This window comes from Centrocercus urophasianus, unplaced genomic scaffold (genome assembly GCF_019232065.1).
Source record: "Centrocercus urophasianus isolate 14NV4802_14NV808 unplaced genomic scaffold, USGS_Curo_1.0 seq_33, whole genome shotgun sequence".
NCBI lineage: Eukaryota > Metazoa > Chordata > Aves > Galliformes > Phasianidae > Centrocercus > Centrocercus urophasianus.
The window spans coordinates 9,324,190-9,447,844 of record NW_024884900.1 but is presented as its reverse complement, the minus strand read 5'-3'; the positions used below and the strand labels follow the sequence as shown (position 1 = coordinate 9,447,844).

At 48.4% G+C, this 123,655-nt stretch overlaps 6 protein-coding genes, 1 long non-coding RNA gene, 1 other non-coding gene and 1 pseudogene across 16 annotated transcripts; 3 read left to right on the top strand and 6 right to left on the bottom strand.

Moving 5' to 3' along the window:
- Window positions 1-371: 371 nt before the first annotated feature.
- Window positions 372-2,702, bottom strand: LOC122166397 (C-C motif chemokine 4 homolog). The gene is made up of 3 exons (XM_042830147.1): window positions 1,323-2,702; window positions 1,024-1,138; window positions 372-731 (listed from the first exon to the last, which is right to left on the bottom strand). The coding sequence occupies exons 1-3, from the start codon at window positions 1,468-1,470 to the stop codon at window positions 644-646; spliced, it is 351 nt and encodes a 116-aa protein (XP_042686081.1). The 5' UTR covers window positions 1,471-2,702; the 3' UTR covers window positions 372-643.
- Window positions 2,703-7,501: 4,799 nt separating this feature from the next.
- On the top strand, window positions 7,502-9,015 carry LOC122166440 (C-C motif chemokine 4-like). Its single transcript, XM_042830210.1, has 3 exons — window positions 7,502-7,700; window positions 8,129-8,240; window positions 8,583-9,015. The coding sequence occupies exons 1-3, from the start codon at window positions 7,628-7,630 to the stop codon at window positions 8,665-8,667; spliced, it is 270 nt and encodes an 89-aa protein (XP_042686144.1). The 5' UTR covers window positions 7,502-7,627; the 3' UTR covers window positions 8,668-9,015.
- A 3,734-nt stretch (window positions 9,016-12,749) lies between these two features.
- Window positions 12,750-14,683, bottom strand: LOC122166406 (C-C motif chemokine 5-like). Its single transcript, XM_042830156.1, has 3 exons — window positions 14,352-14,683; window positions 13,761-13,872; window positions 12,750-13,373 (listed from the first exon to the last, which is right to left on the bottom strand). Exons 1-3 carry the CDS (start codon window positions 14,425-14,427, stop codon window positions 13,286-13,288), a joined length of 276 nt encoding a protein of 91 aa, XP_042686090.1. The 5' UTR covers window positions 14,428-14,683; the 3' UTR covers window positions 12,750-13,285.
- Window positions 14,684-17,633: 2,950 nt separating this feature from the next.
- Window positions 17,634-17,716, bottom strand: TRNAS-UGA. Its single transcript has one exon. It is a non-coding gene; the product is annotated as a tRNA-Ser (tRNA).
- A 4,560-nt stretch (window positions 17,717-22,276) lies between these two features.
- Window positions 22,277-36,961, top strand: LOC122166568 (myeloperoxidase-like). Its single transcript, XM_042830414.1, has 13 exons — window positions 22,277-22,340; window positions 25,403-25,496; window positions 26,045-26,220; window positions 28,135-28,258; window positions 29,320-29,449; window positions 30,310-30,510; window positions 30,592-30,907; window positions 31,603-31,763; window positions 31,920-32,172; window positions 33,346-33,516; window positions 34,622-34,859; window positions 35,288-35,502; window positions 36,810-36,961. The coding sequence occupies exons 1-13, from the start codon at window positions 22,277-22,279 to the stop codon at window positions 36,959-36,961; spliced, it is 2,295 nt and encodes a 764-aa protein (XP_042686348.1).
- A 2,260-nt stretch (window positions 36,962-39,221) lies between these two features.
- Window positions 39,222-43,072, bottom strand: LOC122166493 (1-acyl-sn-glycerol-3-phosphate acyltransferase alpha-like). The gene is made up of 6 exons (XM_042830302.1): window positions 42,888-43,072; window positions 41,944-42,077; window positions 41,383-41,558; window positions 40,861-40,956; window positions 40,634-40,706; window positions 39,222-39,384 (listed from the first exon to the last, which is right to left on the bottom strand). Exons 1-6 carry the CDS (start codon window positions 43,070-43,072, stop codon window positions 39,236-39,238), a joined length of 813 nt encoding a protein of 270 aa, XP_042686236.1. The 3' UTR covers window positions 39,222-39,235.
- Window positions 43,073-47,975: 4,903 nt separating this feature from the next.
- Window positions 47,976-58,383, bottom strand: LOC122166567 (annotated as a pseudogene).
- A 3,206-nt stretch (window positions 58,384-61,589) lies between these two features.
- TSPOAP1 (TSPO associated protein 1) lies at window positions 61,590-109,518 on the bottom strand. Of its 7 annotated transcripts, XM_042830379.1 has the most exons (29): window positions 109,327-109,518; window positions 107,347-107,523; window positions 103,911-104,126; window positions 99,408-99,515; window positions 98,442-98,525; window positions 96,383-96,472; window positions 95,710-95,832; window positions 95,208-95,312; window positions 94,814-94,864; window positions 90,510-90,693; window positions 89,967-90,187; window positions 87,704-87,813; window positions 86,185-86,294; window positions 83,988-84,803; window positions 83,295-83,446; window positions 81,762-82,355; window positions 79,418-79,717; window positions 78,958-79,137; window positions 74,951-76,069; window positions 74,233-74,359; window positions 73,933-74,084; window positions 73,579-73,747; window positions 72,139-72,210; window positions 71,722-71,757; window positions 70,680-70,783; window positions 68,700-68,771; window positions 67,409-67,537; window positions 64,335-64,396; window positions 62,813-62,894 (listed from the first exon to the last, which is right to left on the bottom strand). In XM_042830379.1, the coding sequence occupies exons 8-28, from the start codon at window positions 95,307-95,309 to the stop codon at window positions 64,370-64,372; spliced, it is 4,827 nt and encodes a 1,608-aa protein (XP_042686313.1). In that variant the 5' UTR covers window positions 95,310-95,312; window positions 95,710-95,832; window positions 96,383-96,472; window positions 98,442-98,525; window positions 99,408-99,515; window positions 103,911-104,126; window positions 107,347-107,523; window positions 109,327-109,518; the 3' UTR covers window positions 62,813-62,894; window positions 64,335-64,369. The 7 variants fall into 7 exon arrangements, 6 of the variants coding, with proteins under 6 accessions (XP_042686311.1, XP_042686312.1, XP_042686315.1 ...); XM_042830377.1 differs by lacking the exon at window positions 64,335-64,396 and having other exon boundaries at window positions 61,590-62,894; XR_006170828.1 differs by having other exon boundaries at window positions 62,858-62,894; window positions 64,335-67,537.
- LOC122166541 lies at window positions 103,965-116,120 on the top strand. 3 transcript variants are annotated; one of them, XR_006170831.1, is made up of 3 exons: window positions 103,965-106,160; window positions 109,414-109,481; window positions 113,044-116,120. It is a non-coding gene; the product is annotated as an uncharacterized LOC122166541 (long non-coding RNA). The 3 variants fall into 3 exon arrangements; XR_006170830.1 differs by lacking the exon at window positions 113,044-116,120 and adding an exon at window positions 109,669-110,369; XR_006170829.1 differs by lacking the exon at window positions 113,044-116,120 and having other exon boundaries at window positions 109,414-110,369.
- Window positions 116,121-123,655: the final 7,535 nt, after the last annotated feature.

Sequence of the window (123,655 nt, the reverse complement as noted above, 5' to 3'; positions counted from 1 at the left end):
TCTTTCTCTTTTTCTTTCTCTTTTTCTTTTTCTCTCTTTTGCTTATTTTGCAAAACATAAGATAGGGAAACTTGTGGGGTTTTGCCAGCTTAGTAAAGAGAATCAATCATAGAATCATAGAATGCCCTGGGTTGAAAAGGACCACAGTGCTCATCCAATTCCAACCCCCTGCTGTGTGCAGGTCTCCAACCAGCAGCCCAGGCTGCCCAGAGCCACATCCAGCCTGGCCTTGAATGCCTGCAGGGATGGGGCATCCACAGCCTCCTTGGGCAAAAAATGAAGATGTCATCACAATTATAATTTCAGCTGTGATCAACACAAACAGAGCAAAGACAGAAATTTCTTACAAAAAATATTTATTTCTCAACGTTTGAATTAAATATTATATCAAAAATACAATTCATTAAATACAGAAAACGTAATCCAAACATAACTCTTAATTTAAAAAAATATATATATCTGTTAAATAATCTTCCAATTTGATTGGAGTGGTATTATTTCACCTGCTCCCTTCCATTATGAACAATTAATAGTAAAGCAGATTCGGGGACATTTTCAGTCTCTTGGGCAGCTCTCAATGTCACGGTTGCATTTCTGGCAGGGCCTGCAACTGGCCATTGCTTGCTCATCCCATCCTGGCGCATCAGTTCAGTTCCAGCTTGTTCATGTAGTCCTGCACCCAGTCGTTCTCAGGGTTGGCGCAGACCTCGCGGCCCTTCTTGGTGATGAACCTGCAGGGAGCAGCCAGGTGAGATTCCATGGGAGAGTCCTGTGTGGAGGCGACCCCTCCTCCATTCCTCACCCCCTCCTGCTGATAGTCGGCACAATCTGGGTGCATGGTGCTGGCCACACGGGCAGCAGAGCCCTGGGGCAGGACCAGTGTGAGCCCCACCAGCATCCCCTTGCACCCATTGGCTGCGCATCCATCCTACTCCTCCAGAAAGGAGTTGTTCCCTCCCAACTCCAAAATGCAGAGGAATCCTCAGCCCAAAGGCAGAGCCCTCTGACCAGGGGGACACTTACACAACACCAGCACGAGGGCACTGGCTGTTGGTCTCGTAGTAGTCTGCCACAAAGTTGAAGGGAATCTGCCGGGAGATGTAGGTGAAGCAGCAGGAGGTCGGCGGGTCGGAACCCACTGCAAAGGCAAAGGAGGCTGTGAGCAGGGGCATGGGGCAGGGAGAGGTGGCAGGGAGCTGGGAGCAGAGCCCTCATGGGACCGGGAAGGGAGCCGTGGTAGAAGGGCTGACAGGGAGGATCCTGTCCCAGCAGCAGCGTCTCCCTGGTCCTCATTTGGAGAGGTTTGGAGAGCCAGGACTTACCTGGTGCAGCAGAGGTCTGGTAGCAGATGGCGATGAGGAGGACGGCAAGGGCAGCCACAGAGACCTTCATGTCAGATGGGAGTGGTGGCAGGAGCTGGAGAGTGCAAGTGGAGCTCGGAGGTCTCTCTTCTCTGTGATGCTGAGACATTCAGCAACTGCCCAATTTATAGGGTGCGTGGCTCCGGGCAGCTGCTTGCGTAGAACGGTGGAATTTCCCCCTGAGAAGGAGCTGATCGCAGCACGGTCGCATGATGGAACAATGCGGTGGCCACAGCCTCCCCAGTGGCACAGGATATGAAACAATCGCCATATCTATTTTTGCTTCTCTCCTGCATCTTCCTTTAGTAAGAAGTTCCGCTTTGGAGGTCCCTGCATTTGTCAGCAGGGCTGTGTTACCTAACCTGCATGAGCTGCTTAGAGATGACAGTGCATCCTAGCAGGAGTTGCACACATGATGAACACTGAGCTTAGGAAAAAGGGGGCTGAGGTCTCTTCTGCTTCCATCCCAGATCTGCACAGCCCCCACTGACCCAGCAGCACAATGTGGGGCTGCCAGCCGTGGGCTCCTGGAGATGCCTGCCTCATCCATGTCCCGTGAGACTCAGAGTCACAGAATTGTAGGGTTTGGAAGGGACTCCTGGGGATCGTAAAGTCCAACCCCCTGCTTAAGCACGTTCCCTACTGTTGGGGAGAAGACCTTAAATGTCCAGGTTAGATTAGATGCTTGAATGTCAGTGACTCCTGGTAGGTGAGGTGCAGCTGGTCATTGCTGGGCACAAAGATGTGCAGAGCCAAATGGAGCACAGGAATGCTGACTGTGTACAGTGGAGAGAGATCTATGGGCAGGGTGAAGAAGACACTGCTCCTTAAGACCAGGAACTGTGAAGATGAATGTTTTCCAAATCTCACTCCAACAGGGGAGTCCCAGATGTGAGCAGGATGGGTCCCATGGAATGCTCATCACCAAGGGGTCTCTGAAGCCTACCTCACAGGCACCCCCCAGCTCCAACAGCATCACAGAATTACAGGGGTTGGAAGGAACCTCAAGAGATCATCGAGTCCAACCCCTTTGCAGGTCACACAAGTCGGTGTCCAGGCAGGTCTTGAAGACCTCCATAAAAGGAGTCTCCAGCACCTCTCTGGGCACTGTTCCAGTACTCCATCACCCTCACCGTAAAGAAGTTCTTTTGCATGTTTGCATGGAACTTCCTACATTCAAGTTTTAGGCCATCACCTAAAACACCTCCTTGTCCCATTGCTACACAGTGCTGAGAAGAGCCTGCCTCACCCATTTGCCTTTCACCTCCCTGATAAACACTGATCTCCGCTCAGGCTGAACAGACCCAGGTTACTCAGCCTTTCCTCATACGACAGATGCTCCAGGCCTTTCATCATCTTTGTGGCTCTCTGCTGGACTCCTTCTAGAAGATCCCTGTCTGTTTTAAACTGGGGAGCCCAGAACTGGACACAGTATTCTAAATGTGGCCTCAGCAGGGCAGAGCAGAGAGGGAGGATCACCTCCCTTGACCAGCTGGTCACAGTTTTTGACATAGCCTTTTGACTGTCCTTCTTGGCCACAAGGACACACTGCTGACTCATGGCCAACCTGTCGTCCACTAGGCCCCCCAGCCCCTTCTCCACAGAGCTTCCCAGCAGGTCATCCCCTGCTCTGTACTGATGCATGCAGTTATTCCTTCACGGGTGCAAGACTCTACTCTTGCTGTTGCTAAACCTCATCAGGTTCCTCCCTTCCCAACTCTCCAGTTTTCCCAGGTCGTGTTACACGGAGCACAGCCTTGTGATGTGTCACTGCTTGTGCCTGTGCTCAGCCCCCAGAATCTGGAAGATGAGGAGAGAGCGTTCCTCCGCAGCCCGGCAGGCGGCGGGGAGCCGGTGCTCAGCCAGCTGGACCAGGAGCCAGCTCTGAGTTCTTCTTGGCTCTTCTCTCTTGTTGCTCAGGGAATGCAGCTTGCAGACATACGTAAGAGCATGGTTTGCCTCTGAGCTGTTCCTTGTGACTGTAACTTTGAGCGTTCCTGGGTCGTGTCTTGAGATTTGCCACCTACGGCCATCTGGTCCTGTCCTGCTCCCTAAGGTACATGACGTAGGCAAGGCAGGTGGGAGAAGTGGTGGGGAAGATAAAAGATCTCATTAACACAGAAAAATTAGGTCACTGAATCATAATGTCATAAAAGGGTTGGGGTTGGAAAGGACCTCACAGCCCCCGTCAGCCCTATTTCTGCTGTGGGCCGGGTGCTCAGGCTGCCCATCATGGCCTGGGCACCTCCAGGGATGGGGCACCCACAGCTCTGGGCAGCAGTGCCAGCACTGGGTGAAGAATTCAATGGGTGAATTCACTGGGTGAAGAATTTCCTCCTCATATCTGACCTAAATCTCCCTCCTTCTAGTTTGAAGCCATTTCACCTCATCCTATCACTATTGGACCACATAAGTTGTTGCAACTACAAGATCTTCGAGGTTCATTCCAATCCAAGTCATTCTACAATTCTGTGAATCTGTGGTTCTATGATTGCATGACTATTACAGAGCCCAGGAAAAGGCCAAATTTTTTTCCACTGCTGAAAGCCAAAAAACAATGACAAATGTGGGGTATTCACTTCCTAAGAGTCTGTTTTTTCCCCAGAAATCTGTTAGAACCACCACCCTGCCAGCTATTCGTGTGCTGGAGAGAGGTGGGAGGCTGTAGTCATATCAGCTATGCCCTGAGATTTTGTAACAAGCGCCTAAAAAATGTGTCCTCGTGTCCTCACCCATACCCCCACAACCCCATTATGATGAAATGAGAAAGTCATTTATTCTCACTCTTCCCCTTTTGGGAAAATGAGAAGCCACGGGGGTCTGGGATGAAGGACCTCTACCTGGTGATGCTCTGGGGTGGAGGGATGGCTGTGGAAGGGTCAAGGTGAGCTCCTGAGGGGAAACTGGGTTAGTGTAGGAGAGTCTGTGGTGGAAAGTGATGTTTTCCCACTTTGGCTCCGTCTGGTTTCGATGCTCCCACCATGGGCAGGCGATGCTTGGAGTAGCAGGACGGGCTGTCTGGAGCAATGAGTGGTGTTGCATTAATTTGCATGGATAATGCTGCGTGTTGGAGCTTGTCTGCTGGCACCCGCAACTACCAGGAGAAAGTGCTAAGTAAAGAAAAGGCCCCAAATACATTTACTCACAACAGAAGTAGGGAAATTCTTAATGTGACCAATGAAAGAGGAACACTGCAAATGAGGCTGATGTAAGCTGCTGTTTTTAGCAGTTTTTAACGCTGAGTTGTTGGCATTCATTTGGAGAAGGAAGTACCACAGCTGTCCTGAGTTCGGAAACTGCCCCCAGCACAGCCTGCAGCACTTTCATCTCCCTTTGCTCGGGGCTCGCCTGCAGATGGCTTTTCTGAAGCATCCAGAGATCCTTTTCTTCCCTATTCTTAACACTTCTGGAGAAATATTGGAATGTTCAGCATGAAGTCATGTCCTGCAACCCTCTGCGGTGGGAACCTCTGGTGAGAGAAGCAGCACTGTGAGGGCTGGGGGCTGTGCGGCCGCTCCGGGCTTTGCGTTTCCCCTAAATTGTGTTGTGGTGGGAATCCCAGCCTGTGCCAGCCGTGCAGACAGGATTCAGCAAGCTGACTGTGCTGATAAGAGGCTGTATCGCATCACAGGATGCTTCTTCCAGCAGGGGCAGTTTCTGGAAAAATACATTGGGGAAAACTAATGCTTCCCTATGCATGCCTCAGATTTTTCCTGGACTTTGTTTTGAAATAAAGCAAACAAAAGAGGATTAAATGTAAGGTATTTCAAACCAAATTAGAGTGTAATAAAAAAAATCCACCTCGCTTTGGCCTCTTGTCAGTCCTTGGACAAAGAGAGAAACAGGGAAAACGGAATTGCAGTGCCTTTGGAGCCCTAGGACATGCATTGCTCAGACTTACAGGAAGATTTCTGCCCCAGGAAAAGCAGGCAGAAAATCCAGAGCTCTTCCAGGGTGGGAAGTAAAGGCAGGTTATCAATGAACCCGTTGGACTTTGTGTGTTCAGCATCTGCAAGCAAAGAGGAGAAGAAAGTTCCACAGTTGCATGAAGCCGTTCTGCAGCCCAGCTCTCCCTGAAGCTCCAGGGTTGGGGTGCTGTGTGATGGCTGAGCCGAGCTCCAGGACCCCCAGGGTTCTGCTGTGCCAGGAGCAGTGCACCCTGCAGCATCCTTCCCTGTAATCCTCCTTAGTGAATAACGGTAGCTTTCTTTTATGGCTGTCCCCACACCCAAACAAACCTCATGCCCATGGCTGGGTGGGCCCAAAGCAATAAAAGCAGCTCAGTTCCAGGAACAGGGAAAGCTTGATAGAGAGATTGGCTGGAAATTGCTTGAGCTGCAGGAGCCTCCTGATGGCAAAGAGCCCTAGGGTGGAGCAACCAGCAGACACAGGGCAGAGAACTGAGAGCTGGAAGCAAAAGAGGGCGCAGGGCAGCGGGATGAGCTGCAGGGAGCTGGGGGCTGTGGCGCAGGAGGTTTGTGCTGGTGGCACTGTCGTCAGCTGTGGTTGCAGCAGCTCCTTCCAGGTCCTCCTCCTCTCTCCAGCTCAGCCTGGCCAAATTCAACAGCCATAAACGATGGCTCCTTTCTTTCCACTGAGCATCTCAGTGCTTCTGAACCGGGGGCACTGCTCCGCGCTGTGCTGTACTTCCACTGCACCTCCCCAGTGCCAAGCAGGACGGCACAGTGCAAGCCCCAGCCCCTCATCTTGGTTGCTGCAGGAGGTGTGAAGTTCCATGAGCAAAGCTCTCCCTCGTTGGTGTTAGCCACAGAGCTCCCAGCCACAGCCCCCCTGCGCTGGAAATGCAGCAGCCAGCAGCGGGTGTGGTGGCTGCGATTTCCCCGTGCACACTTATCACGTGAGTTGCAAGCAGAGGGGAACAAGCCTCAAATGTCTGTTCATGCACGCTTTATTTCCATGGCAAAAAAGCTGAATTTCGATATTACTCTGCAGCAGTTCATCCTAAGGCTGGAGCTCCTGCTGTTCTGCCATGCACCTCCATATGGATCTGCTCTGCTCCACCGGGAAAGCAGAGCCCTGCCTTGCCCACTCTGAGCCTAGCAAAGCCCCACACCTTCCTGATGCCTTTGTCAGCTCCTAAAGAGGCTTTGGCTCATTAAAAGTGTGTCCTCAGCTTTGCTGGGGGTACATCAGCCTGCTGCACACACCGACATCCCGAACTCCATGTTGGGTTTGAACATGCAGTAAAGCGGATTGCAGCAGGGATCTTCATGTGAGCACATCCTCACCTGTGCTGGGGATCTCCTGCACCTCATGCCTGGGGTGCGTCAGTGGGACCCTGCAGTCTGTGGTGGCCTATGGCTGTTAGGGGGCTGTGGGCAGGCAGAGCCTGAGAGCCCACAGGAGGAGGAGCAGAGGTTGTTTTGAATTCTGCCAGGCTCTGACTGTAGCATCCTCACAGGCAAACTGCAGCGGGCAGTGATGTGGGCTGATGGCCAGCTGCATGCTCGGCTCCCATTGGCTTCACCACGCGGGCAGCCCTGGGGGCAACCCCATTCCGTATCCTGATGACCTGAAGGGTACAGCATGCACCCCGGGCAGTTCTGCAGACAGCACAGAGCTGGGAGGAGTGGTGGTGTTGTGCAGAGAGAGCTGGGCAGGCTAGGAATGGGGTGGCAGAACCTCACACAGCTCAGCAGTGCAAAGTGCTGCCCCTGAGGGGGTTTGATCCCAACCCAGGACAGGTAGGGGGGTCCCAACCCCACTGCTCCCTGCTGGGCACCGGTGGTGCGGACCCACGGTGCTCCTCATGCTGCCATGCAGCAAACCCCTGACAAGCACCCGCACAACAGCAGCACGAGTGCTCCTTGGGCTTGGTTTTTTTCCAGAGTTGTGTAATCTTAACCAAACATTGTTTCTTTTGCTATCCAGACTCATAGGGAAAATCCCTCCTGTAATTATGATGAATAGAACTCTTCTTTGTGGTCATGCCACTTGGCACAATCGAGTTTCCTTTTGAGCTGATAAAAATGAAAACGAATGCTGACTCAGAGCTTAGTATCCCAGCATTCTTGCTCCAGTGTGAACTACATCCCATTCTTTCTGCCTTTCTTTTTCTTTTTTTTTTTTTTTTACTATTTCACTTTCGTGACATCCTCTGTCATCATCCTGGAATTTCCACTGGATCGTCTCCCTGCTGACTCCAGGACTTCCTATTAAAAGGGATCTGCATCCAGTTGCTGCAGACTGCCCCGCATCTGCCTGAGCTCCTGGTCCTGCTCAGGCAGCCCTCATCCGACGGGAAGATGAAGCTCTCTGCAGTTGTTCTTGCTCTTCTGCTCATCGCATCCTCCTGCTCCCGAGCCTCCTCTGCCCCAGGTGAGTCCTGCTCCATTGTTTGAGAAGGAAGAACAGCTCTGAGCCTTTGTAGGCATTTCTCCTTTGAGGCAGAGAGCAGGGAATTTTTCAGCTTCTTTCTGCTCTGCACTTAGATCAGCTCATGTAGGAACCTCCAAATCATCCATCCATCCATCCATCCGTCCATCCGTCCATCTGTCCATCTGTTCATTCATCCATCCACCATTCTGATTCTGGGGTCCTTGCTCCTGGTCATAGTGTAGAGACTCCAGTCTCTGCCCTGGAACTGAGTATGATTCTCCCTCATGTTCCCTTCCCTGGCTCCATTGAGCCAGGTGATCTCCAGTGCACCTTTCAAACTTAATTGTCCCCAAGTTCTCTGCTCCCTCCTCCCTGCATGGCTCCTGAGCTCACCCCGCACTCATGCTGTCTCTCTCTGCCTTTTACAGTGGGACCCGACGTCCCGACCTGCTGCACTTCTTACATAAAACACAAGATCCCACGGAACCTCATCCGCAGTCACTACAGCAGCAGCACCAGCTGCTCGCAGCCAGCCATCATGTAGGTACCGATGTGGATGTGGTGTGGGTGTGTGGGGTCAGCCGAGGGCTGCGGGTCAGAGAGAGGGGGCTGCGGGTGTGCTGTGCACAAGGCAGGGGGAACCAAGGGGAAAGGGCTGACATGGGGACTGCTGGGATGCCCCTGCAGGGGTGGCCAGGGATGCTCTCTGGGGACTCCCAGGGGTGTTCCTGCAGGAATTGATGTGGGAGAAGAATGGGAGTGGTGGAATTGTGGTGAACGCAGCATCAGCTTGGGGATGGTGGAGAACCTCTTGTGAACCCCAAACCCAGGCTCCTGCTCTGAGCAGTGATCTCAGTGTCTCACCTCTGTCTCATCCCACAGCTTTGTCACAAAGAAGCGCAAAGTCTGTGCCAACCCCAGTGACCCCTGGGTACAGAGCTACCTGCGGAGCGCCAAGCGGGACTGAGCGGAGCCAGGCAGGATGGGACACTGCTGCCATGCCAGGCACATCACCACGAGCTCCTGACATGGAGCATGGCTTCAGGACGGCTGCATGAGCCCACGTCTCCTGCTTGCAGCTCCCACGGACTGCAGGATGGGGACTACAGACATCTCATGTCGGTGCTGTTAGCACAGCCCACTCTGCAGCCCCAGCAAGTAGCTCGACACCTCTGCCTGCCTGCAGACTAGAAAGGCCCACGGTGCATCTACTGTTCCTAAGTTATTTAAAATTATTTAAGAAATTACCATAAGAGATAGGCAGTATTCTCATATCTGGATCATATTTATGGGAGAGTGGCAGGGAGGGTATTTAAGGGAGGGTGGCCCAGAGTCTCCTCTTCAAAGGAGGGGTGGCTCTGGCTCACTTGTATGAAGGTGTTGTGGAGAATAAAGAATGTGGATAAAACCTCTGTTTTTTTGTCCCTTGATGTCCTTTACACCATCACAGAGACAAACTATCACCACTAGCCCATCAGAACGCCCTACACGGCATGTGATGATGGGAAGTGGTTTGAGATAAGCCCATGAAGTTTCCACACTACAGACATATGAATATCCTCTGACTCTGTTTCCCCACCACATCCCCTATGAACCAGACAGACAAGGAGGGGCTCCTCATGCGCCCCAGCTCAATGCCTGGCTCCCCAGTGGGCACTATGTGTGTGATGGGATGGGATGGGGATGGGCACATTGCAAAGGACACAAACCAGGAGAGCTGCTGTAGGGCTGCAGATGGGAGCCAGCCCTGCTCCACATCCAGCACCAGGCACAGGGCACACAGGTGGCTCATGTGTGGCTTTGCAATAGGAGCAAGCGGGTTGCAAGGGAGCATGCTCGCATCATGCTCAGCATGCTGAGGTGCTCCCATAGCCTCGTGTCTGCACAACATCTGTTCTGTTCAGACAGTATTTCTTCTCCCTAATGCAAAACACATTTCTCCTATTGTTTAATATTTTTAATCCACAGCTTATAGCTCAAACTTGGCAGCTCCAGAGCTGGGAAAGCACCTCGCAGCTGCCTCATGATTTCCATCCAGCTCTGTGTTTTCCCGGCAGCAGTGCTGACTGCAGGCAGGAAGGCTGCAGGGCTCTGAGCAGCAGCAGGACGGGCTCCCATCTGCCAGGGCTGGGGAAATGGGGAAAGGCCTGGGCTCTGCTCAGCCCTGCCACAATCCCAGCACTGCACTGAGGGCACGGCAGAGAGGGGCAACTCTCAGCACGGCTGGGTAGGTCAGCAAAAAGTCTGTCCTGTGCTAGGGCCCATGTCTGCTTAAGCTGGGGGATAATCATGGGGGGAAGAGTCTGCTGAAAGGGCTGTCTTGAACTGGGATCATAGAATCAGTAAGGTTGGAAAAGACCTCTAAGATCACCAAATCCAAACCCAGACCACCCCCACCATGCCCATAACCACAGCCCTCAGTGCCACATCCCCACAGCTCTGGAAAACCTACAGGTACAAGGACACTTCCCTGGGCAGCTGTGCCACAGCATCACTGCTCTTTTGGAGAAGAAATTTTTCCTAATGTTCAACCTGAACCTCCCCTGGTGCACTGTGAGGCCACCATCTCTCCATCGCTGTCATCTGGGAGCAGAGCCCAACCCCCCAATCGCCACCTCCTTTCAGGCAGTTGTAGGAGCATCTCCTCAGGCAGAGGAGGTCTCCCCTGAGCCTCCACACTGACCTCTCCCCTGAGCCTCTGCTCCACACTGACCCATCTCAGCTCCCCCAACCTTCTTGGCCCCCTGGGCACGCTGCTGGCTCATGGTCAGTGGGTATCAGCTCACACCCCCACATGCTTTTCCTGCATGCATCTTTCCAGCCATTCTGCCCCAGGCCCATAGCACTGCATGGGGCAGTTGTGACCCAAGTGCAGGACCTGGCACTTGGTCCTGTTGCAGCTCATCCCGTTGGCCTCTGCCTGTCCACATCCCTCTGTGGGGCCTTGCTACCCTCAGACAGACCCACTGTTCCCCCCAGGTTGGTGTCTGCAAATTTACTGTGGGTGCACTCCGTTCCCTCATCCAGGAAGAGAGCAGGTGGGGCCGGGAGCTGTGGGGTTGTGGTTCTGCTGAACCCAAACCTGCGCTCAGCACCTTTTGCATGGAGAAGAGGTGCCTGGTGCAGGAGGGGGCCTGTGGGCACCCACACAGACCCTGCCCTGGGCTGCTGGGGAGAACAAAGGATGGCTGTGCTGGTGGCTGTGTGTGGGGGTTCTGCCCAGGCCCGGCACAGAGGGGGGAACCTGGTGCAGAGCTGGTGCTCTCGGGGCAGTCCCTGGCCAGCAGCCCATGCAGCCACAGGAATTTCCCACAGCCTCTGCTTTCGTTTTCCTGACTGGAGCTATCGGAGCTTCATCTTAACAGCCCACGCTAGGGCTCCTACCAGGGAGATGAGGCAAGTGGGAGCAGTGGGAAATAGGGAGGGTTTGACATCACAGGGTGCTGCTGGGGACCTGGCAGCTGCCTGCTGGCTCAGGGCAGGGCAGAGATTCCACTGTACCCAGGAGGTGCGGCAGCTGCTCACGGTGCTGAGTCTCAGCACAGCACCAAGCCCTCGGAGCTTACACAGCTGTTCCTTGTTTCCATTGACATTCTTTGGGTGAGACACAGAGAAGGCACAGCCCGGACAAATGCACTGTTCCTGCACTGTGTGGTCAGCTACGATTCAGTTATCTGTTCTGTTGGAATGCTTTAAGCGTAAACAGAAAGCCACCCAAAGAGCCAAAGCACCTCACTTTTGGGAGCTTGAACCACATTGGGCTGTCCCCTTTGTGCCAGTGAAGCTCAGAAGAGCTCTGGGGCCGGCAGTGAGCAGCCCCCAGGCAGACTTGTCCCCTCGTGTTGTTCTTAGCTCCATTCTGTATCTCTCCCTTCATCAGCCCCAGGGGCTGCTTGCTCTCACTGCCCTCACCACAAGGACTGGGGACATGGTTACTTCTGGGAAGCCCTGCTGTATTAGGGCAAGCACATCCTGCCACAGCCGCTTCTTGCAGCTCTTTTTCAGCTGTTGGTTTGAACCCGACCTTACAGCTCAGTGTTTTTGAGTTTTGCCTTTCTGACCTATGTGATGCTGGAGGCATGGCCATATGCTGGCGGCTCTGCATTGCTCAGGAAACCTTCCTCCTAAACCTCCTAAAATGGGGGCTTATAGCATCCATTGCTGCTTCTTGGCCTGGCCTGGGGCACCTCAAGAGATGGAGAACCCAGAGCTCTGAGCAGTGCCAGGGCCTCAGTGCTCTCTGCGTGAAGCATTTCCCCTTCAAATCTGACCCCTTTTATTGTGTCACCAGAAAGGAAAACCCGGTGCCCAGCTCCTCCAGGAACTTCAGGGCAACTCCTGAGAAAGTGCAGCAGAACAGGCTGCTCCTTGATCAGGGAGGGCTATGGCAAGGGGGTGATGAGTGAGGGGAGGGCAGGGGGCAATCCCAGCATCTGCACAGCACCGCAGCACTGTTCAGTTTGGGGTATTAACAGACACTGCTTGCTGTGATGCACTAGGGATCAGTTGTTGCAGCAGCTGCAGCAGCAGGTCAGGCCATGTCATTTCATTCTCTACCCACAAAGACATCAGAAAGTTTTAATGCAAACTGTAGCCTGACAAAGTGTGGTTTGGTTCACTGCGCTTTTTCAAAGCAAATTCAGGCTTCCTTCACAAAGCAGCTGCAGCAGAAGATGGGTGCATGTCATCTGCGGCAACTGAGTGAGCACAGCCAAAGTGGAACCCTGCTCCTGCATGACTGCCACAGAGCCCCCAGGCAAATCCCCAGTGGCCTCAGTCCCTGATGTGATGGGGAGGGCTGGCATAGAGCCCCAGGTTGTGCTGGGAGCTGGGGATGCAGCAGGGATGGGTTTATGGATAAGGAGGGTGAGAGATTCCCAGCTGGGAAGTGGTGTCTATCCATGCCTGTCCAAGGAGCCCTCCCAGCTCTTTTGGCCCAGGAGCAGCGTGGGGTGGGCAGGTGGTGAGCTACGCAGCAGGACGGTCCCACAGAGCCTACTCAGCACCCTGCCCTTCCTGGGGGCTGGTGGGAGGGGATGCAGCCAGAGCTTAGACACAGAGATAGAAAACTTTATTCTTTGGGACCAGCAAGACACAGCGTTTTGAGCACAAGTGTGGTTCCAGAATGAGCATCCCATAAATAACCAGTGTACTGTTTCCTCCCTTAGGGAAGGATCTCCTTCACAGCATCTCATTCACAGCTCCTGCAGCACAGCAAGACACAGCCAGCTGGCTTGGAGGTCAGCCTGCATTATGTGACAGCAGACACACCTCGTTCTGACAGACTGCATCCCACAGGTGGCTCTTAGGGCCAGCAGCAGAGGCACAGGAGGAGACGACATTTTCACAGCAGCCTGCACCAAGCAGACCTGAAAGGCCAAGAGGCACGTCCCCAGCATCTCAGCTGCATGGTAGGGTGGCTAAAGTATAGTATAGATGATGCTGTTGCAAGACAAAAAGAAGCTCAGGGACCCTGGGGTGTCTGTTGGCCCTGGTGCTCAGCAGTGGGGTTTCTAGGACCACGCCATGACTGTGCTGCACAGACTCGCAGGGCTCTCCAGGGCAGACACCTCGGGTCCTGGTGCTCACTGCAGCTCCAGGAAGTTGATGTATTCCTTCACCCACCGGGCGTCAGGGTTCGCGCAGACCTGCCGCCCCTTCCTGGTGGTGAACCTGTGGAGCAGGGAGGTGTCAGCCCCAGAGCCAGCTGTCGGCACCCACCATCCTGTTCTGTGACCAGCATTGGCTTCCACAGGGGTCTCTTACCCTCCCACAAATCCCCAAGCTCCAGAGGAAACCAGGCACCACAGAGAGCTCAGGGACCCTGGGAGAACCTGCATGCTACAAGCTGTCTTCATGGGACATCCTTCCCAAGCCTTGTCCCAGGCACCAGGGTGGGCTCATTTCTCAACTGAAGAGGATGAGAGCCCACGCTGCATGTGGGACCTGTGGTGGCTGCCCCTTCCCCTGGCTCCAGGCACCGTCCCTCACACCACCAGCCCCTTGTTCCCAGTGAAAAGCAATTCTCCCCTTGAGCCCAGAGCTGGATCTGGTACTTACACAACTGCTGGCTGTGGGCACTTGCTGCTGGTGTAGAAATACTCCTTCACATGATTCTGGGGCAGCTTCCGTACTCTATAGCTGAAGCAGCACACAGTTGTGTCAGCCCCAACTGGAAGAGAAGAAGGCTGATATGAGTCTACCATGAGTCCACCACAATGTGCTGCCCATAGCAGTGTGGACAGCCATCCCTTAGGCAGCTACTCTCATTCAATCTCCCCAGAAAGTCATCAATAAATGGGTGTGAGCACCAAAGCGTAATGGAGGTCACTGCTGGGGGTGTCTTAGTAGAGCTTTTGCAGTCTTCTTTTCCTCAGTGCTGGTGACAAAAGTCCCCTCACTCATCCTAGGACCAGCCCTAAAGCCCAGCAACACTGGAGGTATGAATCCTGAAAACTTCAATGCTTGCAAGGTAAAATTTATCATTGCCTCCCTGGGAGAAAAGGAGAAAGAAAGGAAAACCTGTCCAAAGAAAGCATGAAAATCTTCCAACCTTTGAACCTTGTTGTTTCCATCTGTTTCGATATAACTGCCCGCTAAAGTGAAAAACTCCCACGTCAGGAGAGAAGAGAGGAGCAATGCTGTACTCACATGGAGATGAAGAAGTCTGAGGGAAGAGGGCAGCAATCAGGAGGATGGAGAAAGGCACAGCTACGGCAGTCATCATGGGCAGAGCTGAGCTGCAGAGGCAGGAGCAGAGCAGAATCCTCCCAGGCGTGGTGTGGAGTGGCTGGGATGCTCCTCGCTTTTTATCAGGCTGGTGGCCAGTCAGATTTCAAGGGGAAATTTTAGGGTTTCCAAAGTGTAACTGATGTCACGGCACCTTTGCCTCAGAAAGGCTGAAAAAAAAAAAAAAAAGAAGAAAAAAAAAAGGAAGCAACAGGTTTAGGAAATACCAAAATAGTTGCTGTGTGAGGTGGGGTAAGTCTGAACAAATCAGCACCCAACCAAGGGTGACACTGCTCAAGACAGGATGTGAAGCAGTCTTTGAGCCTTGGGTTCACACCTCACCAAGGTACCAGCAATCCCCTGCATCTCAGCACAGACCAGGAGGATGCTAACTCCTTCTCATGCCAAGGTCCTAAGCCTTGAGGACAAAGGTGCTCAGTCCTTCAAAATGGCTTGGGAGCAGCCAGAGAGCCCTGGGTTCCATGGTGGGTCTGGGCACAGCCAAGAAGGGCTTTCCCTGGGAAGCCCACCTAGATGCTCTGAGTACCATCTTGTGACAGAGATGTGGAGCCAACTCAGCACAGGGTGGGATGCAGGAGGCTGAGCCCAGGAGCTCCTCTTGTGCCAGAACCATGACCTATGTGCATGCACACAGTCACAGGGCTCCTTGCCACGAGGTGATGGGCTCCCCAAGATGCACAGGGAGCATTTCCCCTTTCTTACCTCCTCTTCTCTTCAGCATCACCACGTTTGCCAGCTCAAGGCTGTGGTTGCTCAGTCATATCCAGCTCACGAGGCACCATGAGCTCCTTTCCCTGTAGTTTTGTGGCTTCCCACAGCCCCTCTGTCATGATGTGGGAAGTGGCAGGAGCTGCTGCTCTGCTCCTGTGGCAGCATCCCCTCCACCACCATGTCTCCATGGGAGGGGAGGACAAGCAGTGCTGCAGGAACTTTCCCAAACCACTCTTGTGAAGTTGGAGGGGGGACTCCAAGTTTAATATTGCAATTAGCGAATTGTTCTGACTCTTTCCGAGGGCTGCTTCGAAAGCAATGCCTCCTGTTTTATGGTGTCAGCCTACGACATCAGAGGTGGATGCTGGTGGTACAGCAGTAGGGGTTGAACCTGCTCACCAGTGCCCCATTTTGTGCTGCTGCTGTGTGACAGCTGGCAGCAGACGGGCAGTCTGACAGAACGGTGTCTGACACAGAAGGGTGGATGGAGCAAAGTGTGTCATTGAACTCCTCTGTGCAGAAACAGTGGCACCCACTGACATTCATTGATGCTTGTTGGATGCTGATGGAGACCAACCAAGTGCATGTGAGCACAGTGAAAGTTGCACTGCATGGACAAAGTTTTCCTGGCAGTAATGCTTTCATAGCAATTGTGAAACAAAGGGTTGCCTCCATATGTGTAGATTTGTTCCAGCACAGCATGCAGGTTCATGCTAATCACTGGTGAAAATGCACAGCTAATGGTGATAACTATGTCAAAAATAGTGTTTTGTACCAGAGAATTTGCTCCATCAAATAGTGTTACTGTACTCTTTGTATCAGTTGTCATTTCCACGGCAATAAATAGGAGGCATTACTTTCAGAGAGGCCTACTTATGAATTTATTGCTTACACCACAGATTCATGTAGGGGTGCAAAGAAAGACTGTGCATCTCAGCTTTGTCTCCTCTCTGCAATTGTGAATGTACTTTACCCTCAGTCCTGACCCATATCCACCAAACAAAGGCTGACCCTGGGACTGGGACTTCTTTCAAGGAGCTGTTCTTGTAGAAAATGAATATTTGTACCCTCCCCAGATGCACAACACACACTGCCCTGCACACCGCTGGCTCTTTCCCTTGCATTCAGGGCGGGCAATCACCCACCCCCCTGTCCTCATCCAGTACAGACGCCATATGCCCACTATCGGTCGTGCAAGTGAACCCACTCCTGCCAGCAGAGCTCTGGGAGCCGTTACTGCCTCTGACAAAATGACTGCCAGCTCCAGATAGAGATCTAGGAAACCACAGAGAGATATTGACATGCCCCAACCACAGAACTGCCGTAGCCCACGCTCTGGTAGAGCTTGTCGAGGCAACCGAAACCATGACATCTGCATATCCTGACAGCTGCAGCTCAGCTCAGCATAGCTCCATCCTTGGGAGGGTTGGAACTCCAGGCTCTGTCCTGCTGACAGCACTGAGGCTCGCAGCCCTGTTTCCCCCAAGCAGGAAAAACCTTTGCTGGCATTATTGTCTGTGCCATGTTGTTCTGCTTCACTCAGCCTTGGGGACATGCTGGCTGTGTACTGGGACACGGGGTGTGTTGTGTCCATGATGCCATGTTGTCTGTGTCCGGTGTGATGTGCATTGCCTCAGCCTTGCTGCAGCAGCACACATGGGGTCCCCTCTCCATCATCAGCAGCTGAACCTCAATGCTGAGCCCCCAGGGCTCTGCTGGTTATTTTCATGAACAGTTGCCCATCATTGCCTTTCCCAAACCTGTCTTCTCTGGTGCACAAATCGGCAGCACAACCTGATCCTGCTTCCCACATCTGACAGAGGCAGAATCCTCTTGCTCAGAGGATCTGCCCAGTGCCACAGCGTGCAGAAAGGAGCAGGCATCCCTGCAACGTCTCCCAGAAAGGTGGTGGAACCCACACCAGCCAATCTTCCCCTTTGTCTGCAGGGCCCAGATGCCTGCATCCTGTCAGGACTGGCTTGGGGGCCACCACCACGTCCACCACCACCACTTCATCTCCGGTGGTTTAGTGGTCAGGACTCATCACTCTCATGGCCTGGGTCCAATTCCCAGCTAGGGAAAAGGCCCTTACAACCACCACAGGTCACAGACTTCTCTGGGCAGATCTGTGTGGGCAGACAGGGCAGGGTAAATCTTGAGGACCAGTGGCAATCCACTCCTCTTCCTCACTGCCATCAGGCTGCACCCTCCAGCAGAAATCTGCGCTGTCCTGGCAGCAGGAAGCAGTGCTTTGTAGGCAGCAGGGTGCTGCAGCTGTGTGTGTTTCATCCTGTGGCAAGAGAGATGCAGGTACTTGGCCATTTTGGCCACCCTGAAGGGGAAGAGGCCAACAAAAGATGAGGGTCCAGAGCAGATGGGGACAGCAGGGACCCCTCGGTGAGGAGTGGTGGGGATGTGTGTCTGTCTGTCCCTCCTGGGGACAGGAGGACAGGGGCTGTCAGTAAAAACTCCCGCTGTGAGCAGGATTTGAACCTGCGCAGGGAAAACCCCATTGGATTTCAAGTCCAACACCTTCACCACTCGGCCATCACAGCTGATGCACAAAGGTCCAGGAGGGGGGTGCCCTGGGCTGTCACCTGGCCCCAGGGGACATCAGACCCTCTCCTGACTCAGGTCCCCGCTGCGGTGACAAGGGAGAGGCCCCAGGCACACACCAACACTCAGCAATGGCCAAACATTGGTGTGTGATGGACACTGCATGGGCTGAGAGCAGGGCATGGGAGGGCTCACATGGTGTCAAATAATGGCGTGCACTTTGATACGTTGGCTGAACACAGACCTGTGAATGGAAAAAATGTGCCTCCTTTTTTATGGTGTCAGTCCATGACATCAGAGGTGGATGCTGGTGGTACAGCAGTAGGGGTTGAACCTGCTCACCAGTGCCCCATTTTGTGCTGCTGCTGTGTGACAGCTGGCAGCAGAGGGGCAGTCTGACAGAACGGTGTCTGACACAGAAGGGTGGATGGAGCAAAGTGTGTCATTGAACTCCTCTGTGCAGAAACAGTGGCACCCACTGACATTCACTGATGCTCGTTGGATGCTGATGAGACCAACCAGCTCATGTGAGCACAGTGAGGAGTGGGTGGTGTGCTTCAGCAATGACACGAAAGACAAGCCATTTTCCAGATGGCCAAGCAGATTCTAAAGAGCATAGCGTGCAGGCTTTTGCTCACTGCTGGTGAAATGTGTAGCTAATGGTGGTGGCTATGTTGAAAATAGTGTTTTGTGGCTGGGAATTAGGTCTACCAGTGTTACTGTGCTCATTGTATTAGTTGTAGTTTCCACAGAGATAAATTGGAGGATTTGGAATAACCTACATATATGCAGTCCAGGACACCTCCTCTTCACTCAGTATGGTCCGTGCAAGCCAAAGGATTGGACATCCATGAGCTAAAGTAAGACACAAGAGAGAAAAGTCTTCAGATCTGGAAACATGTCCTGATGGGCGCAGTTAGTAAAGATGAGGTCTGTGTGTTCTTTTACACTCTTTGAGCATGAAGTTCATTTCGTATCCAAAAAACTTTGCTGGAGAGAGGCTTCATTTCAGGGTGGGGGTTCAAATACCTTCAGGTGACAAATGCAGGAACCTGAACACACAGACACATAGTGGTGCCCGTTGTGTGTGTAGAAAGGATATGGGGACTCCAGATCCCAACAGAGGGACATGGAGAGAACCAGAGCAGCAGCAGCAGATGGGCTTGGAGAGCACTGGTATCCAAACAGAGGAGCTTGCAGGAAATGTCTGAATCACAGAATCATAGAACAGTAGAATCATAGAATGGCCTGGGTTGAAAAGGAGCACAATGCTCATCAGTTCCAACCCCCTGCTGTGTGCAGGTCGCCAACCAGCAGCCCAGGCTGCCCAGAGCCACATCCAGCCTGGCCTTGAATGCCTGCAGGGATGGGGCATCCACAGCCTCCTTGGGTGACATGTAGGTTGTCCGAAGGGGGCGAGAAGGATGGAAGTGTGGTCTGGGCAATATCTGGGTTCAGAGAGATTTCCTCACCTGGCTGTTGCAGCCTGGCTGCACTCAGGCTTTTGTCACACTGCTCAGAATTCCCACAGCACAGCTCAAGAGATTCATTTTTGATGCCTTTTTTCTTATTGTATCTTGTGTCATTGTCAGCGAATACCTGTTTACATTTCAATGGAATATTTACAGACAAAACAATATTGCCTATTAAGAAGAACAGGATGTGCTTGTAGAAAAATACAAGAGGAGAAATGACAGCTCTTCTCGTGTAACAAATGGCATTATTTAATATTACACAACACAGAGAGCCACACAGACACACACACACACAAAAAAAAAAAAAAGGAAGAGAAAAAACCACAACAAAAGCAGCACTCATGAGACAGACTTTGTCTCTTCAGAGAAATGCTCCAACTCTGCTTTTATCTTTCAAGCTACAGAAAACAGCGACAGCTTCTCTCCAGCACTGGCTTTGCTGGGCACAGCTGCTGACTGCAGTCACTGCTCATGGTGCATCCCACTACCTGGCAAAAGGTGAACACGAGCTGTTGTGATCATACCTTGATCCAGTGAGCACCGATAGTCCCAGCAGTACTTCATGTGGTTAAGTGCTGTTGGGGCCATGGGAAAACGGGAAGGACAAGCTCTAGAAAAGAAGCGTTGCTCCTATGGAAGGGTTGTGTTGGCTGCTGGGCAGGACTCGTTTGGGCCATTCAGGTTGAGATCTTTCCATGGATGGGTGTGCAGGAGCCAAGGGAACCGTCACAGGTAGGAGAGCTGTAGTACCCCCACATCCCACAGACACTTGGGTTTTAACTTGCTTGATTTCACCCCTCTGGGTTTGGACTCTTATCGCTCAGAGTGCAGCCAGAAGCAGCCTGTCCTGACCTCTTGTGTCCATAAAAGCTTTTCCAGATAGCTGGACCTCTGCAGGACCTGTGCAGAGTATCCCCATCACTGGCTTTACCCTCAACGATCCAGTGGCCAATTCTCAGTGCCACATTTGGCTTTGAGCACTAGATGCCCTTCTCCAAAGAGATTTAAGGTTATTTTTTAGCACTGCAACCTTTATATTCACAAATATATAATTTTTCTATTCAGATATTAGGAAAAGCTTCTTCTCAGAAAGAGCAGTGCTGCAGTGACAGAGCTGCACAGGGAGCGCTGGGGTCACTGTCCGTGGAGGAGTTGCGGAGCTGTGCAGATGTGGCACTGGGGGACGTGGGCAGTGGGCATGGTGGGGTGGGTTGAGGTTCACTGGATGATAGCAGAGGTCTTCTCCATCTTGAATAATTCTATGCTTCACTGAAAGCTGGACAAACGGTTTTTGATTAAATGTCACTTCTGAACCACTGGGAACTTTCCCTCCTCTGCTTAAGTAAGAATTTCTGTGCCAGCAGCCGAACACTTGTTACCTGTTCTGTTTTATCCTGCTCACTCTCTTCCTCTATAAGCTCTGCTGTGCTTCTCTTGGATCTGAGGTTTTCTGCACCAGTGGTTTGGTTTCCTCGATGCCACAATGCCCTTCACAAGGTCAGGCTTCGATGGGCTCTTGGCTGTAAGTAGTAGGTAAATAAATTCACTGTTTGAAATGCAGGAACAATCAGTCTTTGGCACGTGAAGAACAAAGCTTAGGTATGAATTTGTACCTGAATTGAGTTCTTAACCTGAGTTAAGTTTGTTAACCTTCAGGAATGGTGGTTCACTTGGAGTTTATGTATATTGGAGTTTACAAATTGAAAATATTTTAATACATAATATGTATTTTAACATATAAACGTGTCTCTGCAATAAAAATGGGTGCCGAAAGGGCTTGCAAGAAAATCAGAGGCGTACCAAACAGGGGAAAAGAGAGACCTGGGAGCAACTTTGCAGTGTCTACAGTGGGGCTGTAAGATAGAAGAGGACAAACTCTTTATCAGGGTCTGTTGTGACAGGATAAGGGGAATGGCTTCCAATTAAAATGGGGGAGATTTAAATTGGGTGCAAGGAAGAAGATTTGTACAATAGGGGCAGTGGGGGACTGGCTGAGGCAATGATGCCCCATCCCTGCAGACAGCCAAAGTCTGGCTGAGGGCTCTGAGCACTGATGGAGCTGTGGGTGTCCTTGTACCTGCAGGGAGTGGGACCTGATGGCCTTTAAAGGTCCCTTCTATCCCAAGTGATTCCATGATTCTATGTTCTTTTTTGCTTTTAAGACAGGAACTAAAGAATACAAGATTTTTCTTTTTGCATCTGTGGGTTACTTAACTACAAAGATTGGGTTGTTTTCAAGAGTCCAAAAGAGAAGAACTCTGAAACTATTCACTCAGAACAGAGAGGAGAACTGACAGAGGACCTCTTGTGATTGAGATAGGCTAACTAATCAATAACTAATGCTCCAGTTCCCCATACATCCTGAATGCTCTGCTGAATGGACAGAAATTGGCAGGCTATCCAGTTTCCTCTTGAAGCTCAACAGATGGCATCAGAACACTGCAATGCCTAGATGGGGGTGGGCAGCTGAAAGCCCTGGGTAACAGAGGTGGACCTGGGCTGTGATGCAGGACACGTCCAGTGTCACACCTGCAGCACAAAGGACAGGTGACTCAGCCACATTCTGCATCTAAAATGAAATTTTAGAGGAGGAAAAAGGGTTTTGCGCTTTCAGTTCCTGCAAACCTAACCTTCACCAGTGTATACATGTGTTTGATTTAACATAATGTATGTTTGTTTGCAGTTTTCTTCCTTATATTTTTATTTATTTTGGCTTTGTAAGGTCTGTGTAAATATTTGAAGAGTAGGAAGGATTGGGTTCTTAATCTTGTGGGATTTACTTAGTTGATCATCCATGACAAGTTCCTCTTGAGTGTCGTCTCCTTACAATAGCTGATCTCCATAATGACAATAAATAACAGTGATGAAGTGGGGAAGGGTTTATTCTGGACAGTAACTGATTTCTGATCAAACAGAACAGCATTAATTCCTGGTACAGAATGAAGGACACTGTGCAGGGCTGATCTGGACTGACTCTCTTCAGAAGGAGGAACTGGAAATTCTGTCAGTGCTTGGATGCACTTCTGGCAGTGCTGACAAAGTGTCTGATTATTTAACTGCCAGTGTGATGAGCAAGGGTCAGCAATGACTGCTCAAGAAACTGTGCCAAGCCAGTCAGGGCAGGAGGAGAAAGAAGAAGCTGCCGCAGGTGAGTTCCAGTTGACCCTGCTTCCACTTATTCTTGTAAGCAAGTATCAAAAACCTGATCTAGAAGAAAATACATCCTAGTGGATGTAGAACTACCTAAATATCCTGTTATTCAGACATGAATCATCCCTGGACTCTCTCAAACACTGCGGAGTCCACTAATGTCTAATCTTGTGTGGATCAGAGCGAGTTGGATACAGTCATAGGAGAGGAAAAGTCAGCAAAGCAGATGTGTGGTGCTGTTTGCCACAGAGGCGGTGGGTGCCCCATCCTCAGAGACACCCAAGGTCAGGGAAAGTGGCTCTGAGCCCTGATCAGCTGGAGGTGTTGGGATAGATGGCCTTTAGGGTCCATTCCAACTCAAACAGTTTGATGATTTTGTGATTCTATGATTCTAAGATTCTCCTCCAACTTCTGTCAGCAGTTTGTAGTTCTGGAATACCTGCCCATATACCATATACCATGGTGTCATGGTGCTTAACACATTTTGGAATGTTATTGCTCCTGTTAATGTGCCTGACCAGTCTCTGGACTAATCCTTTTCTCAAAGGTTTCACAGTTATTTGAAAATTGCTTTACTTTTGTCTACTTCAGACCCTGTATTTGGCAATTCCATTTTATGGCTTTAGGCTTTTTACCATCCCAAATTTTTGGCCCCTTGATCTATTGGCAGGCAGAGTTTATTACTCCACAGTAACACTATTCTATCTGATCTTCTCTCTTCTATCTGATCTTGAGCTGATATTATCAAGAGATTAAAGATGAATGCAGTATAAAAATACTGTCTGATGTCGGTTCTTTCTTGCCTTTCATAATATTTATTTCCAATGGTAATCTTTTGGTCAAGTCAGATGAGTTTGCAGTTGTTCCTCATTCCCCAGTAGAATGCAGAGATGATCCACAGTGCAGCAGAAGTAAGGATTTCACATCCCCCAATGGTTTGGACAGCCTGAAGGTGCTGCTCCTCCACTGAAGAAGAGAAGAGTGTGGGTAGATAGCTGGAGGAAGAGCAGGGACAGGAATGTACCCCTCTTTTTAGCACTGGGCTTTGCTTTCAGCTCTTCATGGCTGATAAGGGGTGTTAAAGTGCATGCAAACTCTAAGTCAGTACTTAATCTCTCTTCTGGTAAATTGATGGGCTTCTCTAAGGGATGTTTGGTTACTTAAACTGAACTCAAACCACAGTTCTCTTTTGTGTGGCAGTGATACCAGGCACAAGGACACGTGTAGCACTTTTTTCCCGTTGCAGTCATCAGCTCTGTCTTTTGGAACAATCTTGACTGCTGTTCAAAGAGGTAAATTCCTGCTCACCTTCCTGTCTGCCCACGGAAGCGCAGCCCTGCCTCCCCCTGCTCCATCTTGTTCTGTGCAACTGCTCTGTTCTTTGTCCAGTCTTTGCCACCCACAAGGAGCAGCACTGATTTTATTCTCATTTCCAAATCACTGGTGATCTGACTCCTTTTAACTCCCACCGCCACCGTTTACTTTCATAAAATTCAGACTGTCCCTTTCACCTAGTAGAAAAGAGCTGTGTGCCTTTATTCTTTTTAACTGGTTTGCCAAAAAGTAAGACAACATTTACAAAAAAAGGATAGAGAAGTGTGCAACTTTCTCAATTCAGCCAGTAGACATTTCCTTTTGGCTCAACTTGTTCCCAAGTTCTCCCCATTTGGCCACTCCCAGGTCAGACCCAGCTGATTCCTGCCCTGCTGCAGATGCTATATAAGACTGGCTGCTTTCCTAGTCTCACCAGTTCTGCAGAGATGGCAGGTAAGATGAGTGCTTTTTATTCCTATATCCGTAGTTAGCCCTTTGGATGTTACTGCTACTGGTATTGATGCATTCCTTGGCTGAGCACAAGGAGATGAGAGGATTGAGTAGGGCATGAAGAAACCATTATTTATTCTCAATTCCTTCCCCCAGCGTAGCTGAAATGCACTTATTTTGAGAAGTGGGAAAAGAGAGCTCTCCTCCCTCCCCATTGCAGCAAGTTCATTAATTCTTCCTTATTTTGCCTGTTTTTCCTGTTTTAAACAGTTAAAATGTTGACAAAATGACTTTTATGTATATATATACATATGTATAACTGCAATCTTTTAGTTAAGTGTCTCCTTTCAGGGGAGCCACCTGCCATTGTATGTACACTATGTATCTCCCCACATACGTGCTGGAGGACCTGTGCTAGCACATCAGTCAATCTCTTCTGATGCTTCAGAGAATCCCTGCACATTCCCTTAGAGTGAGCTGAGAATGATGTTGTGTTTCCCTCTAGGTATAAAACTGAGAATGGCTCTCCTAGGATCCCTCATCACATTCTGCTCAGTTGGGGCATCAGACTCCTCATTAAACAGTAATTTTCTGTTTCTCTCTCTGTTGCTCTTCTGCTTGAAGAGGTGTGGCGTTGGGTGGGGGATTCGAGTCCAAGTCAGTCTGATTATTACCTAGTTACAGTTTCAATATAGAATTGTAGAATCTTAAAGTTGAAAAAGACCTCTAAGATCACCACGTCCAACCCCAACCCATCCCATCGAGCCCACTGACCACGTCCCTCAGTGACACATCTCCACAGTTCTCAAACACCTCCAGGGAAAATGACTTGAATGTGTTTGAAATATATCCAATATATCTGAAATTTACCCACTAGCGGTGGTCAGTGCCTAAGAGAATTATCTATGTTAGGTCTCTTGAGGACATGAGTATCTTTTTATGGCAGGAAGATTGGTCACAGCCCATATATCAGGTTTCCTCTATGCACGTCCCAAGTGAATATCCCTCTACAGAGAAGAATACCTTGAATAAGAAAGACGAAAGTTAACTCCCTAAAACCTCTCAAAGTCAAGAGAGTCAAGTTTGACTTGGATAAAAAGCTATAATTTGGTGGTCATCTACAGTCCCATGATTTTCAGAACCTCAGCAGTGGGGTGAGGTAGATGAGCAAGAGGAACACGGATAAAGGTATTAATGTAACACCAGAATACAGTGGGAAAGTGACGCAGTGGGACGCAGAGCTCCTTGTGCACATTCAGCGTATCTCAGCTTGTTTATTTCCCCCTTTTTGAGTAGAGGGCTCAGAAGTGCTGTCGGACTCGCTCCTCCTGAGCAGCGTTAGTGAAGCCAAGCAGCAGGTGGACGCGGCGTATTCACGTGCTCGGAAGTGGTGAGTCCTTTTTTGCACGAAAGCTCCAATGTTATGAGGCAGTAAGAGAGAACCTACGAGGGCCGCTCCGAAAGTACTGCCTCCTGTTTTACGATGTTGGCCCACGATGTCAGAGGTGGATGCTGGTGGTGTGGCAGTGCAGGTTGACCTCTGGGGGAGGGTCTCTCTCTACGAATGAACAGGAACAGAAGCAACATATCCAAGATTGTCTCTGCTCATAGAATATATACTGTGACATCCTAAATGTAACATCTTATTCCGTCACTGAAAAACTCAGTTTACCACCAATTTTTATAGCTTTTCACGTAGATTAATAGGTCTTATTCTGACAAGGATATAAAGCAAACCCGAAAGGAGTCACAATGACTCATTTCCCAAAATTTTACTGAGAGAGGGAGATGTGCAAATCTGAGGAGCAGTCAGGTTGTTACAGAAGAGCACAGCGTGCCTGGGGACCTGCTAGTTCCATCACATCTAAGTACACCAGCCCCAGAGGGCAGAGGAGGTGTTTACAGAGTAGGCAGCCCACAAAGCTCTGTTCTGTTTAGCTTACAGCAAAAACTAGGGGATGAGTTTGCCAGCCCAGTGGATTTCCTGAAGCACTTAAAGGATCCAGTAGGAAGAACCAGATCTGCAGTCCGTGCTGCCGACTACTTGGAAACTACTTTGAAGCTCCTCAAAAGAAAGCTGCGGCAGTCAGGGAGGATGAGATTCAACATTACAGGTAATGTGTTGTGGACCAAAATATCTTGCCAGCAAAGGAAAAGCTACCACAGCATGTGTGTCGAAGAGCAGCTCTGCATTGACCCAGATTGCTGATTACAGAGCCCTGCCATGATCCTGATAACTGGGGAAACCCTTCCCCAGGCTGCCAGCTGGTGTCAACCTGCCTGAAGGGTGCTGGGTGTGCAGGGGCTGAAAGATGCTCAGAGGCAGACCTGGACCACCTGGTGTTTCAGTCATCAGCTGTGGCACTGCGTATCTCTGTTCCTGTCTTTGATGATAATATCAAGAGAGTGTGAGTGGAATAGTAACAGGATTGCTAGAAATCAGTGGGATAAACCTGGGGCATAATGGGCTGAGCACCAGGAGACTGCACTTCCTGAGCTGATCCACTGCCGATAGAAGTGTTTAGGCCTCAACTTAACAGTGAAAATCCAGATGTTATACAGATGTTGTATCTCCACAGTTCTGACCCAACTCACAGCTAGCATGTCTCTAAGTGGCCCAGTCCTCCCATGCTAGAGAACAGGAAGGATCCAGAGATTAGCAATTTCTTATCTATCTTGACGGAATGTTTCTGAGATATCAAACTGAGTTCTTCAAATCCTTCCAGAGGTCTGCATGGTACACCCTGCCTTCTTCCCAATGGATTAATTACTAGAACAAAGAAAAGAACTGTCATATAACCTTGCTGATTAGAGCTAAACCCTGCCACAGCTCAGTGGTCTCTCTGGGCTCAGTGCTGTGCTGCAGTGCAGCTCTTCTGTGGATGGGGCTGCATCCACCAAGCTGACGTGGACAATCTGTCAGTGTGAAAGACTTCATTAGGGCTGAGCTCTGTGGTGTCATCTGTCACTTCTAAGGCTCACCATCTATGTCTCACATCTCATCAGACCCTTTTCTTGGGGTAGGGTTTGTCCCAGTTGAAGCTGACTACACACAGAGTAAGTTTTGGGTTGAACAGCAGTTCATTAGAGAGATAAAGTCGCTTGGCTGAAGGTGTTTTAAGCCACATTCTTGGCAGCTGGCTGAGGAGGGCATCACTGAATCACAGGATCATTAAGGTTGGAAAAGTCCTCCCAGATCCCCAAGTCCAACCCCAGCTCACCCCACCATTCCCATAACCTGAGTGCCACATCTCCATGATTCTGGAACACCTCCAGGGACTGTGACCATCAGCTCCCTGGGCAGCTGTGCAAATGCAGTGCATACTGGACTGTCCACAGACTCTGCTTAATAGGGGTGGATTTAGCTACTAGAGCAGTGACTCTGGATGAGCTGATGATATGTGGCACAGAGAGAGACTCAGAGGCAGAAGTTATTCTAGGGAATTCAGGTTCCGAGTATCAGCTGGTTCACAGCATATTTTTGCATATGTGCTCTTATACCAATAAATGCCATGGAACTAATATCTGTAACAAAATTAGGATAAGTGGAGACCTCCATTTGCTAGGGTGAGTCATGACCAGAGTCAGTGTAACTACCCCTAGGATAGTCTCTGGTTAACTCTGTGCACCTAAAGACGGTGCATGAACCTTCTTCATGGATGAGTCATGAAGCTCAGTCTCTGAGCTCACTGAAACTATTGGGCATTTAAGATTTGAGAAGGAGCATTACCTGGAGGGATTCTGTTGCTGACACGCAGTGCAGACCTGCTCTGTGATCCCCACCAAGGCTCTCGTGCTGCTGAGAGGTGAAGTAGACAGATTCTATTAGTGACAGAATGTATTCCACAGCAAGAGCATGTTTTCTCCTGCTTTAAATTGGAGGAAGTGTGAAATAACATTAGATGCTGGTGCAGTGGGTGCTGACATTACTAATAATACAGAAAACTTCAATCATCAGCTGAGAATGCTGAGATGATAAAATACAATTTCTTAAGAGCAGATGTCATTTTGCATCGTTTCTTTCACAGACATATTGGATAGGGAACAGAAGGAGATGATTTCCAAAGAAACTGGCTGTGGCTATCAGATTCGCCCCGTTAAATGCCCAGGGGGTGACATTTTCCGGACCATTACTGGAGAGTGCAACAACAGGTAGGACCTGTGATGTAACTGATGTTTCCTTTCTGCTTCGTACGGGCAGGAAAAAGATCTCATGTCTTGAAAACATCAGATATGAATCCATGGCTTCCATGTGCTGCTTCCCAAGAACTTCTTGGGAGTGGGGGAAGGTGAAAAGTTGAGAAAAGAAAATCTGGGAGCCATGAAATTCAGCCCCTCTCTCCACTTGAGGCCCCAGAATACTGCTTTATCTCTTCTGTGGCACAGCAGTATTAATTAGCCATTGGGAGGCATCACACTTTGAATCTGGTAAGAGTGCTGATGGTTAGATTTCAAACTTCACACGTCTTAGATTGAGTACACAAGCAATATTTTTAAAAGCATGTGTCTCATGGGTGCTGTGAATATCAGTATACCCCACCAAGTATGTCACACTGTGACATGAGAATATTTTTAAAGGCTCTTGCTCAACTTGAAATGCACACCATGAGATAACACAGGTATGTTCAGCAGTTCTCTCACTGTGCATTCATACTTCAGATAAGGTCAGCGGATCATAGCATGACCTGCTGTTAGAGGTCCTTCAGGTTTGAACACCCCACAGTTCAAGAGGGATGTGCAAAAACTGGGTAGGATTCAACAGAGGATTTCCAAGATGGTCGGTGGCCTCAGGTGGACAAAAGCACAGCTCCTCTGATAGTTGGAGATGGCCATACTGTGAGACTGTGAGTTTGTGTGGAGCAGCAGCAGAGACAGAGATGCTACAGAGATAGAAATTCCAAATAAAATTAATACGTCATCAGGAATCTTTTCTTGATGTTAAAAAGTTAATTTTTATCTACAGGAATTATCTCAGTATTGCTTACTTCTCAATGTTTCCTGGCTATCAGCCCTGCTAGTGGAGTGGGCAGACATGGACCAAAGGCTGCCAATCATGAGGGACATGGTCAGTGGGCAATGCTGGTTGCGAGGCTGAGAGTTGGGCTGGATGATCTTAGAGGTCTTTTCAAACCTTAATGGTTCTATGATTTATCTTTACAAGCCTGTTCATTTCTGAAATAATACTGGTGTTGGCTTTTTTTCTGATGTTCCAGAAAGAAACCTCACTTGGGGGTTTCCAACCAGGCATTCGCTCGCTGGCTCCCAGCAGCGTATGAAGATGGAGTGTCTGTTCCCAGAGGAGCAACTGAAGGAAAGCTTTATAATGCATTTCCACTCCCACTGGTGAGAACAGTTATACTTGCCTGGATAACATTACTGATAGAATCATAGACTGGCCTGGGTTGAACTGCACCCATCAGTTTGGAACACCGATAACATCTAGAGTGTGAAATGAATGATCCTTTTCTGTGACCTCAGGTGCAAATAATTTTCTCAAACTGAGGTATGTCTTAAGCTCATGAGACAAAGAAAAAATGATGCAAGTACTTCACTATGGGCAAGGGCATGGGCCAAAGCATGGGCAAGATCAGAGTATTTTCCAAAGTGTGCATCCTGAGGCTGGGTGCAGGCAGCACCATCCTGCACTCAGGTATGCCAGGATTTTTGTACAAAGAGTAAGATGCTGGTGCTCTCATAGACTCATTAAAATTGGAAGGGACCATTAAAGGCCATCTGGCCCAACACCCCTGCAATGCACAGGGACACCCACAGCTCCATCAGTGCTCAGAGCCCCTTCAGCCTGACCTTGGGTGTCTGCATCGCCTCTCTGGGTAACCTGTGCCAGTGCCTCACCTCCCTTACTGCAAATACTTCTTCCTTATGTCCAACCTAAATCTTCCCTCAGCCATCTTCTCTCTTTCTGGGTATATGCACATCCCTCAGGTTGAGCTCAGGCCTGCTTAAGGTGAGGCTTGGCTGGGTGACTACAGAGTTAAGACGGTGCTGCCAAAGGGCTAGAGGCTGCATATCACACCCGTTTAGGTCCAACTGAAGCATAATGTCATTCTATGTAATGCAATAATTAACCCTTAAGGGCTCATTTGAGACCGTCTTATCCATGGTTTCACAATAGGAGTTAGACTGGGAGGTGAATTCCCCTTGGCACGGACAGTCACACGCATCTCAATTTTGATTTTCTGCAGGTTCGAAAAGTGTCCAATGAAATTGCTCATACAGCCAATGAGAACATCACTCAAGATCAAGAGCTTTCTCTTTTCTTCATGCAGTGGGGCCAATGGGTCAACCACGATGTAGACTTGGCCCCTTCCAGTGGCATAGGAGCAAACCCAGAGCTTCACTGTGATGCTGACTGCAGCTTCAGGCCCCCTTGCTTCCCAATTAAGGTACCATGACTTCCGTCCCGGAACAAACAGACACAACCACAAGGCTTTCTCTGAGGCATTACTCATGTTTCTTCCCTTTAGTTCCCCCCCGATGACCCGCGGATGCTGAAATCAAATTCCTGCATGCCATTTATCCAGTCAGCTTCTGTGTGCAGTCCCTGGACGTTCACTCGTGAGCAGATCAATGCTGTCACCTCCTTCATCGATGCCAGCATGGTGTACGGCAGCGAGGAGTCTGTGGCAAAGAGCCTCAGGAACCAGACAAACCAGCTGGGTCTGATGGCTGTGAACCAGAATTTCACTGATGCTGGGTTGGAATTATTGCCCTTTGAGAACAAAACAAAAAGTGTTTGTGTGCTCACAAACAAGAGCATGAACATCCCCTGCTTTAGAGCTGGTAAGGTGCATCTGTACAGCAATTTTGTCTCTTATTGCCTGTGAGAAGAGCCCCTTGGTGCAGGAGGAGAGACTCATTTTTGTACCTTCAGCTGTTGGAGGGACTTCACCATGTCTCTCCCAGTTGCCTCCACCATTTCTGCTGAAAGCACATTCATAGATCTCTCAAAGGTGTTTATAACTTGAGGGAGCTGAGACATATTTTCAAAACCAAACGTTCATACAAAGGAAGATTGCTGAAAGCCTTAAGGTACAAGAGGAAGACAGACAGCAGGTTGTCGTAAAATGAGATATTTACAGCTGCTTCATGAACAAGTGCAATTTAGTCCAAATTGCCCAAATCCCTTTTTCACTGTTCCTGGGGATGATCAAGAAACGTGGAGATATGGCAGTGAGGGACGTAGTGAGCAATATTGGTGGTAGGTGGGTGACTGGGTGGTCTTAGAGGTCTTTTCTGTGTCTTTTCTATGGTTCTCCAATGGTTTTGGCTAAATTATTTGGAGAGGGAGAAAGAAAATTCTTGGTCTGTGCTGGAAATATCTGGCATGACTTGATGACTGCTAGGAAACGTAACCAGAGGCTTAGAAAAACTGCTAGGAAACTTAACCAACAACACTACATATCTGCCCTATCATCAAAATCTGCTGTGGAAATATAAAGCAGTTGACCAGTTTCCTAAAACACTTTCATCTGTAGGTGACAAACGGGTAACGGAGAACTTGGGACTTTCTGCTCTGCACACTGTGTTCCTCCGAGAGCACAATCGCCTGGTGACAAAGCTGGGGAAGTTAAATCCTCACTGGGATGGAGAAAAGCTTTACCAGGAGAGTCGAAACATCATAGCTGCCATGACCCAGGTAGTGACCACTGCTCTTCTTAGAAATTGCTTTTCCTCCTCCAAATGCAGCAAAATTATTCCTTGAAGAACTCATGGAGATTCCAAATTCTCTTTGAATTTGATGTCATTTCTGCTGTAGCTTCTGATTGTTCTACCTTTATGGTATGTTTTTCAGATAATAACATACAGAGATTATATACCACTTCTGCTTGCAGAGGAGACCAGCAGGTGGATTCCCTTGTACAGCGGTTACAACGAGACTGTGGATCCGACGGTGTCAAATGTTTTCTCCCTGGCCTTCCGATTCGGTCACACCTCAGTGCAGCCTTTTGTATCCCGTTTAGATGACAGCTTTCAGCCTATGGGTTCACTTTCCCACGTCCCTCTCCATCTGACATTCTGTGCATCATGGAGAATTATAATGGAAGGTAAGAACTCGGGGCCGCCAGCAGTCCTGATTCGGTCCTGAAGTTGACTCTCCAGCGCAGATATGCTGGTAGGACATGCAAGCATAGACTCACAAAAATTAGCACCATTTATTTAACTGGTTTCACCACTTATAGTGCCATTCATCTTGCAAGCAGACATGTCTCCCCAAGAGGCTCAGTGGTCTCCTAGATGTGGGGTATCAGGGCAGTCCTGTAGAAATGTTTCCAAATGCAGCCCAACAACGCTGGCCCTGCGCTGAACCCAGGTGAAGGAGCCCTGCCAAAAGCTGCATGTTGTAATATTCAAACCACTGAATGCTACCCAGCACCAAATCCAACCATGAGAAGCCATTTCAGATTTTCCATCAGAACATATAATTCTGTACCTTCTTTCACACTGCCAAGTATCACTCAGTAAAAAGAGAGGCCAGTGAGAACAGTTTATATCCTTCTGTAACTGGTAGGGGTTGTCAGAGGGTAACACATCCAATCCAACTGATGGGATAATTGCTTTCTAATGGTGGCCCTCCCTCTTCAAGACTCTAAAGGGAGTTGCAGGATCCAGCTCTTAGACAGTTAATGTCTTCAGGCAAGAATCTTCCCAAGAAAGATGGTTGTCTCTTCCAAAATGAATTATTTTACTACGGAAAATATTCTGACGTATACAAATTCACTAATTTCTGCTGTGTTTTAATGATTCTGTCTTCTTAATGGCTTTGAAAAACATACAAAAAGAGACAAAAACTGATTTCATTTTCACATTTCATGTTCTAAAACACATTTGCTAACTGGTAGGTAATTCTAAACAAAAACAAATTGCAAAACAAAGCATTGGACAGAATCCCATGCATCAGTACTTGCTGGGAACTGACTGCTTGAGGAGCAGCTCTGCAGAAGAGGACTGGGAGGTCCTGGTGGGTAACAAGTGGATGTATGTATGCTGAGGGAACGGGAGAAGTAGGCAGTATAGTTGCTAAGGAGAAGCCTCATCAACTGGGTTTTGCAGATTCGTACATATGTACGTTCATATGTTTAAATGGAAATGTGAGTCTAGGTGAACACACTGCTCAGAGTAGAAAAAACATCTAGCACAGCACCGCTCCATCCGCTGGAAAGGGACCACCAAAGCTGGAACTTGGCAAAAAGTCTCTTTTTGGTTTGCAATGAGTGCAGGTGGCATCGATCCGCTGATACGCGGCATGGTGGTGGATCGTGCGAAACTGATGAAACAGAATCAAATGCTCGTTGAGGAGCTGCAGAACCACCTTTTTGAGCAAACAGAGATCATGGGTCTGGATCTAGCAGCTCTGAACTTGCAGCGGGGAAGAGACCATGGACTTCCAGGTAAGGAGACTCAGGCCCTGCCCTGTGGGCAATGCTCCGTTTCCTTTGCTGGTCATAGCAGCTCTGCGAATGTACGCCGATGGGGAAAAAATGGTACTTTGATTTGAGATGGCAGTCAGATTCAGAGAAGAGCTCTTTATGTTGTAAAGATCTTTCTCTGGGGGATTTACAAAGAGTTTAAGAAGGGCTTGGGAGGCAAATGTGATATTTGGAAAAATTTGTTAGAGATGGGTAGAAGCAATGGTGTACTGCAAAGAAAACAGTGAGAGGTAGAGCAGATACAGCTCCAATCAACCAAGCTCAGTTTTCACATGAGCTCTTCAGATCATATGCTCTTTGCCCACCAAGAGTTGTTCCATGTCTTCAGACAATCCACAGCTCTGAACAGAAGTGGCATGTGCCCTCAGTGGTGATTGGCTCCACATGCTGCAGAGGAATGGGTGTTTTTGGGGTAAACACAACCACGAGGTGCTATTTGCTAGGATTTTAATCCTGGAAATGTTGCCTCCCAAAAATGTAAGAGCAGATCCAGTCATGCTCAGCACCTGGTGGTTTGAATTGGCAGATTATGCTGAACAATGCAGAAGACCCGAAATATTCGTTTAGTGTATGCATTCCTTAAAAGGCACTTAAAAACTAACTCTAACCCCAAACCTCAGCGTATCCCTAAAACTAACCCAGGCCCTAGTGGCAATACTAACCCTAATCCTAAATTCCAACCTTAAACCTAGTGAAAACCCTAACTGTGATCCTAAAACAAACCCATACCCTAAACCATCACCCCAACGCAACCCAGAAACACTAACCCTAACCCAACCAAAACCCTAACCCTGCAGCAAATCACAGCCCTAAACCTAACCCAACGATACCCAAACCGAACCCTAACTGCAACTCTAACCCTTAATCCTAACTCTGACCCTTACACTAAACCTTAACACTGACATAGCATTTGTTGTAACTGTTTCTATCCAGCTATGAATATCTTCCAGAACCTTTAGTACCGTAGGAAGATGCTGCTGAGGGCTGTGGGGTCTGTTTGGCTCTTACTGTAGGCAGACAGGTGGACAGCAGGGGCTCTGAGCAGCTTCTGTCCCTGTTGTTGCAGGTTACAATGCCTGGAGGCGCTTCTGTGGGCTCTCCCAGCCTCAAACAGTGGATGAGCTCTCTGAGGTGCTGGGCAATAGTGAACTGGCCAAGAAGTTCATGGTCCTGTATGGGACACCGGACAATATTGACCTCTGGATTGGGGCAATTGCAGAGCCCTTCATTCCCCGGGGCAGAGTTGGGCCCCTCCTGGCCTGCATCATTGGCACCCAGTTCAGGAACTTGCGTGATGGGGACAGGTAGGTGGCTCTGAGAACATGCCATTCCCACCCCACCTCCCACGTGTCACCGAGTGCTCGCAGCAGGGCTCACGCTTTGGTTTTAGCCTGGGTTGCCGAAGGGCTCTTTCTTAACAGCTGATTTGTAGAGACACACGTGGCTGAGGAATGCCAGCTCCAGCCCAAGGGTGATCTGCACTAGTCTCTGCCTGAGGTGAGATTTGCTCTCAGGGTGCTAAAGGGAAGGATCAGTCCCTGTGTCCCAGTGATAAAGTTAAAGAGGCAGCTGAGCGTGGCAGAATCCAGACTTCTTTCCAAAGAGTAGTGCTTACTGCCTGATGCATGAAGGTGGATCTGAGCAGAGATTCACCTGGGCCAGGTGTCTATTTTGGGAAACAGCCATCACACTTCAAGAATACTGTAAGTTGCTTCTGAAAATATCGTTGCAGGTTCTGGTGGGAGAACCCAGGAGTTTTCACTCCGCAGCAGTTGGAAGAACTGACAAAAATCTCAATGCCAAGAGTGATCTGCGACAACACCCGTATCAAAAAGCTACCCAGGGACATGTTCAGGGCCAGCAGCCCTGGGAACTTTGTTGATTGCCATGAGATTGACGTGCTCGATCTCTCAGCCTGGAAAGATGAGCCTGAGAGGGGCAGCAAAGGTACGTAGGAGATTTCCCTCGTTCGAATGCTCTTCAAGAAAGAATATAAAAGAATTAAGAAAGAAATAAAGGAATCAAGGTCATTGGGGTGATCCTGCCCCCAGGCACACTGTGACCATCCCTTCAGCCCCACTCGTCTGAGTGGGGGTGCTGAGTGATCAGTGCTGTCAGCCTGATCTCCTTGCAGTCCATCCCTTAGAAGGTAACTCTTCTATCAACCAGATGGAAAATCCCAGACAATCCACCCTGTCCAAGTCCCTGTGTCCTTCCCTCAGCAACGTATTCCAAGCCAGGTAATCTATTCCAGCCAGAGTCTTCCTTCACGGCAAAGATGTCCATGAAGAAATCAATCAGGATTACTCAATCCACTTTAATCTTCTACTCTGCCAGACTAAGTCTCTGCTTTCCCCTTGCCTTCCCTAAAGCTTTACAGTCTTTTGAGGAGTATCTAGAGCTATTTTGACAGTGCATGGCCTGACACAACAGTAGTCTAACACACACAGCCATAATTATGATACAGGAGTACATGATACATGAGTGCCTTCATATAAAGAACAGACAACTACATGTCTCCAACTACATGTACTTTGGCATAAGCTCTTCCAGCTGGAAGTGGATGTGAAGAGAACAGAATCTTGCAGAAGACAGAGCAGAAGGAGTTTTTCCTTCTAGCAACCCACATATAGATTATCATGTTGTCGTCCTGCACAGAGCACAGATATCTCCGCGCAGTTCCCATGGTCAGTTTCATTCACAGTATGTGAGAGGGATACCAGTATGTAAGAAAGACACTGGGTGTAGGGGCTGAATTGTGGTGACTGCTTTGGAAACCTAAAGGTGTCACTTCCCTTCCCTCTGAACAGCAGCTTCCTGACTTGTTTATGAACTGCATCTTATGGTCAGTGAGACACGTTGAGCCGCTTCCCGTGACCTTTTTATCACCAGGCTGGGAGGAAGCTGAGTTGCCTTTGCATAACCTGCCAGCAGTGAAATTGCAGGGCACTGAAAACCAACAGCTCAGAGTGAAACTTCCTCAAGCACCATGAGTTTGTCCCGAAAAGCACAATTCCAAAGGGCCTTCAGGTTCCAGGTCACTGGAGGTACTTTTTGACCACAGTGTCCCAGAGGTGAAACAAGACACAGGTGAACCAGGCTATCTGCCATGATGTTCCTATTGGCCTATTGCTATGTTAAGCTATGCAGTGACATGGAAATATGGAGAGAAGTAGATGCCCAACAAACACTTTCTGATGCTCAGTAGCCCTTTTTGCTTCATGGGCAGTTTCTAATCCTGCTCTTGCAACCAGTGCTGGAAACTCCCAATGATGGCACCCCATTGCTTTTTGGAACCTGCTGCCCATATGTCCTGCTGAGCCAACTGCAGCTGATGGAGGCTCTGGCACCTGCTTCCAGAGAGGAGCTCAGGACTGAGTCTACTGCTGTGTTTGCTCTGCTGTGATGGTATTATCCCACGGATGTGTAAAACAGTGCAATCCTTCATGCAGAGCAGAGATGTTTGGCCATCTCTTGCCCTAAAACTTGTCAGGGTTTTACAAGACTGGGTTAGGTGCTCTGTGTTTTTAGGAATGTTAAAGGCACAGCCGTTTTTCTACACCCCGTCATAAAGGGGTGGCAAATCTGGAAGCCAAAGCGCTTGCATGAAACAGGTTTCAAATGTTGTCCTTGATTACAATCTCTTAATTGCAGTTTATTACATGCTGATTTAGCCTTCTAAATCAAATTCCTTATTCTTTGCCGCACTCAGAGTTTAGCAAGTTCACGTAATCTCTATTGCAACACCCATCACGTCCTTCTTCCTTTGCACAAAAGCATGATTTTGGGGGCTGCTTCCAGTTCACAGTGAGATTTCAGTCTCTGAAGACACTGGAGAATTCAGCTGCATTTTGAAGCACAGAGACAGCTCTGCTGGGCATTAATAAAATTCTTAATTGCGCTCACTGACCTTTGGCATCCATTCTGGCACGTCAGATATCTGTCCCAAAACTTAAGAGAGCTGCTGTCTATTCCAGGCCATGGCCTCCAAAGTTGGCCATACACAGACACAAACCACTTTTCCTTTTTAATCACAGTACAGCCCATGGTTTAAAGAAGCTCAGTACCTGAAACTCAAGCTTTTAAAGTGTGTTTATTTTATATGTTATTCATGCTCTATTCTCCCTCGCCTGCAACAGAAATTGTGTTGAGGACATAGAGAAGACAGGGAAAAACCAGGAAGCTTCCAGAGATCAGGAGCTGCGGCTCCCATTGCGGATGAGGATAAAAAAAAACGTTGCGTAAAAAAATCATTTTCAGGGCAAGACAAGGACTTCAAGTGATGTATTTCTGCAGTTTGCCTCTAAATCCTGTGGGCACATTCCCTTTGTGCTTTCAAGATCTGACCAACCATGGAACACAAAGCCTCCCTTTGCCTAAAAGGAGGGCCAAGGGACTTTCTAACAAGACAACCAACTCCTCAGGCAGGATGGCCACAGGCTCTGGGATAAATGCCTCCATCTTGTTGGCTTTTAAGGTGATTAAGCACACAGCAATGGTCACAGAAAAGATCCACCTTGTCCTGGGGTCCAAGATGGAAAGAAGCTCTCAGGGTTAAGATTACAAACTATTGTCCAGTTGTCCATTGAGTGTCCATCCATAGAGCTCAGGAAGCACAGTTCTCAGAAAGGAAGTTGACCACCATTTTACCACTTAAACGTTTTTCTTCTTCTGGGGACTTTCTTCTTTGACACGGTCCACCACAACATCCTTGTCTCCAAATTGGAAAGGTATGGACTGGATGGGTGGACTGTTCAATGGATGAGGAGCTGGTTGTGAGTTGCGCTGGGATCAGAGCTCTTTATGATCTCCATCAGTGACATTAACGGTGGGATTGAGTGCACCCTGTGCAGTTAGCGGATCACACCAAGCTGTGTGGTGTGGTCAGTGTGCCTCAGGGACAGGATGCCATCCAGAGAGACCTGGTCAAAATGAGCGGTGGGAACCCACACCTGGGTCATGGCAACCCCTGCTATCAGTATAAGCTGTGGGGTGTAAGGATGGAGCACAGCTCTGCCAAAAAGATCTGGGGGTACCGGTGGGTGGCAGCTGGGCACGAGCAGTGTGCCCTCACAGCCCAGAAAGCCAACCGTCCCCTGGCTGTACCCAGAGCAGTGTGGCCAGCAGGGCAGGGAGGGGATCTGCCCCTCTGCTCTGTGCTGTGACCTCACCTGGAGCACCGCGTCCAGATGGGGAGTGCTCAGCACAGGAGAGACGTGGAGCTGTTGGAGTGCATCCAGAGGAGAGCCAGAAAAATGATCCCAGGGATGGAACACATCCCTGCAAGGACAGGCTGAGAGCTGGGGCTGTGCAGCATGGAGAGGAGAAGGCTGTGGGGAGAGCTGAGGGCGGCCTTCAGTATCTAAAGGGGCTGTAAGAAAGGGGACAGAGTCTTTAGCAGGGGTTGTTGTGACAGGACGAGAGATTTAGATTGGATACAAGGAGAAAGGTTTGTACAAGAAGGGCGGTGAGGCACTGCACAGGTTGCCCAGAGGTTTGGTGGGTGCCCCATCCCTGCAGACAGCCAAGGTCAGGCTGGAGGGGTTCTGAGCACTGATGGAGCTGTGGGTGTTGGCTTCAAGAGTCCCTTCCAAATCAAATGATTCTATGCTTTTGCCTGTCACTGTCAGGCTTGCAGGCTTTGTGTTTTCTGCTTCTGGGCCTTTTTGTGGTTGTGAGATCATTCATGGGAACCCCCATTTGTCATTCCTGATATCCTCTGATAGGCACTCATCATGGAGTCACGGACCTGCTCAGTGAGCTTGGGAACATCATCTGAGCTCAGACCAACTGTCTCCACTGCTGGTAAGATCTGGATGGTGCTCGTCCCTGGAAGAGCAAGACAGGAGGGTCAGGGAGGGGGAGTGTTGTAAGTGTTGCATACAAGATAAAGCAGAGCAACTGGTGCAAGCCAAGGAGCAAGACAGAAATAGGTGCAAGACATTATTTCACACACCAACAGCTGTGTAGCAACCCAGATGCACACAGCAAAAACCCAAACCAGACTTTCCCTGTCCATAGAGACCACCATGCACAAATGTCTGACTACATCCAATGCAAAAAAACAAAAACAAAAACAAAAACAAACCAACATGTGGAATGGTGGAAAGAATTAATCCATCATATGGTAGCCCTAGACCTCAGAGTCTGTCTGAGCAAAGAGAATGAGAGGTCTGTAGCACAATGCATGCAAACTGGTCATGCTCTGATCTATGTGTACTGAATTCAGCAGAGTTCTTTCTTTTAGAAATGGGATGAGAGAAACCATTCCAGAAATCCTTGGTTTGCCGAGATATATCATACCTCTTTCAGGAGGCACGGACTGTTGCAAACGGAAAAATTAAACTAGGGAGTTTTCCTCACACTCTTCTGTTCCTGTACCCAGGGGCACTTGTTCTGGCCAGCGGAGACAAGATGCTGCCTGCACAGATACCTCAACATCTGGGGAGCGCCTGCATTACTTTTCAACACCTTTGCATGCTTTTACATGTATGCTAGGAAATAAGATCCAGAAGTGTTGCTGGCAGAGCCTTGGTGAACTGAAGCATGCAGAAGAGCTTCCCAAAAGAGGAGGGCATAAACCCACGCCACACATTAAACATCTGGAACCCCTGCTCGTGCTCCCATCAAACTGCCAGCAGGGGAATGCTTCCAGGACTGAAAGGTTCCTGCATGGCCAGCAGGGGACAGAATAGGCCCAGTGAGAGAAAGTTGAGCAGAAACAGATAATGGAGCGTTTGACTTTGTCTTCGAGATGTCTGCCTTCAGGGAAGTGACTGCAGAGGTTCAAATGATGACAGGAATGAGAATTTCAGCTGCAAGTCCTGCTCCTAGGAAACAGCATGTGCTGGCCTAAGGGAGGACAGGAAGTTGCAGAAGCCCATTTTGGATTGGCATCAGGGAAGAAAGGGGCGGAACAAAGTGGGCTGTTTTTCTCTGTAGGAAAATGAAAGACTTTTTTTCTACCTTTTCCCTCTGAAGCCCAAGATTCTGCCCCCACATAAGCACATGGTTATCTCCCACCAACATCAGGGCTCCTCCGAGGCCATGCAAGCACCCAGCCTCAGGTGATCCTCACCTGATGTGAATCTCTTCTCCTTCTGGCTGTAGAAGCTGTTGTAGGAAGAGATCACTACAGGAACAATGGGGATCTGTGGGGAAGCAGTCAGCAGTGAGTGAATCTATCAATCGCCCTGTACCACCTGCAGGTATGGATGGGTGGGTGCTCAGTCCAAAGGGAAGTGAGGGACCAGGTTGTTGGTGGCCCAACTGCATCCCAAATGGCAGGAGGAAGGCGGCTCTCACCTGGGCTCTCACGGCCAGCTGGAATGCCCCACGTTTGAAGGGCAGCATGGAGCCACTGTGATTGCGAGTTCCTTCAGGGAAGATCAAGACATGGAACTGCAGGAGGGGAGAAGACACTGAGATGGAGGCATCTCCAGTTGCTATTCTAAATCACTGCACAGACATGGAATCATAGAATCATTAAGATTGGAAAAGACTCCTAAGATCATCCATTCCAACCGTCCACCTACCACCAACACTGCCCACTAAACCACAAATGTAAGTACCACATCTACATGTTTCTTGAACACTTCCAGGGATGGTGACTCCACCACATATTCTCCTGGGACTGATCTGCTTGCTCCTGACTATGCAGAGGCGTTCGCTTCCCCTGCCTCAAGCACTTTCTGGGCCCAAAGCACAGCTAACCCACCAGAGGTTCTGCTCAGTGCACAGTCCAAAGAACTGGATCACCTTCTATCCACATCAAGATTAACATTTTCCAGTGCCTCCTGCTCTCCACAAGAAGTCTCGTCCACTCACGTTGTCTTTGCGCATGGTGTGTGCCACCTCTGTCAAGATAGCAATGGACTCTTCCTTCTTCTTACGGTCAATGAAAATGATGCCTGAAAGCCAGCATGCGAGGCCAAAAGTGCCCATGTACAGTATTTCCTTCTTTGCAATGGGCACACAGCGATCTGGTAATATCTGCATCATCACTGGAGGGGAAGAACAAGGACAGAAAAAGTTTTTGTCTACATGGAGGTTCCCTCCAGTCCTCTGCTCTGGGAAACGTCATGCTTGCAGCTCCCACCCCATGACAAGATGTTGGAAAGGGGATTTTGGGCATCTGTAGACCAACCTCCCACTCAGAGCTTTTGCCAACACTGAATAACTGTGACACCACTGTGGTCTGCTGATGTTCTCATCCCAGTTCTACCAGAAAGAGTGAGTGAAGTTTCCTTAGCACTGCTATGCTCTCCTGCCTCAGAACACACCCAGGGCTTGGGGCTAAGTGGGAAGGACTTCCTAGCAGCCTGTGCTATTAGGGATTTCATAACTATGTAGCAAGGAGGAGAAGGCAGGATGGGGCTCCCCACATACCCATAATGTCCAGCGAGTTCTGGTGATTCAACACGAGCACACAAGGCTTCTTAGTGCTGAGGTTCTCCTTGCCCTTCACCGCTATCTTGATACCAAGGAAATATTTGGCTGCAAGAATCGCCACGCGCAGAATCCTGGAAAAGGGGAACAGATGTGAGCTAAAGAGAAACTAAAATTGAGCAAAGGAACAAAACACCGATCTTCCAGACCAGCCCACCTCACAGACTTCTCCTGAGAAGCAGCTTGTTTGTCCATAGTCCCAGATTTGACTTCTCTGTCTAGGAGAAAAGCAACTACAATGGCTCTTCAGCTGCCACTGGAGAAAACAAATGCAGCTGGCAGGTTTTCTTTGGGATAGGTTAGACCAATGGCCTACTAACTCCAAATACCACAGTCGTGTGGATCAGCTGAATACCAGCCCATATGTATTTGAATATAATGCCCAAATTCATAGTGCACCTGTTTGTACTCTACTCCACTGTCAACTTGCTGAGCTGTGTGTATGGGCTGCAGCAAACCTGCCATGCACCTGGCACCCCTATTGCCCAAATAGTGGGAAGAGAGGTGATTTTGCCACTGGAGGACAGGTAGACATTGGAAAAATAAAGAAAAAAAAGTCAGGCACAAAAGTCAAGAAAATTTCTTAAAGTGAAAAACAGGCTCAGAGAGGAGAGAATTGGGACCTTGCTCTGCAGCTTACGCCTTCTGGCGGAGCGAATCCCTCCTCTGTACTGCCTCAGGAGGCCACAAAGGGCTGGGCTGTAGTGTGGCAGAGCTGACCCCAGCTCCCACCTAACCCACCGCCCCAAATGTGCACTGCTGCTGTGCATTCCAGCGTGCAACTAATTTCTCCCCACTGCAGCACAGCTCCCAGGACCCTCCCATGCAGAGTGCAAGCTTCTTCCATCAATGCCCACAGCACAAAGAGGCCACAGCCAACTTACTTCATATTTTCGCAGCTGCGGCCACGAGGAAGAGCAATGATAATAACCAGAAAGCTGATGGTGAAGATCCACACCTGGTAGAAGGTCATCGTGCAGAAGTATCTGAATGTAGGATACAGCCAGCAAAGGATTAGAACTGCAATGAGCAGGAAAGTAAATGGGTAGTGAAGAAGCAATAGCTCCATCCTTCAGCCCAGGGTCAACCAGAGGAGCGTTGCACAGTGCAGTCAATGAGCAACTGGCACCCAATGTTGTGGAGCAGAGTTTAGATTCTTCTGATCATTATGTGTAGGTGGTGCAATGATGGAATGAGACTCAGGAGAGACGCTTCTGCAAGGCTGGAGCTCGTAGTGAATATAACCGCAGAAAGCAGGTTTAGCAAGGGAGCTGCAGAGCTGCTGTGTGTGGGAGCTGGCTGGCAAGCAGAGGCAAACATGCAATAGCAAGGCTCTGTAATGTGGAGGGTGTGTACGTGGCTGTGGGCTGGCTGAACACTGTACGCTTGGGGACACAGCCCTCCTTTAGGATGGATATCAGGAAAAACTTATCTGAAAGAATGGTGATGCAGAGGCACAGCTGCCCAGGGAGGCGGTGGGGTCATGGTCCATAGAGGTGTTCCAGAGCCCTGGGGAGGTGGCAGTGAGGGAGCTGGGCAGCGGGCAGTATTGGTTGTAGGTGGGCAGTTGGACTGGATGATCTGAGAGGTCTTTTCCAACCTCCATGATTCTGTGATTTTGTGATTCTATAGGGCAGGAGCCCTCTGTCACAAGCATGCTTCTGTGTCAAGCTCTGCGCATGAGAACTGTGAGCTGACTGCAAGAGGTCCTGGAAACCAGAAATTGGTATTATGGAGAAAAGTAAGAGAAAAGCAGTGATCACAGCTGACAGCCCCTGCCCCACACATGCGGGCATTAGAGGCACTGTGCTCAGCAATCGGACATTCTCAGCTGGAGTGGGAAAAGTGACAAAAAATGACACGTGTCTAGACAGTGAGATAAACAAAGTGTCATTTCCATGGCCAGAGGCAGGCGTGTCTTCAGACAACATCTCCATATGTGAAGAGGTAAATCAGGGTATTGCAAGTAGAACCTGAGAGTGTGAGGGCAGTGTTTCAGCTCCTAAAGACTGAGCGTGAAAAGGATCTGTGCAATGGGACTGAAGAATAAAATGAATAATGGCAAATTCCAAACAGTACCGAGATCTACAGATTCTCAAAGGACCTTCAGGGGACCCATAAAACCATAGCAGATGTCACCAAAGCCTGAAGAACAAAATCAAACCCCTGAGAACAGTAAAATGGAGAAGCAGCAACTCACAAAGAGAGGAAAGGCATAACAGCGAGGCACTGGTTGCGCTCCTTGTTCCCTGGGCTTACCCAGCAATCTTGCTTTTCGTGGGAAAACTGGAGATAAGTGACTGCTCAAGGATTTTTGGTAACCACAGGAGAGGCAGCCAAAGCAAAGCATTTCAGCCACAGCCTCCTCACCGCTCTGTTTGCTGTTGCAGAGTTGGGCACCCAGGACACAATTACGTACCTAATGCCTATTAACTTTGCCCCATCCCGTACTAACCCTACCCAGATCAGTGATGGTCTTTCACACTTTGCTGGAGGCTGATTTGATGAGCAGTTTTTCCATCCCGATCTACTAGGAGACAGGTTCCTGTGATGTAATGCCTGTGAAAGGGACCAGTCTCAAAAACATGCCAGATATGCAAGAGTGTGCAAGGCTGCTGGGTGTACGAGGCATTCAGCAGTTGGTAATGTCGCTTACGAGTATGGGAAAATGCAAGATGTAATAAAAGTGATGCCATTCCTAACTCACAGTGAAGGGATAATCAGTTCACTTGCACTCCAAACCCACTGATACTGAAATCCTCTGGTATAATTTTATTCTGTTGCAAGGATCTGCTGGATCAAAACCCATCACACTCCCATTCCAGAAGGTCTTGCATAACCTTCCAGGTGTTTTCAGAAATGACAGCTCTAATGAAGCTCCTGACCTTCAGACTAAACATACCTGTATTCAGCTGACTCCCATTTCCCTCTGGGTCTTTGAAACCTCTTCAGAGAAATTTAAACTCATCTTATGTAGGGGGCGGGGGGTCTTGATTGTACTAAGAGCTTTCATCAAGAAGCTTCATCAAGAGCTTTCATCAAGAAGACTCTGACTCACAACTCTGCTAAGCCAAACTCTGGTCAGAAGATGATGTCTAATGTAATGCAAAAAGATAAAGAAAATTAACTTGTTCACAGCAAGCACATGGAATCATAGAATCATAGAATCATTAAGGTGGGAAAAGACCTCTAAGGTCATCCAGTCCAACCATCCACCAGCACAGCCCACTGACCGTGTCCCTAAGTACTACATCTGCCCTTTCCCTGAACACCTCCAGGGGTGACTCCATCATGTCCCTGGGCAGCCTGTGCCAATGCATCACCACTCTTTTGGAGGAGTTTTCCCTAACGTTGAACCCGGACCTCTGCTGGCACAACCTGAGGCCATTCCCTCTCATCCTAGCACTAGTTACCCATTATCTTTAAAGAAGGCTTAAAAGAGATCTGGCTGCTGTCAGTAAAGCAAACCTGGACAGAGGAGTTAAGTCAAAGATCACAGTTGACTTCTAAGTGAGAAAGGAATTATTTCAAGATGAAATCGGAGGATTGGATACTGGAATGGGGGCAGTTCCCACTGGAAAGTGCTGGCACAAATTTCTCCACTGGAACAGATTGTAACAAGTGATCGAAAGGCCAAGTATTGGGACTGCTCACTGCCAGGGACCACATCAGTCCTCAAAAAAGGAGAGTGGTAGTAAAGGAGCTCAGCTATACAGACATCAACGTTGATGTTAAAAGCTTTGAAAGGATTGCAGGATAAATGTATTAGAGAAGGGAGACAAGGAAGCTGTATTTGTCATGCTCCAGCTCCATGATGAATCCACATATAACCCAGTTGTACAAGGCACATAAGCTTTTTGTTTTTACTTATGAGTGAACAAACAGATGGAACTTCCCATTAATGATAGAAAGAGAAGTGTTTCCACAAGGGAATGTATGCTGATTCATGAAGCTTCCTCTGGCATCTGTGACAGAAGAACTTGTGCTCTTGGACTTTCCTTCCTGGAGAGAGCGCACAGGACAGCAGAGAGAAGTGGAAAATAGAGCAGGTTATTACTGTAAATCAAAGAATCATGTAGAAAAATTTACGACCTTGGAGATCTGCAGTCCAACCAGCTGCCTGGGGCATGGCGAATCCCAACACCACACAGATTTGCTTACAGACTTTTCCAGGTGAGGCTGGAATAACTCCAAGAATGGAGTCCCAACAACTCTCTAGTCCTTGTCTCAACATCGCAGTGTTACGATGGGGAAGAATGCTTTTTCTCTGTCTAGTGGGAATCTCCTGCAAAGCCCTGATCCTGTGGTGCATGCAGTTCGTGCATTTGATAGGCAGTTTGATCAGCCTAAGAAGCTTGATTCAGTTTTCCACATTTCGGCTTTGCACTCAGATGAAATTCTGAAAGCAAGTCCTCTGTGCACACGGAAGGATCGTGGGTGATTTTGAGCCAATTATTTGGACTCAGTGATCTTTGAAGGTCTCTTCTGATTGAACTGTTCTATTTCATCTTCATTAAGTTAATTGATGAAGTTGAAAGGTAACGAATGCATCCTCTTACCAATACTAGAAAACAAAAGTCAGAGACTGAGACAAACATCCAGTGCAGTCAGGCATCTCACACCCATCGCCTCTGTTGAATCCTTCAGCACAAGGAACTTTATCACGGAGGCAATGTGCTTCAACGCACTGCCAGGGCATGTTTGCATGTGAGAACCCTTCTGTCTTGAAGGCATGCCCAGGCTGATGCTTGTCAGCCTACACACAGGGGGCATTTTGCTACCTTGATGTCTTGGCCCAGCGCTGGGAGAAACTGTTATCCACACCTCTTCTTTGTCTCTGAGGATCTCGCACATCTCTTCCAGTTTTAAAAGAGATAAAGAGGATGCTATTGCCAAATGGTTTTTGGAATGAATACTAAGTCCAGCAAGAAATACCATCCTTCATTACAAATACACAGGTTCTGCACTTGAATCTGCTTTGCCCAATATTCCCAAATGAAACCTACCACCATCCTCCACTTGTCTCCCATTACTGCACCTCCTACAAAGTGCATGGAGCATTTTGGTCTCAACTCAAAGTTGCAATTTATTGGTCAATGATAGTCTAAGACAGCAAGTTACAGAAGAAAGACAAAGAAGTTTTGAACCCCTTAGTAAAAGGAATCAAGGGGAGAAATTAAATTGTCTCCTTCTGTCTTGTACTTCAGCCTGCCTATATTTTCTCTGGAAACTAAATTGTGTACTCCTCAGAAAACAATAAAAATAAAAAAAAAAAAAGGAAAGAAAGCAAATCTATTCCAGTGCCCCAACACCTTTTTATGTAGATTGGAACCTTTGTGCTATTTCATGCAAAAAGAGGGTTCAAAACCTGTCATTTGACAGCAAGGCTTCCCGGAACCCAATGCATGTGTCGCTGCCTAAGCACACAGTTGGTTTGGTTTGATTTGGTTTGTGATTCTGAGCAGTTTGCACAGATCTGGAATATCTTTTCATGCAGTTTCCTTATCAGTGGATTCCATCTCTTTGGAAAGACTTCATGCAAACATGGAGCAAGCATAGACACAGAAAAATAAACAATTAAAAGAATCCATCTCAGTATCTTCCCATATCCAGGCTTCTGGGGACTCCTCAGCATTCTCAGTATCAGTCATCAGACGCTTCTTTTGCAGGACAAGAAAACCCATGTGTTAACAAAGCAGAAAAGCACATGCCATAGCTGTCTTTGTGATTCATTTCCATGGGTTAAGCTGGAAAGGAGGGCCCAACAGCTCAGGCATTGCTTTTGCAGTGAGCAGCAGATTGCTCTGGACATCCCTCCCTGCCGACAGCTGCCTGCAGCCCAACAAGCCTTTCTTCTTCTGGCACTATGAGGGTGGCATTTATGGAAGCACCTTGTCACACCTTCAATCTGATGATGCCACAGCCCTATGGAGAACCTGACTTAACATCCTCAGGGGAAGTGGGGGCAGAGCTCAGCTGGGATTGTCTGAGCTGTTAATGATGGCAGAGATTTGCACTTGCTCGCAGGCAGGAACTGTCTGCTCTTTGAGGCTGATACCTTGCTCGGTACTTTCCTCCATCCACTTTGACCTCCAGGCTCTGAGGTCCAGCTTTGGGATCCTGCTGCAGTTCACAAAGGAGTCAGGATATCTGTTGGCCTGGAAGATATTTCTTGACACTTTGTTGTCACATATTATTCGTGACAAGGAGATTTGGGCCAGTGAAGAGCGCTGCTGGGAAGTGAAAACCCCTCTGTTCTTCCACCAAAACCTGCAGGAGACATAAGAATGGCACAGCAGATTATTTTCCTCTTGGCTTCTTCTCATTCGAGATCCCTGCAACATTATTTCCCATTAGAAGCAACATATTCTTTTTTCCAAGGCAAATTTTCCAGCTACTCAAAGCATTCACCACCACATCAGCAGACACTGGACATCTCCTCTCTTACCTGTCCCCATCACGTGTGCTGCTGAACTGCGTGCCAATGAGACAAGCCATGAGAGGCCGAGGCCCAATCCTTCCTCCATCCACAAAGGGCTCTGCAAGTGCCCCAACCCAAACGTCACTGTTCCTTGGTGTCCCATACAGCCGCATGAACTTCTTTGCCACACGGTCATTCTTCAGTGCTCGACCAAGTGACTTCACATCACAGGGCTGGGGGAGCCCACAGAATTTTCTCCAGGAGACATAGCCTGCAAGTTGTTGCATATCGGAGCAAAGAGAGGTTAGCAACACCTCCCCTCCCTGGAAAGATTTTTCCTCTCTTTCCCAAATCTGGATGCAGGTAGGTTCCCAAATCTTTCTAAATTATTATATATTGCAGTCAATGCCGTTGTCTTTCTGCTGTGCCAGAGCCATTTTCTACAGGTGGAAGTGGAACACTGGATGTTGTCAACTGGCTCATTTTTGTGCACAGCAAATAGCTGGAAATTCGCTAGACCTCAACTGGTGGAATGACTGCATCCTGGTGGACAGGGCAGCAGAAATTGGTGTACAATTCAGTTCTCTCTGTGTCTTACCACATGACTGCTTAAGGAGAGGAAAAGCCAACAGAGAACTCACGCATTCTCCTTCCTGCCAGACCCAAGAACTAGAAATTCAGGATTCTGCACACCAGTGTTCCCAGAGACAGCATGGAAAATCAAAGCCTCCAATTGAGAGAGGCAGAGCAAACCCAGCAACACCTGACCACACATCTGCATCTCATGCAAAGCCTCCGTCTCGACTTAAATCCCGTGTATCTGAAGCTTCTCAGCACTGTTTCAAAGTGAATCTCATTGCAGCTCCCAGGGTGTCAATGGCACAGCAGCTGCAGGCACTTGCATCAGTCTAATAATGCTGTTAGGCAACAGCACACCCTCGATCCAGTTGTACCAACAACCTGTTTCTCAAGACCATCCTGCAATGCCACTGCACTTGTTTTTCATGTTGCAGGGCCTCATGAGTGGCTTTGACATGCTTTTCTCTTTTTTTTTTTTTCTTTTTTTTTTTCCTGTGATGCAGTCTTTGGAGATAAAATAGAGTGGGATTTTCTTTTTCACATCCTGCAATGTGCTTTTCTGAGAGGAGTTTCAGCCAAGCACGGGAAGGAGATGTTTCCCAGTGTTCAATTCCACAAGTGCCTGATTTTCACTTGTTTTCCTTTGGAAGCTCTTCTGCACAGTCAGCTTACCTGGGAGGCCATGATCTCTGCCACACTGCATGTTAAGAGCTAAATCAAGCCTGATCCTGTCAATCTGCTCAGAGGGGCGATCCCAGAGCCTGTCCACCATCATCTGAGTCTGTGTCATCAGCTGGGCCCTACTGGCCATCAGGTTCCACAGGAAGGGGTCGATGCCACCTGCAGTGAATCCACAATGGCTGGTGAGCAATGTAGGATGGAAGGCACATGGGGAAAAGGCTCCAGAGAGCAGAGCATGGCCTAGGGCTCATTACAGGCTTCAGTGCAGAAGAGTCCATTTTCCAGCACATAAAACATTAAAAAGAAAATACTGCAGTTCTTAGAAACTACAGCAATTAAACAACCAGACTGCATACACCTTAATAAGATGGGTGGCATTTGACTGCAGAGAACAGCTGTGTTGGGAAAAGTCTGCCTGCTGATAAAGGTGAGTGAATACAACTAATGCAAACTGCTTTTAAGTTTGGCTGAAGCAGGAGCTCATCCAGAGCGGGCAGGAAAAGCAGAACAAAATAAAGTTACACCCCAGAAGTGCAGGATGGTTTACACAGGTTAGTGGGCAATGTTGGCAGTAGGTGGCAGTTGGACTGGATGATTTTTTCCAACCTTAACAACCCTGTGCTTCCAGTGATTCCAACACAGGACTTACCTCCTTTCACAACATGCCAGACACCAAAAGAGGTTTTGCTGAGTTGCAATCCGGGATATGTGGGCTCAGAAGTTTTGTTTAATCAGCCCACAAACAGGGGAATTGAAGCATGAGCAAAATGAAAGGCCAGAGTGAAGACATTGGACATGCGAGGATCCACCCAGTCCTTGTAGCCCTTGTAGGAAGGAATCCATCTCTGTAAATCTCTTCTCAGAAGAAGAGGCAGGTAGTCACTGTAGGTTATAATCTAAAGGGAAACAGAGGAAGTGTGAATGATTAATTGCTTCTTCATCAAAGTAATGGGAGAGCTGTCGCTCACATCTATGGTGCTGACATGGATGATACAAAGTCCTGTGGGAAGTTGTGTTTGTCCATACAGCAGAGGTTTCATGTGTCTTGGGGATGTTAAGGAGGGAAAAATGCAACTCAAAAAAACCCCATCACCCAATGGAAACCTCTCACTCGCAAGGCCTGACAGGACACCTATGAGACCGCAGGACATGGCAGCAGAGCTGGAGGGTGACATGGTGATACCTGGATCATGGCACCCACAATCTTTTGCGCCTCCTTATAGAGCTTCTCCCCATTCCAGTGTGGATTCGATCTTTTCAGCTCTCCGGCCAGGCACTTGTGCTCCTGCACAAAGAGCATGTGCTTGCACACCAGCTCCAGCATCTCACTTGCTCGAGAGTCACCTAAGTACTTACTTGTACTGCCCAAGGACTTCAGAGGTCCAGTGGAAAGCCATTTCCTGCTGAAGCAGGGGTGTCTTGACTATTGAGTTGAGACAAATGTGATTGTGCTGAGCATCACAAAGAGAGATGGCCAAGAAATGGGGATGCTTTTTGTTTTGGAGGCTAGGAGGGGCAACTTGAGGTGATCACTAGAAGTAGTCCTCCAGGTTCCCATAGCAGAGAGACTCACAGCTCAAGGGGGAAGTGAAAATGGGCAGAGGGATGTCCAGATGGCCAAGGGAGGTCTGTAGGTCAGAAGGTGTCCTTCAAACCAGCGGAAACCATGGACTAAACAAGAGGGCAGTCACGATCAAGTTCATCGGAAAGTTAAAATAAAAGCAAAACAGCTCACAGCTTGAAGGAATAAGTTACAGAAGCATCACGACAAAATATTAAACCCAGCTTCAAACACCCAGGACAGGAAACCTGAGAGTGAGCAGGTGATGATGGAATAGAGGGGCACTCAGAGAGGAGTAAATGCGCGGCATTTAGTTCTGCAGTGAACAGAGGGATTTGCTCACGCATTCAGCACAGAGCCCCTTTCACTACGATCAAAGCCTGCCTGTGAGCGGCTGCGGAAGGACAGACAAAACGAGCACTGTGGTTCCTCCAGCAGGCGGCACCCAGCCGGCGCTGCCAAAGGAGCTCCGGTCCAAAATCGCTGAGCCCTGTTGGGCAGCAGCACGTGGACCCCTTCCTCAGCTCTCAGGAACCGGAAAGACCCAAACAAACACTGACTTTTCAATGGAGTTTGCACGGAGCTGTGAGTTTATAAATTCATCTCCAGCTGATTTCTGTCTACAGATTTATAAGGCCCGTTCAGGAGCATAGTCTGAAAGGCCTAAAGCACTGAAATATTACTTAGGCTGGATATTAGGAAAAGTTTTTCTCCAAAAGAGTGGTGCTGCCCAGGGAGTGGTGGGGTCACGGCCCCTGGAGGTGTTCCAGAGCCATGGAGATGTGGCACTGAGGGATGTATGGACATGATGGGATGGGACCTGAGAAGCCCTTTCCAACCTTAATGACTCTACAGTTCTTTAGTTTTGAGTTATAGCTGCAACAAAGATTAGTCCTTGCCAAAACCACTCTTGCCATGGCTTACCACTGGATCTTAGTTTGTTTAACAAAGAATCACGAATCACAATTCATGTCATGTTAGCCTGGGTTGAAAAAAGTGGTCAAGAAGATGTCAAAGCATGAATGGAGCAGAAGGCCCTGCCAATGGGTTTCGGCCTGTGCTGATGTCCCATACAGCATGCTACCAGTGATGAGATCACCTCATTCTGCTTTTTTCTACTTAAATACAGCAAGCATGCAAGCAAAGCAAAGAACCAGAGCTGATGGAATTGTTCTCTGCAGAATTTATCATGGTGTCAGCAGCCAAACTACCTGCAAAAAAACCAAGGGATTTTTGCTTTCCAGCTGACCTTGAGACAGGGCATCCTGGCAGAGGGCAAATATGCCATCCTCTTGTCTGTGAAATTCTGATTAACAGCCAGCAAGCCCAGCTGGTTGTTCCTATTCCTCAGCCTGCTGACCAAAGGCTGTTCACTGCCATATACCATGCTGCCATCGAGGAAGGATGGTGAGCATGTTGATCTGCTCTCAAGTGGCTCTGCTGCTGTCGCAAGCAAGAGCAGAGCAGAAGAAAGGAATGCAATCTCTTGTGTTTTTAATCCTTGGGTCGTTGGGTGGGATCTGCAAAAAGATAAGTGAATAATTCATCATCACCTCAGGAGTGCAGAATCTGCACTGTGGTGCTACAGCACAAGAAAAGCCAACAGGAGCCATTTCAGAGACAGTTTTCATGGTAGACAGTGTGGAGAGCAATCCCAAGCCCCAGCTGTGAGGGCTCAGACTGACAGCAGAGATGGTTTTGGAAGATCAAGTCCCAAATATTCAAGAAAGACTGCAGGTGCCTGAATCTTCTCAAAGAAAGTCCTGTGGATCCCTTCCCTTTTTCCCCCTGTAAGTACATGTTGGAAGAAGAAGCCCATGTGTTCCCATTTCATGTTGCAGTCTAGTGTCAACATCTACTCTATCTTGTGGGCAGTTGCCATCCAGAACTTGTGGTGCTGCCTGGTTCTCCAACACACACTGGGCAAATACTCAGTGAAGTCTTATCCTTTCCTTGGATGTATTTACTAGAGCAGAGATTGCAGCGTGACTGTTGTGTTTCCCAGCACAATGCTTAGCAACTAGTGAGAGCTGCTCACCACTTCCTCACCCCATAAGCAACCATCAAATGGGCATGAATTTTCTGGGCTACCAACAGGACACCAGCACCCACCAACTCCCATCTCTGATCCACCTGCTGTAAACTGGGTACCATCCATGTTGTCATTGTGTTGTACCTCTGAAGCAAAGCCACATCCTTGAAAGAGATGTGGTTAAAGGCTGAAAAAGGGGGAACAGATGGGCTGTGCCTGGCACCTGAGAGCATCCCTGGGACTCAGCACCACCACCTGAGAGCAGCCCGACCCCTTGGGATGCTCTAGGAGCTGTGCCCTGGTGGGCAGGGTCAGGGAGAGCCATCACCATCTCCAGCTGGACGGCCAACACCCTGTCCCCCACATCACCACAAGAGGAAGGCTGGCTGTACCTGGATAGGAGAGCAGGGGGGCAGCTTGGTGCAGCCGGAGTGACAGTCTGCTTTGCCATGGAAGGTGACTCTGGATGGGGATTCAGGACTGAAATCCAGGTGGTGGTCAATAAAGTGACCCCACTGCATGAATGTGAGTGACCACTGCTGGTTAACTTGAGCGGCCCAGAGGAGAAGCAGACAATCTTGTTTGACACCTTTTGAACCTGCAGGGGATGAAAGCAGAATGTGTCAGAAAATGGCCGTAGGAATGGATGCATCTGCAAGATCATCAACAGAAAATCACGAGGCACGAATTGCTGGACTTGCGTTTTGCAGCCTCAGCCTGCGATCTGTTCAAGCCCTGAAAACCCCTAACTCCTGTCCCTGTTTTTTTTCAAGTGTGTCCCAAATATTACCAGTGGGAAAGGGTTCCCAAAGGAATACTTTCTTTCTGTCCACCCATGGGGCATCAACACACCATTTTCAATAGTCTGCTGGCAACCATCTGGCCAAGGCTCAGTTGGAAGCTCCTAGTAATGGGTTTCTCCTGCACCAGCAAATGAAAGGACAGCAAAATATTAGTGGCATTAGGTCTGGCTTGGGTGTGACTCATCCTTATCCCACAATCTAGATCCTCCTCGTGACTGCAGCCATGAGAATGGAAAGAGACAGGTGGCCCTTTCTCTATTTCTTACATCTGAGGGCTCAGTCACCCCCTAGGCAGGCAGAGAATGATCATCCCCTGTCTGACCTCATGTCTGACCTCCTTCCTCCTCCCAAGGGAACTGATGCCCACAGGACGCGCTCTGCCTGCCAGGTGCTTGGTAAATGGGGAGGGATAGACAACTCTCACATGTTGTTTATTTGAAAACACACCACTGTCTGGCACAACGTCCCCTTTGCTACACTAAGAAAGCTCTGGAAGTGCTGAGAAATAGCTTTTACATTCCATGTAACAGTCACATCCCTCCATATACCTCAAAGATGCACAAGGTAGTCTCGCCAGCCCATGAGTCCAGTGGCACAGTTGGGTTCTGGTGCGGTCAGATCATGTACCCAGCCAGGAGGCCAAAAAGAGCATTGACGGCCTGCAAAGGGGAAGAGCTAGCCAAAACCCAGGAGAAAGCAGAAAGATGCTGATGACAGATGTCCTATGCTGGAGGGTCAGTTCCCAACACAGAAATGTTGGCCAACAGGTTCATTCATGTATGACACCAAGATCCCGTGAAGCAAAGCTGTAATTAAAATATTCAAGAATCGAGGAACCAACTATATGAGTTGTAAAACTAAATAAGGCATCCTATATACGGATCATTTTGGGGGCCATGGTTTTGCTTCTACTGATGACCCATGCATCCCCCCTCACCTGTTGTTGTACTTTCCTGTGATCATTTGGTACCGGCTAGAAAAGTCACAGTTTACTTTCTTATTCTGCTGCTCACATCCTGTGGTCTTGAAAATCACCCCCAGCTGAGCTGGTGGGAGCAAGGTAACCACAGAGGATCAGCGTGTTGGCACGTGCCAGTTCTGCTGAGTTTGGGATGTCTCCCAGAGCAGGAAAAGGGCTTCCCTTCTTGTCCCCTTGACACATTCTTTTATCGTAGCACCATCCTCTTGTGGAGGAGCACAGGGGAATGTCACTTAGGTCATCCTGCTCAGAGCCGTGCCGAGGATGCTCGCTGGAGTGGCAGTCTGCACCTCCATCGTGTCATTGATCATTTGTGTTCAAGAAAGGTTCACATGTCGCACCGAGGGATGTGGTTTAGTGGGAATATTGGTGACAGGTGGATGGGAGGATGGGGATCTTACAGCTCTTTTCCAAGCTTGGTGATTCTATGATACTATAAAAGCATTTAAAGCTGTGGTCACATCTGATATATAATTAGATGCCAAGCTTGTGCAAAAGGGGAATGAGCTTCTAGCATTAAGCCATCTTCTTCCTTTCTTCTCTTCTTCCTTTTTATCTTCACTGCTCATTGCTAGCAGTCACAGCCAGCCAAGTGTTAGCAATTCTTCCCCTACAGAAGGAGCCTCCAGAATGCATCACCAGTGCCTGCAAATGTTCCTGCAGGAGGTCAGGACTGCCACCTCCTGGGGACAGCGCTGCTCAGCACGGCACGGGCTGCTCTGGTTGGGTGAGCAGGATTGGATCCCGGACCTCCTCAGCCCCTTCCCCTTCCTCGCCCCATAGATCCCCGCATCTCCCCACAGCGGCACTGCTCCCAGCAGAGTGATGCCCTGACCTCTGACGTTGAAGTCCCCTTTCACGGCCCACACAGCTTCTCCTTCAGGAGGGTCAGGGTGGTTCCCATGTAATCCGCAGCCCAGATGGCAGCCGTGTCCCCGCCCTGGGCTGCTTGAAATATCTCAGGAGCTCTATGGGGTTCAAGGCATCGTTCTCCAGGTTCTTCTTTATGCCGCGAGGGAGAACAAAGCAACTTCTACAGGACTGAGGTGAGCTCAAGTCACGGTTGGGTCCTGTGGGTCACAGGCTGAGCTCAGGCAGCATGGAGCTCCTGGGTGTTATTTGAACTGCTAACAGAGCAGCCATCGCAGCCTGCTGTAGGGAATTTTAGTGCTGGGCTCCATGATCTCTGGAGTTCCCTTCCAATTCCCAGTTCTGTGATTCTGTGATCTCACAGCCTGCACAGCGGCTGGAGGAGGCTGTGCTGCTCCTGGCAGCCCCAGCAGAGGAGCAGGGCTGAAATCTCCTCAGTTTCTCAGCTCTATCTGCCAGAAAATGGCTGAGCTCATGATTGTCCTTGAGGCAATCCAACTTCATTCTACTGAGGACTCCAACTGAAAAAACGCCTACAGGTGCACGTTTCCATCCAGAGGTCCCAAACTCTCCATGTCACCCTACCTTAACCTGGAGCCCTGAAGAGCTCTCAGATGGACAGGTTCTGAGGGGCTTTTGCAGGATGGCTGCAGAAGTAGGAGGTTTATGGGTTGGTAGGAAGCCATACGCTCTCACAGCACAGTGGCTAAAGCTGGTCAGATCCCTCAGAATTCTAACCTCAGCCCACAGTGGTTTGCTCCCTCTGAGCATAGCAGCAAAGAAAGGGAATGGAAACCTCAGCAAGTGTCTGAAAGGGAGATTGGAGGTGTTCAAAGCCAACATGAACGAGGATTTGGGCAGCCTGATCTAGTGGGTTGCAACCAGCCCCATGGCAGGGGTGGGAGCTGAACGGCTTTGAGGTCCCTTCGAACCTGAGCCATTCAGTGACTCTAAAGAAGGGCTGTGGCAACTCCGGAACATGACAGAGAAGACCAGAGTGTGGCTGTGGCTCACACGCACGAGAGCTGTACCCAACCCCAATGCTCACCCATCACGTGTGTCCTCATAGGCACGAGCTGCCTGGCCTCATTCACACTGCTCAGCAGGAGCGCATCCAGCAGCTTCTCAGGCAAATCTCACTGGGGAAATGAAAGAGCAGAGGTGAGAGTGCTTCCCTGTGCTGCAGAGGCACTTTGCACCTCCAGGGCCAGAGCTACTGGCACTGCAGTGCCAATACATCTGTGTATAAATAAGTTCCTCTGGGGCACATAACACAGTTCCTTTGGGGTTTGCCCATCATTGGCTGGCTGTAGCTATAGAACACGGGGGAAGCCCCTACAGTGCTTCTCTGAGTGGGATCACCTCCAGGGGAACAGAAAGCTTCAGAAATCAACACAAAGGGGACAAAAATCTCCAAATTCACCCAATATTCTTTGAACTGTCATCTCTGATGGACCAGGAGTTTATTTGAATTGGGCTGGGAGGACTGCTGAAACTTGGAGGTGGAGCTGCTCTGAGAACTGAGCTCTCCTTTAGCGTGGTTTTAGGAAATCAGACAGGAAATTCACTGAAAAAACCTGAAAGTGTCAGCATTGCTGGCCCTATAGATACAAACTGATTACTCTTCTCACTGTTTGGGACTCAGCTGCTTACAAGAGTTCAGGTTCTTTTAGACTTAACTTTATCCTTTTTCCTACTCAGAACATGAAGGCCCCTGATCTGCAAAACCTGAGAAAGAGACGATACCATAGGAAGAAGATACAGATTCCAGGAACAGGATGAGCATCACCAGCAACACCAGGAAGCAGGTTTCTGCCTTCATCCCTGCAAAGAAAGGTAAGAAATGAGGAAAATCAAGAAGCCATGCATCCGACCATGAATGGTGCAGATGGAACACATTAAAGGAGCACACAAAGTGGCTCCTTCCCAATGCAATGCTCCCCTACTATGTGCACTGCCCAGCAAGGCCTTCCCATGCAGCAGCAGCAGCATCTTCCACGAAAGCAAAAGCGAGCGTGCAACAGATCAGATTCTCACCTGCTGTCTTCTGTCCTCACTGTGCCTCTGTGGCCACACTTTTATCTGCAGCAGGTTGTTATCTGATGTGGGATATCTGAGCCATGAGGAACTGCCCCCCGGGTTGGTGGGGCCAAAGCAGAGCAGCACCCGCTGCCCAGCCCAGCTCCCAGCAGGGGCTCCTGTGTGCCCCACAAATGGTCCTGCACACCCACTGGGACGAGGCAGCACCCTGCAATGGTTTGGGGGTCATGGGATGCCTGATGGGAATAGATTCCTCTCCCTGTCGTCATCCTTTACTGCTCTTAAAGGCTGAAAAAGTCTCAGGAGTGGAGGCATCAGCTCCAGGGGAGATCTGCTCATCACTCCCCATCTCAGCTCCCCAACCTGTCCTGCTCTTTCCCCCTGCTGTGGTCTGGATGGGCTCACAAATGCCATTCCTTGTGCTTTATGCTTCCCTGCGCAGACAGAAGCAGCAGGAGAGGAACCTGGCTGATGGTCTGACCACCACCAGCCTCCAGCAACAGATCCTGAGCTCTGGGCAGCTCAGGTTGGGGTTTTCTCTTGCCCAAATTGCCCTTGTGCTCTTGGGAGCTCACTGGACAGCCCTTCCCTTGCACAAAGTCCCTCTCCCTGAGTGCAAACCCAGCTCCTGGACCAATCCCACTGTCTTCCAGCTGTGCTAACACTACAGGGAACTGGGATTCTGCTGGACCTGGTGAATAATGTTCTTCAGCCAGATGGGGTGAGAAGAAGCACAGGAGATGCTTACCAGCTCTTCCTCCTAAATGGGACTCCAGCTTGCTGCACTGTGTTCATCCCATAACAGAAACTCCTCGGTTCAGCAACACAGACTGAGACCAGGGCGGCTTCAGTGAACGTCTGAACTCCTCCCTGCACGGGGCATTCAGGAACCACAGCGTTGTCCCCCTACTCCCAGCAGCAGCTCTGCTCATGCTGGTGTCCCCAGGGCTACCTGCAGGCTGAACCATACCCTTTAACTCACTGCATCGGTCTTTTAACATTTTAGAGAAAACCTGCAAAGCAAAGAGCAAACCTTGCAGTGAGCCAGAGGTGAGGCTGCACCTGGAGCATGTGTCCCGTTTGCAGCACTGCTCTTGTGCAAAGGGGCAGAGCTGGCAGAGTTTTGCAGTCTGCTTGCTTACTCTGCTGCACCATGCAGCTCCCTGGTCAGAACGAGGGTAAGGGTTTTTCAGAAGCTAATGACAAAGTTAGTGCATATTTGTGCTGATAATTGCATTTCACAATGCAGAACTTAATTGCTCTCAAAAGCTTCAGCAGCAAATGAGACACCATGTGCTGCTCCTCCAAGGGTAAGGAAACAAGAACATAACGTCAGCTCAAGCAGCGTTACCTCAGAGCAGAGATATTTCCACACCATCCAACCGCTCCTTCTGCCTGCAAAGCCTCCAAATACTTGGACCAAGAGCAGCCAGAAGACCCAAAATAAGAATCACACATCCCGGCCAGGGGCTCTGTGCTCCCAGTTCTAAGCAGTGATTAATTAGGATGAGGCCAAAAGCAGGAGTGACTTCTCCATCCTCCAGCAGCAGATGGCAGCGGTCCCAACAGCTCTAGGTGTGCTCCAGGATGGCCCACTGGCTCTGTGCCACTTCAGAGGCAATTTGGTCCTTTGGACAGTGTGTAACTTTGGACAGGACCCCTCAGCAGAAGGCTTTCAAGGATAGATGATCCCATGCCCTACCCAGGGCCACGCACCACCTCCCTCATTCTCTAATGCTATGGTCCCAAAAGCCCAGGTCAGACCAGCCTGTCTACTCTTCCCTACATCAACTCAGCTCACAATTGAGAGCTGTACAAGAATATTCAACTCTTGCACTTCTTGAGGTCTGCAAAAAGCCAGCCCAAGCTTTGTTCTTCTGAAAGAAGTTTTGTGAACTCAGGAATGCGCCGAAGCTCAGCTCACCTGGATGGGGCTCCGAGCACTGCAGGTGTCCCTGCTCACTGCAGGGGGTTGACACTCTTAGAGTGACCTCTAAGGCCCTTTCTGACTCAGAAGATTCAATGATTCTATGCCCTTGGGAGCTATGGCTAACCAAACGTTGGTATTTTCTCTAGAATTGAGAAGATGCTGAGAACATCCTGAGGAACCCATCTGTATGAGTACCCCTGATTCTGTCCGCTCGCCCCTTCTCCCATTTCTTCTGCACTTTGATGTGCAGAGGACGTGCATGAAGGTCTTGAAGGTCTTGAACCTTTCTTCAGGCTTCTGCCTGGTGCTGGGGAACCAACTGAATTAGTGTGACTGCTGTATGATGGCAGTCCATGTATGTAACAGGGAAATTTGGTAGGCAGCAGCCCAGCGTGTCCTGGGGAGCAGGGGGTCACCATGAACCTACGGGCACAAGGACTCGGCTGAAGGAAGTTCGCAGGGAGAAGCAGAGCCCTCCTGCAGGCACCTGCTCTGGGCAGGCACCAAAACACTGCAGCTGCTGTTGTTCTTTCTATGGGCTTTGCTCTTCAGTTCACTCCCTGATGAAACGATAAGGCAACAACAGTTTCTTTCAAAAGACCTCCAACGACTCTCTTAGGAAATTGCAGATGTTAAATTCAGTTTAGAACTGCAACCGACTTCCTCCAGGCAGGGTGAGTGGGAGATAAATTACAGCAACTGCAGCGCACAGAGGTATTTCTGGAGGCACCTGCTGCCAGAATTAGGATTATAGTCATAGAATGGCACGATTTGGGACTGCGAGGAGAACTGAGCCCACCCAGCTCCTGGCTCCACACAGCACTGCCCACAACTAATGGCACTCACCCAAACACTTCTCCAGCTCCAGCAGCCTTGGTTCTGTGATGGCTGCCCTGGGGGCTTCTTCATCAGCAGCCTTTGCAGAGCCCCACATAACACTGCAGAGCTCAGTTTCAAGTGCCTGCAGTTTCACAGAGGCTCCTATGAGGCACCGTCTGCTCCCTGAGTCTGAAGCCAAGACCCTATGGTTGGACCTCAGCGCTTTTGGGGTTTCTTTATTTTTCACTTCTACCCAAAGTATACTGAAGAATGGAAACAGCCAGTTTCCATTTTCCATTCCAGTTGGTGAGAGGGGAAATGTCTTCCTTCTCCTTTGTTTGGTCAGTTGCCATAGGCAGCGTTTTTTTTTCTAGATCCAGGCGTCTTCTAGGGAAAGCAAGGAGAAAAACTGCAACTCTGAGCAAGACAGGAGGAAAAACCTGTTTGTCTCCAGTATCTCCAGCCTTCTCTCACCTGATCAGAGACACCACGTTCTGAGGCACTACAGAACTCAGCAGCTACATGGGAGGATGAGACACTGAGTAGCTTGAGCACGGCTGGAGACTGATGTCCACAAGTCCTTGCCAATCCTGGGCACTCTGTGATCCAGGCAGTCTAACAGTGTAACTACACCTGATGTCTCCTCCTCCAGAATTAGGTCTCCTGTGACAGGAGAGGCAAAGAGTTTCCATTCACTCATGGTGACCGCAGGGAAGGCAGGGACCCACGTGAGGGGCTATGGAGCATCCTCAGGGTGCCAGGGACTGGGGCTGTTCTTCCACCACACACACCACCACCACTCCCAAATAAGCAACACTGAATCGGGTGCTTTTTTAAGGAAAATGTATTTTTGTGAAAATAGACTTTATTATAATAAAATTTGATATTAAATAAAAACATACCTTATCACCAACATCTGTGGACACTGTGCTGGCATCATTCACATACCTCACATAACTGTCCTTCTCAAAACAAGTACCCACTGAAACATGCAAAGAAAGAAACACAGCAAAGGATAGAAACCATGTCGTACAAAACTCCGTGGCTTAGAAAGGGATGTGACTGAACTGAAGGAACGCATCATCTCATATGGAAACAGCTGCAACCTCTCCATCCCCAGCTCTGCTCTCCAAACGCTCCAACAAGTGAGGAGCAGCGCGCTGAAACAGCCGAGTGAAATGGTGAGAGAGGTGGACAAAAAACAAAATAAATACATAAATAAATAAATAGAGAAATAAATAAATAAGGCGGAGTCCCCAGCCGGCGCGTGGTCACGGCGAGCCAGCCAAGAGCAGCTTACAGCAGCCCACGCCATTGGCAGAAGCATCGATCCCCTCCTGGGTGTCGCCCCTTCCTCCATGGGAATCCGTGCTGAAACACGACTGAGGCAGTGTGGGATGCTCCTAGGCACAGCTGCGTATTTACAGGTTTACAGTACGAATAACTCACTTGTCAGCCCAGAGACAGCAAAGGGGATTCACAGGAAAAGTGCAAATTTTCTTTGCAGGAAGTGAAGGACTCGACACAACCTCCTTTGGACCAGAGAAATACCAGGGGTGTAGTAGAAGGGAGCTCTTCCTAAGGGGCTGGGGCTTTGCTGGGAAAAGCCATTGAGCTAACTTACAGCCAGAGCATATTTCTTAAATTAAAATATTTACAGGGAACCGGTGCATCGAGGGCTGCGAGGAGCAGGACGCCCTACTGTGGAGGAAGCTGCATCCTAGAGCCTGGGCCTCACACACCTCAGTGCCGTGACACTTCCAGAGCCGCTGCCCACCTGGGGGGGCACCCATGGCTGAGCTCTCAGCAGAGCACGCAGCTCACCTGCTGAGGAGCTTCCTCTATTCCATATAACTTTTCTGCTATGAAAATACTCTAATCAGCTTATTGCCAGGGCTTCTCCTGAATTGTCAGTGCCTGTGTGGATTGCACAGGCAGTCCACACATGGCGATAAATCCCTTGTTAGTCTTTCTTACTGGACCCAAGTTTTCTGAAGAGCTTTTTTCCTTTGATGAAGAAGCCTCTCTTCTTTTTACTCTGAGCAGGTAAGTCGCTGCATTTGAGAACAGCCAGCGATGGCCGCTCTGGACGCTGCTCGCCCGTGGCAAGGCAGGAAGGAGGTGCAGGAGGAGTTGGTGGGAAGTCACTGTGATCAACAGATCCATCTGGATTTAACTGGGTGGGAGAAGAGAAAACAAAGGAAAAGAAGGATATTATGCCAACACAAACCCCAGCCAGAAAACCCTGCCTTCTCCCACCACTCTGTCCCTCACCCAGCAAGGCTCAGCCCCTCCATGGTTGCAGATTCAGTTAGGAAGCTTCTGGTAAAGTGTTCTCTACTTCTCACCCAGACACTGCCTGACCTCAGACACTCCAAGATTCCTTAACTTCAAGCTACAAACAGTATAGCAGAAAAGCCTCGCTGAGGACCTGATGGAAGATGCTGCTTCACAGCTGAAGAAACAGAAGTTCAACACCTCCTGAGTGCAAGGATGGAAAGACTGCCTGCTGGGTGCCTGCAGTCAGGGCAGGATGGGGGCTCCCTGCACAGCCTGGGCAGATCTGAAGCAGCTCAGCAAACTGCACAATTGCTCCTGCCAATCTAGGCATGAAAGACTGCACGCAAAGGGAGAGGCAGGCACCAGGCCAATTCAGAAATGACACAATTGTTTTCAGGAATGACAGCTCATTGTCTAATAGTTACGGGGAAATGGCTGCAGTTCCCTGTTTTTGTGGCTGCAAGTCCTGATTCCCAGCTGCGGTACGCGATGCCCAAGCAGACTTCTATGCACAGAGGCACTCATACACACACACAGATATTCTCAGAGGTCTCCACATGGCAGAAAAACAACAGGAATCACTTTACAGATTCATCTGGTAAGAGATAAAGGATGCTAAAATCAGGGTTTCTTCCCTGTGAGAAAAATGGAGACAGAACCACTCTGGCAAGATCCTGCTGAAAGCTGTTGGGGCTGATAACAGTGGTGTTAGTTGGAAGGGGATGGTTTCCAGTGCTCTCTTGGGTGTTACTGATTAATCCAACCACACAAAAGCAAGTCAAACACAGATCTCCTCCCGCTGCTCCCCTCAAAACAGGGGATCTGACCCCCAAGCCTCAGCATTGATTCTTTGTTATCAGACAGAACAATTATCCACACAAGGTTGGTTTTAGGGACTAAATGTTACTGCTTTTTTAACTTGATGGGGTCCCAGGAGGTTTGAGGAGTATACTGAGGAAGGAGTGAAATCAAGAAGTGAAAAACAGGGGGATCCTGCAAAGGCTACTTGAGGCATTTCTACAGTGGTAGAGCAGTAGGTCTGAATTACAAAGCAGATCTTTTCTAAACCTGAATACCCAGCACTCCTACATTCCCACTGCAGTCCCCAAAACCACCAGATAATCGTTCAAAACAGCACTTTATGTGCTGAACACGGCTCCAATTTAATACAGAACTAACTGAGCAGGTAAAGACCTGCCAGCAGAGGGCTTTAGGCTGGTGTCAGAGCCCCAGAGCAGCTTCTCAATCTACAAGCAAGAACAGGAACAAGCTGCAAGTGTGGAACTCTCTAACAGGCTGGTTAGGAAATGGAAGAGATCTTCTCACACAAACTTACATGGTTGCTCTCTCTCTATGTATCATTCATATCTATCACTGGACTCTTCTCTTCCTCATTCTCTGAAGGAAAGAACCGCCATGGGTGCATAATACAGGCAGAAATAAATACATGAAATCAATTAGAATGGAATACTTTCTGAAGATGCTTTACAATCAGTCTGACAGAAACTGTACTGGCAATGCAAAAAGATTCATTCAGCAGCCATGGCATTAAAGCAGGCCACTCCTAGCTGCTGAACAGCAGTGTTTCAGTGCCCTCGCTTGTGATCATAACTTCTTGGATACTCCTCTTTGCACTGCATTTTTTACTGCTCACTCCAGCCAAATTGATGTCAGTTTGAAAGTTAAATCGCTTTACCTTTATCTGTTGTCAGCATTTTAAAATTTGCTCAGAAATAGTTCTAATAATTCACCTTCCCCAGTTCAACATTCAAATTGTCCTTATTCTCAAGCCTTTGTCATATCAGAATGCAAAAAGCAAATGGGAAGAAGAGATCTGGTGAAAACTTGAAATCCAAGAAGTTATAAGCAATTCAAAAACCACTCCTGGTCATGCTGGAGAAGCTTCTGTTAAGACTTGAAGTAGCTTTAACACAGCCCAAAGCTCAGACAGGATACACGGTGAGGATACATGCTCATTGATGAGTTAGCTTTTAAGATGAATGAAGCTGGCAAATTTGATGGGAGACTTGTTATGCTGTGTTTAATATTCAAACAGTGCTTCCCTAAAGGCTGCCAGGGGCTTTTGCACTCCCCCTGACCATTCACCCCAACCCAGAGATGCTTCCATCTGTGTTCTGCTAGATACACACACCAACACCACACTTAAATGGCACACTCTTAAACTATGGAATGAATATGTGGAAGACCAGAAAGCCTCAGGTGGGGCTGTATCACAGTGCCCCTAAAATATTCTATAGGAAGACATGTTCCTTCTGCCTTACCTATCAGGAGCTCTGCTTATAGGTGTGGATGCTGTGATTGCTATGACAGCCAACAACTCTGTGGGTCAGGTTCTGCCTCTCCTCAGAAATCACTGAATGTACTTGAATGTAGTTAGGTAGCACAAGCTTGGTTAGGAGCAGGGTAAACATACTGCTTTTACAAAGAGACAGGCAGACAAGCACGCCCTTCATATTTGGAAGCTGTTCAGATACATCTGGACTGCAAAGCAGAAACAGAGACCAGGACTGTGTGGAGTCAGAGTGGTGAACTGCTGCGTCCAGGGAAACAGGAACCTGCTGCAGAACACAGCACAAGTGGAAAGGGCAGTGCAGAGGGAGCAGCAGCAAACTGCAGGGCAGCAAGCAGAAGCAGCTGGTGCTCCCTGCCCAGCAGCAGAGCAGACGTGCCCTCAGGATCCTGTAAGCTCATGACACAGCCTGGGATACAGCAGGCCAAACCGACGTCTTATTGGTGAGGAAGCTGAGACACAGAAGAGAAATGCAAACAGGTACAAGAGCACAGGGGCTGCGTATGCCACGAACACCATTTGCTGAGCCACATACTTCACATTTGCAAGCAGCAGATCAGTTCTCTGAGCCCAAATGGTTAACTGAATTTCCCATTATTTCCCATGATTTTTTCACCGAGATTTCTGGGACCCAGACTGGGGCTGGAATGACAATTCTTGGACATCTGAGCTGGCCTTTGCCAGCTGTTACCTGAGAGGATGTCAGATGTGGAATAAGTTGTACTACCAATTCAGCCTGTTACAACTGTACTGGCTCAGGTCTCCTTCAACACCTTCTGTTCTAATTGATGGATAATTTGGGAAGAGTAAATTGTTCTGAGGGAAACAAGAGAAGAAAAACCTCGCTGAATACTTGTTTCCACTCAGAATTTCGACCTGTGCAACCTCCCAGTTGCCAAACCATGGTAATAAGAGCTCATTAAATACTGCAGTTCCTCAGCGCATACCAGCATTTGTGGGCTGAGATCAAAGGGACTGAGTATCCTACACAGACAAGCATGAGAGACCCAAAACTGCTTCTGGGTTTAGGAGATGATCCAGTAAATTATCCATAAACCTTATTTCCGATGCATTCCTGACACCTCTCACAGAAAGGCATTGAGGCTGTGGGACAAACACTGCACCCACAAAGCTTGATGTGCTGGGCTGCAGAGGGTGCCTGTGGCAGACCAGGCAGGGACAGGGAGATGAAGGTGAGCAAAGGAGGAGCAGAGCATGAAAAATAGGACAAATGACAGTGCAAGGAGTTAGAAAGCTAGCGTGACACCAGTGAAGAGACTAACAGGAAGATTCAGGACAACACACTGCCTTTAGGAGTAGCTCACAGCCAACCTGGCTTTGCTCTTCCACACTTTTATGGGTCTGTGTACCTTCCTGTCTCCCACTCTCTAGAATACCACAGCACAGAGGATTTGGGAGTTACCAGAGAGGTGCCATACTTTTGGCCTCACCCACTGAGGACTGACTGAATCCGGCATGTAACCCAAATCTCCTGCTGAAGCATTTGCTTGAAAAGCATCAGAAACATAAAGCAAGGGGGGACAGCCCAACCTTGGAACTCCTTGCATCTGTGGGTTGCTCTCAAAGCCTCAGGCCATGAATTCATTCATCAGATCTGGTTGAGAAACTCCCCTGTATCTTTTGAATTTGTCTGAGATGCATTTAACTTGGGAGAGGTGGAAAAACATTGGTGCTTAGTTGTTAATAATCCCAGAAATCCTTCACGTGGATATGAACATACCTGAGGAATACTGTGCCTGGGAAGCCACCTGAACCGTTCTGTGTGCAGTGGCATTTCACACTGACCCCTGTGAGCATCTGAAGAACTTGCTGTTGGAACCTGCCATGTTCTTTGCTCCCCTAACCAAACTGAGCACGAGGATTCCATGAATGTTGCTCTTTGGTACCTTTTTTTCATATTAAGGTTAAATCTTTAAGAACTCCTGGTGCTCCCCTCTAAACTCCTGAGCTCCCATGGGATGAACTGAGCTGCATGCAATCACTGATGTGACTCCATGAGGTGCTGCATGCTGTGCAGAGCCCAGTCTCCAAGCACGTCACAGTTTGAATGCCTGCACTACGCAGCCACGCAGTCTTACCTGGCTCTCAGCGCCCAGCAAAAAAGTGTCTCTATCTTTTGAGTGAAGCTCCTCAGCCACGTCTCCATCTGAGGTTACAGCTTCCAAAAAGTTAGACGGGACAAGCCCTCTCTGCTGGTTCAGCTCTCCCTGCAAGATCAAGACTCAGTTCCCACATCAGGTTTCCTGGCTGAGGCAGAAATAAACAGAGGAGCAGGCCCATGCAGAGAAGGCCTGAGAGAAGCCCAGGGACACACTCATGTTGGAAGCATACTCAGGAAATTTCACAACTCACATTCTTGCTTGCTTAGTTGTGGAACAACTCAGAATGCAAAAACACAGGAGATTACAAGAAGAAAAGCTGACAGTGAGCCACAACAAATATATTCCAGGAACACAGAAACATCAAAGTTGTAAACTATGAAGCCTATTTGCACTCTACAAGCTCAAAAAATTCCCACTGATGTCCTGGAAGCAACTGGAACATGGTTGTGCCAAAGGCTACCTAGAGGCTTTTCATTTACTCTGGTATTTTGCATATGTTCATACATTTCTGAAGAATGAAGTACTGCTGGTACAACATTCTTGTCTCTGCTCACTGACATCTCGAGCTACAAACCAAGCTCAACTGTCATTCTAGAATATTGTCTGCAGTTCATCAGCAGGTAGCTGGGTGAGACAAAACCACCCCTGCAATGTTGCTTGGACAACAGCATGAAGGAAGTCAAACAAAACATTCACAAGACTCTCCTCTGAATTTACCCCAGTTGTGAGCCTCACCCTTTATGTGTGAATACAGACTTTTCTGTTCAGGAAAAGATGAGCTAAGGAATGTGCCTAACACACAGCTCACTGGCAGGCAGAGTCCCCAGCTATTCACAGTAAATCAAGCAGATATCAGTGCTTGCTGAAGTTGGGATGTGGTAGGACAGAGGTCAGTGTACATTTTTATCCTTGTGTTACCATTCCAGCCTCCTGCCCTAGACAAGACCATGTGTCAGAGTCCTTGGTGACAAATCAGCTTGCAGCAGAGAGTGATGCAGCTGCTGACGTACACTGCAGGAAAATGTATTCTAGGCTTTGGGAAAGCTGCAGTCAAGTTACACCAAGAAAAAAACTCATAACCATGTGGATATTAGTTTAGAGGAGTACAGGCTGCAAGAGACAATCTGCCTGCATTGAACAGGGACGTGTTCATTTCTTCCATTAGCAAAATAATATATTTTGTCCCCTAATTTCTGCTCTCCTGCCACTAGATGGATTCCAAGGATTTCAGATGTAGCCAAAGGACCTTCCCAATCCCAGGACTTACGTAGTAGAATCCATCATCATCCATGGACCCAAACACAGTGATAATGTCCCCTGCACTGAAAGTCAGTTCAGCCTGCAACAAGCGAAAGAGAACAAATGAGCAAAATGATCCAAGAGGAGCACTGCCACAATTTCTCACCAGAAACACAAGGCCACCCTGGGCTGCTTGTACAGTCTCACCACAAGTGATGATGGCCACTGTGTGAAGACTTACAGGACCAGAATTTAGCAGGACAACCAAATTGGGAAACTGGAATTCAGTGTTAAGGAAGCATTTCATAAAATAAGACAAAAACAAAGTGTGTTCCTGAAACCAATTTTGATAAAGCTTCAAAATGGTTGAAAACCACTAGGTTAGGTTCAAGACCTAACATCTATTCCAGAAAGTGGCACTGAGAAAAAGCTGAACAAACATCAGGAAAAAAAAAAAAAACATATATATTTTTAAATATAAACACTAAATCCTCTTCCCTTGGATGATCCTTTTCAGGATGCAATGCTCAAGGGTTAGTTACTACCAGAAATGCATATGAGCAGGAAGATCTAACCTGAGAACACAGAATTACTGCACAGGAGCTGTGATCTGTTGTCTGCCACTTGAGGGCAGAGTCCTTGGAGCACAAGACCAAGGTGAAAGGTACAAGTATTCTCATCTAATGGAAGACATCTCCCTACAGCTGCTCTACGATAGAAGATCTGGAGTCTCCAAACAGGCTGTGTAAAAGGCAAGTCCCATTGAAGAGACTAGCTCTACACACATGAAAGGGTTGGCTGGAAGAGACTCACTTCTAATATATTTATATTATGTAGTTCCCAGGACTCAATTTCTCTCCTGAGGCTGTAGGCGCCTACTGCTGGTTGTGAATGGCTTTGTCCTAGCAGAAAGAAGCTTCTGGAGAACTTCACTCACAGACACAAAAAATTGCACAGCTGATCCCAATAGGACTTATTGCAGGAACATAAACAGCAAATCTAGTGACCAAATTCCTGATGAATCAAGTGACCAGATTTTCTGGGAGGGTGCATAGGGAGCAGCTCCAACTCTGCAACACGGACAGGGTCTTACTGACAAGGTTTCAAAAGTAATCTTCAGTCAGATGTGTGAATACCTATGTGGATGCTGTTTAATGCATGCTCTCATTATACCTCTCCCAAGACAGCTCATCACCCCATAACACTCTGTCCTCAGAAGATTCTCTTGTTCGTAAGACACCTGAACCAGGCAGCAAGCATTATCTGCACTGTGCCACCTCTTGGTCATCTGTTCTTTTTAGTATACATGGAGAGAACCTGAATTCAAGCCCCATTACCTTTGCTCATAGTAGACTAATGCTGCTACAAAGGAAGAAAGAACAGAGCATGCTGTAATTTAGAAAGCCTTTTTTTTTTTTTTTTTTTCCCCACACAGGTGCTCTGCAATCTTTCCACAGGAAATACTTATCCACAAAACTGCTGTCTGGATTATACCTAGAGACTGCTTGAAAAGCCACAATTTAGAGGACCAATCCATTAAACTGGAGCTAAGTCCTCTTTCTCGAACGAAGATCTGCACAAATCTTTGCCTTGTCAACACAACAGATGAGCTCCAAGACTTTCACCGTCAGTATCAGAAGTCAGTTCAAACCCTTAAAGGGATTCTCCTTTTACTGCAGGATGTCCAGGGTCACTTGCTAAAAGCAGGGGCTGTTCAGTCCTGTCTGAGCACTTCCAGGAAGCTGCAAGGCCCTGAGATGCTCACAGAGCTTCACAGAGATGCACACTGAAAATCATTAGGGATATGTTGCTTCGTATTTGCAGATTGCTGAACACAGTTACATCTGACAGAGTGTATCAGCAAAGTTTACATTTTAAGACTTGTTTTAGGAGCTATATTGTCATGCTATAATCACCTTAGTTTTGACCGAAGTACTAAGTGTCTCAGAACAGGTGAAAAAAGAGTGGAAAAAGAAACCTGTCAGAGGACTGAGCAGTTGCTGGTTACCTCTGCATCTGCATTTGGAGAGCTCTCCTTGGGGTTGTAGTCGAAGACAGCCACCATACTTCTAGGAGTCAGCAGTTCAGCTTCAAAGTCCTGATGCTTCTGTCCTGTAGGACAAAAACATAACAAGATTTACTGAGCTGTAAGTTAAAAGAACATTCCAAACCGTAGCAACTCCTTCACCGTTACTGGGAGTGAATTGAGTAGAAGTAATACAAAGGGGAAACTGAATGGGCAAGAGATCTTAAAGGCCCCAGAGATATCTGGTAAAACAGCCTTCTGCTCTCCTCCATCCCTTTACAATCACAGAACTGGTGACACCCTGCAATCCACTGTCCTGGTATTCTGTCTATATATATAGGAATGTTTCTTTTCATGTATTTTATTTTCTATTTTAACATGCACACTCAACACTGTCTCAAATGGACATTTCTCACCCCTCCACATAATGCTTTGCTGCTGAGCTACAAAACTGGTTTTCTGTGCGCCCATCCACACCAGCACAGAGCTCAGCACCAAGGGAAGGCAGGCCTCACAGCTCAGACATTGCAGTGCATTTCTACAACCTCCTGCTTGCCTGCTTGCTCAGCCCCATTTCTTCTTCTAGACTTATTCTGCAAAAACAAAGCCTGGCACCACAGAAAAGATAAATTGTTCACTTCTTCATCTTATGGATTTACACCCTGCTTCAGGTAGACACTGGGTGGCTTAGCAATGGGTTTGCAGGTGTGACATCAACAAATCTCAATACGCCACAGCAGGGTTAGAATCCCCTCAAGAGACACTGGATTTTAGGCACAGCAGCACCAGATGAGTAAGCAAAACCTTTACCTTCTAACACTCCCTGGTTAGTCAAAGGTCACTTCACTCACTACTAAAGAACTAAAGCTCTTCCTTCCTGAGAATGCCCATTTTCTTACAGTGCTCTAAAGGATGAAAAAGGGACTTGGATTCATTCTTGGCCACAAAACTTGCATCTGCTCATATGATCATATGTTAGCAACACAGCATTCCTCTTCTCATGGTAATAAAGAGCAGTTCTCACCTGGATGAGACTTGTACTTCTCCTGTTTATCTAGTTCTGTTGGGGAGGAAAAAAAAAGTATCCAGTCAATGGATGTCCATCTTTTGATAGTGTCCACACCACACAACTGACAAATAACAATAAAAAGAACAAAGATCACAGCAGCAAACAACAGAAGCAAACTGTTCATGCAACTCAAAGCCTAAGCCAGTAACCATGACTCAGGGACGTAATAAGACGCAGAGGTCAAGCTCCAAAACTATAAAAGACATCACTGTTGTTAAAAACTTAACACCAGCAGGGATGGGCTCTCTTTCCACTTCCTAGCAGTCGTACAGAGACAAACATCTGAGGGTCCTGTAAGCAAGTAGTACAAATTCAATGCAGTCTGTAATCCTATTGCAAAAAATCAAAGAGGAAGCAGTGGGTGACACAGACCTTTCTTGGAGCGTCTGGGTTTTGGAGGAGGGACGGTTTGGCGGCGTGGAGGTGGAGAAAATGTGCCATTTCCTTAATAAAAATCCAAAAAAGCAAATAAATAGACAAGAGAAACAGACAGTGAACGGAAAGTGAAAAGCATCTTGAAGAGCGAACAGGCAACAGAGTGGCACGACACGCTTCCCCTGGGAAGCAGACACCAAGATTTCTGTGCACAGAGCCCCAGTCTCCATTTACCATATGTGGACTCAGATGAAGCATGATCCACATGCTAAGTACACAGAGAAATCCACACTGCATTTTTGCCCACTAATGATATCACAGTACACAGCAGACAAACTTCACTTTGCAGCTTTGCTGCATTTTATCTTTCAGAGGGAGCATCACAAGGATAAAATAAAGCCTTTGTACCATCAACACCTGGAAAAAGCCATGTGAGGGGCATCCCATCAGCTCAGGTGCAAAGGGACTTTGAGCTGGAGCTAAAACTTCTGCACAGAGCAGGCTCAGTCCTGCCTTTGGACCAGGCTGCTCAAATCTCTTCTCACTGGGTCTCTTCTCCTGGCTAACGAAGCCACGCTCCCTCAGCCTCTCAGTGCAAACTGTTCAAACAAATCCACTGCCCCTGCAAACTGCGTGGCTGTTCAATGCTTGAAAATGTCCCTTGAAGTTCCACAAGAGCGAAAAGAGGATTTCTGGAGAAGCCAGTATATACATTCCTTCCCCAGCTGAGCCTGCAGGAGCTCCCAGACCAACCACTCCAAGGCCCTCCCTTACTTACAAGGCAGCAGGAAAACAAGAGGCACATACAGCCCAGCTGCCTAAAGAAACAAGATCTGGTTTTTGTGCTCACACTGCTGTGAGGTGTGTTTCTCACTACCACTGCATTTCAGAAAACACTCAAATCCATTGTTTCTGCAGTCTCAGAGCTACTGAGGTTTTTATTCTGAGAACATGCAGGGTGAGGGACAGGGAGCCCTGTACATCCACACGGAACAAAGGCCACCACAGGCATCTGGCCACCTCTGAGCACCAGAAGATACACTCAAGAAATGCACTACAAATGTTCTGAGTGTGAGAAAAGCCTCACTAAAATCTCTGCTCCCTCCAGACGTGAGAGGGGCTGCGAGTCACAAACCTATCAAAAAGCATTCAGCCACAAGATGAAAGGTACTGACTGTGTGCCTCAGGACTCACAGGACCCTCAGGACATGACACCACTATTGCAGATTCTGTCACTCAAGCAGGGCCAGCCCTGCAGGCTCAATTATAAACTTGCAAAAGAAGGGACAGCACGGAAGTCAGAACTGTGCATTGATACTCTGGGGGCAAGCCCTAGGGATTATTTGGGTGGGCTGCATCAGCTGCAAAGCTTGACAGAGTGACTGAGCTTTCCACTTTCAAAGCCAGCACAGCACACACATTAAGAAGATACAGTACCTATGCTGTCCGTTGGTGGGTCAGCAGGAAGAAACCCTTGCTTTAGGAGCTGCATCTTGATTTCATTATTCTCCACCTGGACTTCAGACACCATGTTACAGGGTATGTATCCCTCTCTTCCTGCACATTCACCCCTGTAGAAGCCATCAGCATCCTTGTCTCCGCACACCTGCGAGGCAAAAGATAGGCCAAGGACTGTTGATGCTGCAGGGACCAAGACAGAAAGCAAAAGGAGAAAGGGAATCCAAAAAACTCCCAAGATGAGGGGGCTCTGCCTCCCAAGGTTTATGCTGTCCTTGGAACAAGAAATGGATCCACATGGAGCAGAAGACGTTCACCAAGGTCTGCTCCTACCTTCAGGATCTGCCCCTCCTTAAACGGGAGCTCCTCTTCTGCCGCATCAGGGTTAGGAGACATGGAAACAGGATCGTAATCAAACAGGGCCACAAATATTCTTATGCCATCATCTTTAACAGTGGTTTCTGAAGCAGAGCTCCTTGAAGGACCTAGGCACAGTCAGGGGACACACCAGAGAAGATGTCAGCACCACTTCCCTGCCACAGACCCGCATGGCTCAAGTACTGCCCAGCAGTCCCCCTATGCAATTTCCAGCAGCCTCTCTTGCTGCCAATTCTCCCCTCCTTCCCCACTCACCTGGACTGGAAAGCAAAGGCTTCTGCATTTGGCATCTTCTTAAGCTCCTGCTCCCTCTTCTGCTGGGAGTCTGCCAGGTAGCTGAGCCAGGCAGCTCCTGGCCCCTAGGATCTTTATTACCAGATGCCTGCAATAGGAATCACCAGAGAGTTAGTAGCAGCCTCTGCCTTCCAACTCATGTGAACAGTGCTCAGCCCAAACGCACTCCACAAAGAGCAGTGCATCCAAATGCAACATTCCTCTTCAGGGACACTTGAGAGCTGAAAATGCTATGGGAGTTGGAAAAGAGAGCTAAATGCAGACAGGCACCCTGCCTGACAGTGATGTGAGGATGCAGGAAAGGGCATTTCAAGGGAAGGCAATGACATTACAGTCATCAACTACAGAAAGCTTTCATGAATCAGCTTATTTCACCAGGGATTCTCATATGGGTCCCACAGTCTCTTGCTGTAGGTGGGAAGACCCAGTGTGAAAAGGAATACTGCATCGGTGACACTTGATCATTTGGCAGGAAAAGCAGAAGCAGCTAATACAAGAAAAGCCACGGAGCAGCACAGAACTACACAATCTCCCAGATATTCTTCCAGATGATCCTAGAGAAGGGTCCTTTCTCTGGACAACACTGAACAAAGCAAGATACAGGCAGGCCAGGGAAGCAGAAGGGAAGCTAACACCACTGCAAGCTGCTTCAAAGCCAGAATAGGAAAAGTCACCCAACCCTTTTGTGCAAGGAGGTGCTACGTATCCCCTTCCAAGGATGTTCGAGCCTCCTTCTCCAGCCAGGTGACTTACAGTCCTGCTCCCAGCCTTGCTCCTCAGAGCTGCTCTCACACCTCAGTGCTTCCTTCTCCTGGCAGAAGGATCGCAGGCGCCAGCTTGGAGACCCAGCCCACTCCATACCCTGCTCTTCTACTCTCTCCAGTCTGGTCAGGTTCCTTCTGCCATCTGTGTGGATAACTTCAGATTGACTGGAGCAATCGCTCCATTCCCCCTGACAGTTCTGGGCCCCTTCTGGCCACAGCCTGCTCTCAGGAGGGGATGAACAGGTCGAATCCTGATCGTCTTCAGAGTCATACTCAATGTCTATTTCCAGGCTCCCGGAGCTGGAGCAGTGTGCTGCCATCCCAGCAGGTTCTGCAAACCCTGAAACCACTGTTTTCCCATAGTTTCTTCGAGAGGCGCTTTGCCTAGCACGAGTGTACGCATCAAACCCCTCCTTACCAGCAGAGCTGCTCACAATGTTCAGCTCCTCCCGGAGGCTGGGAGCTCTGTACAACCCGCCTCCCATCTGGCTGCAGTTGCCCAGCAGACGACTGCAGTGCTCTGTGGAATCATTCTGTCTCTTCCTACCCATCTCAGGTCGACCCCGCATCTTCTCTCGATAGTTATTTCCCTTCTTCTTGCTCCGAGTGGGGCTTTCCCCACTCTCGGACTTCAGATCATTCTGTTGGTAGCCCCAGTTCCAGTTTGCCCTTTTCTGACTCCAGCTGGGGCTCATGTGGTCAGCACTCCCTCTACTCTCCTTAGCAGTCTGCTCCTCCCGTGGAGTCTGAGCAGACAGATCGGGGGAGGAATCACTACCATCTGCCTTTGGAAATGGATCCTGGGTGCTTAGTGGTTTCTCAGACCTTTCTGCAATGTATGTAGGTGCTTCCAAGGAGCCTTGAGGATTTTCCTTTTCCTCTGTAACACACTTCTCATCCTCATCCTCATCTTCATCCTCATCCTCAGTCACTTCAGGGATGCTAAACAATTTCTTGCTGTGGTTCTTCTGAAGTGGGAGCTCTAGTATCCTTTCCAGAATCTCCTCATCGCTGTCAGTATCACAAAGATCCATCTGTACCCAGCCCCCGAGAAAAGCCACAGCCAGGACAAGCAAAGGAAAAAAAGAGAGGAAATATGCATTAAAAAGAGAGATAAAGTTACAGGTGATTCCCTCCCAGCACAGCGATATGGAGCGGCGACTGTGGGCTGCAGAGAAGCAAGGGTAGGAAGCAAACGATAGCAATGGGTCTTCTGGCAAAAGACAATCAGATGAACTAGCAATGCAGTGGGAAGCAAGAAAGGCCAATGCATGGAAGAGCTCCCTCCCAGGCCCTGCCTCCACATAGACAGCTGTCTGCAACACCCTTTGTCCTGCCTGTTGGAACCCCCACAGCTCCACCACTCCCAGTCTGGATGGGGGACAGGAGCTGAACAGTTCCTCTGCAGCTGCTCATTGCACACTGGAGCTGCTCAGTGTCCAGGAACCTCTCTGCACACACACTCACAGCCTGTGACCACAAGAGGACCCATAGTCCTCCCCTATCTCTCCGTCCTCACAATGCAACGTAAGGAAATGACCCTGCACAGCAAAATCCTGTAGCTCCAGGGAGACATGCATGCTTCTATCTCACCTGAAAGCTTGGAAAGAGCCTACCAGGTCACAAAAACCTTTTGGAAAAAAACTAATGAATTTTAAAATTTGTTCTGAAAAACTGTCTACGTTATGTTTTACCTCCTATTACCTTTATACTAAAATAAAAAGGTAGAATCCCAGAAACAAAGCATAATTTAGGCTAGAAGAGATCTGGAGGTTTGTATTCCAACCTTCCTAACCATTTACATCATGATATGTTCTAAAAACATCTACAGGTTACAAAACTTATGTAGCTACTGATGCTTTAAGCTACAGCCATGAGGATGCCAACATACAGAGAACTAAAAACTGAACCACAGAGGGAGAAAAAGGCAGTTGTAAGCTGTCTGATGATCACTCCATCCTCCATAACTTTTTCCAAACAAAAGCTGGTCTTGAGTTGTATTTAGAAAGAGTTAGAAGTGACCTCTGGAGATCTCTAGTTGAATCTCCTGCAAGGACAGGACTGCATTATGTGCAATCTACTTGGCAGCAAGACTTTTGCCAACACTAAAGCAGTATAAAGTTGTGTAGCTGAGGATTGAAAATGCCAAAGAACAGAGCTCCTCCACCTCTGACCCACGAGATCTGTCCCCAGGTTGCAACTCTCACCTGGGAAAAGATTCTGTACTTCTGTCCAACATGAACCACACTGCAACTTGTGGCTGTTGCCTGTTTCTGTACTATTTGCCACCAACAAGAAGACTTTGGCACTCTTCTCCTTGTAAGCATCTTTCAAATAGTTGCAGGCAGCTACTGGATCTCCTCACTGCCAGACCAGTTTTGGGAAGCTTCCGAACACTCTCGCACAGGACATGCACTCTAGATTCCACCCCTTAAGCACTTGTTAGCAGCAATTATTAATACACAAATTCACAAATGCAACCATAAAAATCAGACCAGTAACACTTATTTCAGCTATTTATGGAGTTGTGGCCTTTGCTTTTGAGTTTTGGTACATTAAATGGTTCCTAGGGAGTTGAAGCTGCAGCTGTGTAAATGTAAAGAAGTGAAAGAAAGACAATGAAATTCTATAACATGAGAAGGATCTGGGACTCTGTAGTCCATTAATAATCAAGAAGAAAGCTAAATAATCTATTAGAAGTCAAACATATATAATCTATAATCAGAGCCCCTCCACTCCTTATCCTACAAATCCTAAAAGAGTTGGCTGAGGAGACACGAAATAAGCCAGAATGTTACTGAGCATGCAGAAGCCCAGGAAACTGCTCTGCTGAGGCTTGGCTGAACTTCTGCCATCATCTTCTCCCACACCACAGAGCAGTGAATGGAACCTGTGCCTCGTGGTTCGCTACCAGGCTCTCCTCAAGCTCCTGACATGCTGCCCTGCAGCTCCAACCTCCCCACCCCACCCTCAAGAAGGGGAAAAAGAGCAGCAGCAAATTTACTCCAGATTCATCACACATTCTGCTACTGACTATCTAATGCTCACCAGATCCACTCCATCTGTGTTGCAGGCTATGAGCTATAAAGGTCAGCAGCAGTGAACTACATCTGTTCTACATAAATTAGGACACATTCTTTTAATAAAGGCAGACCACATTTCCTTCAAATCTTTCTAATTTCTCAGCCATTCACCCTTCATAATTTCCCTCATGCATACTCATTTCAACTGTCATAATTTGTATGATTACATCCTACTTTCCAGTCATGCAGATTTAAGCACATTTCCTGATGCAGATGCATTGTAACACTCTAACTCGTTTTAACTGTTTGAACTTGTATATGTGTAAATCTCTCATGGTTCCACTTCAGCAGTCCTTTCTCACTTATAACATCTGAACTGCAAAGTCATGGCACTGTTCCCATGTGCAATCCACCCTCATTGAGAGCACGAAGATCTAAACAAAACCATCTGAACAAAGCTATTCATGTTCAGGAGTGTTTGTAGGACTGAAACCAAAGCATTAATGCCTCTGCTTTGCTTTTGGAAGGATGGTGGACTGGGACGAGATCTATAGACGGGCAGACTTCACAAACTCCTGTGTGCTCACTGTTTACATCTATATTAAGAACATGATCAATAGGATTGATTTTTCACCCTGGGTTCTAAAGTTCACATTACACTGTGTGTTTTTCCAACCAATTAAACCCTGAGTACATTTACTACTTACAAACACCCGCCGCTCTCACACAGAACTTGCATTTTACTGGCGTAAGACAACACTGAGAATAAAAGAAGAGCAGGCAGGAATTGAGCCAAGCACTGCTGAGAGAGCTGGGCTCAAACCAGCCTCTTCTGTGAGCTGATGACATGGGATGGCTGCACTGGCATTCCCCACAAGCATAACTCTGCTACAGGTTACCTTCTCCCCGTTCTCCCTGTAACAGGGCTCTCTTGGATCCCATTTCTTCTCATCCAGAGCTTCTGAAGACAGTTCATCTTCCTCTTCCTCCTCCAATATATCTGAAAGGTCTGAACTGCGGTTGTGCTCAGCAAAAAGAGTCAGCTGTCGTCTTCCTATTTCAGACATTTTTTCTTCTTGCTGTGGAAAAGCAAAGCAGACTTCTTTCAGGCACCCTGTCTATTTGAGCATTCATTCACTAGTACATGTGCAGGTCAAGAGTGGCAAGAAACAAAATGAACAGCACTCTGTGCAGCAACTGGCACATGCACACACAAACATGTGCACAGACACACAAAACTGACGGACACATTCCATTGCCTGCAAAGAAAAGTTTCACTTGAAATTGCAAAACTTAGGCACATCAAATACAATCCACATCCCCTCCATTGGCAGAAATCTATCCAAGGTAAAAACAAACCTCTCTTTTCACTCTGGACATTTCTTTCATCACCTCCTTGCTAGGTGATAACCTCAGGAACTCCTGGCAGCTGCTTCCAGCCATGTTTGCCTCTCGGGAGGTGCCCTCCATCTCCTCAGCCAGGTCGGGGGAGGGCAGGGGCTCTGGGCTCAAGTTCTTCTCCTTTGCTTCTGTCTCTCTTTCAGCACTGGGACTTTTTGGTGACTCCACAGAGCATGTATGGCAGGTCTCCATGCGTATCTTCAGGCTACTGTTAGTTGGGCTTTCTAGCTCTGGCATTTTGGTTATGTTTTGCTCCAGCTGGGAAACAAACAAACAAAATTCATCACCAGGATAACCACAGCACCTGTTGCAGGACCATTCCTGAGCCCCCAGGTGCACGCTCTATTTCCGTTCCTCTGCAAAGGACCATTAAGGACAGTTTGAGATGTTCTTGGTGTCTATGCCAGCAGCCCAGAGGCCAACGACAGCAGTCTGTGGCTCTCCTTCCCCCCAGCCCCTTCTCGTCAAGGAGCAAAGAAACTCAGGGGAGGCACCATCCAATATTTGTGAGCCAAAAGGGCCTTCAACTCCCAAACTGTCAGAAACACCACGTGTTCTGTGTCAGTGCAGGAGGATCCTGGCAGTCAACTGGTAGCCTGAAAGGCTGGCCAGCTTTGAACTAACTCTTCCCTACTATGAACTGCAAGTGGACACAGGGCACTTCTGCTATAGCACTCTGCTTTGCGCACTGCACAGCCCTGCACAGTTTTACAGCAGCAAGAGCAAGATGAGTCCAACCTACACAACCAGGCGATTTCTCATTCTCTCATTCCAGAGGAACATCCTAAGTACCAGCTTACAGCATAGCTTGAGCTGGAGGTGAGGGCACTACCCCAGCTCTTCTTGGGGCTGCTGAGTGCTGTGAAGAAGAATATACACAGAGTACAACGGTGTACTAACAGCACAGTAGTTAGGTCACTTACTTAAATTACAGAGATTTTAAATCTTGCTTTCTGCCCAATAGTTGTTTCTGCCTTTTATGACCAGTCATCTTAGTCTGAGTTTTATGGAAATCTCTGGGAGATGGAGGAGTGAACCCCCAAAAATGATGAGAGTAAGGCAGGTGGGCTTTCATCAGTCACCTCCTTTGCTAGCTAGTTATCTAAAAGACAGCTGCACTGCAACGGAGTGCAACTGTGGCTTAGGCATACTTTGAAGATGTCTACACAAACAGACTTCTGAGGAGATTTACACTGCAGTTTCAAAATGTCCCCTGGACTCAGGCCAAAGTTAGGCAGGCCTGGACCTCATATTTAACCTACCAGGTAAACTCCTATTGCCCTGCTTCCCTTTGTTAACAGCTGAATGAAGACAGACATCTCAAGCAACAAAGATGATTTGTGTCTCTGAAGCACCAATTTTGTTCTTCTGACTACAAAGGAGAGAAAGCAACTCAGTCATGTGCAGCCATCTACACCAGACATCTAAATGTGGGCAAATGAATCAAAATGACTGACTTGTGGTGCCAGAGCAGCAAACGAGTGGAGCATGGAAAATGACAGCTGTAATTTTTGATTCAATGTCTCAATTTTATTAAGTATTTATGTGGCCTTTGATCTCAGGCCCACACAGCTGCTGATGCTTAAGCAGTTAAAAAAGTCTTCCTCCCTTCTACCCAGCTCTGAGCTCACACTGCCTTCATTAACAGTCTTGCTGAATTTGATGGTCTGAAGCACTTTTGTGAGCCTCTAGTCAGCATGAAAGGTGAGAATGGGGAAAAGATAACTTTCCCTGATATAACACCTCACATAGCAACAGGACCTACTTCCCTCTCGTCACAGAATGAGCACCTTACAGACAGTTCACCTCTTTTCTCAAAGACCTCCCAGACACTTCTCACCACCATCTTAAAAAAGCTTTGAAATCACCCATCTACCCCAGAGGCTTTCAAATGCCCAATGTCATGACAGCTTGCCAACTCTCCTCCAGACAAGGCTAGGCAGCCACTAAGGTGCCCCCATTTGCTGGAGTGTTTGCTCTGCAATGCCCAAATCCACCAGACTGGAGATGATTCCTGCAAGTCAAAGACCACAGCAATGCCAAATCAACACTGACATCACCATTAGTGAGAAGATCCCTTTCAGCACCCAGCCCAGAGGAATTCATGCTTTCCTGATTCTGTTCCTGCCCTGCCTGTACACATGTGACCAAGCACTGAGATTCAACTGCTCTTTCACATATACAACACTCTGCTGATTTGCCAGCCACTGGATGGCTGCACGCTAGCAGCTTGCTGTTACATTCCCCTGAATGATTCATTCTCCTTCCCAGCAGTACTGGGCAGGAGACGTCATGTACTTACCAGCACTTCTGTCCCTTCACCCAGGCTTTCCAATTCTGCTTCCCTCAAGGAGACAGGGTCTGTGCCCTCACCCGAGAGTTTTGTGCTGCCTGCTTGCTGAGGAGGCACAGTCAGGCATTTCTTGTCTTGTGCAGCGTCTGATCCCAGCAGGGAAGTGCCTGAGGTGTGCACCAAGGGAGCGCTGGACAAAGAGAGCTGCGGCAGCGAAGAGGCTTTCTCTGGCAGAGATCGTGCTGAGCCATCGTGGCTGGAGGAGAGATCAGTCAATTTGGCATCTGAGCTACCAGTGGGGACTTTTTGTTGAAGCAGGAGAGCAGCCATGTGGTGCGTGGGTGGGCTGCGTGCAGGCAGAGAGCCTCTGGATTCCCCACAGGGCAGTCTAGAGGTAAAAGTAGTAGAACCAGCAGAATCTGAAGGTGAAGAACAATGAGAGGCTCTCAGCAAGACTGAGGAAATCTGGGCTGGAACTGAATCCACTGATTCTCCATACGGGGACATTGTTCTCACAGAAACCTCCCGGCATGCCTGGAACATCTGAAGCTGGGACAGGTCCACAAGGACACTCCCGGCCGTTGGAGAAGTAACTTCTATTGCCTGCAAGCAAAGAAGCAGGAAGCAGTTAATTACAGTGTGCAGCTCAGTATTTCTGAGAAGGGCAGTTCTTGAACCCAAAGTTAGCTAAAGCTGTTTCCACCCTTCTGCACAGTAACAACAAAGAATGAGTGGTACAGAGAAATTGCTGCTGTTACTATCTGAGAAACTGGATAGTCTATAAAGTAAGACTATCTTCTCTTCTGCTCCAGGTGTAAACCATTTTTGTTCACTGCACTTTAGAAGGCCACCTTTTTTTTTTTTGCCTCTTTTTCACTCTGGCAAAACTTTTCCATATTTGTTTTTTTGACGCATGCTATGGAAGAATTTCCATGACAAACAGCAGTCATCCAACACAGCACCACTCCGTTCAGTGTTGTGCTCCTTTCAGGAGCTGTGGTTTACCTCCCCCATGGCTGATGGCACACCATCATGCACACATAAAACTGCAGGCCACCTGCAATACAGAAAATCCTTGGAGGTTCTTTATTGGTATTCATATTGGGTGTTTGGGCATCTCTCCCTTCACCTATTCCTAATTTAAAGAACTACACCTCACTCCTCATAGTTTGAGACAAGTCCCAAGCGCTGCCAAGGCTGTCTGCTTCTCTCTGCCCATCCCACAGAAGTTATAACTCACTGTGACACCCAGCAGTGCTCTTTGTGGATTCTCACTGTTGTCACTCTGAAACAGTCAGAACGTGTGTTCCCCACAAACCCACTGCTTCCCCAAGAATCCAGCCAGTGCCCAGAGTGAGACAGAGGAGGCTCACACTGATTCTCCAGTTTTGCTGGTGAAGGGTCCTGCCACGGAAACTTTTATTATTCACTTACATCAAGAGCACATCAGCAATCTTGACAGATGCCTTTTTCTGGTAGGCATCAGCCAAAAAAAACCCACCAGCCCAAGCACTGTACCTTTTCTGATATCATTCCCCTCACCTTCTGTCCATCCGCATACACAGCGTAACCGGTGACTCGAACTCCGTTGGAAGATCCTTCAGCATCAATAGTGACAGGTAACCAGCTGATAACAAGGATTCCTGGAGAGGGACCAACTTCCACCTGGACATCCAGAGGAGCATCAGGTGTGCCTGGGAAGGATCAAAAGGATCGTTTTCTTGCTTACCTCACTACAGCATCACAACAAGCTAAACCCCGGTTTGTATCTAAGAGAAAACTCTCACACCAGACCTGCCGCTGCAGAACTGCACTGGAATGACTACACTGGCTTCCTGGGAAGTGACAGACAAAACCAGAACAAGTAAGGTGCTCTGACTCTGGGAAAGCTTTAAAGCACAGAAAACAAAACTTTGCAAAAGTAGCTGAGGCCAAGATGCAGCAACCCTTAGAGCAACATGAGTGCAGGTCACAGCAAACCAGATTGTTCATACCCTGAGAGGCATGCTGCTCAAATCAGCAAAGGGGAGGTCTCTCAAGAGCAGATGAAAACAGAAGAGATAATAAACTCTTAAAATAAAAGAAGTATTAAGACAAAACAGGATACCTCCTCACACTCTGGGACCTGACAAGCTTTGCTTCCGTTCACCCCAAGGCTTTACACCAAAGAACTGGCAAAGCTTTCTGTCCCAAGCACTCCCTTCACAATAGCAATGGGCACAACTACTCTGATACCTGCTAGCGGGGTAGTGAAGTGTATCACAGCTGAGTTCTGCTCCTGCCCCTCTGAGACCTCTTCCCACAGTGCTCTCAAGGGACGGGCCTCCAGCTTGGCAACATACTGAGTGTTGGGCTGCAGGTTGCAGAAGGTGTACCAGTAGACCCCTGGTTTTGTTACGTCACACTCCTCCCCATTCAGATACACCGCGTGGTTGTAATTGCTGTTGCAGGGAAGCCACGTGACCTCTGCTGACGTGGCAGTGACGTTTCTGACTTTCAGCACAGTCGGTGCCACACACAGATCTTGCCCCACAAAGAAAGTGCATCGCAGTTTATCAGAACTGCCCTTCTCTGTCACACTCTGCACAGACACACGGTAAGCCTTTGTCTTTAAATCCAGCTTTTCAATCACTGCTTTGGTCTGAAAGCCACTCTTCACATTTTGCCGTAGCTCTTCATCCACATAGATATTGTAGCTCTGTATGTCTGGGCAGCCAGCAGGCAACAGCGGTGGTTCCCAGCCTACAACTACGCTTCTGGCAAGCTGCTTGATCAGAGTCAATTTTCTCGGGTAAGGCACTGCTGTGTGACTAACACGTTCCTCCCGGTCTCCTTCTGCTCTACTGACCAACGGACTGATGCTACTCTCTTCAATGGAGAAATCACTCTTATCTCCACTGCTGGTGCTTGCACTGACAAAACTTTTCTCCTGGTATGAACTATGGGTGAGATCATTCAGCTCCGAAGGCAGAACCGTCATGAGGTCATCATCTGAAACTCGCTCAACAAAATTGGAGGGGACCAGCCCTCGCCGGCCATCCATCAGCTCCCCTAAACAAAAAACAGGAAACCTGTTACCACTGCACCTACCATTCAATCTTCCAACCCATCTGTGAAGACAACCTGACAACATCTATACTAGGTCATAACTGCACTGCAGTCAGGAACAAAGAAAGCTCTGGGAGGTTATCCTGGGCAACTTTACTCCATTTCCTAGAGCTGCTCTACTTACATCCTGATGTCCACTGTGAGAAAACTCACTGCTCTACACACTTCACAGTGAGCTAACCAGAAAGTGTTTTACGTAATTAGCTTCATGTTTTTCCCTTGTTTATTATTCTGTTGTTTCTCAACACAGCTCTTTTACTAACTTCAACGTCTTTTTTTCTAGTTTTCCCAAACTATGCACATTGTACATCTTCTCCCAGCCAAACATATTTGGTTTTCACAGTAATTCCTTGTGAAAGTCCAACTTTCCAGCTGCGTATTCAGACCTGGCTCCATTGTTATATCAGCTTATGTAATAAAGATGTCCCAAAAAGACCCACTGGGATGACTGAGAGCACAATATTGATACGTGCAAGAACCATCAAATCAGTGTCAAATGAGCAGTGCGTAGGGGTTGTACATAATTTGACATTCTACCTACAGCAAATCAATTGGAAGCAGGGAAAGCAGAAAAGATTAGTAAAGAATAACCTGTTTATTCTTTAAACAATAAATAAACAAACAAATGAGAAGCTTGGAAATAGAAGGAATGAAAGAGCCAGAACAGTCAAGGAGCAAGCAGTGCAACATGGCATGCATTTGCCTCAGCTCTTGCAAAGCACCTGAGTAAATCAGGACCCTACATCTACAAGGAAACTTAATTACAGATTTACAGTCCAGATTTCCTGCTTTCCATTCCATCTGCCTAATAATCACCTGAGATCATGTTTTCAAAAGAAAATATGTCAAAAGAGAAACTTGCTGCCAAATGCCAAACAGGACAAAGACTGTGGTTCGGGCTGCTTAGCTTACACCTTACTTGCCAAATAGAGTACAAGGTAATCAAGACTATCAGTTGCCCACGGTGCTGGGTTCAATACGCAGCCACTGGGAAGAGGGTAAGAGACTACCTGGAGAAGGAATCCATGGGCTATCCTTGGACAGGGAGGAACAACACGCAGATGAAACCTGGAACTCTGTTGAAAGTAGTGGCAAAACTGCCACTGAATTCACCAGACCAGGATTTCATGCTTCAGGCTTAAATTAATCATGACACGAATCAACTCTTCTAACAGGTCCTGCTCTCCTCTCTATTAAACTAACTTTGGACAAAAACAATTTATCTTGAGGTTTTAGGATTCACTAAATTCCTCTCATTTTTTTCTTTTTAAGAGAGCAAATCTGCACTGCAGTTCAGTCACATTCCTTTTCCACTAGAACACACCTTCAAAGAAGCCATCTTCATCCATGTCTCCATAGATGTAAATGTACTCTCCAGCAGTTAGTGGAAGCTCTGCCTCTGGATTTTCATTAGGTCCATCAAAAGGATTGTAGCTGAAATAGTTACAACATGAAAACTCACTTCATACACCAGTTTTCACAGCAACATCTTCAAGCTGTGCTGCTGGATCAGCTTACAGCTCAGCAGCAAATTCCACAAAGGTCAAGGCTTCAGTTCAGTGTGTTTGTATATAACTAATACCACACTGCTCCGTGTCCAAACAGCAGGTAGGAATGCTTTTCTGAGTAGCAGAACAGATGTCTTGAGACATCTGAAAGAACAGATCAGAGCGACTCAAGTAAGTGTTTTAACAACGTATGAACTACCTGAGTGCCTGAATGTGTCAAGTAAGCTGTAGGATTGTACATTTCCAATTAGACATCCTTGGATTCCCTTGCATCTCTTAAATGTACACATCACCCCACATTTCTGGCAAACCAGAGCTTTAAATTGAAGTGCCAAAAGCACATGGAACATACTTCATGCACCACAAAGAATCTCAAAATTCCCATATTTAAAACCCTAAGAATGAGTTGATTTGTGCAAGAAGAATGTTTGTGTATGAATGAAGAAAACATTTGCTGCCTTTTACTTTGCAATTATCCAGTTCTTTGCCTTCAAGTTATACAACTCCACACTCTGCATGGCAGTCCAAAAACACACTGAAGTGGTAAATAAGTACGTTGGTGATAGGTGGCAGGCTCCAGGTAGCTCTAAGTCACCTACCCACAGGTCCTTGAGCTGATCAAGAGGACTTTTAGAGGAAAGAGTCACATGAGAAATCTTGTATCCACCTACTGCCCACACCTGTTGTTTAGTCCTTAGAAGGGCTTTCAGCATGCCAAAGAAATGCTATCCTGTCTAAGCTGAGTGAGACTTTACGGGCCTAAAAGCAGCACATGAAAACAAAGATCATATTTGATCTGCTCCTAAAAAAGAATCATCCCACTTCCTCCCAGTCCACAGACTAAAAGCTGAATGACATGGCAGTATTCTAGGAACTGTAGAAGAGGATTTGATTTGACCACAGCAGCTCAACAGATAGCAACAGTGATCTGCAAACTCTTGCTTCATTCTTTGCTTCTTTGTTACTACATTCTGTAACAATCAACACGGATTTCAGCCAAAAGCTTAGATTTGGGAATTCCGTGCTGATGTTTTCCGAATGGGAATAAGATTTCCTTGGAGAAAACTATTAATCCAGCAGAAATCAAACCAGGGAATGGATCAGTTCAAATCTCTGTTTTCTATCCAATACTATTTTCATAAGAAAAGTTGCAGCCAATGCTGTGCCTTGAATAGCTAATTATCTTGCTATGTTTTTGTTGAGCTATATGCACAGGATTTGCTTGTGTAGGAAATAGAAGCCACAAAAAAACCCCTAACCTAACAGCAGAGCAGTTAGTGCCACAGAACAAAATAACTTGTCTAACCTCAGGGAGCACAAGAGATGACATGATACCTGTATCGAGCCAAGAAGACCTGGAGCTTCGCAGGGCCTTGGCTGCCTGGCTCTGGCATCAGAGAGATGCTGTCAACATCCAGTTCTTCCATTTCACTTGCAGTGTCCACCTGAAATTATAAAATGAAAGATGAAGGATAAGACATGGCCAAAACCAGAATAAAGGAACACTCAAAGAGTTCCAACAGCAGTGAACAAATCCTCTAAGCTGATGGAGGAGGAGAATTTGGCCACTTGGATAAGGGCTGTCTGGAACTATCATTTTTAGAGTGAAAAAGCAGTACCAAGAAACACAGCTCCAAGCTGCAATTTCAACAGTTCCAGGTGAACATTAGCAAAAGCTATTCACTCAAGAAGGTAATGCAACCTTGATGTCCATAGAGCTGGGTGATCTCAGCTAAATAAAGCCATGGTCACACTGAGGCAGTGCTGGTGGCAGACCCCATGGGAGTGGGAAACCAGACTTGAGATTCTCAAAAGCCCCCTTCACCCTACATATCTGCAGTGCAGTATAATCACTTCCTGCCAGATCCAAGTCTTGTATGAAATATAAATGGTAATCTGAACAGAGGCAAAATGACATTTGTATCCGATCTCTGCCATTCAGTCAGTCCCCTGTAGCACCTGTATATGCTTCAGTATAACATTTATGTACTTTCAGAACATAAAAGTGCCCTACCAACTCAGGCCAAAGCTCTACCGAGTCCAAACACCCGGCTCTGATAACAGTAAGTTGTACACACAGAAGGAAAGCATACAAGAGGCAGAGCAAGCATGCAGTTCTCATCTTTTTGTGCAGCCTCTCAGTTGCTAGCAGTGATCTACAGAAGAACTTCCAAAGCTGGGTCTGTACCATGTATTGCCAGAAGAATCTTCCAGATAATTGTCTCAAGCTTTTATGACTGACATTTTGAAACTTCACATCTAATGGCAGCAAGTTACATAAAGCAATCATTCTTTCTGAAGAAATGCATTTCCCTTGTGTTTGTTTGAAATGCTGCCAGTGAATCAATTTGAGCTAATTTTAAAACACACCTCAAGGCAAATGTATTTTTCATGGAGGTCCATTGCAGGCACCAGAACACACAGCAGATCTTTTTCTAGTACATGAACTGCAAAAGTTAATATTTTGAACAGTTCAGAGACTCTTTTCAAGGTTTTGTGCTCCTTGAAATGGAGCCCTGCACCATGCCCCCAACAAACAGCTGCACTCTGTTACACCCAAAGGCACAGAAGTGGAATAGCTTTTAAACATGTCTAACACCCTGGAGTATTCCCATACTCCTGTGCTGCTGAAGCCAAACACACCACAGATTATCTCCCAAAGAATGACTGTTCTTACGTCTGCATGGACGCATGGTGGCTCTCAATTCTTCTTTCACACTGAATAACAGCAATTTGTCCCACTACAGAGCTGGCAGTAGTCAGATATGCTTTCCTTTCCAGGTGTGACCTTCACTTTGTTGCTGAAGATGACAGCTTCTCAGGCCTCACACAGCGGTGGGAACTGCCTGCCACAGCAGCATCTATCACCAGTGTCCTGGCTCTGTAGCTCAAGTCCTCGCTGTTCTCTATTGTACCATGAGGCATTCCATGTAGCCTCCAAGGTTTTAGCACTCAGTGAACATCAGTGGTTTAAGAGAAAGTGAGCTGTTTCCCACATCATCACACCCAGCCCCACTCACAGTGCTAGCTTAGCCTAAGCTGTCACATCAATTGTACAGCAGTGTATGAAAGACTGCTTAAATGAACCCTATATAAGTGCTCCTGGAAAAGAGAAGCAACTGCCAGCTATTAGATCTTGGTGGCACTAACAGGCAAAGCCTATTAACTTCATCCCTTTGCTAGCACAAACTTAGCATCTTCTCATGGTGTCTTACAAATAGAATTATCAGACCTAGGAGTGCAAGCCAAGAACCTTGAGTTCCTGAGGCAAAGTTCTTCAGCATGCTGAAATTTTGTAACTTTTCCATTTGCTACCATGACTGAGGTGTCAGATGGTGTCCTTACCACAGCTTCCCCACAGATCCCTCCAACTGAGCTTCCCTCCTGCCTTCTCCTCCACGCCCACTTGATTCCTTCCTAGAGCACTGCAATACATTCAGATGAGCATTGCAAATGTGGGCATCCAAGGCCTTCTCGATTTTTCTTACAGGCTTTCACTTGGCTCATTACAGTTTTCTTCATTTAGCTGGAGAAATGCAATGCACCTATTCACTATTGGCTAGAAAGGAGAGGCCTCAGTGGGAATTCCCATACCAACCTCTGGTGTTGGGCAGGATTTGGAGCTGTTCTGCATGGATTCTGATTTTGAAGAGCTCGACTGAGATTCGACTTTCTTGGCTTGTTTCTGAGAACTGGCAACAGAAACTGGGGAGCCAGCAGCAGCCTCAGGCACCCGCTGTGACAACTCCGACTCATTGGTCTCCTCATTGTGAACCTTCTTTGTGCTCTGGTGAGCAAGCAATGCAGAACCAGATGAATCTGAAACAAAAGCAATCTATCCATTACTTTTAGCCACAGGCAAAATACAAGATCAGCAGTGAGCATGAGAATGAGCAAGCACCCTTCAGAGTAGCTCAGGTGAGATTCATTTAACAGTGCAACAGACTGAAAACCCTCGGCTCCCTTTAGTCAGAGGAACATCAGGTTCTCTCTGTGACTACAAAACAAACCACGAGTATTTATGAGAGAGAGAGAGAACCCAAGAGTTAACTAAACATTTGCATTACTTTCTTGACACCTTCCCATCTATCCAAATAACGACACGCTTGGCAAAACACCCGCAGGCACCTCCAGCAATTACCCTTCTCCCAGTGAGGCTGTGGGGTAGAGCTGCACAGCGCAAGAGGAAGTTCAGAAGTCACAAGTGTGGAGGTGAGAAGGTCAATTTTTCCTGTCTGAAGTCGGAATTGTTTGAGCTCCTGGGACAGAAGGCTGAACTGCTCTGTTTGACTGCGGCATTGGTCTTCTAGATCCTTCACCCGAGCCTGATAGGAGAGACACGAGATGAGACACAAACCCGCCACATCAAAACCACCACTGGGTCTCCAAACAGCATTTGTCTTTGCTACATCTCTTCAGAAACAGAGTGGGTCTCAAACTCCCACCTAAAGGACCTAAAGGTACGCCCTGCCCAGGAACAGTCAGTAGGAATTGGCAGCTCTACACCTGCATTATCTTTGAAAATCTGTTAGAAGACTGATTAAAAGCACAATTAGGAATTATCCCTAAATGTTGAGTTTGAACTCAATATCCTAACTTAGCCCTGCACATGAAAGAATGAGAGAGTAAAAGACAAATAAGTCTTGGAAAGAAAAAGCCCAATACATCTTTGTAGGTTTACTGGAGCATTAACATCACACCTCCAGAAGGAGCTGCTCTCCCAATGCTCTCTCTCTCCATCACTTTAGCACTCCCAGGAAGCCCTCATGACCTTATCCTGGCCTCCCCACAAACCCTCCTGGGATGAACTCCCTACTGTCCCTTCAGACCTTGCCTCCTTCCAGGCAAAGAGCATCAGCAAGGCCCACACTGCAGAACGCCTGTGCAATGCAGGCAGCCACACAATTTGCCTTCAGGTCCTACAGGAATGACTTGCTGCAGGAAAACGCAGGCTGAGTACAAGAAAGCTACACCTCAACAAGACGAAATTCAGGGGAGCACTGGGGAAATACTGTAGAGAGACTAATTCCTGCTAGCTAACTCTGTATCTGTTTTCTAGTGTTCTCCTTCCACCGTCTCTCAATCTCCCCATTCTGAAACACTGCTGAGTCCTGGTTCTCCTTGCCCAGCCTCACATGTTCCCTGACTGCAAGCATTCCTAGCAGAATGCAAAGGCACCTGTCCCTTTTCCTCCTCTCACTCTGGCCACCATATACCTGCTTGCTCTGCTATCCCAGACAGATATCTCATCTTTGCTGCTCATGCTCTTCAAGTAATAAACAAATATTAAGTATTAATGCTGGTTGCAAATTTCCCAATTTCTTCAGTTGAATTCTGTGAGATAGAAAGTCTGTTTTTAAGCAACTCTAAAAATACCACTTCTGACCAGGAAAAGGCTTTCTTTCTGGTCACAGAGTACTGCACAATTTTACTAGCATGCTCTCTGCCACCTTCCAAGCATGCATGCAGTTTTATCTTAGCATAACATGTCTGTTTTAAACTTGTCAGTTTATCCCTTGTTTCCCCTCAAGCAGCAGAAGCTCTCAGTCTTCAGGAACTGCCTGTTGATGTCTCTGAAGGAGTAACTGCTTCTGCACTGAAAGAGAGCAGTACATGTCACAAGCAACTCCCAGAAGCATCTGCATTCTCCACTTGCTCAACTTGCTGACTGAAGTCTCGTTGTGCAGGACTCCTTCGCAACAGAACACATACGTCCTAGCAGACTACTTGCACAGGGTCACACAGGGCAAGGCAGGCAGGAGGCTTTAGGGCAGCACTGGGAGGCCAGGGCACAAGGAAGAGGAGCCTAAGGACAGGGCCTGGAGCTGACAGCACCAGCAAGGATCTGGTCCCAGACACAGAAGATAGAGGAGACTTCTGTGTCCATGTCTAACCCTAGAAGGAAAGTAAGAGAAGCCACACGCCAAGCTGAGATTGAGCAGTGTGATTACCAGAAAAGGCTGCAAGAGCAGGGAGCAGAGCTTGGAGGCACAGTTTAACCACCAATCCAGGAATTTAATCTGAGTTTCCTCAACGAGCTAGAGCCAGCTCAGCCCTGTTCTCTTAGGCACCCTCCTGCTCTATCAGAATCTCCTCCTGTAGGTATTCTCCATGTTCCCCTTGCCATCTCTCTCCAATTCTTTTGCACAGTCAATGTTATTTAGTCTCCCCATTTTTCTTCAGACCTTCTCACAGCTCTCTGCAGTCACATCTGAAGGGGACTGCTGACAGCTGTTTTCTATCAGATACAAACTACTACTTCAATATAAGACCTTATTCTAAATCTGTCGTGAACCAGCACCGCTCCTGGACTGCAACACCTTAATTACTTCACTAGCTCCTGTTTCTTCCTTGACACTATTATTCACAATCTCTGCTTCCTATCTTCCAGCCAATTACAAAACCAGCAGGATCTTTATTTTCTCTGTGACACTTTCACGTTGCCATTGCTTTTAGGTTTTGAAAGAAATGTTTCATTCCAGGACTGCAAACAGTTCCCAAAAGACCTTCAAATACATGCAGCACATGGAAGAAGTGCACAGTTGGACAAAACAGAATTGTCTGAAAAAGCCCAGTAAAAGCTTCACGTTCTAACTGGTTGAGAAAGCAAAGCATTTGAACAGGAAATCCTCCTCTGTGCAACTCATTGTGAAAGCTCCTTTAATTACATTAATTTCTTGAAGGTGACACTCTTGCAATCTTTTCCAGAGTATAATTAAAACAGGAATACCAATTAACTGTCAAAGCCAGGACAGAAGAGAAAAATGTCCTGCTTGACAGGATTATTGCAATACCTGCATGCAATCCAAAGTACTCTGATAGCAAGGAGAAAAGCAAAAAGAGATATAAAATCACATCAGAGGTTACACTAGCCACAATCTAACAACCTGCCAAAGGCAACGGACCCTCAGTTTGAATAAGCCTGTTTTCTCACTGAGTTTGGGTCTGCCTTATTCTGTGCTGGGATTTCCACCCCCACACAACCATGTTTTGTTAAACAAAAGCCAAATTCCACATATCAACTCTAGAAATGAGGTAGCTATGCACTTTTTGAGGGTCTCCAAATCACAATATGTTTTGAACAAAAAAGATCAGCTGCTCAAGCTGAACAAAACAATCGCCCTCCTCCCTTCTCAGCACACATAGATGTCTAGTTTAAGCATAAGCAGCTGCTCCAATCCTTTGATGAATTAGTTCAGAAAACCTTTGTCAAGAATGAAGCCTCCCCCCCTTAAAGGCTGCTTAGCATCCCAACAAGTAAATTCCCAGTGACATAAAAGCAGCACCTGTGTCACCTCTGACCCCGTGTCTGCAGTCAGTAAACGTTCCAGAACGAACATGGAAATGTAACATTATATCACATCACTTCCCTGCCATATCCGCCCAACTTGCAACAATTTCAATGCCAGCTAATAGGAGCCAAGCACTCTGGGAATCTTCAATTCATGCAGGTCATGCCAACTCCAGCCACAGAGAAATCTCCTCAGTCAGGGACACTTAGCATCCTGCTCCACCCTCCTGGGCTCCTAACAACCACAGAGCAACTGCACAGCGGTGGCCAAAGCAATTCAGCCTGTCATCTCCTACTGTGTGTCACCATTGCTGAGAAGGCCGTGGCCTCCTTTGTATGAAATCTCACTGTCCAGGTGCAAAATGAAGCATTCTGCCTTGTCTCGGGTATTTGGGTATTCAGAAAACCCCAAAGGACAGAGACAACAGAAGTTGCTCCCTGTGCCATCACACCTATCCCCATTCTCTTCAGGCATGAAATTATCATGTCAAGTTTCAGGGTTTGGTGCTCTGCCTTACAGCTCCAGGAATCCACAGCAAAGCTTTTCTCCAAAGTCATCTTGGAGCAATGAGTCATTGCACCTGCCTGCCCTCCCTGTTACGCTGTCTGCCACCACGGCAAAGTGAAGTCAGTGCTGATGTCACCACACTCACACAGTTGGTCCCAGACCAGCCAATGGGACAAGGTGCTGCCTCAAACCTTATCACTCATTATGCTTGGTCATCACTCAATAGGCAATGGCCACATTTCTCTTTTTTTTTTTTTTTTTCTCTAATAGAAAGTACAGAGCCTGTACACACAAATATCAAATGACATGGACGTAAGTATTCTTCCTCCCTGCAGATGGCCCTGAAAATGGAGCAGATGGATCTGAAGGTGGTTACTTAATGCATCCCTGAAACAGTTGCTGGGCACAGTCTAAATGAAATAAGCCATTTGGTGACAGAGCAGCCTGGGATTTAACAGAAAACTCGATCCCCAATGACTACTTTGCCAGCACAGACAATAATTGTACACAGCAGCTGTGTCAAATCAATACAGTGTCATATTCTACTCAAGAACCAATAAAATCCAGGGCATCAAGAAAACTCGCATTAAGAACAAACAACACAAAGCCTAAAGCTACTAATCCATCTCATTTCCTTTCATCTTACCTCTAGAAGCTGTACTGCTCCTTCATGTTCTCTTTTTGCCTCTGCCTGTGCCTAAAAAATGAGAGATAGAGTAAACAAGAAAGCAGCATACCTAAACTCACCTCTATTATCACCACCACCTTGACAGACACCATTTCAGATTTAAAACACCATACTGACTGAAGACATCCTTGGTCTATGGACAGACAGACTGCCTCTCCTGGGAAAAATCCCCCGGCTCCACTCAGGTACAAGGGTTGGCACACACAGAGACATTCATCCCTGGCTTCCCTCATTTAGTAGACTCACATGTATTTCCTCTATACACCACTTCTCCAAGGAGGTAAAGTGCAGCAGTCCTACCTCTTTCCAGGGATCCAGAGAGTACCAGTACCTTCTCCCCCATGCTGCATACCTGCTGCAACCGCCTGACTTCCTCTTGCTTCTCCTGCAGGACTAGCAGTGCTTCCTTGTGTTCAGCTTCCAGCAGCTGCCTTCGCTCAGCCACATCTCTCATGTGCTGCAGAACGATTCACAGGCAGTTTTAGGGCAACATTACTGAAATATTGTCCTGTGTCCTATCGTGAGTCATAGAATCAATACATGGCCTGTATTTCGCACATCATTAATCAGAGGAGAAAGTAAGAAATTCCTACTAAACCACAGCAACATAAAGAGAATCCTTAAATCAGTGATGGCCACCTTATGTCCCCTCCCACCCAAATCCCTGCAGCAGCCCAAGCCCCTCTGTTGACTTTGGAAGGCCATGTTCCAGGGTACTGCATGGCAGAATCCCCAGAGGAGCACCAACTCAAAAGAGTGGATTAGAAAAACCAATACAACAGAGACAGTCTGTGCCATCCAAAACCAGCATTATGGGTCTGGACAGTCCTCCCAGCTGCGTGGGTCCCACTGACCTTCAGCACCTGCTCTAGATTCTCCAGCTTGGTTTGAAGTCCTTGATTTCTCTGAATTACTGAATCCCGTTCCTTAGTAACCAAAACAACCTGCAGCTTCAGGTCAGCATTTTCAGATTCAACCTGAAGAGAAAGGATTGTCAATTAGCACAAGTAGCCATAGGTATTTGTTGTATAAATAATGGAGGGCAATTTACTTTCATATCTCAAGAGGTTGTTTTGCAGACCTGCTTCCTCCTTGCAATATCAAAATCACCAGCCTCCTCTCCCTCTGGTTTCCACTCAAAACAAATACTCGTGTATTTATTGCACACACTGCTTCTCCCACTGGGCTCTCTGTTGCCGGGGTGAAGTAATTGGGATATGAAGCAGCTATCTACTGAAGAGATACAAACAAACCACACAAGCTCTCAGAGCTTTTTTTTAATTCTAAATAGTGGGATTAAACAAAGAAAAAAACAAGATAATCTGTTCAAACTGCATTTACCTCCTCCATTTACCACTGGAAGTTCCACTAACACATTTCGAATCTGCAGTGCACTACGGCTTGATGACTACCAGCAATATTACCAACTAAAGATAAACACCTGCACTAAGTATGCTGCGTACTTCTTCTAAGAAAGTTTTACAGAAGGCAATGTCCCACTTGGCAAACAAGAACACTGCTTTTTACCTGTCCTGCCCATCCGGCCTTCTCATTCAGTTGCAAGTTCTCCTCGGCCAGTCGTGCATTTTCACTCTGTACCTCCTGCAGCTGGATCTCCTGTCACAAACAGCAGGTGTCACTACACCAGCGTCCTCAGACTGACCCTCCCACCTTGTCCTGCAGCATGGCTCCACTGCTCCTGTTGACTGATGGTTCAGGATGCTGACAGGATGCTGCTTGTGCAATGGAAGATATCAGTATACAGCACTGCTCAGGCAGATACCAGCTTCAGTAGCAGATGACCTCTTAAGTTCCTTTTCTCATTTATGTAGCCTCAAAACTCAGAATGAGAAAGCCATTTCCTTGAACACTATCTTCACCCACAATTCATCAACTTTCACAATTGGCTCAAGATCACAGTTTTCTCTACAAAGTTCATTAAAGGAGGAAAATATATTTAGAAAAATCAAAGAGTCTTCAATGTAAACTCGAGTTTTAAATGGCTGTTTCTAGTTTGAAATCAGGAGGCAGTTTGGAGTCAAGAAAGCAACGTGAGCCAGCTATTACTGTGTGATACAGAACATTGTCTCTGAGCAGAAGAGGGAGCACAGACATACAGACAGACACTGTCTCTATTAGTTAAGTCTAGACTACCTGCAGCCCCTTTGTACAGCATTAGAAGAATGTGAGTTTCATAATCAGAAAAGATGCCATGAAGACACACGCATGTCATACGTACATTCCCTCACACCACTGTTGGTTTGGATGGCGAAATATTTTCTCAGTATTACTCTTTCTGGTAGAGTCCCAGTTCCAGCTCTTTAAGGTGACGTGGTGCCTTCCCAGTATTGAAAAGCTGCTAACAACAGCTAACAACAATCACCAACGTATTCCTTAAGCATCCCATAGTCACTGAGATAGTGAGAATGAGCTCTGGATATGTAGAACTGACTTGAACTGAGACTCAAGCAAGATGTAAAGCCACCCAAAAGGTCAGTACCCATTGATGAATCCACAGCAGGCATGCTCAATGCACAGGCTGCGTGTTATTAACCCTGTCTGTCTGGAAACCAGGGCATGGGAGGGCACAGAGCAGTGCTAACTCACGTGATAGCAAATAATTGTATGCATTTTGATATACTGGCTAAACACAGTCCTGTGAACAGCAAAAAAATATGCAAACGTGTTTTGTGTTTTCACAGCATTATGCAGGTTGGAAAGGACCTCTAGAGATCATTGACACTTGCTGAATGCTGATGTAGACCAACCAGTGCATGTGAGCACAGTGAGGAGGGGATGGAGCGTTTCTGCAGTGGTGACAGTGACAGCATATCACCTCTGGTGGTGCACACTGGTGCCAACACAGCATGAAGTCTCTTGCTCACTGCAGCTGAAAAAGCACAGCTAATGGTGATGACTGTGCTGAGAACCAGAGTTTTGTAGCTGAGAACTTGCTCTATCAAATAGTGTTATTGTGCTCTTTGTACCTATTGTAGTTTCAAAGGAAATAAGGATGTATTATTTTTGGTGCAACCAATGTATATGCAGCCCAAGACAATTCCTCTTAACTCAGTGCAGCCCAGGCAAGCCAAAAGGTTGGACACCCAAGAACTGCACATTGTGATTATCATTAACATCACCAGAACTGTTCAGCAAAGTAGAAACAGAAGGAAGAAATCCAGATGCTTTACTATTACCTGTAAAACCTCCACGAAATGAAACAAGAGGTAAGACTTCATCCAATGAGCAGAAGCACAAGAATATGGTTGTACGTTCAACTACCATCTCAGGTTGCAGAAATCTTTTGATGCTTGCCCAGAGTGAATGTGAAAAGATAAAGCATCTCCCCCGACCAGAAGAGGCTATGGAGTTTTATCCAGTGATTTATGGAATTTTACTTAACACAGCTAGCTGAAGGACTAAATAAACAATTCCAGCTTCAAGAGCTGAAGCCCCACATTTGTGACATTCCAGATTGACACGGGCAAATCATTATTGCAATAAGTAGAACAGAACCCAGGAGAACCACAAAACAACCTAGCTCTTTGCCATTACACTCACACCATTAGGCAACAAGAACACTTACGAGTTCTTTGCATCTTTTATGCTTTTTCCTCACTTCATGCTCAAGGTTTTCACATTTTTTGCGTTTTTTCTTGAGTTCAAATTCCTGCATAGAACAAGCAAAAATAGACCACTAAGACCATATTCATAAAATGCAGAAGAAATTCAGCTTCTCTGATCCAATGCTACATTGGCTTTTTCTGTTTTCTTAAGGAAATCTTTGCTACAAACATAAATGACATATAAACCCAAAAAGATATATATATATTTTTTTAAAGGTAGTGAAAATAAAAGACTTTTCAAGTAAAGCAGTTATTCCTCCTTTCCTCAATCCTTTCAACTTCTAGAAACAATTCTCTATTTCTCAGTTGCAAAAACTGTACTGATTTGTCTAGGATAGGATGCAGGACAGGCTGTGAGGAACAAGTAGGCAGAGCTGTGGAGTGTTTCATACTGAAACACTAGCTGTGCTAAATTAGCTCTTATTCTAATCCAAATGACATCTAACAAACAGTAGACAACCACTCTTCATGTGCCTTTATCTGTGGTTACTTGCTACCACTCCTGGTTCCCCAGGTAGATAAAGATGCCTAAACCTCACTGTGAACTGTCCCATCTTGCTAGAGTCATGCACAGAGGCCATGCTCCTCATGACATCGGTCTTGGGTCAGTCATGTCTGTTCAATGAATGCTGAACCAAATGCACCACAGAATCTATCACTGGCATGGCTTCCTCTCCTTTCAGACTGATGCATACCCCCAGTTCAGCACAATACCTGGAGCTGGCACCCACTTTCCATGCAGAGACAGCCTCTGCAGGTTGCATCTAAAAAGACTTCAGTTCCCAAAATCTTTGTCTAGATTCTACGGGTGAAAACTCAAGAAAAACTTGAACTTCTTCATCCAAAACCAGACTGGCTTTGCTCTGGAAAGAAAGTGCCAAAAGACATTGACCCCTCCTGCACCCGTGCACAGGGCAACAACTCACCAGCTGCTGTATCTGTTGGCTGCTCTCTTGGTCTGTTACTGCATTTTTTGGAGGGAAGTTTTCATGTCCTTCCAAGGCAGGGCCCAGAGGTAGCACACCTGGTTCCACCTGGAAAGCAAGTGAGATCTCAGAGTTCAGGGACAGCCAGGAGCACCAAGGAAGACATTCCCCTGGCCATAGCACCTAAGATAGCAACATCCCACAAGCAAACTCCAAAACAGTAATCACAGCTGGAAGACGGTTAGACGGGAGGACACTACCCCCTTGAACAACCAAAAGGGAAAAATCAGCAAAGATCTCAGCATCCAGAAGGCAAGGAAGAAAACAAGGTATTAGGAAAGGGGCATTCTACCTTGGTTGTTGGTGAGAGGGACAGAAACAACCAGTGTGCTGTGCCTTATGTTCTAACACCAAACAGAACAGAGAAACAAGGGAAACCCTTCACAGCTACTACAGAAAGATGTCTGGTCAATAGCTGACATGGCTCAGTCTGCCCAGACTAACTACTGACAGCAGGACAAGGCCTGAGGTAGGCAGATGAAAAAGGGCCACGATAATGCTGTTTTTCTTTAAATGTTGAAGTTATTTTTGATAAGTAGGTTTTAGGGACAGGAGCTGATGAACATCAAAGTGAAGTTATGCAGTGAAGAGGCAGGACTTTGTGACTGCACCTCAGCCTGTAACCTTCAGCCACCTGTCAGCAGCAGCGGAATTTCTCATCTCACTCTGAACACCTGCAGCGAGGGATCGAAGTTACTATATCTGAGCTCCCTTCACAGTCAGTTACCAGGACTGCATCCCAGAACAATACTTACCAAAGTCTCTTTTAACTACTTCGGACTTGAAACCCTGGTTTCAACTACAACAATTTTCATGTTGAAAGCCAGAAAACCATAAGACTCCAGGCAAGCCCAGGCTAACAAAGTTTCCAGATTTTCTGCTATAGAGCTGGTGCTTGAAACAGCAGAGTTCTGAAACTCACATCCTGCATTGAGCTCAGGGACTTCCTGCAGCCCCACAATTAGGGAGACATGGGAGTTCCATTAGGGAGCTTCCAGCTGTTGGCTTCCCTAATGGAACTCCCATGTCTCAACAGCTGGAAATCTCAAGGTCCTCCACCCAAGCCATGGGCCCTTGCATGTCATCATATGTTTCGCCAAAACGTTGCATTTCAGCCAGCTTTAATGAAATAATGTCTCAAGGAACACCAGCAGATGCCACCTAAGGTCAGATACCCATTGTGCCAGTTACATGCACTAGGCTTAGTAAGCCATACTCTCACAGCAGATATGTAAGAAATCTCTGCTTGTTTGTAAGCACTTTTCAGTAAAATGATACATACAATGATTACATTCCTAATTACAGACAACTTTCAAAAACTGTAAAATTATATTTGCCCACTCAGGTCTAATTTCCATCCAAGAACAAAGACAACCTCCCAGCTACGTGCTCACACACTCTTACTGTCCCTCAGAACCCAGACTCATCACCATACCAGACAACTGCTAAATGAGACTGGCACACATCACGGTGAGCGCTGTGCCCTGGAGCTGAGCCACCTCATTCACAGCAGGGACTGAAAGATGCTCTTTGAACCAGGTGCACGGAATCTGTTCAAGAAAACAGTTAAAAATAACCAGAGAACAGCTGCCCACAGTGAGCACCTATCTTGGCAGAGCCCAGGGACAGAGCAGGGTGAAGCTGTGCTGCTGATGAGATGTCCAGAACGTAGCAGCTTAAGTCAAGCATACAACAGGCACAGATGCACCCAGGCTTTGGCAAATGACCAGACTGTTTAAAGCAAGCAATAAAGTATATTAAAAATGTTGCAGTCTTTCTAGAAAACCCTGTCCTTGGCATGCAGAAAGCATCATCACAATCCTGCCCCCCCTGGAAATGCTGAAGCATCTCCCACCCAACCACAACCTGTCTCCCTGCTGTGCCAGGACAGCCATGCGCAATGTCACAGAGCTGGACCACAAAACTGATTCAGGTTACAGAAAAAGTGGGAAGAACGCTACATTTGCTGGGCTGTTTTTAACCCAGATCCGTCCTTCAGTCCCTAACACTCTGCAGCTCAACACAGCCTACAGCAGCACGATTGGAGGAGCAGTGGGAATGTGCAGTGGGAAGTAGGAGGCTGCTTAAGTGAGCACTACCAGTGTGCTCACTACATTAGTATTGTTACAGAGATAAGCATCATCCCACAACCGCAAATAAAGAAGCAGAGAGATCAGAAAGGGAAGAGAGAAAAGGGATTTTCCAACACCAGTAAGAGAAGCCTGTTCTTTACACCCTGAGGAAGTTCCTTGAAAGGCAGGGGATAGAGCGCTGACACACTGTGCTACAGAAGGAGACAGAAGAGCAAAATCATTTATTGTACTTGTGGTACCTGTGGTTTTTGCTAACTCGATCCTCAACACCGTACCACTGCACCCACGCACACCCAGGTCCTCACTCCCTGCTCTTTGATGCTACCACACAGCCTTCTTGCTATGTTCAGCTGGGAAATCTTTGGACAATGAGGACTTCTTCACTTTTGGAAAAGTGAAGAGCAGCTATGAGAAAGGATATAATGCATATTCTCTATCATGAGAAGAATCTGACATATTCTTCAGGGTCAACTGAAAATCAAGGTATAAAAGGGCTGTTCAAGGACAACTAGGGCAGAGCAGGACCAAAATAATAAACAAAAGAAGTCTGTGCATCTATCTTCATTATCTAAGGGGTGAGGGTTGACCATGGCAGAAATCTCAAACTGTGAAGAACAGCTGAGGATTTGACTCAGAGATTGAAGTGTCAACCAGAAGAACTGTAGAAACCAATATAATAAATATAAACAGGAACAAATTACCAAGATTAGACAATATTCGTCTGAATTTAAAAAACAAAACAAAACAAACCTTTCACCATGAACAGAATGTCTCAATTTCAGCACCCAGTAAGGATGTGCACTATGCCACCTCTCTAATGCAATGCAAAACAACTGGAAGGTGGTAAAAGTCATGTTTTAAAAGGCTTCCAGTGGGGATCTGGGGAAATACAGACCTGAACAGTTGACATCTGTGCCACAGGAAAACCAATCGAATTGCAACAAAGAACATGCAAGTACTTAAACAAACAAAAGAAAAAAAATCAACTCTATGCTACACTCCTGACGCTATAAAATGGGTGAAGAAGGTGCAGCACATACAGCCTGCCTCGTACGCTGCTACAGTGCTTTTTTAAAGGCTTCTTCAGACACTAAGCTGACGTAGGAAGAGGGGAAGGGATTCTCTTGGATAAACGTCTGGGGAAAACAAGAATTGAGAGGCAGCAGGAGCTGTGCACCTCAAATACTGATGTGGTGATGAAACAAACAGTGAAGGGTCCCTGTGGCACTGGGACAACACATCACAGCGTGGCATGGGACAAACAGTGCTTCAGTAGTAGCCAACACTTAGACAACAAGACAAAGGGCTCTATTAGGAAAGGGAAAGAACTTTGTTATGCTGCTCTGGGGGATCCTGCATGCTGCGACACAAAAACGACACAAAGATGGACAACTAGAAAAGACGATGGGTTTTCCCAAGGAGGCTGTGGATGCCCCATCCCTGCAGGCATTCAGGCCAGGCTGGATGTGGCTCTGGGCAGCCTGGTCTGGTGGTCGGTGACCCTGCACACAGCAGGGGGTTAAAACGAGATGGTTATTGTGGTCCTTTTCAATCCAGGCCATTCTGCAATTCTATGAACGAACACTGAATAATGAAAGAGAATCCTCCAAGAAAGAAAAAATGGCAGGAGGAGCACGGCGGCAACAAACCAGAGCTCAGAGCAGCGCGCCAGGCTGCAGGCGTGACGTCCTGCCCCAGAACATCGCAACTCAACGAACGACTGACGGAAGCCCCCAGGCCGCCCGCGGCCCCACGCAGCCCGGCCGTGACGGCCCCGCGCTTCCCGCCCGCCCCCTCAGGGCCGCGGCCTGCAGTGGGCCCGCACGCAGGCCGGCCCCGCGGCAGAGCGCGCAGCGGAGGGGCTGAGCCGCCCCCCCGCGCCGCCCCGCACCGCAGCCCCGGCGGCCCGGCAGCGCACAGCCCCGCTCCCGGCACCGCGGCCCACCGCGGCCCAGCCTTACCTTAACCTGCCGGCGCGCGGCTCGCGGGGGGGGGGCGGCGCCGCGGGGATTGCCGGGCCGGAGCGCTGCGGCCACGGAGGGGCAGGGCAGGGCCGGGCCGGGCCGGGGCAGGGATGCGGCAGGCTAAGCGCGGAGCCGCTCGGCAGCGCGGCCTGTGCGGGAGGCCCCGGCTGACGGCGCGGCGGCCGCGCGGGGCTCGGGGACACGCGGCCCGTCCTCCGCCATTGAAAACCGGCCCGGCCGACGTGAACCGCGGCTCGCGCGCCTCGATCGGATTCCCTCGAGCGGGAGCGAATCGAGTAACGGAGCGGCGAGGCCGTCGGCCGCTGTCCCGCTCGTCTCACCGTGCCGCGCGCTGCCCATCCCGCCGCCGGCTCCCCCCGGCTCACCTCCTTCGCTGCGGGTGAGTCTTTGCCGCGGGCGTTCGGCGCCGGGCCCGGGCGGACGGCGGCGCTCGGCAAGGAGCCCCCCGAGCCGTTTTTGGAGGAGCGCAGGCAGTCCTTGAAGTTCTTCAGAGCGATTTGCCTCTGCAGCCGCAGCACTTCTTTCTGGGATTCCCGCAGCAGCCGGTCGAACTCCACCACGTTCAGGCAGCGAGGGTCACCCTGCGGGGAACGGTAGCACGGCGTGCGGCTGCAGCAGGTTAAGGGTGGGTGCAAAGCACGAAGTGCTGCCAACAGATGCCAGCACACTCCGTTCCCTAACAGAGCACACAAAAGCTTCTCTTTCCTGGGCCCCCAACTCCTCCAAAGCAGTCATTTCGCATCCTAAGTGTCAATACGTAATTTCTCTCACAGATGAAAACTAGCCTGCGATGCTTTACGGTTATCCCAGTGTAAAGCTATGGTAAAAAGGGCTTTTCTAAGCGCGTGCTTTCTAAGTGTTTGCCAGCAGAGAGCGTGTCAGGATAATACAATTTCATTTATTCGTTCCACAGCAAAACAAGAGCCCCAGCCGGGTTCCTCTCCTTGCTGTGTGTGCTGGTATTCTCTGCAGCCCTGTGCGTGCCTGGCGATTAGGGCTTTAATGTTGGAAAGAATGAAGCGTATCTGAGACGTGTTTTCTTCTGACTCAGGGTGTTTGGCTTTTTAAAGTGCTACTGATTTCTGACCACAGAGTGCTTGTGTGGATAGGCTTCTATCCTCAGCACAAGTAGCTGTCCTGTCCACTCTGGACGCAAAGCCAGCAGCTTTTAAAGGAAGCCAGTGCAATTTTAGTCTTGCTAAAACAGTGAGAATACGCCACCAGTTTGTGTTAATTCCTCAAAGGTTTTCAGATTTCAGAAAGCTGAAAAAGACACGTACCTGCATGTCCATACAGACATACAAAAGCTGGTTATGAAAACCTGCCCTCACAAATATGCTGCTGAAGGAGACATTGCTCATTCCCCTGGAAAGCTCCTAAGCCAGTGAATGCATAATTGGTATCCAGGACAAATTTAATCTGCTTCCCCGTTCACTTCTTATTCACCCTAAAAATAGCATGTGCTTTGCAAATACAGTTTGTAGAAAAGCACAGTTACTCTCAAACAACAAGGGGGAAACCGAGGCACCATTAATGGGAACTGATTACAGATTCAAGAAGTGAGCAGCCGCGCACTCTGTGCAAGACCCACACTGAGGCTATCAGGGTTAGTTCTTCAAACAAAATTGGCGGGGACTGCCTAAAAAGCTCCCTTCCCCCACCAGAAAATAGAAGCAGCTATTTCCATAGAGAGCCTCCAAAGCCGGGGGGAAATAAGAGAGCAGAAAAGCGCTCAGTCTTCCACTCACAGCTCCTATTATTCGTGTCCTCTGCAGCTGCCTTGCCGTTCCCTGCAGCCTCCAGGAATCCCCACTGCAAGAAACGGCAGCCTGGTGGAACCTGGACGGGGCCTTTGTTGCAAACCTGTCACTGCAGCATGATCTCAGGCAAACATCTTACCCTGAGAGCTCTGACTTGGCAAAACAAGGCCCGCTCTTGCAGCCTGGTGCGCGTGTCGTCCTACCACTGAAAATGAACAGAGTACATCTGTTTCATAGCTACTGAAAGATTTGTGCTGAATCAAGTGCGCTAGATTAAAAATGATTTGGCTACAAACTCTGAGCATGCACATAATATCTCTGCTCATAAACCCCCTCATTGGCATAATGCATTTTGCATGCTGCAGACAGATTAGGGGAATTTTGAATTTTAACTAGCTGAGAATTAAAATTTAATGAGCAGCTTGCTTGGAAGATAAATGGGGAAGAAAAAAAAAAAAAACAACAACCCACAGGATCAGAAATAATAATTTCCTCTCTGACAATTTTTCTCTGCAGATTCCCAGCTCATGTACTGATGGCCCTTCACTGCTGTTGCCTTGGCAGGTTACACAGATGGTCTCACCTTCCCAGCCAGGGTGGTTGCCCATGCCTTAGCAGCAAAGCAGCAACTGAAGTCTCAGCAGCTATGAGGACTGCACCCATACGTATTTCCTTGGCCAGTAATGAATCTTGCTCTCCTGCCTTTGTCACATTCTTCTACAGTTTGTCAGCTTCCTATCCCTGGGAGATTCAGCTTGCTCAGCACACTCTGCTGTGAAAATCAGAGGGCTTGTTCCCCCTTCTGTGGGAGTCTGCAGTGAGCAGCCATGGGCACAGGAAGGAAATTTGTTCTTGGTAAGACTATAGAATGCACTCAGACCTAGATAACTTTCTCTTGTGATTTAACACCAGAAGGGATCACTGGGACAGCTCTGTACAAACAGTGAACAACACCCAATTATTCTTGTCTAGACTAGATCTATGTTAGCAAAAGGCAGAGAATCTACTTGCAAACACATAGTTGAAGTGAACACATGCAGAGCTCAAGGAATGAAATAAAGCTGCTTTCAGCAAGAAAGTATTTGTCACCTAAATATTCCCATGAGTAGGTAGAAATAGAAGTATTATTTCTGCTCAACTGGGTGCAGAAACACAGCACTGCATTTGACCACTTGCATACTAGTGAAAAAGGGAGAATGAGAGTGTATTAACTGACCTGCATTGAAACTGTGTAGCTTGTGAACAAAAGACAGATCCGATATAACCAGAACAGATTGCTCTGGCCACTCTGAGCAGGAATTGTTTCACCTAATTTAGGTGCCTGCAGAAACTCCTTTTGTAACCACCTCAGAGAAGTGCCTTGAAAGAATGTCGAAGCAGTTTTACACGTGTGTCTCAGGATGAGCTGAATTTTCCCTTTTATCCCACTTTTTATTTCAGCAAGTTCTGTGCTGGGCCACCAGTCCATGTCCACAATCAACACTGTAGATTTTATGAGTTTTATGAACACCCACCCTCATTTTAGGATTTGTACACCTAATATCAGTAACACAAGTTTGCATGTAGATATCATCACTATGATGGCTGCAAGCACTAAAAGCTGCTGCTGAGAGTATGCAATCTGGAGTGATTCTTGGGAATGTGCTCAACTGGTTTTGTTTTTTAAGGAAATGCATTAAAAGGAAGTCCTGCTTCTATGTCTTACTTGAAGCTTAATACTGTGAAAGGCCATTCTGTATCTGTGGCTTCTGGGGTTTTCCAGGGAGACAGTTTTAGTTGCTGATGAAAATGGCAGTGCAGGATCTGTGAATCCACAGAGGGAGAAATGGGATGTCCCCCAGCACACTGTTCCAAGTAGTCTGGATCCTGCCTTGGCCACATGCTCCTCTAACTTTCCCCATAACAACTCACTCATCACATACTCCCTGTTTTCAGTCTGCCCTTGAAACTAATTGCCATGGCACTGCTGGAGCCTGGTTCCCGACATCGTTACTGCACTGTTTGCACCCAGCCACTGCACAAAGTCCCCGAAGTATCTCACCTTCCCTGCAATGAGCTTAGCCTGCAGCTCCCGGCACTCCTGCTGCAGAGCTTCAATCTGCTTGTCTTTTGCCAGAAGAGCACTGGCTTGCTCTGTCAAGTCCTTGGCACGCTGGCGGGCAAATGCTTTTTTACACAGCTCCAGGCTGGAACCCTTCAGGGGCACTGGAGCAGTTACCTAAACCCAGAGAGAGCAGCAAGAGAGAAAGCCACATACATTGGTATTTTTCACTCAGAGGGTGGTGGTGCACTGGAACAGGTTGTCCAGAGAAGTTGTGGATGCCCCATCCCTGGAGGCATTCAGGGCCAGGGTGGATGTGGCTCTGGGCAGCCTGGTCTGGTTGGTGACCCTGCACACAGCAGGGGGTTGGAACTGGATGAGCACTGTGGTCCTTTGTAACCCAGGCCATTCTAAGATTCTATGAATGATGTTGGCCAACTATCACCCCAGGTGTCATCAGAGACCAGGGCCAGGACATGCAGCCTAGCCCCAAAAGACAGAGAGAGGAGCAAAACAGGCATATGGAAAAGTCAGAGGAAAGAGGAAATGCTTCTTCGAGGAGCAGATCAAAGCAGAAGTGGGAAGAAGAAGGTGAGGTGAGCAGATGAAGCCAACGCACACACAGACAGTACAGAGGGCTGCAGGCAGAGAGAGGAAAGGAAGACAGGATGAAGGGAGAAATATGGAGAGAGGAGGAGAAGAGAATGGCAGGGAAGATGAGCAAAGGGTGGAGGAGGCTAAGCCAGGAGGAGAAATGGAGCTGTCTTCGAAAGACAGTGGGAAAGAGCTTATGCAAGGATGGGTGGAAAAGATAGTCAAAAGGAGAGGTGAGGGAGAGCCTAGCCAGGGCCAGAACAGCTGATGCTGCCCAGCTGCAGTCACCTGAGGATGACAGCTCTCAGTAGGAGCCGTCCATAAGGCCAGCTCTCCCATGGGGTACCAGCACCACAGGTGGGCACCCTGCATGTCCTGAGCTGGCCACTTGGTTTTCCTAGGGCTCACCCAGGGCTCAAACAGCCACCATCCCAAACTTAAACACAAGAAAAAAAATGAAACAGCATTTGTGAAGTTCCTGGAGGGTCTGCATAGCTGTTGGTTGTATAGCAAATGATTTTTCTTGGCACAGTACCTGACAAGTCCATCTGGCAGCAACTGTTGTGCTGCAAGTACCAAAACCCTGTGACAAACGTGTTCCTAGTGCAGTGCAGGGCCCAGGGACAGAGAGGGCAGGCAATGCCAGGAAAATCCCCTACCTTCCCCTACCAGCAAAGCTTTTGCTTCTTCTTTTTATCCTGAAGGGCTTGAATTTCCCCCCTACCCCCGGTTTCCTTCCAGTGGGAGAACATTTTTCCCCTACTCTGCTGCAAGCTACCTTTATGTAGCTCGTGCAGATGTTTGTCTGCAAAGCACCATATCCTGCAGCCATCTCCCTCTACTCCTGCACCACATCAGAAACTACTGGGTTTGCAAAAAGCTCCTCTTCAGTTTGAGAAAGAAAAAAACACACCACTTGCACAAAAATGCTAGTGAGGTGTGCACGAGGCAGAGCAGAATATCTCACCCCTTCCTGTTTTGCTTTACCACACTCCTTTTCTTATTTAAATACTTCCTGTTTCTTTTCGATGAAGTCAGATGAGTTATTTTCATGACTAGCCCAGGGAAAGCTGAGCTAATTACCTAAATTAATACTTTACATTAGATTGGCACATTTACAGCAAGAAACCAATTAGGAGGAAATTGCTCAAAACCAGCTCCCCAAGCACGAGCTGGAGAAGCTGGTGATGGTTCTTTCCTCAGTTCAGTTTTGTGGTTTTTGCTCTGTCGCTGGTATACAAAGCAAGTTTGCAGCATGGCCTCGCCAGGTTAATTAAAGAGGAAAGAGGAGGCCTTTCTGTCCCAACAAAAGCAAAAAACAAGAAGTCCTGGGGGCAAGGTGCTCTCGTAGCTCAGGCCCCAGCACAGCAGAGGCTCAGCACTCACGACTTTGAGGTTGGCCTCCTGCAGTTTTCGGGCTCTCTCCTCCAGTCGTTTGGCGATCACCGCCAGCTCTGCGTTTTTCCTCTTCAGGTGCTTCACCTTCTCCTCCGTCTCTGGGAAGCAGCTCCTGCGCTGGATAACAGAAGGAGAGGGCCAAGGTGAGACCTCACTCAGTGTCCCTCCGCAGTGCTTACACACCCTCCTTCACTTGTCTCCTCCACGGTCACTGAAACTTTGCTTCTCCTGATGTTTTGTTAACGTCACATCTTGGTTCCTCAAAGAAACCCCTTGCCCCATCCAGCCTATGGACGCTCTGCAACCTTACACTCTCTCTGCTCTTTGCAGGCTCTGCCTTTGCCACTTGGGACTTGGCACCTTGGGGCTGCTGCCCCTTCCGAAGCCTATCCCTGTTCATCTCCCTGCTGCTTCAGTGTTCAACACATCACTGTGGGTTTGTGCTGCAGCACCATGTTACAGTGCGAGCTTTGCTGCTGTCCTTGCTCCCCTGACACTGAAGCATGAGTTGGGGGGGACGGGGAGAGAGCAGCCAAGGACTTTACAATGTTTGCAAACCAAATTTCCTTTTCCTTTCTATTGATTCTGTTCGCTCTTAATCCCCTTTTATTTGTTATCTGTCTGTTTCGATAAGCTGCTCCTTGTTCTCTCAAGGTCAAACCCAGATGTGTTGCACTGTCTTTTCACATTAGCAAAAACGTCAGGTCAGCTGATCCTTCCAATTATTTCCTTCACTACCTCTGTGATCCCACCATGTGCACGTGCTGCTTTCACTGCCTTATTTGATTTCCTTCAGTCAGAAGACAAGAGGCTGATTTTTGAGAGTAAGATTTGACGCCAGCTTTTATGACAGTGCTTTGCTAAAACCCATGGTTGTCAGTGGGTGACCCTCCCCAGTGCGCATGGCGTGCTGAATTTATGCTCTTAGTGCAAGAAAATTATCTAAAACGTGTTCTGAATCTAGTTATATACATGTTGAATGATTAATCTTTTAAGGGTATTTTGAAGGGAAAAAATTGGCATGAACTGTGCTCTTCTCGGATTCTTTCCTGCCTTCTTCCGATCCTTTTCAAAGAGCTGCTGTGACATTTACATTGAGAAAAGGAAAACACTTCTGCCTAGGAGGGCAGTATGGCCCTACACTTTCAGAGACACATGGAGAATGAGCAATGCAAGGTGCTCCCCTTTGCACAGTGTAGTTCAGAGCCAGGGTTGCTGATGAACTGAAAAGTTATAGGGTTGGACTGATGCAGCTCTGCCAGCACTGCAGAACTTAGCTCCAGGGTGGCTACATCCCTGTACCACAGGGCTTCCCAGGCAAGGATGCTTTCTGGTGAGGATTCAGTAGGGAGAATCCGCTCTTCTTATTTCCTGCTAACCATGAATGTGGAACCCAAGGAGGTGGGAGTGGGGCAGATTGGGCAGCCTGCACTGTGGCAGCCTGGCCTGCTTTTGGGTGCTGGGGTGCAGCTGGAATCAGGTGCCAAGCTCCCACTGAGCAGGGGGCACTGCTGCATTGTAACCCAGAACAGGGCTGACTGAATCAGTGTTTCTGCTTTTCCACTTAAAGAGGAAACAAGAGCGACTTCCCCCTCCTCTGCCGTCAGTTCGCTGCTGCCTTTCTCTCTGCCAAAGCTGGCAGCTGCGGAAAAGCCTCTTGCAGTTGCCAGCAGGCAAACAGTCCTGGCAAGGATGTCAAGGAGGGCATCAGCAGGTCACCAGGAAGGGGTCCTGCTCAAGCCAACACTGGGTGCAGCAGAAAGGCACCTAGGGGACCCAAAACACCCTGCTCACCCCAGCTGACCCCATGTGCTGTTCTCTTGGAGCTTGGCGCAGCCAAGACTCCTTCCCCATGCATCATCCACACATCCACACATCCCCATGCATCATGTGTCTTGAGCCAGCCTGGTGCCTGGCCAGGGTGCAGGATGGGGCTGTGTTCTGCACTCACCAGCAAGCTGTTCTCCTCAGTGAGGCTGGAGCAGCGGTGCCGCAGGTCCTCCAGTGCGCTCAGGAGCTTCATGTTCTGGCTCACAAGGAAGCTGTAGTCAGCCCCACTCTGCAAAATGGCATGGGAAAGGCAAAGCAGGGCTTCACTGTCCAGGAGCAAAGGGGCCATGGCTGTGTGCCCATCCCAACCCCATAGTGAGCCCAGCCTGGCTATGAGAGTAGGCCAGCGAGATCAGAGTGCAGGCAGCAAAGGGGCAGGGTGAGACCTAGAGGCTGATTTCAGGACAAGAGGAGGAGAGAGACTGCACATCCTTTGGGGTTAGCAGGAGCAGGCCATAGCTGGGTGCTCCCTGCTCTGCCTGACTGTTGGCAGCTGCTCTCCAAGGGGTGTACAGCTAGTGATGGGGGACATCAGTGAGGCTATGGAGGCTGGCACCCAGCACGAGTGGTTCCCCCTCCCAGCACCATGGGCCAGCAGGATGGGTCCCTCTCAGCTGCATCAGGGTCTCAACTTCCACCTTGGGAAAAAGCTCAGACCCTGACATTGTCCCCAGCTGCTTGCATTTTGACATTGTGCCTTCTAAACCAGCTCAGAACACAAACAGAGCCAGCAAGAGCACATGCCATGACACACCAGACATGTGCTCCTCCCCGTGGCTCAGGAACCAGCAGCCTTCAGCACTGCACAGTTTTTGGAGGCAAAGAGATGTCCTTGCCCACCTCCCCATACCAGCTCAGGTCCAGGAACCATCCAGGAGCCCAGCCCCAGTTCTCACTGTGTCAGCCTTGGCAGTGGAAGAAGGCAACATGCTGGATTTCTTTGCAAAACACCACCTTAATTTTGTCACATCAAAAGCAGCAGCAGCTCTGCTGGGAGCTGTATATATAGCTTGTGGTTACTGCTTCCTGCGCAGAGCTGCTCACCACAGGCTTGCTGCTGAAGCAGGGGCCCAGAAAGTATTTTTGTGCGTTAGCAAAACTTGGGGCCAAGCTATTGCTTCACAGTCACCATATGGCAGCAGCAAGGCGCGCACCTCGGGCAGACCTGGCCAGATGTTCTCCCAGCAGCCAGGCCAGTCTTGCAAGACCCAGGATGACTTTGCTGGTGCCACCGGATGGCTAAATCCTTCCTGTTGCATGGCTCTGTGTGTGCAGCCCAGTCTACGAGTGAAATGCTCTTCATTACCGAGAAATACCTCCCAGGCTCTCCTAGTAGCAAGAACTCAGACAGACAGATTGCAGCACAAAGATGCTTCTAATCTCTATCAAGTCTGAGGCTGTCTAAAACTCACCACAGTTTTGAACAAAATTGGTTTTGGCCTCTCAATCACTTCAATCTGTTAAAAAGCACAAGAGAATGCAAAGCACTCCCCACCAAGTCCCCTGGCACAGCTCAGCACCACAGGCAGCAGCATCTCATCCCTATATGGAAATGCCTTGGCAAAGCAAGGAGGATAAATAGGGAAAAACAAAAACAAAAACTGAAAACTAAAAAAAAAAACCTAAAAAAAAATCAAACCCCCAAACCACCTCCCATCCCTTCCAACTAGCCTCACCCAATGCCCATACATATCACCAAGCCTTCTGACACTGCAGCAGGACAAATTGTGTGTCAGGCCTTTGGTGGAGCTGTTTGTAGGTGTCCACCCTGCAGAAATCCCAGGGTTAAGAAAGGTGGAGCGAAATGCCCCATGGAAGAGGCTTCCATTTGTGGGAAAGCAAACACATATTTATTTTCCTCTTTTCCACCCATAGGCACAGCCAAGAAGTCACAGAGCCAAGTGCTGATCAGGCTGCATAGCCCATTGCTCTGGTCCCAGGTTCTGCAGCACCACTGATCCCATCCCTGCTGCTTTACAGGCACAGCATGTGTCCCAGAGAAAATTTCCATCTCCAGAAACAGCAGAGCCCTTCCTGGCACCCAGGAAGGGGACACTGTGCGTCCAACAGGGGCATGGAGCAGGGCAGGGGCACAGAGGGGTCCTGTCAGTGTTTTCCAGGCAAGCTCAGCAGAGCTGTGGGCTGGTTCAGCATGCCATCCCTAAAGCTAGGAAGGCAGCCCTTGGGATGAAGTCAGAGTGCATTATTTCCACCTCTTTACAGCTGCCAAGAAGATTCAAGCTTTTCATCTTTGCTTTCCGGCGCCCAGCAAGGCCAGGCATGCTCAGCCTGGGGCAGGATCTGGGCGGCTGTGGAGCAGCCAGAGTGCCGTGTCCTGTCCCCAGCAGCAGCCAGGCTTGTGGCACGTCAGCACAGTGCTTCTGCAGGGACAACTGGTACTTCCAGAGACTCTAGAAGGGATTCTGCTGGGAACCAACCCCCTTATGGGCCCATTTCAGTCTTTGAAACCTCTTTTCTGTAGCTAAAAACAGCTAAAACCCAGGAGCCTGCACTGAGCTCCTGAGTGCTGCCCTGAGCCCTGCCCCAGGCTGGGTCAGCCTGCAGCTTGGCTGTCCCCAGCTCCTAGGACCCTCTATAGCCTCAGGGCCTCACCAAGAGAGGCACAAGGGGCGGCAGCAGCAATGTGGTATCAGGGGACCTTCCCTGTGGCCCTGCAGCTCCTGAGGAAGCTTTGTCACCTCCTCCTGGCACAAGATCGGGGCTGGGCTGGCTGCCTGGGCTGAGTCTTCCTCGCACACCACATGGCCAGCACCGACCGCCTGTCTAGACGTCATCCCACACTCATTAAACATTCATTTCCCATAATGAAATGGCTTTTCATTTATTAACTGCTCCTCCGTTCCTCATTGCTCCCACGCTCCATGATGCAGCCTTACTGCAGATTGTTCTTGCAGCCCCCCTAAATGCTGTGTTCAGAAGGGAGCTGAGGAAATCTTTGAAAGAAGAGGCCCCCACACATGGCTTGTCTTCATAAAGATGCAGAGAAGTGCCAGCAGGAGCCATGAGCCAAAATCCAAAGCACCCCATGGTCAGGGAGGTAAAGCTGGTGGGAGCTGAGGCAGAGCTGTACCAGAGGGCACAGGGAGCCCTCGTGTCCCTGCATCTGGAGCTGCCTTGGCCACCAAAACAGTTAAGCCCAGGGACACCTTTGGCCACAGGGGACATTTGCTAAAGGCAGAGCAAAGCAGGAAAATAACAGCAGGGAGGCTGGTGGGGGAGAGCGGAGCGCAGCTCCTGTTTGCAGCTGGCACACAGCTTTGAAGTGTCTCGTTTCAGGGAAAACATGATCATCTGTCACCTCCCCTGGCAGGTAGAGCCAAAAATACAGCTTCTTTGCAATGCATCAAGAGTGAACAAACACAGGCCTCAGCAGGACAGCAACAGCAAGAGAAGCTGTTTCTTCTTCACCTGAAAACTTCAAAAAGCAACTGAGAGCTGCAGCAGCTTTTGCAGGGAGAAGTGCCCAGCCAGGCTGCTAAATGGGTCACAAAGCCAAAATCCCCCAAGAACCACCCAGCATCCAGCGCAGGCTTTGAAGTCCTGCAGAACATTTGCAGGAAGCCATTTGAGGGGCAGTAAATCACGCCGCGGCGGGGCTGGCAGCACTGCTCCGCAATGCGGCTCGGGCACACTGTGCTGCCGATGCCTTGTGGCTCAGCCTGGCACCAATCAGCCCGGGGACTTTCCTACACCTGCTGCAGGGACTGAGCCAAAGACAAAGCCCTGGCCTGATTGAAAATCCCAGCAAATGTGGAGGAGGAGTTAAGCAGGTGGCTCCTTGAGTGGCACATCTCAGACGGCTTCTGGCATTCTCTTGGCTGATTTTAAAACATATACAATCTGAAGATGTTTCTACAGGGACTTCTCTGCCTGCAGCAAACAGGGCTCCAGCTGCCAGGTTTGCTTCCCAAAGGCTGTCTCTGAAATCCAACCCTCACCGCTGCAGACACCGCTCCCAAAGTGAAACTACACTGCTGCTTTCCTACTCTCTCAGATGTATTAAATCCACCACCTCTGCCTCTGAAATTGTCACCTGTCACACAGTAAATACCGAGCCTCAACTGTGCCAAAGCCCTTTAGCTGTTCATTCCAGCTGACTTTGGTAATTAGTTTCCTTAACTTCTCAGTCCTCGCCACTTGGAAGTAAAACCTGTCACTGCTCATCCATTTTCTCCTCTTCCATCCAATCTCAGTGAAATCAGTTCATAGGAGAAGCTATTTTCTGTAGGCTGCTTTCTGCAGTGCCCTCACTGCACATCAAAAGGAAGACGAAAATAGCATCACCTCCTGCTGGGTCAGTGAGCAGCAGCAGCAAAACCCATTGGTGCTGGCACAGCGAGTGCACCTCGTGCTGGAGAGCACGTTATCCAACCAGAGGTAAAAAGGCTGTTTTGGTTAAAGGTAGGGGAGAAGTAGGAGAGGAGCTGGGGATGCAGTCGTGCTCACCCTGCCACCCCCCTGACAGGCAGCCTGCGTCCCACAGCTTCCTTCATTTTGCACCACGTTCCCACTTTCAGACACAAACATCTCTGCGCTCTGACTTCATGAGGCTCCCCTCCCATTCCTTGCCCTGTGTGCTGCCTTGTTTCCATGATTCAGCATTTTCTCCCACTGCCAGTCCCTCTTCCAAGCATGACCTTATACACTGTGATTTCCTCATTTATCTGATTTTTATCGCCACTTGTAACAAATTCATGGAAGAAAAAATCCATCCGAGGCTATTTACTTCAAAGATACTGCCTCCAGCACAGGGAGTGTTGGAGCCACACACCGCAAGATATGAGGAGAATATTCAGGGAAACATTCACATTCTATTTGCTCTTCCTTACAGCCTCGCACAGGCATTGCTCCTGCATGCCCTGTCACCACCACCAGCTCTTCCTGTGTTCCTCACAGTGTATTTAAAGCGAGACATGCGGTTAAAATTGGAATCTCACAAATTTGTATCCTCTCTATTTTTATGAAAGCACCATCTCCAGTCCTAGAAAAACAAACTCTGGTGCTTCATGAGGAGGAAAAAAAAGCTGGACACCGTGGCCAGACTGTCCTTTAATGAGCTCAGCTGCTTCGGGCTCCCCAGACAGAGAAAAAAGAATGACTTTTGCAACATCAAGACGAGGAGGATGTGAGTGGAGAATAAAATCCTGGGACAGAGGCAGAACACAAGACTACCCAGTGTGCAAAATGGAGCAGTTTCTCATCTTTAACGGCAAATGCAAAATAAAGAGATTTTGCAAGCAGATGAGAGAAAATGACACCTTAATACCGCAAGGCTGCTGGAAAGGCAGCTCTGAACCACTCCTGACGTACTGCGCACGCATTTCTTCATCTTGCACAATCAGACAAAAAGCAGATCAGCCAGCTAAGAGATACAGAGGATTTGGAGATAGCCTTTCCTGTCCCTGCAAGGACAGCTAGTCGCCATGCACAGAAAGCAGCCCTACATGGGATGGACCCAGTGGGGAGAGTCAAGTAGGGAAGGTCCTGCTGAGGGCACAGGTGCTCATCCAGCAGCTGCCATCTCTACCAGAGCTGCTCCTTGTCCTGCTCTCCACTGTGGTTCAGAGGCCTTAAACCAACCCTTCTTGCAGTGGGAATAACCTGCCTGATGCAGAGTTAGGACAAGTGAGGGTGGCTCTGGAGCTGTGACCAACCTCTCTCCACATTCAATATTCTTATTCATATTCATCTCTCCATATTCAACATTCTTATTGCAAACCAGAATATACAGCCAGAAACTGCTGCTGGTGACTCCTGGGCTGCGATCCAGCTCGGTTACCAAATAACCTAAACCACAGGGTATACAAAGCGAGTATGACAGCGTCACCTTCCTACCCCGGGTCACTGTGAGACTCAGGTGACTGCCTGGGAGCCGAGGCACCGCAGCCTTTTTCCCTCACTGAAGATTTTTCTGGGTCCTGCTGCGAAATTGAATATGCAGAGCAGTGGGCGCAGGCAATGGTATTTACACCAGGAAAAAGCAACATGTAGAAGTGGGAAGTAAATGTGTTAACATCCTTAGTGCAAACACAGAAGGATGAGTGACTTCGCAACCTCTCCTTGCATACCCTTCTGCATTGCCCATCCTTTGAGCTAAACACATGGCACTGCCTTCCTATAGAAGGTGTTTGGGATTTTTCTTGTTGAACATCAGCCTGAAGCTCTCGGCACTGCAAGCTCCGGTCCGGGCAGCTCTGAGGTTTTTGTGGAGCATCTGGGCTCTATTTTGATGCCACGTGTCAGATAATTCTCTTTTGTAAATATGCAAAGAAGAAAAAAACTGGGGAAGAGTGATAAAATTTAGCTCTTCCCAGGTTTGGTATTTTGATGAACAGAAAGCCTAATCCAAAGAAGCACTCCCTAGAGAAGCATGAGACTTTAACACTGACAAATGCATGCATGACATGACATGACAAATGCAAATGACATGGGAATGAAGCGCCTGTCTGCAGTGAGCAGCACAGGACTGTGTCAGGCCTCCACACAGAAGGCCACTGAACTGCAGTGCCCACCCCATGCAGAAGTGCTGCTGTCATCTAACAGGATCACAGCACCAATAGTTTATACCAGATCTCCTTCCCACTTCAAAGCCTCAGCAGCAGCATCTGTGGTCTCACTAGCTTGGTTCTATGGAGTAGAGAGACTGGATTGCCTAACATGTTCAGCTATGAAGAGACAGATGCGGTCCTGAGCCCTGGAAGGCGCGTCATGGCGCCAGAGCGGCAGATCTTGTATGCACAGCTCAGATTTTGCCCAGGCATTTGCCACCACAGCTCTCCCCAGCCTGTACCTGTTTTCCACACAACTTGCAGTTTCACAGGGTACAAGAGCACCTTTTCTGCTTGAGTCACATTTGCTTATAAAATGCCATGATTACCAAACAATGGGGAGCAAAGCTCCTTGCACATCTCACTAAGCAAGAACTCATTGGCTAAAATGTGACTTTCGGAATTTTTCCTGGACTGACAAGCCTCACATTACCAGTAGCTCTAACAAGTAGATGAGGGACAAAGACATCATCATCCCCTGGCACCACTCTCAAGAGCCAAAGGCTTGTTCATTTGCTCATACTTGTTCAGTGATCAGTATGGAGATGAGAATGGCAAGTGCTGTAGGAGGCTTAAAAACTGATGCCCAAAAGGATGTTTTCAGAGAGCTGCTAAGCAGATGGCTCTGCTGCAGAAAGCCTGTGCTCAAAGCAGGGAGACATCAAACAAGTGCTGGCACTGCACATGTGCCATTTCTCACCGTGTTATTCCAGCAGGCCCAGGACATCCAAAAAGAAGAAGAAAAACACACTGGTGGAAAATGTGCAGAGGGCAAATTGAGAAAGATGCTGAGGCAAAAGGTCAGGCTGCAATCATGGCCAGCTCCCAAATCCAGTTTGTCATCACCAGTTCAGTGCAGTCAAGGACATGGTGAGGAGGCAATGGCCTCCTCAGTGGAAATTACCTTCCCCTTCCAAACACTCTTGCTTTGTATCTTCTTCCATTCAAATAATGTCACGTAGTGTCTTTGTGGCAGCAGCTATCTGCAGTTGGCCATATACTCTTTATGCTTGCAGAAAACAGTTCTAACTCATTTGCATGAGGCTGAGTGTTGCCAAGACAAGAAAAATTAATTTACTCAGATTTTGAGCAAGATGGAGTGCAGTCTTCAAATTGTGATTGTTGGAAATGGTGTCTGTACCAGCAAGAACTGGTCTGTGTCCAGGAACAACTTCTTGCCCTTCTCCCATCTTTTATTCTGCTGACCTACACTTTGCAGTCAGAAAAGCAGCTCAGGCACTTAATGAATAGTTTTCCACCTTTACTTACGGAATGTTCAAAGATCTTGAAACGCCATGAATTTCTGCAAAAGGAACCAAGTTTGTTGTTGAACATAGCTCAGCCCCTGGGCATAGGGACTGCCACATCCCATCACAGAGGGGTCTGCCCGCATCACTGAGTGCAGCTCCCAGCTCCACACAGCACTACCCACAACTAAACTATACATCCCTTGTCCAAATGCTTCTCCAACTCCAGCAGCTTTGGTTCCATGCCCAAAAAACCTCTTAGAGAAGAACCTCTTCCCAGACCCCCTTCTGATCTGCCAGAGGCAGCTCCACTCTGTTCCCTGGGGTCCTATCACCAGGCATCAGAGAGAAGAGATCTGGCACCTGCACCTCTGCAGCACTGAGGACAGCCCCATGCCAGGGCCCCGCAGGGTATTTTGGCTCAGCCACTGCCTCCTCTCTTGCAGGACCATTTCTCCTGCACCAGGCATCAGGAAGGAATTTACCCCACAGCCTACTGGCAGTTTGACAACGAGAGCCTTTACTGGCATATTATAATTCTTACTGCATCTGTGATTTGCGTTACTAAGGGAGCAACAGCATCTACTGTGGATATTTAAATTCCTACTGGGGGGAATTTGGGGCTCCTTGGTTTAAGCATCTTTATTTGGGTTTTACAGAGTCATTAACACCCTCTGTTCCCTCTGAACTCAAGACAAGCTGCACACTTGGCTTTTCAGAAATTTGGATCCAAAGTGGCTTCCCAAGGTTGAGAAGCAGTCATTACAGCTGTCTCTGAGCATCCTAGCCATTCTTCTTGCTTTGGTGGGCAGAACAGGGGTGGGTGAGCTGCAGAGCTTATCTGCCTGTAAGTGCAGCTGGATAGGCTGGTGGGGTGAGTAATCCTGGAAGTGAAGTGTGCAGGGAATGATGAGGAAGATTTACAGCATGAGAGAGCTGGAGCTGTGCAGCCTGGAGAACAGAAAGTTCAGGGGGACCTGAGAGCAGCCTTTCAGTATCTAGAAAGAAAGGGACAGGCTCTTAAGCAGGGTCTGTTGTGACAGAACAAGGGGAAATGGTTTCAAACTAAAAGAGGGGAGATTTAGACTAGATATAAGGAGAAAGTTTTGTACAATAAGGGCAGTGAGGCACTGCACAGGTTGCCCAGAGAGGTGACGGTGCCCCATCCCTGCAGACAGCCAAGGTCAGGCTGAAAGGGTGCTGAGCACTGATGGAGCTGTGGCTGTCCCTGTGCACTGCAGGGAGTCGGACCTGATGGCCTTTAGGGGTCTCTTCCAACTCAGATGACTCTATGATTCTTTCTCCTTCCCCTCTACCAATCTACCAAGGCATTAGGAAGAACCTTCAGCTCAGCAACCCACCCCAAACCATCCCAACTTTCCAGGACAAAAGCAGATCCTGGTGGAGCAGCACCTCACAAGAGATGCAGACAACTCAGCTCTTGCAATAAATGCTCTAAATTCATTCTGACAGCATCGTGAGCAGTTCCAATTTCCTGCCAGACTGTATCTGTGCCACTTTAACCCCACTGCTCCTACACAGAGCTTTTTTCCTCTGATATTCATTATTCTGATTGGGATCCTAAGCCTGCAGCACCTAGAGGCTCCCAGAATGCAAGTCACTTCTTGCATTCTGTATCTACACAGAAATTTTGGAAAGCAGGACCAGAGTGATCTTGAAGGCCTGGGAACAAGAATCCATTCATGAAATCAAGGTCCCAGGTGGCACCAGTCAGTGTGAGGATGCGTCTCTGCTGGTACCCTGCCAAGGAGCCAGGAAATCCTGCAGAGCATGGGAATAAATGGGCACAGGGAAATTTCTCTCCATGAGCTTTGGAAAAGGGTTAGAGAGGTAATAGAGTCCCAGTCCTTGGAGATACACTGGCCTGGATAGGCCCTTAACAATATTATCCAGTGTGGGAGCCAACACTGCCCCAGGTGTGGTGTGTCCACCTCATCCCACTTCCCTGCCTCCGGAGTTCCCTTGGAAGCTCCCAGGGAGGAGAAAGACCACAGCTCTCCACTTTCAGTGCTCCAGAGGAATCTGAGCAAGCAAGCTGAGATTAACTTGACCTGCAGAAAGTCTTAACATCTGCCCATAGACTGGCCCTGAGGGAATCACAAAGCAGCAGTCGTGGAGGCTGATAAAATGGCAAAAGCTTCATCATAAAATCAACATCTTTAATCAACTCTGTCAGTGATGAGCCCTCGGGAGGCTCTTCCCCACACCAGGAGATTACTCCCTGGAGGCTGCTGTCCTGTTTTCATCATGAAGCGCTGACATCCCAAGGACAGGAGTCCTGGAACCTTAAAGGAATCCAGCTCTGGCTTCAGGACACGACGTGTCAGTAGTGCTTGTCCCAGCCTGGCACCAAAGAGCCGTTCTTCTCTCCTGGATCTAAACAAGAGGCCAGCTGCAAGCCTTTCACATCAATATAACCATTTGATTTTAGGAGGAAGAGCTGGCTTTCTTTCCAGAAGCAGGCAAGTTGATCTTTGTGTGGATCAACACCAATGCTAAGGATGGTACCGCCAAGGCAATGCTGCAGTGCCAACAGTACCACTGCAGTAATGCAGCTGTACTGCTGTGGTACCACTGTGGCACTGACACGGCATGTGACAGTGCCACCAGGAGTCACCATCCCCACAGGTGTTAAAGAAAAGGGCAGATGTGGACCCGTGGTGGCAACGGGCTGGGTACCAGATGATCTCAGCGGTCTTTTCTAGTTTGAATGATTCTGTGACTCTCTGATTGCTCTGCACCATCATGTACCACCTTGGGGGTGCCTCGGCACATTGGTCCTGTGATGACACCACCATGGTGCCACCAAAAAACCCAAGGGAGTGGGAGGGGAAATGTCACGCCATGCATCCGGCATCCTGGAGAAAAGCCAAAGCAGCCCAAGGACCAAGGGTAACTGAGTGCTGGGTGCTCAGCAGTCACAGCCATACAGACCAAGTGGGGTCCTCACCCAATTCCCCCCCCCACACACACACACAAACACACCCATGTGCACATCTGGTACATGGGGGACCTGCTGCAGGGGTCAGCCACAGCTGGGTACATGGCCTCCACCCCACAGGGTGCTCCTCAGCTGCTGCAGGCCCCACAAAGCACTCCTTTGCAATACTCTCCTGGCCTGTGCTACCCTCCCTAGGGTTAGGCAGTCTTATGGAGCAGAACGAAGCTCAGCTTCACAGCAGGGAGCACCAGTATCACCAACACAGGGGGCTGGGCATCTCCCCTCACCCACTGGGTCACGCAAAGAGAGAGAAATGTGAAGTTTGGCACAATGGGTCTGACCCTCGAGGTGGATGAGGAAGGGGGATGAGAGCAGAAATGCTTCTCACTATGCTGCCCCATTTTTTTTGGCTGAGGTACTTCTGGAATAGCCAGGAGTTATGGTCAGAGGCAGATTGAGGACCACGTGTTAAATGCAGCATTTCCCTAAGCATGACAATAAACAGCCATTCAAAACAGCCATGAGAAATGGCTTGAATGAAGACATTTCCTCTCCCAGTGGGTTTCCTGCTAGCAGCACCGTTTCTCCTGCAGGCTGGTCCAGCCGCCCTCCAGCTGTGCTCAGGAGCACTGGCGTCGCTCAAAAATCTCCAGCTCAACCTCCCCCCCACCCTCCAGAAGAACGGGCTGAGAGCTTGTTCTTCCCCCGTCTTAAAAACACCATGGAGCCACTCCAGTGTGCCGGGGGTTCCTAGAGAGATGACCGATTTTACACGAGGGAGGAGGTTGAGCTGTCATAAGCAGGACCAGTTAATGAACTGCTGCAGTCTGGACCAAGAGCTGAGACTCCGACTGAGTCTTTTCGGCTCTTTTTGGAGAGGTGCTGCAGGGGGCTGAACACTGCGTCGCACTGAGGTGCTTCATGATGCCTACAAGGACAAATTCCCCCCCAAACAGCTTTCCCCAGGCTCCTCTGCACGGACAGGGCATGCTCTGGACGGGGTGGCAGGGAACCGTGACCCCTTCACCACTCGCAGTCACCGAAGCCGCAGGAGCCAGGCGGTGCCGCAGGAGCGGAGCCCCGGGCTGGCAGCCGTACCCGGCGTGCAGGGACAGCCGGAATCCCCGCGGAGGGGCAGCCCCACGGGGAGGGAGGTGTCCGCGGGCGTCTCAGCCACGGCCGAGCGCGGCGTTTTCCCACGGCCCGAGGTGACATCCCGCGGTGCCGCGACGCCTCTCACCCCGAAACTCGCCCGGTGGCGAGCGCCCGGCATCCGCCTTACCTGGGGGGGTCCGTCTGGCCGCTCCCGTCCCAGCCCCTCCATGGCTCGCGGAGGCCTAACGAGCTGCGGCTCCGGCGAGGGGGAGTCCTCCTGGGGTCGGGGCGCGTCGTCCCGCTCCCGCCCCGGGGCCACGCGGGGCGCGCCGTCACCGCCACCTCCCGCGCCTTCACGCGTGTCCGTCAGCAGGGCCGCGTCCGGGCTGCCGGAGGCCACGGGAACGGCGTCGCCCGTCTGCGGCGGCTCCGGATCCATGAGCGCGGGGCGCGGGGCTCACGCTGTCGCGGCGAGGGCCGCCCGCGGCTGCGGGAACCGGCACGGACACCCCGAAGGCATCGGAGCCGCGGCGGCGGCAGAGACGGCCCGGCGGGGACGGAGGCGGCTGCGGCATCCCAGCGCCGGGGGAGGCTCCATCCCCGCCTGGATCCGC

Excerpts from the sequence above, each read along its gene's own strand:
- LOC122166397 (XM_042830147.1), bottom strand. The coding sequence starts at position 1,470 with ATGTCTCAGCATCACAGAGAAGAGAGACCTCCGAGCTCCACTTGCACT. Across the intron at positions 1,139-1,322 it reads CCAGACCTCTGCTGCACCAG|TGGGTTCCGACCCGCCGACC; the intron begins GTAAGTCCTGGC and ends TTGCCTTTGCAG. Across the intron at positions 732-1,023 it reads TGCCCTCGTGCTGGTGTTGT|GTTCATCACCAAGAAGGGCC; the intron begins GTAAGTGTCCCC and ends TGCTCCCTGCAG.
- LOC122166440 (XM_042830210.1), top strand. The coding sequence starts at position 7,628 with ATGAAGCTCTCTGCAGTTGTTCTTGCTCTTCTGCTCATCGCATCCTCC. Across the intron at positions 7,701-8,128 it reads CCGAGCCTCCTCTGCCCCAG|TGGGACCCGACGTCCCGACC; the intron begins GTGAGTCCTGCT and ends TGCCTTTTACAG. Across the intron at positions 8,241-8,582 it reads TGCTCGCAGCCAGCCATCAT|CTTTGTCACAAAGAAGCGCA; the intron begins GTAGGTACCGAT and ends CTCATCCCACAG.
- LOC122166406 (XM_042830156.1), bottom strand. The coding sequence starts at position 14,427 with ATGATGACTGCCGTAGCTGTGCCTTTCTCCATCCTCCTGATTGCTGCC. Across the intron at positions 13,873-14,351 it reads TCAGACTTCTTCATCTCCAT|TTGGGGCTGACACAACTGTG; the intron begins GTGAGTACAGCA and ends CTTCTCTTCCAG. Across the intron at positions 13,374-13,760 it reads TGCCCACAGCCAGCAGTTGT|GTTCACCACCAGGAAGGGGC; the intron begins GTAAGTACCAGA and ends CCTGCTCCACAG.
- LOC122166568 (XM_042830414.1), top strand. The coding sequence starts at position 22,277 with ATGACTGCTCAAGAAACTGTGCCAAGCCAGTCAGGGCAGGAGGAGAAA. Across the intron at positions 25,497-26,044 it reads TATTCACGTGCTCGGAAGTG|CTTACAGCAAAAACTAGGGG; the intron begins GTGAGTCCTTTT and ends TGTTCTGTTTAG. Across the intron at positions 34,860-35,287 it reads AACTTGCGTGATGGGGACAG|GTTCTGGTGGGAGAACCCAG; the intron begins GTAGGTGGCTCT and ends ATATCGTTGCAG.
- LOC122166493 (XM_042830302.1), bottom strand. The coding sequence starts at position 43,072 with ATGGAGCTATTGCTTCTTCACTACCCATTTACTTTCCTGCTCATTGCA. Across the intron at positions 41,559-41,943 it reads GAACTCGCTGGACATTATGG|TGATGATGCAGATATTACCA; the intron begins GTATGTGGGGAG and ends CTTCCCCTCCAG. Across the intron at positions 40,957-41,382 it reads ACACCATGCGCAAAGACAAC|TTCCATGTCTTGATCTTCCC; the intron begins GTGAGTGGACGA and ends CCCCTCCTGCAG.
- TSPOAP1 (XM_042830377.1), bottom strand. The coding sequence starts at position 95,309 with ATGAGAGATGTGGCTGAGCGAAGGCAGCTGCTGGAAGCTGAACACAAG. Across the intron at positions 79,138-79,417 it reads TGTCCAGAGTGAAAAGAGAG|CAAGAAGAAAAAATGTCTGA; the intron begins GTTTGTTTTTAC and ends GCTTTTCCACAG. Across the intron at positions 62,895-67,408 it reads TGCTGGGCGCTGAGAGCCAG|TTAAATCCAGATGGATCTGT; the intron begins GTAAGACTGCGT and ends TCTCCCACCCAG.